General features: G+C 38.3%; 2 protein-coding genes and 1 long non-coding RNA gene across 3 annotated transcripts; 1 reads left to right on the top strand and 2 right to left on the bottom strand.

The window, feature by feature from the left end:
* Positions 1–14790: 14790 nt before the first annotated feature.
* On the top strand, positions 14791–95628 carry REV3L (REV3 like, DNA directed polymerase zeta catalytic subunit). Its single transcript, XM_070733352.1, has 32 exons — positions 14791–15347; positions 31132–31321; positions 34867–34941; positions 35834–35994; positions 39545–39635; positions 41455–41549; positions 42445–42549; positions 43902–43986; positions 44073–44212; positions 48038–48160; positions 52400–52637; positions 53474–53610; positions 54123–58191; positions 59656–60548; positions 63324–63406; positions 67558–67683; positions 67965–68163; positions 70627–70738; positions 74700–74815; positions 75281–75399; positions 77500–77618; positions 79152–79293; positions 79795–80039; positions 81280–81388; positions 82432–82638; positions 84667–84776; positions 85206–85320; positions 86188–86325; positions 86539–86729; positions 88451–88697; positions 89343–89552; positions 94547–95628. The coding sequence occupies exons 1-32, from the start codon at positions 15209–15211 to the stop codon at positions 94685–94687; spliced, it is 9270 nt and encodes a 3089-aa protein (XP_070589453.1). The 5' UTR covers positions 14791–15208; the 3' UTR covers positions 94688–95628.
* Positions 36190–56526, bottom strand: LOC139157029 (uncharacterized). The gene is made up of 2 exons (XR_011557407.1): positions 56211–56526; positions 36190–36673 (listed from the first exon to the last, which is right to left on the bottom strand). It is a non-coding gene; the product is annotated as an uncharacterized lncRNA (long non-coding RNA).
* Positions 95629–102841: 7213 nt separating the features above from the next.
* MFSD4B (major facilitator superfamily domain containing 4B) lies at positions 102842–113160 on the bottom strand. The gene is made up of 4 exons (XM_070733353.1): positions 112740–113160; positions 110632–110800; positions 107058–107174; positions 102842–104722 (listed from the first exon to the last, which is right to left on the bottom strand). Exons 1-4 carry the CDS (start codon positions 112992–112994, stop codon positions 103515–103517), a joined length of 1749 nt encoding a protein of 582 aa, XP_070589454.1. The 5' UTR covers positions 112995–113160; the 3' UTR covers positions 102842–103514.
* Between the last annotated feature and the right edge of the window lie 7796 nt (positions 113161–120956).

The raw sequence follows: 120956 nt of genomic DNA, 5'->3' as shown, positions 1-120956 counted from the left end.
TCCCTGTAATTTCCTGTTTAAAATGTACAGAATGTGATTATAGTAAGCATGCATTGGTACTATATAATGTTTTTACATCAAACTGAGCTAGTACAAATGTCAGCTACAAATTGCTGCAACAACATACAGTATATGTTGTCTTTGACTAATGACTATAACGGGAACAGAATTTCCATTGCTAACTGATGCAGTCATAAAGCAAAATGTCATGTGACTGCAGGCCAGGGTGGGTTGCCATCATTAACTGGGAACTGCACCTCTTTGAGTGAATGCGTATTAATACCCAAGCCATTCCAGGCTTGACCACTCCTAGCTCTGAGTCTCAGTAAGGTATTAAGATCATGCATTTCCACTACATTTCGGGAACTTTTTGCAAATTTTGTGAGATGCCATGGCTCTGAAACTGCTTTTGGATTTTCCCCCACCTTTTTTTGGACAGCTAAAACCCAACTTTTTTGCAAAGAAGCTTTCTAGCACGCCATGATCCTGCAGCTGCTGTTGGCTTTTTTATTTTCATAAACAAAGTGCAACCCAGCTTAATCTGGGAGTGTGATACAAATTGTGTCAGGATGCTAGGGAATTATGGGAGTTGAAGTCTACCTATCTTAAAGTTCTCGAGGATGAAAAACACTGGTCTAAATGTTAAGATGTTTTTTCAGATTTTCTGGCTGTGAAATAAAATGGGCTGTAGATGGAGAAGATAAGTATTTAGGCTTTGTCTCTTGGCTAGCTTACTGATTTATATCACCAGAATGTCAATTCTCAATAGCTTCCTTGTAAGACATCTTTCTTTGAGTGTTCCCTCTCAGTGATCCTGAATGAGAAAACGAGAGAATGAACTTCCTGCCTCATTCATTTCGCTACCAAAGAATACATTGTTCTCTGACCAAAGAAGACTGTGCATCAGTAAACAGTTTGTGTAGGAACTCCCAAAAAGTCTTCCAGGAGGATAGCTTATTCTCCCCGATCTATTTGTCTAATGAACTGGAACATGTGATAAATATGCACAATGACTTTTCTCAGTTGCTCCTGGAAATCCTAGCAGATAAACACCAAATCTCCCAGGAATCACTTGATGCATAGCAAATTCATCACAAAGAAGCAAACGTGAGAAAGAAAGCTTTCCTTTTCCTAAATCAGAATGAACAGCAACAACACACTACTGTTCTTCAATTTATCACTTAATTCTCTCTTCCTACAGATCTCTATCATGTCTATTCAAAGCAGAACATCAATTAAAGTATGGGGGGGGGAGATGCTGGCCACAAGCAATTCATACTTTCAAGTTTTTATTATTATTTGAAGGAAAAATAATTCTTTAAATGTTCCTTCCAGTTCTTGGGAAAGTTAGTTTATTCATAATTCCTGTATTTGGACTATATCCTGCATCATGGTTAAAAAAATACACAGCTAGCATATCAACAACACTTTTAAAATTTTAAAAATGACCTTCAGGGATAGAGAAGCATGGACAGGGATAGGCAAAGTTGGCTCTTCTATGACTTGTGGACTTCAATTCCCAGAATTCCTGAGCCAATCAGGCAAGCTCAGGAATTCTGGGAGTTGAAGTCCATATATCATAGAAGAGCTGACTTTGCCCACCCCTGATATAGGATGTTTTCAAAAGACATTTTGCTTGTCCCTTTTCGAAAAGAAAAAGCAAAATCAGTATTTTCAGAAGCCTTTTGAAAAGCTTTAAGGTAGAATTAAGAGCGAAGGTGGTGCAATGGTTAGAGTGCAGTACTGCAGGATACTTCTGCTGACTGCTAGCTGCAGTTCAGCAGTTCAAGTCTCCTCAGGCTCAAAGTTGACTCAGCCTTCCATCCTTCCGAGTTGAGTAAAATGACCCAGATTGTTGGAGGCAATATGCTTACTCTATAAACCGCTTAGAGAAGGTTGTAAGAGTACTATGAAGCGGTATATAAGTCTAAGTGCTATTGCTATAAGAGGTGCCTTTAGCTACCAAATCTCCATGTATCTATTTTAGATTGCTTCTCAGTCCCAAAACATGAAAAACTGAAAAATGTGTCCCTAACCACTTCAGTGATGACACTGACCATGCCCCTCTGCCTGGAGGCAACAAAAGATGGGTAGATGGTTGGGCTTGGTCCTGACTGCTGGGGGGGGGGAGGTGGAGATGAGTTTTTAAAGGGATTTAATAGCACCACAGGAGCCTTTACTCTTTAAGGCGTAGCCATTTTGGATGGAGAGAAGCCCAGGAAAAAATACATATCTGAAAAACGGCCTTTTTGTTTGTTCAATAACACAACATGAAACTGCTCCCCAGCGGTGCAAAATGAGTACAAAGGGGTCCATGTGTCCTAGATATAAGGCTGCCCATCCCAAGTTATATAATAGATATGCCTGGGGTGTATTTTTCTCAATCCAAAAAATATGAATTATTGAAACAAGGCATATAATCATATAAACTCATATAAGTCAGATAATAAGCAGTTTATTAAAAGGACAGAAAATGATAGATTGTGAGGAACTTGTTTACATATTATTTAAATTTACCTCATTTACTATTTAGAATGTAAGATGGCTAATAGCCATCAATTTTCTCCATTAAAAAAGTCACTCCAATGCTCAGAAAGGGGGGTGAGGGCGAACTCGTTTTTAAGCCATGGAAATGGCAAACAGTCTAGGGCAGTGATGGCAAACCTATGGCACGGGTGCCACAGGTGGCACACGGAGCCATGTCTGCAGTTGCCCTAGCTCAGCTCCAACATGCATGTGTGTGCTGGCCAGCTGATTTTTGGCTTGCACAGAGGCTCTGGGAGGGCATTTTTGGGTTCCAGAGAGCCTCCGGGGTGACGGGGGAGGGCGTTTTTAACCTCCTCTGCAGCTCCAGGGAAGCTTTTGGAGCCTGGGGAGAATGAAACACAAGCCTACTGGGCCCACCAGAAGTTGGGAAACAGGCCATTTCCGGTCCTCCAGAGGGCCTCTGGGGGGGGGATGTGGATGCTGTTTTTGCCCTCCCCAGGCATTGAATTATGGGTGTGGGCACTAGTTTATGCAGGATAGTGCATGCACACACACTTTCGGCACCTGAGGACAGAAAGGTTCGCCATCACTGGTCTAGGGAGTTTCCAGCTTCCTGGAGGACTCTGAGGTTGGAGCTTGAGTTGACATGAGTTGGCCAGAGGATTGAAGGCAACTAAACCAAATGATAAAGTACTGAGTCTTTCAACCTGGAGAGGAACAGGGTTCCCGGAAACAGGAAATGAAAACAAATCCTTCAGAGACATCTTCCTTTTGACACACCATAACACTGAGTTCAAAATGGGACTGAATGCAGCCCCAATCCTGAATCTTTTACTGTATTTATAATAAAGCGATAAGGTGTGACAAGAGTATAAATTGTTTTTCATTCATTATATTATCTCTCCCTATTCATGCCTCTCTTAAACATTGCTATAAAATTCATGGAAGGGAAACATTTCTGTTAGGGAGGCAATTGTTTATTTTAACGTTCTATACAAGATCTCTGCTAGTTGCCTCTATTATCAAACATGGGTGGTCTAGAGACTGTCAGTTTGGAAGAAAAACAGATGCTTATATCACTCCCCCATTTTACAACTAAGTCCTGAATTGCCTGAATGTCCAGATCTCCAGAAATGGGGCAGTGGAGGAAAACCCTCAGAGGAGGTGAGAGAAATTCCAGGGAGAGTTCTGATCTAATGGTCCCCCTGACCCAGGCATCGGAAGTCATCTCCTTCCAGTGAGCTGTGAGCAGGCTTAGCCTCCCGCCAATGGGAGGATCAGGCCCCAGGCTACTTCTGTCAGCATAAAGGCTTGTTGCTACTATTTTTTCCATGGTAACTCGTCTGCTGTTGCAGCCCACGTCTGCCGCTAAAGGCCAAGCGGTCGGGCTGAAACTCCAACCTATGTTGAAAGGGCCTATATTGCCAGGAGAAGCTTGCCCCAGCTCCCTCCTGTCTGTAACCACCTAAAATAGGGCAAGGACCAGGTGGGATGCCTGTTTTGGGAAGGAAAGATCTTCCTTTTATCCCTGGTCTCTATCAAGAATGGGTCCAAGGATTGCCCAAAAGGATTCTCCCCTTCAAAAGGGCCAGAGGCCAGCTTTCAGTGGCCTCTGCGTCAATGACAAAGCCATAGATGCACAATCACAGATGAAGTGACAACCTGGGCCAAAAACTTGGCTGCCACTAAGGAAGCGTCTGCCGTCTACTCTGCCGTTTCAATGATCTTAGACAGGTCCTGGTACCCCCTGAGGTCCTCCAAGGGAACTCTGTCCAGCAGCTGATGGAGCCACTGTACTAACACCCTGGTGAAGAACGATGCTGTAGTAGCAGCCCGAATGGCCCAGGAAGCGACATGATGAGCCCTGCAGAGAGCCATATTCTCTCATCTCTTACCTGCCTTCAATGCATCATCTGCATCTGGTGGCAGTACCGAAGTCAAAGACAAGGATACTATTGGCGCATCTACCTGAGGCTGGACTAGTTTGGGATCCACAGCAAAGAGAGTGTTCTCCCAGTGGGCCACTGTGTGCTGGCAAGTGAGATCCACTGACATCTAATAATATCCAGAAACATTACTGGGATCGGCATGGAATCTGGCGCTTCAGCCTGTTTGGAGAAAACAAATCCTCCTGCTCCTCAGGGCCCTAGGATTGCAAAAGATCATTAGAATCCTACCCCAGCCGAGAGATGGCCTGAGCCTTGGCCAGGAGCTGCTTAAATAGGGCTGAACAAGCTCTTGAAAAGGGGTCTACCCAATGGTTCCGGATCCAGGTCCGAAAAATCCTCCTCCTCCTGCAGCTCACCCTCCAAAGGGAAACTTGGCTGACATCCAACTGATCTGAGGGTCCAGACAGAGTCCAGCCAAGCTGAGCCATCCAGCAAACTCCTCAGCCATCTGCTACAGCACGTGATGATGCCCCACTGAAGGATGTCTCTTAGAAGCTTCTTCAGTCCTGACGAACTCCTTCTCCAATGCTTTTTGGTATTGATGAGCTGCCTTCTGATCCACTTTCAAAGTTTCCAAGGGCTGGGAGCCTTCGTCTTAAGATTCTCTGCAGCCACCAGAATGGCAGACCTAACATGAGCTGGATGTCTGGCCCCTTTCAGAAGGGGAGGGGAAACCAATACCCCCTATGATGAGCAGCAGATGCAAACTTCATGTCCGCAAGAACAGGGAAAATAAAAAATGTTTAAGATAAACTGCCCATCATAGCCACTGATGCTGGTCTAGTCAGTCAATGGGCCACTCAGGCTGGCAGCCTTTCTGGACTCAAGATCAGAGACCTGACTGGCCAAGGGGCAACTAGCAAGCCGAGGGAACCAAATCCAGAAACACACACTGGTCAGACCATTAGAAGAAGGCAAGCTTACACGAATTTCTGCTGCTCCTGCAAAGACGGAGGAAGGAGTGTGGTCACCATGCAGTTAGTGACTCCTTCCTCCAGACAATAATGGATCAACAGCCCAGGGCCTTAGAGGAAGGAGTGGCAAGGAAACCAACTAGCCGACTCCACAGTGTCCACCAAATGATCGGCATAAGTGACTGATGGTGAGCCTCAAATGCAGTGTCCAGGCCCGGCGCCCAATGTCCCAGCTGGCTGCTAACTGAGGCCGCAAAGAAAATGGCCCAGTAGATGATAAAGTGATCCGAAGGTTCATGAGAATCAGCTAAAAATTGAAGGGAGGCAGCTGCAAAGCAAGATCTGAAAATAACTGCACGCAGCCTTATTTGAGCTGGAGTTCCTTCCACCAAAGTAGTGCTCACACTCAAAAAGTGAAAACAAAATGACCGCTGCAAGCCAGAATAGCAAGCTGCATGGCTGATGCGGCCTCAAAATGGTGTTTGCGCCAAAAAGCACTTGCCCGCAGCAATATCAATGGTGGAGTTAGTTAGAAACGGCTGCACGCTAGAAAGGTCCTTAGCCTGTAGTGATAATCCCAATCTTGCTGCCTGCCGCTGTCAAATGGACATGAGGCAACGCTAACGGCGAGTCCTATCAGTGCCAGGGAGATTGCAAAAGTGGCAAAAATGGTGGGCATAACCACTGGATGATTAAATTGGGCTAAAGCCGCTCTGCCACCTGACCGATGGATCACAAACCACAAGCAGGGCAAGGATCTTTAACAACCCTGCTCCTCAGCGTGCTCCCAACAGCCAGTAGCAGCATAACGAATAAGTTGCACCAGACATTGTTGCCTGCTTGATTGCCCAAAGGCAGCACGAGCCAGGCACTCACACATCTCTCTCATGTGTGAGAGGCGCATCTCACAATCACGACCAACAGGGGGGGGGGGGGAATCCAGAAAAAATGCTAGAAAAAGTCCAGGAAAGGAATGAAAAACTAAACAATCCTAAAGCTCACAGAAACTGAAAAGTGTCCATGAGCTGAGAACTAAGTTGAATGACTGAGGACACATCATCAGGGAGGCGGATCCTTAGAAAATTCAACCCAGTCCTGGACTCTCCCTTCAATACAAGGGGAAAAAGCCTAAAATCATAGCTTCAGCCTGAAACATAGAATAGGGAATGTATGGCATTTTTAGGTTAAAAGACATGAAAGTAAAGGCTGTGTTTGATACATCATATTAAGTTATTGCCTATTCAGTCATGATTTATAGAGCAAATAATAAGAAATTTTCTGGCAGTGAAGAGCAATCAACCAATGGAACAGCTTGCCTTCAGAAGTTGTGGGAACTTCATCACTGGAAGCTTTCAAGAAGAGACTGGACTCCCATCTGTCAGAAATGGTGCTTGGGCAGGCGATTGGACTAGATGACTTACAAGGCCCCTTCCAACTCTGTTAATCTATTAAAATTATCAACTGGCTAAATTCAAATAACATGCTAAATAATAATCCATAATTTACCAGCTATACCAGCCATGTTCACATACTAAGCCAAAAAATAAAATAGTGTTTTAGCAGAATATATGAATGGAGTGATGACCATAATAAACTAGATGGATAAATCATATGCTATTTACAAGCCAGCATCTTATGAGTTTAAATATATTTATAGGTAGGTAGATAAGTATGTAGGAAAGCGGGTAGATTAATCCTCATTCTTAATTTACAGAAAGCAACATAAGAGACATGTATCTATTTCAAAAGTTGTGTTATTAGTATAATTTTCTTAATATTTTTAAAATAAAATAATAGCAAAACAGTATTAACTACACATTTATTCTGTTATATTCTAGAGAAGGCACAATTATATCTGGGATTATTAGAGTTTATTGCTGAGCAATGGCAAACAACCCCTTCAATTCTATCATGGCTAAATAAGGAGGCTGCTCAGTTCTAAAAATAGTCATTCATATTGGTCTAGTTATAGCAAGAGTTGTCAGCTTTTACAGATATGGGAATCCTGCAAGTTCAAGTGAGGACATAGAAGCAGATCATAGTTACATTTGTCTCATTACTGAGAAGCCATGACCATTTATTTACTCAAGTCTCCTTTGCACATTATACAGATTCATGTTATTGTGCCCTGGCAAGACTAACTAAAAAAAACCATGAGTTTATTCTTTAATCTACAGATTCTAGTGTAATCTTTTTACACAGGGATCCTGTATAAAATAATGCAAATTCTTAATCTCTTTTATTCACTCGATCTAAATTTTAATTCTTGCCATTTTACAGCAATCATTTGCTTCTGCTCCTCAAAATCCCAACCTAACTGCTGTCCAGTTCTACATTAAATTTTCAATTCACTGTTGACATTGAAAAGGATATGGAAAGCAAGACATACATACTGCCTTGTTTTAAGAAGAGAGAGACAGCTGCTTTAGACACCAGAAACAATAACAAGGTCTAAAATGGACAGAAATGTTTAAGTTGAAGTTGCACAACATCCTGTAAACCTTGGGTATATCTTTGGGACACCTCCAATTCTTACTGCCAAATTGTAACATTAATGGAGAAGAAAAATGAAATAAGTAGAATATCATATACTGTACATTAGAAATCATTATCAACCAGCACATGTTAAAGTTAAATCTAAGTTACACAAAAGAATGTTCCTCATGGCCAGCATAATGCATCCTATTCACGAGACTGTATTAAAGCTATCAGTTGTAGCCAATAGCCAATTTGTGATTTTCTTACCTTTATTCTGATATTAAACCAAGGATAATTTTAGACATTTTTGAAATTACACACAATATTGGGATAGAACAGTGGGGAAATGACAAACTACTTTCAGGTTATTTGCCAAAGATTTCCAGACTGGAAACTTGGAACCCTCTAAATTTATTTCTCTAGAACCCACTTCGCTGATAGCATTGTTCAATAGAAATGTTAGCTGAGTTTCTGAACAGCAATAAAGAGTAACAAATACGGTAAGTTGTTGTCCTATTACTTGTTTCCGATTTCACCTGTTTTAGGTTGTTATAGTGATTGAACTCTTGTTAGTAGTAGATAAGGTCCACAGATAGTATCATAGTACCAGTAGAAAAGAATTACCAGTAGCTTGCCTCCATGTTAGCTTTTCCCCACATTATCATTATGTCTTAGATCTACATTTTGACTGGATACATTAAAAAGCAAAATTTGAATTAGTGTAGCATCCATTCAGATAAGTACTTTACATATTATTTTATTTTTATTTTATTTGTATTAATTCGACTTCTATGCTGCCCAATCCCGAAGGACGCAGGATGGCTATTGTCATTTCCAACCACTTAACAACTCTAAGGCTAGATTTTTGTTTGCTTCTAGGTGCAATAAAAATTAATATAATAGTTTATCAACTGGCTGTTGGAAGAACTGAATTCTGATCTGACATTGTTTCAGTCCACTTAAGCATAGGGCAAATAATGTTTTCATGACTGGTTGCGTCAATGACTGATTTCCCCCCACTTCTATCAGAACATCTCCCTCACTTTGAAACAGCCTGCTTCCTGGACTTGAATGGACCCTTCCCTCTTTCCAAAACCTTCAGAGCACAGAGTTCAGCATAACTGGAAGGATGTTACATGGAGAGACAGTATTCAATTCAGAACCCACACGATACCTCATTTTACTATTTTAAATGTTTTACTGTTGTATGTGGTTTTCACTTATAGGGAACTTTCATAAATCTTAGGAAGTAGCAACATATAAATCAATTAAGAAATGCAAATAATTACAGCAAACATTTGCCAAACATAATTCCACCAGTACACAGAAAGCCATCTTATGAAATGGAAACCGAGAACATGGTACCAGATGCATAATAATATCTGATGTGTTATTAGCTATTAGGCATTTGCAATCAAGGAAAAGGTCAAAGAGATCTGAATGGGATGGAAGGCAACTATGATGAATGATATCTTATGCCAATGAGAGGCAGGTGTAAGTGCTATTTCTACAATCTTGAACTACTGATAATATTTAGGAGAACTATAGAATTTGCATATTTTTATGGTATCTATTTTACTATACAGTGTTCCCTCGATTTTCGCGGGTTCAAACTTCGCCAATAGCCTATACCACGGTTTTTCAAAAAATATTAATTAAAAACTACTTCGCGGTTTTTGTTCTATACCACAGTTTTTCCCGCCTGATGACATCATACATCATCACCAAACTAATAATTTTTGCAAATAAATAACAAAAAAAATAATTATTGTTAATAAATAATTATGTTTATAAATATCAGGATTACTAAGTGTCTTATTCAATGGTGAATAACAGTAATAATGGTGAGTAAATTGTTGTTAAGGGAATGGGAAATGGTAATTTAGGGGTTTAAAGTGATAAGGGATGGCTTGTGATACCGTCCATAGCCAAAAATGGTGTATTTACTTCCGCATCTCTACTTTGCAGAAATTCGACTTTCGCGGGCGGTCTCGGAACGCATCCCCCGCCAAAATCGAGGGAACACTGTATATCACAAATAAGTAATATACATAAATAGCACATCAGGATCATAAACAATATTAAAGAACTAATGCCTGATTCCTTGCAAAGTACTAACACTATATATACACCAATAAAGTGGGCCTAAAACACACACAAAAATTGCCAAGATTTTTTTGTCTCTTTTATCTTACCTTTTTGATTGAAAATTTTTTTTTTTACCATTTTTTTGATTTAATGTGAAAAGTGTTCTTTCAATATTACTAATGCAGGAATCTTGGATTTCTCTGCAGAACTATATGCATGTAAATTGGCTACTGAATACTCGATTAACACAGAGCATGAGTAGAATGCATATTGGCAGGCTACAAAATATAGCAGCATGACCTCCCTTTATTTATTTATGTATATTTGTATGTTTAATCCAAGAGTGACATAAACCATGAACCAGGAATCTCCTTGTAACTGAAACATTGTATGGGAAAGGAATGCAAATTTATTTATTTATATTTAATTCAATTTGTTTGCTGCCCAATTCCCTAGGGACTCTAGGTGGCAAATGAGTACAAGATGAAAACTGAGCAAACCAACGTCTAAAGTAATGTCTCCCAGGTTCCCAAAGGGTCAAAAAACCAAATAAAAACACTGACGCAGACTCTGATTAAAAGATGATACATGCCTGAAGTAAAATCACAGGAAGAGAAATATTGGCCTAGGAAAAAGACTGGAAGGAACAACAGGGCTGTGTTAGATGAAAAATCCAGTTCCAAGCCAGGAATAAAATGGAGGCTGATTGGAAAGAAAAATCCTGTTTATTGGTGAACAGTATCTTTTTTATTTCTATGGGCTTATGTAGGAGTCATGGCTAGCTGTGTAGGCAAAAGGGAATATGCAAATCCTAGATGTTTGTTTGAGCAGCTAATTTTGTCTTACCTAATTGCTTATCTGGAATTTCCATATGATCCAGTCTTTCTTAATGAATTGCCAAATCTGCATTTCTAAAAGTTGGCTCCCTCAGTTTCTGCTTGGGGCAGGGGTAACTGGTGCTGGTTTCTGCCTCCTTTAAAAAAAATTCCTTTAGAAGAAATATTCTCCTATAAGGTCTCCTTTACGGGAAATATTCTATCCTGTCTTTTTAATATTCCCCAAAATATTTCACACCTCACTCTGGGTTGCCAAAGCGCTACCAAAAGGCTCCTTTGGCAGCCCAAATGGCCAGGATTAGAGGGGAAATGGCAAGAAACCGGCCGGGCCTTCATGCCGCTCTCAAATTTCCTGGGAAATTTTTCCAGGCTCAGGTTTTTAAGTAGAGGCAAAAAAATCTTGAACACCCGGTTCTTATCTAGAAAAGTTCTTAAGTAGAGGCGTTCTTAAGTAGAGGTACCACTGTAATGCGTGCAATTGGGGAAACCACAGAGAGGGTGGAGGACGTTTCCTCTCAGGAGATTCCTAGAGAAGCCCCACAGAGGCTTCTCCCCGCCATTTCTGGCCCTGTTTCCTCCCAGGAGATTCCTAGAGAGGCCCCATGGAAGCTTCTCCTTGCCTTTTCTGGTTACAGTTTCGGAGGCTCGGGTTTATAAGTGGAAAAAGGTTCTTGGGAAGAGGCAAAAAAATCATGAACATCCAGTTCTTATCTAGAAAAGTTCATAAGTAGAGGCGTTCGTAGGTAGAGGTACCACTGCATTATGTAAGACTGTTTCTTTTTTAATGCAATTTGCATTTATCAATTAATAGGGATTGTATAATATGTCCATAGGCTTTCCAAGCTTTCACCTAACTTTTAATTAAAAAAGAAAATAAAAAAAGACAGCTAAAAAAATAAAGTGCCAGCTTACAATGCATTAATTTTTAAAATGATTCTGGGCTAAATAAATCATAACCTTCTCAGAAAACAAACAAAAAGATGGAAGGTGCTTAGTTTGGAAATGTGTTCATTGTCCAAGAACATAAAAGGCAAACAAGGCTACTACAGAGAATCCTACCTGGGGGAAGGGTGGGGTATTAAAGTGATAGTATGTTGTGTATGGCCAAGCCCCTAGTAAGATAATATTAAGAAATTTACAACTCTGGATCCTTTTTGCATTTCTGCAGTAAAAATATTACATTTACATCCCAGTAATAAATCTATTCGGGTGTATTTATAGTCATTAATTTAATATCAGCGATCACCTATTTTGGAAGAGGACTTGTATCTCAATTAGCTGGTGCTCTTAGCTTTGTTGTTTTTAATATGGTTTGGAAATGTAGAGGTCATTTAGGAAAGAAAGGTAGTTAAGAAATATCCATATTTAAGATTAAGCTATTTTATTTTCTTTGATTGATATCGGTAGCTTATTCAAATGTACAGCTCATTATTGGGATTGTTGCCTAGCAACACACATTAGACATTCTGAAGGGCAATGGACAGAGGTCTTTGTTTTAGCTACAATTGGATTTGCTGCTGAGTACTAAATAAAATTACATTTTATTGGATACCAAATTGTTTTAAAAATTTATATTTAATAAACCAGCAAGTTTGCATATGTTCAAAACTGAGAAATAAAAAAGAATGCTAATGTAAGATTGTGCAAGTTATTTCTAGTGGGAATCCCTTGATGTCTGAAAAAGTCTGGATTCAGTGAAGGTACGGTATTTTTTGTTCCTGTTTAAAAAAAACCAAATTCCATTGCATTGAGATGAATACAAGGAAAATTAATATACAGGTCATCTGCAGGACTACTGGGAAAAGGTATTAAGATGCTACAACAGCTTGGGATCAGCAAACCCAAAGTCTCGACTGACACATTTATTCCTTTTCCAATAAAAAAAATTATTGCACATGAAGTCATCTTTCCTCTGAGACTGTGCTCTCCCTCCATCCATAAGAAAATTTAGTTAGGACTACCAGACTGCAGACTGCATTATGACTGTGTTCATACAATATACTGAATTTATTTCTCATTAGAGAATTCAATGGAGAATTCTCAATACAATCCCTAGCATGATAATGGATATAACTATGGAGTTTTCTTAGTAGCAGTATGGAAATGGCTTGCCCCCATGTTCTTCAGGAAAGTGCTTTTGACTTCCTAATTCAACCCACACAGCCTTATTATTTTTTGATCTCTCATACAAATACTAACCAGTCCCAAACCTGCTCAGTTTCTTAGTCTAGAGAACATTAGCCTTGTTGCTGCCATTCTAACCAAGTATGAACCAGTGTGAACCCACACAGTCCATATAGTTAGTTTATGGTTCATAGTTGAATGACTCCCAGTTTGTTAAATAAACTATGGATAGGTTAACCATAAATGTCTTGGGTGAACAAAGCCCATGGGCTTTCAAATTTCTATCCACATTCATGGTATACTCAAAACTGTACCCTCATTTTCCTCATTCTGCATACTTTTATATTTGATAAACATTTATGAACAATACTATATGCAAAGGAAATTCATTTTAATGTATGCAATTAGTGTACATTTAACGTGACAGTAAAGTTATTCTATCTATCAATACCTTTATTTATTTATTTATTTATTAGATTTCAATACCTTGCAAAAGCATTGGTAGATCCTAAACTTAAAAAAAAAATATTCAGAGTGCCTTCAGCTTGTATATTAGTGGAAGATACCAAATACCAAATTAAGGTATTTGTTGCATAAGCAAAAATAAATTGCTCCATTTGGATTGAAGTCAAAGCATGATACTTTTAGGGTATTTTTTATTATTATGCTTGATTGATATGGATGCAATTATTTGATGGAGAAAAATAAAAAATAAATTAAAAACAATTACTCCAAACTAGAGAAACATAATAATGTTCTGTACAATACCTCGGTTATCGCAGAATGTTCCTTTTCTTAAACAAAGGCAAGAATAGGTGTACATTAAGTGGGGGGGGGAGTCAAAAAAGAAAAATGGATATAATTTGTGAATTTTTTTTTACTATAGCAATGGAAGAGTTTTATTATGCAACCACTAAGATAAGTATTCTACAGCCAGAGGTTTCATGGGATCAATGAAACTAGATACTGTAATACGAATTCTAAATTCCGATAAATGGCCGCAGTTCGACAGGCATTGTGGCAAGATGACAAACGCACGGCACTTGACCCTTTCTATCCCCTCAGGGGATACTCGGTTCCAAAAAATGAAGCCGAGTTGGGGGGGGGGGAACCATTTGTGCTCGCACGCATCGCGTCGCTTTGTTGCAAGGGAAAGTATGCAGCGCGCGCGCGCACCCTCCCATTAAAAAGCCGATCGCCCCGCTGATTTTGTCACCCCGATTGGCAGGTTTCAGACAAGCCGCCAGCAGATAGGCGCGGGCTCTTAACTAGTGTACCGCCACCTGCCTGGCGGCAACCCAGTCTACGTTCCCGCGCGACCACAGAACAGCTGCCAGCGCCGAACTCCGCAGCTGAGGTGGGAGGGGGGACGACAAAAAACAAACAAAAACGGACAGCACGCTCCGCTTCTGCAGCGCGAGGATGAAGCCCCGCCCTTCTTGCCACTCCCGCCCTTTTAGTAGCAAGGCTGCGTTCCATTCATCTTTCTCTTCTCGGGCAGCAACAGTTAAAAGGGGGGGGGGGGAGGAGAAAGAAGCGCGCGCAGGAACCGTTGCCCTGTCTTACTTCTCTCCTCCACCCTCACGCCCGACATCTGCTCCTCACAATTTCCCTCTAACGCCCTTCCTCCTTCCAAAAGGTGCCTGAGGAACTCACCTTCCTTCCCTTCGAGCTAAAAAAGGGCCTCGCTTTCTGAAATGGCGGCTAAAATAGGATTTCTTACCAGCCCCGTCCCTAAACCGCGACTGCGCTCTCCGCGGATAACTTTTCCCAGCCCTTGAAGTTCGTCAGCCGAACTATCGATAGCAATGATTTTCTCTCTAAGCCCGAACGTAAGCGACGGTTATTAAGTCGCCTTGAAAAATGAAGCTGCTACGCGAGAAAGAAAAAAGTCTAACCTTTTTCGCTCGCCCCCCCTCCCCCGCCAGTCTATATAACTCTCCACAAGGTGGCCATCTCGTGACGTCATCATCATGGCAACAACAACCGCAGCCGAGAGAAAGCTCCAGTTCCGGCAACGGACAGAGCGGCGTTTGCTCGCGACGAGGCTCGCGCAGTCAGCCTCGTTCTAAAGAGGTTGGCGCTCGAACCTGGTGACAGAAAAGTGGAGGGAGCGGAGACGCCGGCGCGTGCGCATCTCGTTCTCTCTCCCCTCCCCGAGGACCGCCCGGCCGTTGGTTCGCCCGAGCGCGCGAGCGCGCGCGCCGGGCGTGTTTGAGGGAAAAGAAGGCGGGGGCTGCGCTCTCGCGCTGCGGACGGGTGCGCCGAGCCCCAGCCTTGGGGTGCGCCCAGCGGTCGCCCTCAGCGGCGCCTCTCCTTCGTGGCGGCGAACATGTTCTCAGTGAGGGTCGTGACCGCCGATTACTACATGAGCAGTCCGCTCCCCGGCCTGGACCCCTGCCAGTCCGCCTTTAGGGAGGCCCCCGTGAAGAAGGTGCCCGTGGTGAGAGTCTTCGGTGCCACTCCATCGGGTAAGGACGGGCGCCCCGCACGCTCGCTCCGGGTCACGGCCGAGGCGAAGGCGGCTTTGTTGGCCCTGGGGACCCTGTCTGCCTTCTGCCCTTTCTTTTCGGGGGCAGCTCTGGTTTTTTTGGGGGGGGGGGAGACGAATGGACCAGGGTTCCCCAACCTCCTCTCACTCTCTCTTCGCCTTCCGCCTCGCGACGTTGGCGCGCTGCGGCGGGAGCCTCCCCTACCTGCTCCCGCCGCTGCGGTTGAAACAAACTCGGCAGTTCTTGGGGGCCCCGCTTGGGAGTCGCGGGGAATGGAATGGCAGCCCCTTTTTGCACGTCCTGAACGTTGTGCTCGGGAGCTGACATGTGAACCGCATTTAGGGACTGCGCCGTGTCAGTGGTGCAGCCGGGAGGTGGGTTGAGGGTGTGTGTGTGGTGTCTCGGCATGTTTGTGTGTAAAGAGCACACTCCCGTCTGTATGCGTTGTTGAAAGCGAGTGGTCGTTCTCCGCTCCCGCCTCCGTGTATTATAACCGTAATGAAATCCAGCTGTATAAATACGGCTTTTGTCTGATGGCGGTGCTGAGCTATAACTCACCTAGGCTGTCGCTCGCCCCCCCCCCCAACCCCCCTCCCCATAACATTCAGAGCTACATTGTAGAGTTTCTGGTTTTGGCAAAACCTGTTAATGTGCTTTAAAAATGCATTATTAATCCTAGACAACAGGAAGGAGATTCTTAATAACTGACCCCTCCCCCAAATATTTAAATTGCTATCCTAAAAAGATTATAAACTGATCTGGAATAGAGATAGGTTTGCTCTAAGATGGTGATTCTAACACTTAGGCACACAGGATTTTAAAAAATTGCTCTTTAATAAAATCTATATAAGACCAATATTATTTTGGTTAATAATACAGTATTCTCTGATTATGCACTTCTGTTTCTACTAGTTTTTTCTCATCATTCCCATCATCCATTTCCTCCCACACAGGACTGTATGACTGTAATTTTTGCTTGTAAGATTTTTATTAATATTGATAGTTTCTTCATTGCTTATTTGACCCCTATGACAATCATTAAGTGTTGTACCACATGTTTCTTGGCAAATCTATAGTGTATTTTCTTTTATGTACACTGAGAGCATATGCACCAAGGCAAATTCTTTGTGTGTCCAATCACACTTGGGCAATAAAGAATTCTTTCTTTCTTTCTTTCTTTCTTTCTTTCTTTCTTTCTTTCTATTATTAGCAAACTAGGTTTAGCAAATGTTATGTAAATCTTCAAGTACTTCAGACAAATATTCTATCTGTGAGTGTATTTATGATATAAAATGTATGATATAAATGCAAACTGCAAAAGAGACGTGCATCAAGGCATTCAGTGTAAATACAAAAATACTAATACTCATAATAGTGACAGTTTTTAATTGCACATCACCTATATTTGGTTATTTGTTTATTAAATTTATTTGCTGCTTACTTCGCTGTGGGGCTACTCTAGGCAGTTCTGATCATTACTATTTTGGAATTTAATTCCTCAGTTCCTGCAAATGGATAATATTTGAATAGTATATAATACTATGTATTATTTCATAATTCCTAATTTTACAAAATGATAATTTTATAAAAACAGGCTGGCTTTTGTGTGTCTAATTGTAATTTCTTATAAAACATTTTTTCCTACAGTTGGTTTTGATATTTTCCTTTGGGTAATTCTATTTGTCACAAATCTGCTTAGCAGCAAGTGTTGATTCCACAGGTGGGGATTACTTATGTTTTATTCACCAGGGCACAGAAAGGGGGTGGGGGACTTCAGGAGGACCAGAAGATATTCTGCAAAATAACAACGACCATCTAAGGTAAAAATAACATTATCTCATACAGCCCATGGGTTGCTTGGGGAATACATATATTTTCCCCTTTCTCTCACTGTTGCTTTTTTTAATCAAAGGAAAGAAGTACAGTACCTTAATGCTTTCGGGGGAGGGGGGAGTACAAAAGCAAAAATATCTCTCCTTCTCATACTTCTGCAATAGATATAGATAGATCTGTGCCATGTATGGAATGGCCAATAGCATAAATTGTGACTAGTAAGTCAAGACAAGTGATCCTTATCCTATGGAGTTAATTGTTAAGTTAGATCAGTAAGATCCCCAAGGGGTGGTGGTTTGTAATAAATTGTAGTTTGGAAAACATGGACTGTGAAACAAAATCCTTATAAATATAGTACCAAAATATTTAGATAAAACACACAAATAGTATTGGATTGCATTCACTTAATAAATAGTTAAGTATCTTTGCAAGTTTAATTTTTATATTCTTTAAATCTACTTCTGTATTCTAGTTTTTTTTAATTCATTTTCTTTTACTTTGCAATTAGCTTAGACACTTAATATCCTTTTTATCTCTGTAACATTTGTCATGGAACCTAGTTCAGTTTTTGTCACCAGTCATAACAAAATTGTTGTCATTTGAAGAAGATAGGGAATGTGGTATTCTTGCTTTATTAGTACATAGTACTAATTTTGCTGATACCTTTTCTCTTTCCATTTTTCAGAGGTTCATCTGGTTTTTAAAATACTGTGTCTACTGCCTTCTAATAGGCAGTTTATTCTTAACAGCTTTAAATCTTGAATCTCTTTTTATTAAATCTTTATGGAAAAAATTGGATTATTAATATTCACTCTTTTTTATAGGGCTGATAGACTGGGATGCTCTATTCACAGCATTACATGAATTCTACTTCAGGATACTTCTAATAGTAATTAAGCTGCCATAAATGAATTGAATGCAATTTTATTTATTTATTTATTTATTGGATTTGTATGCCGCCCCTCTCCGCAGACTTGGGGCGGCTAACAACAGCGACAAAAACAATGTAAAAATCCAATACTACAACAGTTAAAAACCCTTGTTATAAAACCAATCATACATACAAACATACCATGCATAAATTATAGAAGCCTAGGGGGAAAGATTATCTTAATTCCCTCATGCCTCACGGCAGAGGTGGGTTTTGAGGAGCTTACGAAAGGCAAGGAGGGTGGGGGCTATTCTAATCTCTGGGGGGAGTTGGTTCCATAGGGTCGGGGCCGCCACAGAGAAGGCTCTTCCCCTGGGCCCCGCCAACCGACATTATTTAGTTGACGGGACCCGGAGAAGGCCCACTCTGTGGGACCTAACTGGTCGCTGGGATTCGTGCGGCAGAAGGCGGTCCCTGAGATAAACTGGCCCGGTACCATGAAGGTTTTATGATGGTTGCAGTATCCCAGGATCATAAGATCATATTTTGTGATATTCTGACAAGCAAAGACAAAGGAAAAACCAGATTCACTTAACAGCCACATTACTAACATAACAACTGCAGTGATTCACTTAACAACTGGCAAGAAAAGTCATAAAATGAGACAAAACTAATGTACACATGTCTTGCTTAACAAGAGAAATTTTGAGCGCCATTGTGGTTGCAAGTTGAGGAGTACCTGTATTTAGACAGGAATCTATTGAAACAGTTTTTTTCTCCATGAAAGTTACTACAACATCATCAGTATAATCATTTTTTAAAACGACAAATACAGCATACCTTCTCTCCATCATTAATAGGCAACCTAACTGCAGTTGTTAAATTAGGTAACATTGTTTTTAAATGAATGTATTTCCCATTGACTTTGTCAGAAGCTCACAAAAGGTAATAATATGATCCCAGGACATTGAAATAATCATAAATATGAGTCACTTGCCAGGTGTCTGAATTTTAATCACATGACTATAATGCTGCAATGATCATAAGCATGAAAATGGTTGTGTCAGTTTTTTCAATGCTATTGTAACTTTGGATGGACATTAAATGAACTGTTGTAAATCAAAGACTACCTGTATAGCTTAATAGACTTCCGTGAGCCTAATCATTTCATTTTTTTAAGTTAATAGCAGAGAAGGAAAACAAATCATAAGAAAGTAGAAAGAAATTTACATTCTTGACTAGAGACAAGACATGTGCTTTTATTTTAGAGTTCCATTAAACAGTGTTGAACAGAATAGATCTGTCAATTAGAAGTGTTAAATACAAAGAGTAGAGATGCAAAACCTAAACTTATAAGGTTGCATGTTGCCTCTGAAAAACTCAGGTCTCTTTAAAAGTTTACGTCAAGTTGCTTTCCTGTTGCTGTCTACCACCTATTTACTTCAGAGAAAAGAGCTATATTTTAATTACTGTACCTTTACAATCAGGTATAGCCAAAAAAATTCAGTATAGGCACAAAAAGTAATCTTAACAAATACTTCACTTAAGTACCCACAAGAATTCAGGCACTCCTGTTACCATCATGAAACAAATATAGATATATTGTATATATTTTGTAAAAAATTGTTTAAGGTTTCTTAGAACCTAGCTTTTTATTAGTAATATAAAAATAATCTAAAGCAACTGTATACAGTAGTACCTCGTGATACGAACCCCTTGCCATACGAACAATCCAAGATACGAACCCGGGGTTCAGAATTTTTTTGCCTCTTTTTCCGTCTTACGAACCCGCCGCCGAACGCTGAACTTGGAAGTTCGGCAAAAGTTCGCGTTTGTGTGGCCGCCGAGAAGCCCCGCCGCCCGGCTGTCACTTTTTGAAACAGCCGGGGGGCTTCTCGGCGTCCTCCCGAACCCAAACGCCAAACCCAAACTTTTGCCGAACTTCTAGGTTCGGCGTTCAGGAGGCCGCCGAGAAGCCCCGCCGCCCGGCTGCTGCCTTTTGGAACAGCCGGGGGGCTTCTCGGCGTCCTCCCGAACCCAAACACCAAACCCCAACTTTTGCTGAACTTCCGGGTTCGGCGTTCAGGAGGCCGCCGAGAAGCCCTGCCACCTGGCTGTCGCCTTTTGGAACAGCCGGGGGGCTTCTCGGCGTTCTCCCAAACGCTGAACCCGGAAGTTCAGCAAAAGTTTGAGGTCGGCGTTCGGATTCAGGAGGACGCTGAGAAGCCCCGCCGCCTGGCTGTTAGCTTTTCAAAAGAGCCGCGGAGCTGTCGGGCCATCAGGAGGCTGGAAAGGAGGTGGGGAATCCCAATAGGGAATTCCATGGGCGGAGCTTTGACGTCACAAAGACGTCCTTCCTGGCCGGCTGAAACGTGGACTCCAGGAAGGACGTCTTTGTGACGTCAAAGCTCCGCCCATGGAATTCCCTATTGGGATTCCCCACCTCCTTTCCAGCCTCCTGACGGCCCGACTGCTCCGCGGCTCTTTTGAAAAGCTAATAGCCAGGTGGCAGGGCTTCTCAGCGTCCTCCTGAACCCGAATGCCGACCCCGAACTTTTGCCGAACTTCCGGGTTCGGCATTCGGGGGAATGCCGAGAAGCCCCCCGGCTGTTTCAAAAGGCGACAGCCGGGCGGCAGGGCTTCTCGGCGGCCTCCCGAACGCCGAACCCGGAAGTTCAGCAAAGGTTCGGGTGGCCGCCAAGAAGCCCCACCGTTGCTTTTTGAAACAGCCGGGGGGCTTCTTGGCGGCCTCTCGAACCCGAACGCCAAACCCAAACTTCCGGGTTCGGCGTTCGGGAGGCCGCCGAGAAGCCCCCTGGCTGTTTCAAAAGATGACAGCCGGGCGGCGGGGTTTCTCAGCGTCCTCCTGAACCTGAATGCCGACCCCGAACTTTTGCCGAACTTCCAGCCCCCGGCTGTTTCAAAAGGCGACAGCCGGGCGGCAGGGCTTCTTGGCGGCCTCCCGAATGCCGAACCCGGAAGTTCAGCAAAGGTTCGGGTGGCCGCCGAGAAACCCCACCGTTGCTTTTTGAAACTGCCGGGGGGCTTCTTGGCGGCCTCTCGAACCCGAACGCCAAACCCGAATTTCCGGGTTTGGCGTTCGGGAGGCCGCCGAGAAGCCCCCCGGCTGTTTCAAAAGACGACAGCCGGGCGGCAGGGCTTCTCGGCGGCCTCCTGAACGCCGAATCCGGAAGTTTGGCAAAAGTTCGGGTTTGGGTGGCCGCCGAGAAGCCCAGCTGCCCGGCTGTCGCTTTTTGAAACAGCCAGGGGGGGCTTCTCTGCGTCCACCTGAACCCAAACGCCAAACCCGAACTTCCAGGTTCGGCGTTCGGGAGGCCGCCGAGAAGCCCCCCGGCTGTTTCAAAAGACAACAGCTGGGCGGCGGGGCTTCTCGGTGGCCTCTCAAACGCTGAACCCGGAAGTTCAGCAAAGTTCGGGTTTGGCGTTCGGGTTCGGGAGGCCGCCGAGAAGCCCCCCGGCTGTTTCAAAAGGTGACAGCCGGGCGGCGGGGCTTCTCGGCGGCCACCCGAACCCGAACTTTTGCCAAACTTCCTGGTTCGGCATTGGGAGAATGCTGAGAAGCGCCTGGCTGTTTCAAAAGGTGACAGCAGGGCAGCGGCTTTTTTTTGAGTTTTTCTTTCTTTCACGCATTAATTCATTTTACATTGTTTCCTATGGGAAACAATGTTTCGTCTTACGAACCTTTCACCTTACGAACCTCCCCCGGGAACCAATTAGGTTCGTAAGATGAGGTATTACTGTACATTTTAATACAACAACCCTAACTAATGTTCTGATTTTAATATTATTAATATATTTGTATAATATCTTTCTTATTGCTTTACCTCAAGTTTGAGGTAAAACATCTGTTGATATTTTGAACATTATCTAGATACAGTGCAGTATCACAATAAAATGAAGGAATTATATGGCATTCCCCAGCATGAGCAAGTGCTCCCCATATCTCTGGGTTTAATTTCCTAAAATTCCCTAAATAGCAGTGTTGAATATAAGGAAGTTGAAATCCACTTACCCAGTTTACCAAGCTGCTAAAATAGCTGTTTCTTTGGGCCTTTTAAGTTTAACATTATGACAATGTGTTTGCTGTTGCTTTAATCTTGGGGAGAAAAGTTAAAAGCTAATTTTTGTCCCTTTTTTGACAGAATTAGATTTTATTTCTAGAATTACTATACCTGTAGCGAAGAGATAATAATAAAAATACTGAACAAGAAATGTTAAACTGCTGTTTTTATAATGTGTATAAAAATATTTCAGATATGCATGTAAAAATAAGTGTTCAGCAAAGGTTTGTGCTGTATAGCGATCCGGATTTGAAGAGCAGAATGTGATTCAGAGCTCCCACAAATATACATGTAGCAATCTTTGGGAGCACTTAATGCATATGTTTCCAGAACAACAATTGTGCATGGCCAGAAAGAGATACCAGCTATTTTAAGTGTTTTTGAAAAATAGGTCCATGTATATTCTGAATCCTATTTTGCTATTTGAATTCAAACCTTTAGTTCTAGCAGCTGTTTGTTTTCCTTTGAACTGTGATAAAGTCAAAAAGTTGCTGGGATTGTCTGCAACTGATTTTTATCTCATCTTTGTATACATATTTGTTACCCTATATTTATTCTTAGATAGTATAAATGCAGCCCTTATGATTATGTTTACAGATTTAGCATTCATTCATTATAGGGGGGAAAAAATTCCCTCCCAAGTAACAGATGGCAGTATGCTTTTGGATGTTTCAGTTAATTGAAATGAACAAATAGTTTACTTTTCTATAATTTCTATGCTTTTCATTTTATCAGTTTTATCAATTAAAGGTGCCTAAATTAACAACTAAATCCTATACACCTCAAATATTAAAGCTCTAAACAGGCCAGATTACCTAAAGCAGAGTGAGGAACTTGTAGTTTATCAAGTGTGGCTTTATTGCTGTGGGATAGAATAGCCTTTTGTTTATAACCGAAGTTGTGCAGTGGTTAGAATACAGTACTGCATGCTACTACTGCTGCTTGCTTGTTGCCTGCAATTTGGCAGTTCATATCTCACCAGGATCAAGGTTGACTCAGCCTTCCATCCTCCTGAGGTAAGTAAAACAAGGACCCAAATTGTTGGGGCAATATGCTAACTCTAAACAGCTTAGAGAGGGTTGTAAAGCGGTATATAAATCTAAGTTACCTTACATATCTTAATGTTTAGATCTAGTTTTGACACTTTTAAAATACAGTATATACACAGTAATCACAGTAATCATTTACAATTGAAAGTGATCTCTTCAGTAAAGAGATATTTATTGTCAGTACATGTTTCCCAAGATTGAGCAAAAGACAGCCAAATTACTATCTATTGTTGAACCTTACAAAAGGCAATCGCATGACTACAGGATACTACAACTATCACAATTGCAAGCTGGGATTCCAATCGTGACTGAGGATTCTGCAATAGCTGCATCTATGAGGGCCAGTTGTTAGTGCTGTCATAATTGCACATCATTGCTAAACAAATGGTTGTTAAGGGAGGACTACCTGTTGATGAGTTGCAATTGCAATCAAATTTAAGATATAAGCAATTAGTGTACAGTACGTATTGTTTTTACCAAATTGAGGCAGTGGATCATTGAATAGTTTTTGTTCAGGCCTGAGATTGCAATACATACTACTATTTAATGCTTTTGGGAATGCCAGAAGCTAAATAAGCCATATGTAGTAAGCAAATGTTGGTGCCACCAATGAAAATAGATGGGCATGACCAGCTTGAAGTCGCTCATGTGGGCCGGGTGTTGGTGTTGGGGAAGGAATCCAGGAATCTCCAGTCCGTGGGAGCCTCAGGGTGAGGTGAGGCAACATGGGGTAGGCTGGGGATGCTGCCACTGTGAGGCAACACAATGTGTGGGGTGGCTGGTGCCAGTAACCGTCTGCCATCACACGCTTACTGCCCTTTGTATGCGGGGGCCAATGTTTTCTGATAGCATCGGCAGCCTGCTAGCCACTTAGCTGATACATTCTGTTGCTCTGGAGTCTACTCCACCAGCTGGCTGTCCCAGCAGCACGCATGGCAGCAGGCGGAAGAGGCATGAGATGTGGACTGCTAGGTAAAGAGGCATGCCCAAACAGCACATCATTAAGGTGTTTCCCCGTTCTGAAGGAAACTCTAAAACTTCCAGTTGTAAGGGGCTTGAAATCCCAAAAAATTGAGCCAGAACCTCTTTGTAGAAGAGGACGAAGAGAGAGATGAATCGGGCGCCTCAGGAGAAGTGCAGATCCCCGGGGTTCTGACAGCAACTGAGGAGAAGTGATTATGGTCACCATTAACTGGGGCAGCCACTACTTAAAGAATTGAAGGAAGGAGAGGAAGTCACCTGGGTGAGATGATTTTTTAAAATTTTGTATTAAATGATTAACGTAGAGAAAATAGCTGGATATATGTCTTGAAGTTTAAAAGATTTTCTGAAGATTGGCTGCTGAGAGGAGGGAGCGGTTTCGCTTTCTAAACTGCTCCCTGGCTGGATTTAGCAGTAGGGAAAAGCAGAAGAGTCAAAGAAAGAGGGTTGAATAAAACAAAGCAAGAGATGAGCCACAAAGCCTATTTTGAGAGATTTGGATTTATAAAACTTAAGGGCCAGTGAAAGTATGTATGTAATATATGTATACGTGTGTATGCACTGTATATGTATATATATTTCAAACCAAATCAAACAAAAATATAACAAATTGTTCCAAAACAAAAAGATGTGTCCAGTCAAAACAACAGTTTCTCATCAAAGCCACTCAGTTATCTTGTCTTATCAGCTACAAAAATAATATATATCATTGTCTTTTATTATTATTTTTCATTTTTAATGGTTTACATTTAAAAGTAAAACCTGCCTGGGTTTTGGATATTGGGTCACAGTGCCATCTATTGAGCAAAGTTTTATATTATAGCCTTGAAAACATAGCTGTGGGTTATTGTTGTAGCTGATAAGACAATATAATTTTACTGAGTGGCTTTGGTGAGAGACTGGACACATTTTTTGTTTTGGAACAATTTATTATATTTTGATTTGATCTGGTTAGAAGTACAGTATTAAGGCAGGAAGAGCCTGAAAAAATAGTAAATTTTCTTTTCTTTTGATGCAATTTATTCTTCTTATTCTTTTTTGATTCTTTTTTTCTTTTGCGGGGGCATTGTTTTTTTTTAAGCTTGTACTACTGAATTTCTGGATTATTTTTTGCTTTTGGTGGGTTTTTTTTGTTTTAAACATACTGGATTTTTTATTTTTTGATATTTTTTGCTTTCTTTTTATTATTTTTACTTTTTTCATTCTTATTGGATTACAATAAAATACAATATTGGATTATAAATACTTGGAATATAAGAATTGATAAAGATGGAGAAGATGATGCTATCATATTCGTCAGCAGTAATTACGTCAACAACAGAAAGTCCAGCACAGCCAGCGACAGATTCTGCAGACAAACTCAATACTATGGAATTGAAGAACATGAAGCAAGCAGATCTTAAAGAATACCGTAAAAGAAAATACAGTATAGGCAAAGATGTTAAAAAATTGATGGAAAAGAATGAACAATGCTTCCAGAAATTGGAAGGGAACGTTGAAGCAACCAAGAAGAAGATGGAGGAGCTGGATGATCGACTTACAGAAACAATTATTATACTGGAAATGGATCGTTCTGAATATTATTTATGCTTTCAAAACGTGGTAGAGATGGGAGAAAACCTGAAGAAGATAATGGTTGAAATCTTAGCAGAAGTGATGGAAGAAAACAAATTAATTAATGAAATTGATGAAATATACAGAGTCCGTATGAGATATGCAATGAAAAAAGAAATCACTCACAACAAAATTTTTACAAAAGCTAAGAAATGATAGCTTTGGTGGTGTGGCATAAACAGAAAAAAATGAATCCTAAATGTATATATGCAGATGAAGATGGAAGAATTTTGATGATTGAAATACTATTGAATAATAATTTTAAAAAACATTACTAGTTGTGACTTGTGCACCAAAGAATGCTATGATAATTTTTATTCTAAGCTACATTCTAAAATAATTGAATTAGACTATGACAGACTTTAATGCTATAGTAGAGGTCGAATTGGACTATAAGATGACGAAAAATAATAAGTTAAGAGAGATATTACCAAAATTATTTTTTTACTTTGGTAGAGGAATTAAATATATTTGATTCATGGGGAGGAAAGTTTTCATCAAAGAATATACATTTTACTCCTATAGACATATATCCTGGTCAAGAATAGATATGTTGTGGATTTATTAGCAACTGTACAAAATATAAGCATTGAAATTGGTATGTGGGCTGATCATAACCCAATTACAATTATTTGGAAAGGCCAAAAGAAAAGAACTAGATAGACTTTAAATCAAGAAATATTGAATGAAAAAGAATTCCAACAACTTATTGAAAAGGAAATGGATTTTTTAAAGGAAAATGAAAAGAATGATACAGTGATCCCCCGGGTATTGCGATCCCGATCATTGCGAAACGGCTATATGGCGATTTTTCAACCCGGAAGTAAAAACACCATCTGCGCATGCGCGCCCTTTTTTCTATGGCCACGCATGCGTAGATGGCGCCGGGCAGATCAGCTGCTGGGCGGCTTCCCTGGGTCTTCCCCCTCTTGCTGGCGGGAGGGCGAGCGGCGGGCATCAGCGAGGAGTTTGCGTGGGCGGCAGGGAAACCCCAGCGCCGCTTCCCAGCTGAGTCCTGAAGCCAAACGCGGAAGTTCGCTTCAGGACTCAGCTGGGAAGCGGCGCGAGCGAACGGCGTGGGCGGGCGAGCGGCAGCGAGGAGTTTGCGTGGGCGGTGGGGAAACCCCAGCGCCGCTTCCCAGCTGAGTCCCGAAGCCAAACGCGGAAGTTCGCCTTTGCCTTCTGGCTTCAGGACTCAGCTGGGAAGCGGCGCGAGCGAACGGCGTGGGCGGGCGAAGGGCGGCGGGCAGGCAGGCGGCGGACAAGCGGCGGGCGGACAAGACAAGCGGCGGGCTCGGCAGCAGCGAGGAGTTTGCGTGGGCGGCGGGGAAACCCCAATCTTCGGCTCCTCGCTGCTGCGGCGGAAGTAAAAACACCATCTGCGCATGCGCAGATGGTGTTTTTACTTCCGCAGCGCTACTTCGCGAAAAACCGATCATTGCAAGGGGTCCTGGAACGGAACCCTCGCAATAATCGGGGGACCACTGTACTTCCTTTCAAATTGTATAGGACGCAGCAAAAGCATATATCAGAGAATTGGTGATGAGATAAATAAATGAATAAAAGAAATGAACAAAGAAGGTATGGCAGGAAAAAAATAGAAGAAGACTATAAGAAATTAGACAAAGTACTTCAAAAAGATACCCAAAACAAAATATAATGGATTTGAAGCTACACAAAATGATAGAAAATGAAGAAGTAGCAAGGAAAATAAAAATGACTTAACAATAACTTACAGAGCCGGGATGGCGCAGCAGGTAGATTGCTGTACTGCAGACCACTGAAGCTGACTGTAGATCTGTAGGTCAGCGGTTCAAATCTCATCACCGGCTCAAGGTTAACTCAGCCTTCCATCTTTCTAAGGTGGGTAAAATGAATACCCGGATTGTGGGGGCAATATGCCGGCTCTGTTAAAAAGTGCTATTGCTAATATGTTGTAAGCCGCCCTGAGTCTAAGGAGAAGGGCGGCATAAAAATCAAACAAACAAACAAAGAAATAAATAAATAAATCTTTTTTGAACATGTAAATAAACCAGGAAGATGGTTAGCTTATAAAATGAAAAAGGAAAAGCAAAAAAAATAGATTAAGCAATTGAAAAATACTGATGGGAATCTACAACATAGAAATGAGGAAATAAAGAAGATAGTGAAGGCATATTATGAGGATCTATATAAATAAGAGAAAATAATTGAGAAGGATATAAAACAATATTTGAAGGAAATGGAACTATGCAAAATACCAAAAAAATATAAGAATTTGCTAGAGGAGATTATAATAATAATGAAATTAACAGAGGCAATAAAAAGACAGAAAAATATTAAAGCACCAGGACCAGATGGCATAACAGCAGAGGTCTATTAAACATTTGAAGAAACATTAGGAATTGTGATGCTGGAACTATATAATTGTTGTTGTGAGGCACATACAAATCTAATAAATAAATAAACAATGAATTGCCATCTGGACCAGATTGTGGCCAGCCTTAGATCATATGCATAGGAGGCGGCGAGCGCACGAGGGCTGGCATCCTGGGTGAAAGGGTAGCACTCAGAACACAATCCCCAGGGACTCCATGCCCTGTGCGCTTGCCACTTTCTATATGCAAGGCCAGTGGGTGGGCCCAGAGCAGCGCCACAGATTTAAGGCTGGCCACGGTCTGCCCTGGATGACCACCATCAAGTTGCAGATCAATGCCCAGTTGACCTGGCCCAGACCAAGGTGATGCAGACCAGATCTAACCACCTGGCAAGCCACATCCAGCCTGCGGGCTTTTAGTTTGACACCCCTGGGCTATGTACATGGTTGTACCAAATGCCAGCCCCGGTTTATCCATTATTCATGATGAATTTGTGTCTATTCATTTTAAAGTGCTGATTCTTCTAGTGCACAAGTAAATTGGCTATAAACACACATATCTTTTTATTTATGAAGTAAGGCAATACTTGACAACCTAGAATTATAGAATTGAAATCCAGTATATCTTTAAGCATCAAATTGAAGAAGGCCCAGTCTTAGTCATATTCTATATAAATTCTTTTTATGACTTCCCTCTAAATTAACTGATAATATTTATTTTAATTTTCCGGTAATAGATTTTGTATAAGAAATGTTTATATTTGTTTGATATTTCATTATGGTACAGTTTCCCAACCATTCCAGCTTTGTGGACCAGTTGGAGGGGGGAGACGGGATGGTTCCACACAAGGAGCAAGCAAGCATGGACAGCTCCATTTGCTACTCATGCAAATCGGGATGTGTACACATGCATGTTTATCCGCTGCTTCAGGTAGTGGTTTTGAACAGCTCACAGCCTGGTAGGAGCCCAGGTGTTAGGGACCCTGATTTAAGTCCTCCCTCCCTATTTATCTTATGATCCTCTAAGAGACACATGTAGCCCTTGTTTCTTTTTATAATACTTTAATCTAATTTTTTTATTTATTTATTTATTTATTTGATTTTTATGTCACCCTTCTCCTTAGACTCAGGGCGGCTTACAACATGTTAGCAATAGCACTTTTTAACAGCCAGCATATTGCCCCCACAATCCGTGTCCTCATTTTACCCACCTCGGAAGGCTGGAAGGCTGAGTCAACCTTGAGCCGGTGATGAGATTTGAACCGCTGACCTACAGATCTACAATCAGCTTCAGTGGCCTGCAGTACAGCACTCTACCTGCTGCGCCACCCCGGATCTCTTTTATTATATTCTGATTAATTAAATAATGATAATATCTGAGGGTATTATTTGTATTATTTTAGTGTTTTAATACCTTATATTGTAATACTGATTTGTAAATTGTATACAAGATTAATATTTTAATGCAGCCCCTGTCAGTTTTATCTGTGGAAGAAAGAACAGGAAATGCAGTAGTTTCCTGAAGTAAAAGCACCCTAAATATGTGCTAATAGATTACATATGCTCTGAAAATAATTGGATATACAGTGGTACCTCTACCTACAAACGCCTCTACTTACGAACTTTTCTAGATAAGAAGCAGTTCAAGATTTTTTTGCCTCTTCTCAAGAACTATTTTCCATTTACAAACCCGAGACTCCGAAACTAAAGGGAAAAGGTAGGGAGAAGCCTCCGTGGGGTTTCTAGGAATCTCCTGGGAAGAAACGGCCTGAAAAGGCGGGGAGAAGTCTCTGTGGGGCCTCTCTAGGAATCTCCTGGGAGGAAACAGGGCCGGAAAAGGCGGGGAGAAGCTTCCGTGGGCCCTCTCTAGGAATCTCCTGGGAGGAAACAGGGCCTCCACCCTCCTTGTGGTTTCCCCAGTCACACACATTATTTGCCTTTACATTAATTCCTATGAGGAAAATTGCTGCTTCTTACAAACTTTTCTACTAAGAACCTGGTCAAGGAACGAATTAAGTTTGTAAGTAGAGGTACCACTGTAATTCAATAACACTTCAGTTTTATGGATTTTTTTCAATGGACTTTAGGGTCCTCGGAGAAGGGCAGCATATAAATCCAATAAATAAATAAGTAAGCAAGTAAGATTCAAGTGGTAAAGTATGATTTTGAAGATAGTTCCCAAATAGTGAAAATGGCAGATAAAGTGGTTGGGCATTTTATATAAATGTATATAATGTAACGTTTGTAAGATTATGCAGAATGTATTTATATAAATCACATATATTTTAAGTAAATTACATGAACTTACATTTAATAAGCATCTCCAAAACATCTGTTTAATAGATATTATTTCTTCCAGTTGGTCTGTTTAATTGAAATTAAAATTGAAAATTGAAATTGAAAAAACCATTTGTTTTGATAAGTTTTTGCTACAAGATTAAATATATTGACTTATTGAGTTGATCTATTCAGATTAATTATTATATTTTTTTGTTAGAAATAGTTTAAAAATAAAGTTCCATTTTGTCTATTTTCACAATAATATCATCAATAATTTATTTGTCATTTGATCTATCTCTCCCTCCCTCTCCTCATTGGCAAAAAGAGAGGCTTCTTTAATAAATAGCAGAGGAGTTAGTGACATTCTACATTAATAATAAGTATAATACTTTTGCTATTTATTAAAAAAGCCTCTCTTTTTGTGGCAACTTTTGAACCTTATGACTTTTAATGGAATTACATTTCAACAGTGTCCTTAAAGCAGCCTATTTTTTTTAAAAAAAACAAATGGACTGCTTTAATAAACATCTGAGAACTACAGTTCCTGTGTAAAGTCTTAAGGACTCATTTGGAGTCATTTGCAAAGGGTAAATAATTTCAGTCTGTAATGTTTATTTATATTTGTATGTTTCACACCTGCTAAGTTTTCTCTTTCTGAATTTTCAGAATTATTCTGAACAATTTGTTTCTTCTTCAGGTCAGAAGACTTGTCTCCATTTGCATGGTATTTTCCCTTATTTGTATGTGCCATATGATGGTTATGGACCTTTGCCAGATCATTATCTACGTAGTTTGGCATTCAGCATTGACCGGGCACTCAATGTCACTTTAGGAAATCCATCTTCTTCTGTTCAGCATGTGTTTAAAGTGTCACTAGTATATGGAATGTAAGTATTGATTTATGTTTTAAATATAGTTAAATAATACAATTATTTTTGAGAATAGTTAACCTGTTAAAACTCTTTTGCCTTTTTGTTTGCCTGTTTGTATGTAACTTTCGGTTAGGCAAAATGGTGCATTGGAGTGTAACAATTTTTGAATTGAGGTACCTCAAATGGACTAACTTAAAGAATGCCCCCACAATTGTTCTGGTCAGATTGAAATTTCAAGAATCTCCAGATCTTTTGTAATGGCAAAATTGTGGGTGCTATAGTATTATCTGTTGTACATGATTGTGATTTCTGACACCAATTAAATCAATGGGGGAAGTCAGTTGGAAGTCAGAAATAGCTCCCACTAAATTTTTGTACCCTCGTGGTTATTCTGTTATTAGATAAGGAAATATTTCTGAAAGCATGTCTCAGTGGGTCATGGGTTGTCTGTTATTTGTATCTGTATATACAAAACAGAATCAGACTCTCCTCATAGTATTCTATTTACTGTACCCATACTTGCCTTTTAGTTTTCACAATGAACCAACTCTGTTTTTTCCCTTAACAAAATTGGCTGAAGAATTTTTCAGTAACGGTTGAAATTTCAGTGTCATTTAACTTTTTATAAAGCAGCAACTGAATATATCATAATTACTTCTTTTTGTCCTTGTTTTTAAATGGAGGATTTTAAAGGTGGAAAGGGAATAAGACAGACAATAGCTGAAAGATTACAATTACTATTAAAATACAGAGGAAAATGGGCCATTTTTTTAATGTTCTAATTTTTTAAAATTCTAATTGTTCCTTGTAGCAAAATGTTTTAAGTGTTTCAAGTTTTGTTCAGTCCGGAATATAGAGCACTCTGGACATTCTGGGTTTTGTTTTGAAAGAAAGTTCTGATGAAAGCTATTTGTTCTTTATGCAAAAAAAGCAGCTTGTGTACACTCCTTTAAGTGTTTTTATGCATCTCTAGATCCCTTCTCTCTTCATAGATTATGAGATGAATAGTTTTTTAGGGTATTTTGGCTTCTTTCTTGTGTGTTTCTTGTGATATCTGTGTAAGAACTGCAAAATTGAAGAAGAATAAAACTTTCTTGAACTTGAGCTCCTCATGCCTGGTAATTTTATGGATAGATTTTCAGTCTTCCAATATTATAGAAATATTGTAACTTGTCATTGCTTTCTTCCAATATGTTCTTCAATTTCCTGATGTAGCAAAGGGTTCATATATTACTGTTTAACTTTTAAGTCCGAACAAGGTTAGTTAGGGGTTGGCAGCTGCAATGGCTGAGCAACTGAAAGAAATTGTGAAAAAATAATTTCATGTGATAATTAGTAGAACAAATATTTTTCATCTGTTTGTGCCAAGATATTATGGAAGGGTCGTGATGTGATTTTGGTTGGTGTTTTCTGCCAGTGTTAAAAATAGCTAGTATTTTAGCCTTTTCCCTTCCCCCTCAGCCCTTACATTAGTAAAGATATATCTCTTAGTGGAGACAAACTGTGTTTTTTAATCTTTCCATATAGCTTAATAGTGGTTCTAAAATTATAGTAAAAGGTTTCTTAACTCTTAAATAATAGTGCACTATATACTTCAACATTTCCATAGTTGATGTAGCAAATACATTGATTTCTGTTGTCAGAGTTGATTAACAGTTCAGGTGGCTTAACTTTGGAAGAATGTTATTAAATTTATTGATTTATGACACAACATTATTTAAAATTAGTAATATTTTTTTTCTAGGGTAATATAAATCGGGGTAGAAATTTCAAGTTGCTCCAAACTTAGAAATTAGCAGGACTGTCAATTATGGCATTCCCATAATATGCCATACTTGATCATTTGTTTCAATTGTTTTATTTGCATGTGAATAATCTTGGGAATCAATGTTTAGATTTATTTTAAAAGCCTTAATTAATAATTTGGAATTCAAGTAAAAAAAATATGGCTGCCATTTCCTTCCTTATTATTAGGGCTGCTGTGTCATTGCCCTTAGCTTCTCAATAAGCAAAAAAGTATCCTATCACCCGTATTTTTGGAAAGGCAATAAAATAAAGTGTGCTGATCTAGCTGCCACTGTTCCAGAGTAAAGCCCATGGGGTGTGCCATTAGCATATCTGTGTATGACAGTATTCGTGTTCCATTGTAGTGTAGTAGCCAACCAGTCCATGTTCTCTCTCAAACGTGGAGTTTCAAAGGGTACAGAGATCATTAAGTGTTGGAATGATGGCTCCTCACTTGTATAGCGCTATAAAAAAGCTTTATTTCAGATCATCCAATAGTAGTATCACTTCAGATTAAAAGATGATTAATATACACTCAAACTGCTTTCTGAGAAATAGAATAATAATTGATCTTTCATTCTTTCTTACTTCATATCTGACTTACACTAAAGATAACTCTCCTGTAATATGTACTAATATGTAATGTGAATCTTAATTGCTGATTGGGCTGTGTTGGGAAAGGTATAGTTACCATATTTTTCAGAGTATAAGACGCATCCTTTTCTTCTCTAAAAGAGGCTGAAAATTCAGGTGCATTTCATACTCCAAATGCAGCTTTTTTAAAGCTCCCCCCGCCAGCCCTAACTAGGTGCTAATGATCTTCCCAGCTCTTATCTTGCAGGTTCTTTCATTGTTACTGTCTGCAAAGAATGTTTTCCAAGCTCTAAGTCTTTGCAGAGTTTTTTTCATTACTTCAACTTGCTCCAAGTAAGTTTCTTTCCGACACTAACCAGATGCTAACGATGTTCCCAGCTCTTACTGCTTGCAAGCTCTTTCATTATTACTCTCTGCTAAGAATGTTTTCCAAGCCCTAAGGACAGAAGGAAAAGGGAGGACATGATCGAAACATTTAAATATATTAAAGGGTTAAATAAGGTCCAGGAGAGAAGTGTTTTTAATAGGAAAGTGAACACAAGAACAAGGGGACACAATCTGAAGTTAGTTGGGGGAAAGCTCAAAAGCAACATGAGAAAATATTATTTTACTGAAACAGTAGTAGATCCTTGGAGACAAACTTCCAGCAGACGTGGTAGATAAATCCACAGTAACTGAATTTAAACATGCCTGGGATAAACATATATCCATCCTAAGATAAAATACAGAAAATAGTATAAGGGCAGACTAGATGGACCATGGGGTCTTTTTCTGCCGTCAGACTTCTATGTTTCTATGTTTCTAAGTCTTTGCAATTTTATTTCATTGCTCAGAATTTTTCTCTCCAGCCCTAACCAGGTTTTAACAATGTTCCTAGCTCTTACTGGCTTGCAATCTCTTTTATTATTACTCTCTCCAAAATTTTTTTTTTTAAGTCTAACCGGGGGATAAAATAATGTGCTGAAACTGACCACACTAAGAATTCTAGCCAGATGAATCTCTGATAAGCAGATTCTTTTCTATTTTTCTCCCCCAAAACTAAGGTGCGTCTTATACTCCAGTGTGTCTTATACTCCAAAAAATAAGGTATTTAAGGCATATGTGGATCCACTTCATCAAAGTGAATATTTGGAGCAGGACAAAACCAGAATATAATATCATACTGGATTTTTGTTTTGCAGGCCCTTTTATGGATATCATGAAAAAGAAAGGCAGTTTATGAAGATCTATCTTTACAATCCTGCTATGGTAAAAAGGTAAATATTTCTTTTGTTAGTACTTCCATGGGTATATATCTTTTTTATACAGAGACTGAAATGAGGGCCAACACGCAGTAATTTTGAATGGTTGCTGAACAAATGGTTGTGAGTTGATGCCTATTTGTATTATCTGTACAGTTAATGTTTGACTTTAGTTTGGACATATGATGGCTTCAGAAAGACTATTTTATCACCTGGAAAGCACTAATGACAATAAAAAAATGTTTCATGATTTGTTTAACAACTATGATTTCAGCTAATGCCCATATGATTCACTTAAAGACCATTGTAAAAAGGATGCTAAAAAATCATGTGATCTAGTGGATGCCTTAACTTAAAACCTGCCCAACTTACCACCAAAATTCTGATCCCAATTACACTCATAAGTCAAAGATTACCTGTATGCACATAGATACTTTGAACTGTAGATAACAATAGTGCTTAGTACTTATATACCACTCCATATTGCGTAACAGCGCACTATTGTAAAAGTGGTTGTAAAATCAGATCAGGTCACTGTTTAATGGCTGCAACAACTTAGACCAAAAATCTGGGCCAAGTTGTGGTTGTTAAGTGAGATCTACCTTTATGCAGTTTCTGTCAGTCTGAAGCCATCGTTTCTTGGATATTACTGTAATTGGAAGGCTGACAGTTTCTTTTGCTCAAAACAAATATTTTGAACACCTGGACACAGACATCTGTGGATAACTCAAACATGTGTTTAGGTTTATCCGATCTTGTTTTTACTAAAATGTTATATGTGTAGCTGAAATCCTTAATATAGATACCAAAAAACTGCTGTATTCCATTTATGTTCAGTAATATTCCCATGTTTAAATATTTCTTTAAAAATAATGTTGAAATACTACTGATGATTTTTTTTATTTAGAGTATGCGAGCTTCTACAAGGTGGAGCTGTAATGAATAAAATTTACCAACCTCATGAAGCTCATATTCCCTACCTCCTTCAGCTCTTTATAGATTATAATTTATATGGAATGAATTTAATCAATCTGGCTGCAGTCAAGTTTAGAAAAATAAAGAAAAAAGGTATGGAAGTTATCTCAAACACATTCAGACAATTCAGCTTCTAGAATAAACTGGATAGTAATTTAAAGAAAATAATGGTTACATTTGTATTAATTGCTTACTTTTCACATTATTCACACCATTAATATCTGCTGGGTGCATAATCCAAAAGTCTCACTCTTCTTTCAGAATTAAAAAAACTATAATGGCTGAGTATTATTTTTCCATGTTTTTTTTTAATTTTTTAAAAAAACTTTGTACCCCTCTTGCTGTCTTAATGAATGATTAAGCAGCAAAAAAAATAATTACATGATTAAAAAATAAACACATGATTTCCTGAACTTAGTACAATAGATAAATGTAAAAGATAGATACAATATACTAGTCCAATCTGTGTGTAGTTGTCATTTGAAAGACAACATAAAGAATACTTTGGGTCATTTTCTGGGGAATTCCATAGTGTACATAGTTGTTGTTTAGGCTCCTTTTTCTTCACTTGGTAATTGAGAGGATAATTGTCAGTTACAAGCAACCAGACTCACACTTGAAGAGTTCAATCTTAGTGGCACCTCAGTACTGGAGTAAGATAGGACTCTGCTGTTCTTCCATCAGGGCGCAATCCTTGATACTTTCCATGTGGAAGCTTTCTCCATTCTTCATCACTTTCATTAGTTCTTCTCAATAGTTCTTCATCTGGTCTCTATAATTATTAAAATATTCTCTAATAGATGCTTCAGATACAATAATACATTTTTTCATAATCGCTATTCTATTCTCCATTGGGTCGACAGGAGAGTCCAGGATGGGTTCTGGTAACGGTCCCCAGTTTTCAACTCAGTTTAAGCTCTTTTGGGCACTAATTTTCAGCTCTGAGAGCTTCTGAAGAGAAATTGGGTTTAGTTTTTAAAAATCCCTGGGTTTTACAAGCCTTTAGAAAACTGAGTGATTTGGAAGATTTTTGACAAGCTTTGGAGTGCTCGATTCCTTGTGCCTTACAGCTGATTGATGGACAAAAGGCCATAAGATTGGTGCAGCCCCTTGACTGACAGCTGTGGATAGGGGCCTGGAGTTCCTGACTGCTCTGGCCCTCATACTCTGATTGTCAGCGAGCAGTGGCAGCCATGTGATTACGTAAGACTGCCTTTGATAGCATAGTGGCTCATAGAACCTGACTAGACAGCTGCTGGCCTTTCACCAGAGCTTATTAAGAGACGGAGTCACTGGTTGATTGTTTGGCCACACTCCTTGGATTTCCAGTTCACTGTGGCAGCTGCAAGTCACTTAAAACTACCTGGAAATTAATGGTGATACCAGTGTGCATTTGCAAGCCTGGGATTCTTCCAGATTGCTTTTTGATCCTGATTAGCCTTGCAGCTTCAGTATTGAAGCCCCTATTATAATCTGTGGCTGCAGTGGGGCCAGAGCTAACATTGTAACATTGCTCGATCGTCGATTCCATTTTTTCGTGACACAGTCAGCGTGCAGAGGTTTACAATAACTGATGTCCTGCCGCTTCCGCAGCTTGGAGAGCACTGAGACCAGTTTCGCTGCTTAGCGTCCCCCCCACCAACTCCAAGTGCTTCAGTCCCACTCCAATCAATAAGAGTGGGGTGGGAAATTCAATTGCATTACTTTTGGAATGCACCCTGTAGGCCACAAGATGACGCTTTCCACTGTGGGTCGTTGGCTACGGGCATGTATTGTCAGGGCCTATAAATTACAGGCTTTTCCAGTGCCTAGAAGGATTATGGCACATTCCACCAGGAGTGCAGCCATGATGGCGGCAACATGGACATCTCCGTTGTTGTTTGTCTGGCACTATAGACTGGACTACAAGATTCACTTTATCTTTGTTTTCAACTGGGGACCGTTACCAGGGTGGCATGTCCTCAGAATTTCAATTCAGTCAATAGAGCTACAAGACTAGAGCAACCCATCCTGGATTTTCCCATCAACCACCATGAGAAAGATCGTATCAGGTAAGAACAACTCCCCTTCTAAGTGTGTTTTGGGCTTAGATGACAGCCACATTTATTGTTAAGAGATTTCTCAAAATAACTTTTATGCGTGACATCACTGAGGAAAATTGGCATTTCATTCTTCTGTCAGAAGTTAATCGTGGGAAAACAAACATTAAGCACTTTATAGGTTTCTGCAATTGGTTGAAAAATAGATTTAGAATCTGATAGCTCTTGCTTTAAAAAACATAAATATATCCTCAAGTCATACTGCACTTCTGGTGACTTCATGCATGTAATTTACTTGGTTATATGAGAGGTTTTCTGCAGGTTTCTCAGTACCTCAGTCTGCCATAGTGGATACTACAGCTAGATTTAAAGCCTGGAAAAGAAGATGAACATAACTCTAAGGGTGCTGTGGGTGAGAAAGAAAGTGGGTTTTTAAAAAAGATATATATTTTACCTGAATATTGCCGATTTCTTAAAAGCCATTTTCTGCCAGAATTGTCAGATCAGTTAAATATAGGTTTGTGATGCAGTCATAACAGATATGGCTAGTGCTGCACTTTAAAGCTTTGGCTTATGAAAAAATGCATTAATTAATTACAGCTAGTCCTCACTTAATGACCACAGTTTGCACTAGCAACTTTGTCCCTAAGTGACACAGTCATTAAATGAAACATAACTTGACTGTACCAGATTTACGATGCCATTTCTGCCATAGTCAAGCAAAGTACTTATGATCATGAAACAAAATATGATTGTGATTTGCAATTTTACTGCCAACTTCTCCATTGACACTACTAGTTAGAAGCTGACTGTGAAGTGCACAAATGTTGGTCATATTTGTGCAGGACACTGCAATGGTCATAAATGCCTGCTGATTGTAAAATGCCTAAATTTCAATCATGTGATCGTGGGGATGCTGTGTTGGTCATATGTGCAAGGGCGAGTCATAAAGTTAACCTTTTCAGTGTCACCCTAAAACAGGGCAGGACTCCTCTTTTAGTATATTTGCATAAATTATGCTAATTATTGGATGTAGGAATAAGTTGCATAAAGCTTCTTCCACTCTTGAAAATTGTTCTCATATTTCTTATACCCCTACCATAGTACCGATTATTCCTTTTGGGATCTTCTGTAACATAAGGTTGTCAATTGCTGCTGATTTATAGAAGATAGGAATCATCATGAATAAGTCTTCTAATATTCTTATATGATGACATGTATGATGAGCAGCTGTGTTGTTACATATTCGGAAACTTTGTTAAGTACTGTAACTCAAAGGCAACTACTACCATGCATCTCAAATCCTGAGAGTTAAGAATTCATAACTTTTTTCTGAAAATGAGTTAATTTTCTAGATATACTTTTGCATTTCCAATGATCTCTCAATTTAAAAGACTTCTAGATAAAGTTACACTCAGTAAATAAAATGCAGAAGGGATTGAAACTCCATTTAATCCCATGCTTATTTTATTGCGCAGTTTGCCAGTAAATGTCTGTAATAAACTTTTTGTTAAGAAAGCAGTATTTCAAATGTTTTATATATAAAGATTCAAATAAAGTGGCATGTTTTCTAATATGACTTGTTGGCTATGTTTTATATATAGGTGATGCATTTGAAGAAACTGGAAGTTGTGGAGATAATTGGACAAGATCTACTACCAGGCCCCATCAGTGGGAAGATAATCAAATTCCTAGGTTGGTATATCTGGATGCATATTTGCCTTAGGAAGTATCCTAACTGATGGATATCTATTAATACTAAATATATCTGCAGGTTTAACTAGTTTAATCAAATTAACTTCCAGATTGACTGATTGGTAGTCGTGGGTAGTCAATCTAAATCAGTAGGTTACATAAAAGTTCTTTAATTTTGAATTAATTTTGTTTTATATACTAGGATAGATATAGCCTTCTGAGAATATGCTAGCACCCATGTATTCTTGTTTACTGTGTTAATGGGAGAATTGTCCTGGATTTGAGGATCTCTTAAATAATTGATACTACTTTGAAATGTTATGTATGACATTTGACCCACCTTTCTCCTATATTTTATGCCTGCTGACATTTTCCAGCAATGTAACTGAAATAAACATTTGTCTCCAGTACTTACAGTTAGCCTACATACATGCATGTGTACACTCATTTCTAATAGTCTCCAAAAGTTTGAAATTGCAACTTCTTCATTCCTAGGGTTTTAGCCATGTTAGCAGGAATTATGACAAGTGTGACCCTCAACATTTGAATAGTACTTGCATTGTAAATATAGAATCAGACTTTTATTTTCATACTCAGCAATACCTTCTCTAATCTTGTTCTTGAATTCCATTGACCTGTTTGTGACATGTTAATCTGGGGTTTTTATTATTTTTTATTTCATATATATTTGTTCTCGGGGCTTACAAATAACTTTAGCCCTTACTTTAGTATTGTTATGCAAGATTGGGGGAAGCTCACTTTTAACCCTGATGGAATAAGAAGGAAATTCTCATTTGTACATATCTAATGCTTCTCATTCTTTAGTTGAACTAAGATTAAAATCATAGTAAATATCTGATTATTTCTGTATTGTAATACAAAACTTTACATATAATTCCTATGTTTAAATATAATACATTTTTAAAAACACAACATAATATACTCTGTTATCATTTTTTGGTAATTTTTATTTTTCTCCACATCAAAAACATAACTTTACATATACCTTACTATGCATATATTATCGCTTAAGAACAATAATACAATAACCTAAATTACATTCCAATTTTAATTGTATTATTCAATCTATCTTAATCTTCTCTCTCTCCACTCCCTTTCTATCTCAGGTGAATAGTCCACCTCTAATACCTACTTTCTTACATCTTCTCTCCACTTTCTTACAACCATCTCCTCCTTCTCTAGCTCCCCTTCTACTCTCTCTCCTTTCTCCTTCCTACTACCTCTTACATCCTCTCTCCCCTTTCCTCCTAGCACCTCCTCCTCTTCCTTTTTTGCTTCTCTACATCCCTTTCTGCTCACTCTTCTTTCTCTCCTACCTCCTCTTACACCCTCTAAATCCCTCCCTCCCTGAGTGGATAATTCTATTTACATTTTTTTTCAACTATTTCTCTCCCCACTGAAAGCATATGTAGCCTATCATATACTTTAATACATCTTAATAAACATGCATCATCTACTAAATATAATCATTAATACTTCTTAATTTCATATCCATAACTTTCGGTATATGTCATTAATCTTATGCTAATTTCGTCACCCAGATTACACCCATTGTTTCATTTTTCAGTTATGTTTTAACACTATTGCTTACTTCCTCTGCTAATTCTCTCCTGCTTAATAAATTTAAGACTTGTGCTTCATTCATTTCCTTACTTTCTTAATAATCCTTATTTGTTTTTCTTAACCCCTATTTTCACATAACTAAATACCCCTAAAAAATTCCACATTTACTTATCAAAAATGAAGTGACAATTCATATTAAATATTTTATATCTTTTTATCTTTAATTTAAATGCAGCTCTTTGATATTGGAAGATATAGAGCCACAGAGTACCTGTGAATTGGAAGTGGATGCAGTAGCTGCTGATATTTTAAATAGATTGGATATTGAAGGTAAAGTGTTTATCTTTATGTGATCACATGGTATATTTGCAGGTTTGTTGTCTTTGCAGCTCAGTGTATAATTCTTTCACTTAAAAGATTTGAGTTCCATTAAACAATAATATACTTTATTAGAAAATGATAAATAACTTGTTTAATAACTAGTAGGAAAATGCTAACTGTACCCAGTCAAGTCGACCCTCAACCATAGTTCTCTCTAAGCTGAGCAGTGAGCAATCGCTCACTTAAAAATCATCATCAACTCAGAGTTTTCCAAACCTGCCCAGAAGCCGAGAGGGAAAGAGTGAGAGGGAAGGAGAGAGAGAGGAAGAGAGGAAGAGAGAGAAACAGATAGAAAAAAGAGAGGAAGGAAAAGAGAAAGAGAAAGAATGGGAAGTAAGGAAGAGAGAAAGAAAATCAAAATCTAGTTTGAAACTAGCTCAACTATTTAAGTGGCATTTTGATATTGATAGAGTTGCCCTATTATGAGCTCACTGTTATAGACACACAGTACAGTATTTTATTTTGAAATTCTCTGAGGCAAAACAGGGTGGGTTTTTTGTTTGTTTGTTTGTTTGTTTGTTTGTTTATTATTTATTATTTCTGTGCCGCCCAGTCCTGAAGGGACTGCCGCTCAGACACTATACTTTTCCGCCCACCCCCCAAAAAATTAGAGGGAACACTGCCCTCAACCATTAAAGTTTACAAAATCATAGTGGCTGGTTGTTGTTGAAATCAGTTCTTAACTCTTGAGCTTCTGGGTAAAAGGTGAAATATAAGCCTAACATGATAAACATGAGGGAGGGCAGATTTTTCTCAGTATTGCTATTCAAGATGATCTCTTGTAAAGCTATGTCTTAATAAGCTTAATACGGTCATTGATTCTGCTGCACCTTTTCTGTTCTAGCCCAGATTGGTCAGAATCCAGGGTTACAAGCAATATGGGAGGATGAGAAACAGCGGCGAAGGAAGAACAAAGAGTCATCACAAATTACTCCTCCTAACTCACAAGGTAAAATTGTTGGACTAAAATGTTAATTTTGATTGGATGCTGCTATTGTGAACTCCGAAATAAAAAGTGGGATATAAAAATATTGGAATGTATATAATATACCATCATTCTATTTTCTGAATTTCTTCTCTTTACTTGGTGCTTTCATATGTTCACATTGGATTATATTTCATTTTATTTTACACTCTATTTTTATTTTCTATTACCAGTATAGTTGTGGGCCCAAAAAAAAGCAGAAATAGTGAAGAAAAAGTATTTGTTCTTAAAGTTGGAATAATATGAACAAAAAGCATTTGTTCTTAAAGTTGGAACAATATGAATGCAGTGCCATAATTTGCAAAGTGCTGTATCTAGCAAGTGATGCATAAGTAAATTGATGTAGGTTTTTTAGCATCTGAAAGATGCTAAAAATTCAAGAATGCATTAGTTTAATATTTTACAGCAGAATTAGGCATTTTATGGTGCCCACATCCGGCCTTTTGGCTGTCACTTTCCAGCCCATGTGAGCTCAATCTGAAATTAGAAATTAAATGCAAATAAGTATATGCCATGCATGCAATACACTTACATTTCTTTTATTATGAAGGTGACTACTACTTTTCCCCCCTATTTACCTATGTACATCCATGCATGCCTCTGCACTTTCACAACCCTGTTGGTTTAGTCCTCCACAATAGTCCCAGTTTTTCATATAATCTTTGGAAAAACCAATTGCCTACCTATGTCTTACAGTTACACTGACAAGAATTACTCCTGGCTAAAATTCATTGCCTAATTTGAATATATTTTGCTTCACTTCTTCATTGAATGTTACCTTCCTCAAATAATAATTCAAAATCTTGCACCATTTTGTGTCAGTATTATTTCTCCTAACAACCACTTTAGTGTAATGGTTAAGGCCTCAAGTTAGAAGTCCTGCAACAGCCATAATTTTGCACGTGAATCATTTTTGCACATAAGTCATTTTTTTCAACACTGTTGTGACTTAGGTTACTTTTGTAATACAATAATATATATCATTATATATTAATATATTAAAATATATAACTATTTGTTATAGTCATAAGTTGAGGACTACCAATATGTCATATTTTGTCATATTTTGCATATATCAGAGAAATTCTATTCAGAATCAGAATCTACACCTATGTAGATTCTGAATAGAACTTCTGAATAGATTTGAATAGAATCTACTTAGGTGTAGATTCAGATTCTCTATTTTTTAGATGGGCATGGCAATTTACAGATGATATACTGCTTTATTTCAGTTAAATTATTCAGTAACAATTCTTAAGGGGATAGAATATTAATGTAGTGACTCTAAGTTCCTTACATTTTTTCATGAAAACAAGATCGTGGATTTGTGGCCCCAACAGAAAGTGAAAGAATCTTTCAGAAGAGACTTAAAGACATACTCAAACAAAGTGATTTTTATGTGTAAGTATTAATTTATATGTTAATCTTTTACCTTTTTACTTCTGAATTCAACAATCACTAATTTTTTTAAAAAAATTACTAATTAGGACATCTGGCTCAATGGACAGCAATAATGAATCACAAGAATTCTCTGCTGAATTGACATTACATTCTGAGATATCTAAAGTTGTTTCATGCTCACCAGCAAATATGATAGAAGTACACAGTGATAAGGAGCTGCACAGAGGTTAGTATTATTAATACAGCAGTTGCTTTCCTCCATTACACGACTTGTCCTAATAGAACTGGTTTATTCAGAATGGAAGATATTGAAATGAACACAAACTTTTCTGATCTTCATGCTCATTTGTATTTTATCATTTATTACCAATTTGTTAATATACTTTGTGTGAATATTCATGAGTGTCTATAATCCTATTTAATATTAATACATTTTTAAAATTATTGGTAAGTATCTTGACTTTAATTTTGGCTTATGATTAATTTTTATGACATATATATATACCAGAGTTTTCAGAGTAAGACACACTTCCCCCTCCCCTAAAAGTGAATGAACATTTGGGTACGTCTTATATACAGAATGTAGCCCCACCCATTGCACCCCCCACCCTTTGACCTCTGTCTCCCAGCAATTTGCCTCCTTGCAGCAAACAACATCCAGCCTGATTAGCATAAGCAAGTAATTGTCAGCCTCCCAACCACCAGCTGTTTCAGGCTACAGATAGGAATAGGCTATGGAAGAAGCTTTTTAAAATAAGTGCTTGTCCTGAAGAGGTCCAGTGCTACTGTATCTTCTTTTAAGTAGCAAAGAATAATGTATACTTCCAGAAAGTCACATCAATTTTAACAGCATCTATACAAGTATAGCCTGAAATGTAACAATGTCCTGTTGTAGTATTAAGATAAGGCAGCTGAGTTAGATCCTGACTTAGCCATGTTTGGACTAGATATATTTAAATTGGGAAGACTTAGTGTGACTACATTTAGAAAAACTTTCTGGCATTAATATACTGCCATAAAGTACATTTTGTTTGCATACAGTATGGAAAAAGAGAAATAGAATGATCAAGAGGGCTAATTTGCATACTGGTATATAGTTGGTTTTGGCAGTTGGAAGGGAGAATTCTATTCATTTGTATGTTGATTGTTGGTGAATCTGCATCACATAGAGCAGATGTATTTTCTTAATGTGAGAGTTCATGAGAGAATATATATAATAATAATAATAATAATAATAATAATAATAATAATAATAATAATTTATTGGATTTGTATGCCGCCCCTCTCCGGAGACTCATATATACATATATATAATGTTCATAGATAGAATATTTAGGATTAGGATAGGATCTAAATGAAGTACAAGGACTGTGTATATATGTTATTACTTGACAAGAGAAGTATAGTTCTGCTGTAAAGTTGTTATTTGTAAAAACATAAAATAAGTTCCATCAAGAAGAATAAAATACATATGCTTATATTGGAGTGAGTGTATTTACGTGCCCAATATACATTGTGTTGCACAATTCCGCTATGATAATACTCTGCTAAGTGAAATGAAGATTACTTAAAAACATAAATTTCCTAGAAAGTTAACACATTTCTCCAATTTTTTGCTATTTTTATGGGTCAAGTATACATGCATAGAAATACATCACAAACAGTGTATATCATCTGTACTCTTTGTTGCATGGAGGCAAATTGCTGGGAATCAGAAGCAGATTTTTTTCTTCTTGTTTTCCTATACAAAAGCTAGATACGTCTTATACTTTGGAGCGTCCTTTACTGCAAAAAATATGGTACATCGTATGCTATAACTACATGTATTATTAGGAATATTGGTAATATTTGTAATATTGAGGTAATTCAGATGGGACAGTTTAACATACAGTGGTACCTCTACCTAAGAATGCCTCTACTGAAGAAATTTTCTAGATAAGAACCGGGTGTTCAAGATTTTTTTTGCCTCTTAAGAACCATTTTCTACTTAAGAACCCGCGCCCGGAAAAATTTCCAAGGAAATTTGAGAGCGGCACGAAGGTGCAGCCAGTTTCCTGCCATTCCCCTTTTAAACATTGCCATCTCAGACTTTTCTGGGCTGCCAGAGGAGCCTTTCGGTGGCGTTTAAGGAAGCTTTGGCAGTCCAGAGCGAACGGAGCATTTCCCATTCTCTGGGCACCTGGAGAGGGAATAAACCACTTCGCTGTGGTGACTCCCTCACGCTGCCTCCCATACACCTGGCGTGATATTGCGTCCAGGAGCATCCGGGCACGTAAAGGCAAAAGGTGGCGCTTCGCACCGGCCAGATCAACTCTGCTTTAGCCAAACCGAGGAATCACCACAGTGAACGAAAGGCACCGGCTACAAAGCGAGCGTGCGAGAGGAGAGTGGAGCCTTTCAACATGGGAAGGAAAAGGAAGCAGGTAGCAGCAGCAGTCATCTTTCGGTCAAAGGAGCAAGAAGTTCCCCCCTCTCGCCCGTCTGGGTTTCTCTCTCTGGCACAGTGTATGGGAGGTATATGGAGGTGCGTGCTCCTCCTCACCGCCTCAGAGTCACACTTTTTTTTTAAGCCTTAAAGTTTTGGATTTTTTTGATTCCCCTCACCTCACCTTCTTCCTTCAGCAGCAAGTGTCCTCCTCTTGTTCCTCCTTCTCCTCCCACCAAATTCTGAGGTTTTATTTCTTTCCTAATAGGTTTGCATCCATTATTTGCTTTTACATTGATTCCTATGGGAAAAATTGCTTCTACTTACAAACTTTTCTACTTAAGAACCTGGTCATGGAATGAATTAAGTTCTTAAGTAGAGGTTAAATTTTCAACAGATTCTGGTAAGATTTATATATAAGATGTACTGATTAATTCCACTCTGCTGAAGGAAATAACAAATTCACATTTTTTGCTTACTTAGTATTTGGAGATAAAGGAAATTTAGTACATATATTTGAGTGTATATAATATGTAATATGTATTACATATGTACAGTGATCCCCCGATCATTGCGAGGGTTCCGTTCCAGGACCCCTAGCAATGATCGGGTTTTCGCGAAGTAGCGCTGCGGAAGTAAAAACACCATCTGCGCATGCGCAGATGGTGTTTTTACTTCCGCAGCGCTAGCGAGGAGCCGAAGATTGGGGTTCCTGGGAAGGGGACTCAGCTGGGAAGCGGCGCTGGGGTTTCCCCACCGCCCACGCAAACTCCTCGCTGCCGCTCGCCTGCCCTTCGCCCGCCCTTCGCCGCTCGCTCGCACCGCTTCCCAGCTGAGTCCTGAAGCGAATTCGCTTCAGGACTCAGCTGGGAAGCGGCGCGAGCGAACGGCGTGGGCGGGCGAAGGGCGGGCGAAGGGCGGGCGAGCGGCAGCGAGGAGTTTGCGTGGGCGGTGGGGAAACTCCTCGCTGATGCCCGCCGCTCGCCCTCCCGCCAGCAAGAGAGGGAAGACCCAGGGAAGCCGCCCAGCAGCTGATCTGCCCGGCGCCATCTACGCATGTGTGCCCATAGAAAAAAAGGGCGCGCATGCGCAGATGGTGTTTTGACTTCCGGGTTGAAAAATCGCGATTTAGCCCGTTCGCAATGATCGGGATCGTGATACCCGGGGGATCACTGTAGTATGTATATGTAATATATAATATGAAAGCCTGCTTGGTGTTGTGGTTAAGATACCAGGTTAGAAACCTGGACTATTCCACAACCAACTGAGAAAATGCATTGAGGTAAGACCCAATGCCCCTTGTCAGTTAAAGTTCTACCTTAGGCACAAAGCCAGAAGGGTGACTTGACTATTTGTTTGGGCAGTCTCCAAGAGTTGGGCACAGTTGAACAAGAGAAAATAAATGTATGTACAAAAAGAATCAGTAACTAAGAAAAATAAATTTTCTTCATGGATCACTTTATTAAAATGGAGTATAAATACATCTTACTTTTTTTTAACCACAAGCACGTTCCAAATATATTATGTCTTCATAAAATGTAAATGCACTTTTAAAGAATTTGATAGTCTTTTGATATTTGTAAAACAGAATTGACTGCTTACCCAAAATTATTGTTCATTTTTTAGAAGACTCTGAAAGCAAATATAAAGAGGATGCACTTATAAATGAAGAAGCCATTTTGAATATAATGGAAAATAGTCAATATTTCCAACCCGTATCTCAGAGATTTAATAATACTCCTATAGTTAGTAAGTATAATTCACAAAGGCTTTTCTCAGTAACAATTAAGAATATTTAGATATATATATTAAAGTGTTTTAATTACCTTGGTTATAATTAATTTGTGTGGCTTTATTATATTAATCTTCCTGTTTGTCTTGCTTGTTTAAAAGGTCATGAAATGAGATAATTACTATAGTACTATAAGAATTATTAGAGGGTTCTGTTTTTATTACTTACAATATATACATGCATTTGGTTTATTTTTTAAATACTCATCATGTTATACACATCCAGAGGTGGATTCCTCCCAGTTTGCACTGGTTCTGTGGAACCAGTAGTAAACCAGTGGTGACATCACAGAGCCAGTTCTATCGGTGCCGGTCTGTGGACGCCATCATCTTTTATTTTGGATTTTTAAATTTTTTTGCTTGTTTTGTAACACTGAATACATGCCCGCACGGCATGCCCACATGGTGTGGGAGGAAGTGAACTGGCCAATCTTACTAAAGCCCGCACCTTTTCTTGCTAGGGATTAGACAGCAATTAGATAAAGAAGATAGGTACCTATTAACATACTAACAGTTGCAAGAATAATTTTTGCACAGAACTGGAAACTGGATCATACCCCAACAACCTTGAACTTTATTAATAAAAAATGGAATGCGCTGAACTGACAAAAATGACCTTAGAACTACAGGACAAGGAAGAAACAGTTTTACAAAGCATGGGATAAATGGTACAATTGGCTGGGCAAAAAAGAATATAGAAATATAACATGAATTCCCAAAGACCAATTCAAATCAATCACTCCATAAATCCAGAAAAAAGTTCAAAAAAGAAATACAGACAAAAAACAACAAGAACGTACGACACATTACAAGAATAAATTATATCTCACTGAGAAAAACAAAAACAACCTAATGCGAGAGCTAATCCAAATCTACTATGAAAATTATATAACATTAAGAATATCGATAGTAAATCATTGAGAAGCTGTAGATTAGTCAACTGATAGTTTGACAAGTATAATATTTATAGATTTATAGATACATTTTTTCCTTTTTCTCTTTTCTTCATTTCTTTCTTCCCTTTATCTTTCCTTTCTTTTAACTTCCTTCTTGCATTTCTAATGTATAATGTGATTCAATATCATATACCTAAGCTCCTATATATTTGTATTTGTATTTTCTGTTGTTTTATGTACCCCTATTCATTGTTAATAAAGATTATATATTTACCGTATATACTCGAGTATAAGCCGACCCGAGTATAAGCCGAGGCACCAATTTTTGCCACAAAAACTGGGAAAACGTATTGACCCAAGTATAAGCCGAGGTTAGAAAATGCAGTGGCTACTGGTAACTTATAAAAATGGAAAACAATAAAATTACATTAATTGAGACATGTTTTAGAATATTTATTTTAAAGAAAACCAGTAAACTAGCTCTGTAAATTTAAAAGAGGGTAAACAAATTAACAATATATTAAAAAGTAAAAAAAGTAGCTCGATCAGCAACAAAGCTAAAACCTAAGAGTTAAAATCCTTCAAAACTGGATTCCTTCTCATCATTAATTGGATTTACATTATTGTTCTGTTTTTATATATGCTGTGATCCACCCTGAGTCCTTGGAGAGGGGCGGCATACAGATCCAGTTAATTAAATAAATAAATAAATAAATAAATAAATCTGTATATCCAAACAGAGCTTCAGCATTAGCTGCTGTGAGGTTATCAGCATAGAAAACCAAATACAGTGGCACCTCGGTACTCGACCACAATTCGTTCCAGAAGTGTGGTCGAGAACCGATTTGGTCGAGTACCGAATTTATTTATCCCATAGGAAATAATGGAAATGGATTTAATTGGTTCCCAGCCCCTGTTAACTCGCTGGGAACCAATTAAATCTATTTTCTTTATTTCCAATGGGATAAATAAATTCGCTACTCCAAGCTGCAGGAAAGGTGGGGGCAATGAGGAAAAGAGCCCCCCAAAGCTGCCGGGATTGCAGCAGCCCCCACCTTTCCTGCAGCTTGGAGCTCTTAGAGAGCTCCTCAGCGCCCTGAAGCTGCTGGGATGGCAGCTTCTGGGGGCTCCTTTCCTCATTGCTTCGTTTTATTACCTGTAAGGAGCTTCAAAAACTTTTTTCCTGTGGCTGCAATAGCGGCGATTTCCCTTCCAGTAGCAAGAGCGCCGGGAAGTCACGTAATGAAGGGAAGTGCTGGAGCGGAAGCAAATGCTGAGATGGCTCCGCCGGCTTCCCTTCATCACGTGACGTTCCCGGCGCTCTTGCTACTGGAAGGGAAATCGCCGCTGTTGCAGCCACAGGAAAAAAGTTTTTGAAGCTCCTTACAGGTAATAAAACGAAGCAATGAGGAAAGGAGCCCCCCAAAGGTGCCGGGATTGCAGCAGCCCCCACCTTTCCTGCAGCTTGGAGCTCTTAGAGAGCTCCTCAGCGCCCTGAAGCTGCCGGGATTACATTTCAGATAATGAACAAAATTTTCTCTGGCTGTTCGGTATCCGAATTTTTGTTCGGATACTGAAGCAAATTTTTGCAGAAAATTTTGTTCGATATCCGAAATGTACGAGAAGGGAAGCGTTCGAAAACCGAGGTACCACTGTAGATAGATAGATAGATAGATAGATAGACAGACAGACAGACAGACAGACAGACAGACAGACAGACAGACAGACAGACAGACAGACAGACAGAAAAATAGATAGATAGATAGATAGATAGATAGATAGATAGATAGATAGATAGATAGATAGATAGATAGATAGAAATAGATACAGATAGATAGATAGATAGAAATAGATACAGATAGATAGATAGATAGATAGATAGAAAAATAGATAGAAAGATAGACAGATAGAAAAATAGATAGATAGATAGATAGATAGATAGAAAGAAATAGATACAGATAGATAGATAGATAGATAGAAAAATAGATATAGATAGATAGAAAAATAGATATAGATAGATAGATAGATAGATAGATAGATAGAAATAGATACAGATAGATAGAAAAATAGATAGATAGATAGATAGATAGATAGATAGAAAAATAGAAATAGATAGATAGATAGATAGATAGATAGATAGAGAGACAGACAGACAGACAGACAGACAGACAGACAGACAGACAAGCGAGACAAGCAAAACTTGCTAAACACAGACAGCTCTTGTGGTTTTGTATCCTAAATATGCAGGTCCTATTTAGAATCAAACTCATTTTTAAAATATGTAAAATGCTTCCCCTACTTGTTAATTGAAACTTGCTCTCAAACCCACTTTATAAAAGGCAACTTTTAAAGATCCACAAACACACTTTAGGAATTCCTGTCTAGCTCTGCCTCATAACACATTATTAGATCCTATCCAAGCAAGGACAGCAACTACCACAAAATACCATTTTTTAAACAGTTTAAATCCTTTCAAAGGAGGGGGAGGAGAATCTGACAGCAGGGGGCCTTTTTAATCCAACTAAGGGCAATGCAGAGAGAGCAAGGAATAGTTACTGTAAACCTGTTGACAAATACACACAGGGAGTAAAAAAAACAGCCTCTGGGTTTCAGCAAGAGGTAGCTGGCTTATTTCACGGTGGGGGGGAGGGGGGGCATGCACACACACACACACACACACACGGCCTCACCGGCTTCCCATTGCTTTTTTCCCCTCTCGGTTGGAGCAAATGGCTGCCTCCTTTGCTTGAGCCAGGGAGAGGAAGCACCAGCCCCACCCCTCCCACAGCTCCTACGGCGTGCCAGAGGGGACAAAAGCTGGTGCCTCCTCGCTCTGGCTCAAGCAATGGCGCCCTCTTGTGGTGACTTTGTCAATGACCCGAGTATAAGCCGAGGTTGTGTTTTTCAACCCATTTTTTTGGGCTGAAAAACTCGGCTTATACTCGAGTATATACGGTATATATATATATAAAAGACTTAACCGGCCAAACAACTACTCTGTACTAACCCTGTACTCTCCTGGCTAATGTACCATCACCATATGATAAATAAACAAACCATTGATTTGTGCTCAACATGAAATATGCAAATCAACATAATATTGATAATAGCCCACAATTCAGTAAACACATGTCAGCATACATGAGAGAAATTATAATAAAAACAAAAAATCTTCTGCATTTTTGTTCACCTATGGCATTGACATTATGAAGTTTTATTAAAACAAAACCCAATGCAGATATTATTTTTAACAGAGATTGTTTTTTTTTTTAATACAAAAATATATTGTTTTTTCCTCTAGTGAATAACAGTGCTGATCAAGCCATGATACATCTTTTAGCTGGATTGGAAGATGATGGATATGAGATTGTACAACAAAATGCATCATCACAGCATTATTCTTCTGGACATTATAGAAATCTCCAGAACAGTGATGATGAAGAAAATGGGCCACAGATTGAAAAAGAAGAAATGGAACTCAGTTTGCTAATGTCCCAACACTGGGACAGCAGCTCAAATGATGTTGATGCAAAGAGAAGGTATATTCTTTTTTGGTACAGTTGGGCATCTGATAAAGTACTCATCAACCTGTATTGAACCTTCCATTCTACTGAAGAAAATCTATATAATCTGCATATTATCCACAGTCTAATATAATATCAAGAAAATGTATAGGACAATGTATAGGAATAAATGTAAACTCAATCAGTCTAATATTTAGTAGATATGACTTTAACCAAGATAATCTAGAAGCCCTAATTAAAACATATTCATATTGGTTTTCTCTAAATATTATTTAGTCCTAATTGTCATATTTTTGAAAACCATAGTAAGATTGGAAAGGATTTTGATAAAGGAGAGAAGAGATTAGGCTTATTGGTGGAGGAAAGAAATAAGTCCATGACATGCTTCATTTGAAAGAGAATTGAAAGCGTTAGAAGACAAATGTAGCATCTATTTGCAACTCGCTAAAACAGGTACAAATTTAAAACATCTCTATAGTATACCATGATAAATTGTATCAAAAATCATAGAGAATCAACTCAGCCTACTCATGTCTCAGCAAAAGCCATCTAATAGGATTCAAATAAGACTTAAACCCTAGTTGAAATTTATCTAGAAATTTAGTTTGATCCAATCTAAACAGCTATTTCACTTGAATAACATTGCCCAGGAAGGGAATATAGTCTTAGATTTGGGCAGGAAGTGATCTCATGACAACAATAATACTCATTACACTGTCATTGACCTGGAAAGTGAATTGTACAGATCTATTTGTCTTTTCTGTCCAAGATTAAATGTGTCATAATTATTGGAACTACCAGATTATAGTCAGAGGTTTTTAAATGCGTAAAACAGGTTGTATTTCTTGTAGGTCAATGGGCAGAAGTAGAAATCAAAGTTCAGGTGAAGATGATAGTTCTTCTGAAGATGATATGGACTGGAATGATAATGTGCTTCTAGCAAGCCTTTCTATACCTCAGTTAGATGGAACTGCAGATGAAAACGGCGGTAAGTATATAGGGTTTTGCAGTTGCATTTTTCTCAGAAACAATAGTTCTTTGTTACAATCTCTCTGTGACATATATGGGTTAGGTGCTTTGCAGAAGCGTTTGATAGGAATTTTGCTGCACATATATCATAAAGTTCAGTGTAGGTGCAACTGTTTCCAACCACTCCAGTAGTAACATTGAATCAATATTTTCAAGTGGTTTATCAACAAAAAATTAAGTAGCCAGAATTAAGCATAGTTGTCAAAATTTAGTGTCTTTCCATAATCTTACTATAAATATTGTAAAATTCTATGAATGTTATCTAAAGTATCCCTCATACCATTATTATGGTCTTGTACTGCTTGATGCTCTTAGAATTTCTTTAACTATATTCTTTTATCATCAATAATTATTATTTAGCCAAACATCTTTATAGTTGCTGATAGTTTAAACAATACAGTATAACCTCAGAGGAAAAAATACTTTAAAAAAACCCAATCCCCTCATCTATTCTGTTCTGTTCTGTTCTAGACAATCCTTTGAACAATGAAGGTTCTCGGACCCACACCTCTGCAATTGCAACAAGCAAAACAGTAAAGACTACAATTTTTCATAAAGATGCTGCTATTCTGGAACCCCCATCATCTGCCAAAATAACTTTTCAATGTAAACACACAAGTGCCCTTTCTTCTCATGTTTTGAATACTGATGAGTTAGAAGGTCTTACTCAACCAAGCATGGTAGATATAAGACCTGACTTATCAATCCATTCTCTTTCAAATGAAAGTATTTACAACATGAAATACCCAGCATCCTTCAACAATATCCTCCATTCTGAAAAGCCACATCAGGAAAATAATAAAAGTGAAAAAGGCCCTGTTTTGTGTGAAGACATCTCTGTAAGCAGACACCTGTCTAGCAGAAAGTATTCTGGAATTAGAAAGGTTGCAAAGGATGTATCTCAGCATATGAACCGCCAAATTAGTGAAAATATTCTAACAAAGAAGTCTAACTTTGTAGATTTAGTTTATTCCAAAAATAAAACATCTTCAGAAATAAATATAAAAGCAAACACTACCGATTTAAATAGCCTTTTCCCAGCACCAGAAAACTGTGAAGCTATGTCTTGCTCAGAGAATAATCAGACTCTTATTCTTTCTTCTGAAAAAAATACTGACGGAGATAGCCTTAATAATTTTAAACTTAAATATGAAGAATTTGAGGAACACAAGACTGAAAAAACAAATGTTAGTCAACAGGCAGCACACTATATGTTCTTTCCTAGTGTAGTTCTTTCTAATTGTCTCAATCAGCCGCAGAAGTTGAGCCCTGTGACATACAAACTACAACACAGCAAAAAACAATCTAAACTAAAACGAAATAAAAAGAAAATGATTATTAGCAATCAGCAGTCTGCAAGTGCCATGGATGCTTTACCTACGAAAGAAAGCTGCTATGTACAAGATAACACAAGTAGCAATATTTCTGACATTGTGTTGCCAAATGATACTCAAGTTCATCAAATGGTTTTTGAAAATGAAATGTCCACAGACACCAGGAACTATACTGATTGTCATTTTGAAGATTTTGCTCAAGAATCTGAGCAAACGTTTGGGCTGTGTGGTAATAAATATACACTCAGAGCTAAACGTAAAATAAATTATGAAACTGAAGACAGTGAATCTAGTTTGGGCATACATAATTCAAAAATTATACTACCTCAATCTACTGTAGAAAATGATGAAGATGTTGATGGTTCTAAAAAATGTAGAAAACGAAGACGACTTTCTAGAAAATTGCCACCTGTTATTATAAAATATATTATTATTAATAGGTTCAGGGGGCGGAAAAATATGCTTGTTAAGCTGGGAAAAATAGATTCTAGTGAGGAACAAGTATTTCTTACTGAAGAGAGAATGAATCTATATAACAAGCTTGCACCTTTGAAGGACTTCTGGCCAAAAGTTCCTGATTCACCTGCAACCAAATATCCTATTTATCCATTAACACCAAAGAAAAGTAACAAAAGAAAAGCAAAATGTAAATCTGCCAAGAAAAGGCTGGGTGGAAAACCACAAAATATAAAAAGTAAAACTATTAGAAGAACCCTGTATTTCAGAAAAAGGACTCATGCCTTTCTTTCCCCTCCTCTGCCTTCATACAATGCTGAAACTGAAGACTGTGACTTGAATTATAGTGATGTTATGTCTAAATTAGGTTTTCTGTCAGAAAGAAGTGCAAGTCCAGTTAATGTATCCCCACCCCGTTGCTGGTCTCCCACTGATCCAAATGCCGAAGAAATTGCTTGTAATCTAGAAAAAGAAACATTAGTGTTTAAAAATACTATGTTCAGCAGTAAAACTATTAATTCCAATGTGGGAAAACACCTTCAGTCAAAAACTCAGGTTAAAAAATGTAGAAAGCAATTTGCTAATGCTACTATAAGAAGCAAAAAAAGCAATCAGTCTAATAAACCTAGAAATAATTTGAAGAAAAAGCCAAGATCAAAACAGAAACAAAAATTTAAAAAAGTTTCAACATTGGTGACAGTTGCAGATGGTCAAAATAGTATTCCTCCTGTAGCAGAATGTAAACCTATGTCACAAACTTGGGATTTACCTGAGAATGTTCACAACATGGGAAATTCACAGCCATTTACAAAGGAGATTGCATCAACCGGCTGTTCTGTAGGACATCCATCTTCAGCACAGCTTTCATTAACAGCTAATCCATTGATTTATTTCCAATCATTGTTGGAAAATGAAAAGCCTATTGGACAGCAAAGTTCCAGTTTGCCAGAGGAACTTCATCCAGACATAGCTTCTCTGATATCTGGAAGAGAAAAAGCCAAAATAAATTTCCAAAGAGCTAACAATCAGAGTGGTATATTTAGGATGGAAGAATCCCCAATTCAAAAGAATGTATATGACCAGTGTAACTGTATCTCTCAGCTACCACTGAAGGCATATAGTTCTAAGGAGGCACTTAAAAAGACAGAAGAAGTTACAAATTCACAAAACAAACTTTTATCCTCTGTGGGAAAAGTAAATGAAAACTGTATTTCTTCTGATGTGATTAATACTGATCAGATTCATCCTAGTAACTTCCTGTGTTGTAAAGATAATCAGCAGCAAATCGTTCATTTGTCAGAAGCAACAAAGAATGTCGATCACATTTCTTTTTTAAAAACTTCTGAGGAAAGCCATGGATCTTTTCAGTTACCAAAAAAATGCTTTGTAGCTTCTTTAAGAAATCCGATGCAAAAATTAGAATGGGAACAGAAACAGAAAGGATTTCTTTTGGATGTGTCGCATTTTAGCCCTGAAAAAAATACAAAACAAAAAGTAGTGTCAGAAACAATATCCCAAGCCCAAACAGATTCTCAATGTAAGAGCAAGGGTGTCGTAACTCCTTCAGCATTCAATGAAGGGCATTCTGGTTTAGCAGTTCTGAAAGAATTACTCCAAAAGAGGCAACAGAAAATGCATATGAAAATTCATGAACAAGCATCACTTAAATCTCAGTCGAACATAGATGCTTCCTTCCCTCTTAATTCAAATAAACCACCTAAAAAATCTTGTTCTGTTGCATCCTCAAGAAAGCCTCGTATTCCCAGGGATAAAAAATCTAAAGTAAAGGTGGTCAAACTTTTAAAAGATTCAGCAAAACAACTAAGTAATAAAACTGGCCATGTTACACTTAATGATAGTTCTACTCTTTATTCAGATGCAGGTTTTGAAAGCTGTTACTCACTTGAAGATAGTCTGTCACCTGATCATAATTACAATTTTGATATTAATGCCATAGGGCAGACTGGATTTTGTAGTTTGTATTCTGCAAGTCAATTTGTCCCAGCAGATCAAAATTTACCACAGAAGTTTCTGAGTGATGTAGCTCAGGATCATTATCCAGGTCAAATAGCAGAAACTGAATTTTTGAATCATCATAAAATATCTAAGGAAGAAAATATGCATAATTCAGATCCTCAATCTTGGTTAAGATCTGCCCAACATAGCCCTCAACCTTTTGATAAAAGATGTCTGGAAAACAATGAAAATCTTCTCCATAATCAATGGAAAACCATTCTTCCATCTACGTCTCAACCTGGTTCACCAGCAGATGGTCAACAGGCTGAAATGTATCATAAAGAGCAACTTCAGTTGGATCGAAATATTTTGAAGAAAGCTATTTTTCTTAATCTTTCATCTCCAAATGGTGATTGGAGTCAAAATCCCTTTAGAAAGGAAGCCATTTCTGAACCTGGGCAATTGCTTGATTCAGCTAGCATTTCTTTTTCTTCTATTTTATCTTCCCCCGATGCTGAACTTATGGATGCTGCTTCTGAAGATTTAGAGTTGTATATTTCTAGAAACAATGAGGGATTAACACCAACCCCTGACAGTTCACCTAGATCTACAAGCTCTCCATCACAGTCAAAAAATGGGAATTCTACAGTTCGTGCTGCTCACATCCTTAAACCTCTAATGTCCCCTCCCAGTCGTGAAGAAATCATGTCAACTTTATTAGATCATGATCTAGCAGAAACAATTTATCAAGAACCTTTTTGCAGCAACCCCTCTGATGTACCTGAAAAACCAAGGTAACGTGGTTATATAAATAGTCAGTAGAACTTTCTGTAGTCATATTTTGCTTTTTTATATCAATAGAAATGTTTAAATTTTTACATAAGATTTTAAAAGTTGGATACAATTTAATATAGCCTTCCTTTCTGGACCCATTAGGCCTACAAGGTGAAGGTTAGAGCTACATAGAATCACAATTAAATTTCAGCTAAAAAGTAAAACACTCTGGTTTATTTGTATAGTTAAGTAATCATTGTGAACATGGCATGTAGGAATGATTGGGCGTTACTTGGAAGTATTTAAATAAAACTAGATAAATTATCATTTTAGAAAAATATTCTTGGGTATCAACAGTTATACATAGTCAATTATTAACTTTAATTTATTATCTTGGATCTACAGTGGTACCTCTACTTAAGAACTTAATTCGTTCTGTGACCAGGTTCTTAAGTAGAAATGTTCTCTGAGGCGTTGAGGAGGAGCATGCGCCTCCCATACACCCAGCACAAGGCTGCCTCCCATACACTGCACCAGAGAGAGAAACCCAGTTGGGCGAGAGGGGGGAACCTCCCGCTTTGACCGAAAGGCGGCTGCTGCTGTTATCTGCTACCTCTTCCTTCCCATGCTGAAGGGCTCCCCTCTCCTCTCACTCGTTCACTTTGTAGCCGGCGCCTTTCCTTCACTGTGGTGACTCCTTGGTTTGTCTGAAGCCGAGTTGATCTGGCCGGGGCGAAGTGCTCCCTTTTGCTTTTCCGCACCCAGATGCTCTGGGAGACAACCTCATGCCAGGTGTATGGGAAGTAGCGTGAGGGAGTCTCCAAGTGCCCAGAGAAAGGAAAACGCTCTGTTTGCTCTGGGCTGCCAAAGCCTCCTTAAGCATCACTGAAAGGCTCCTCTGGCAGCCCAGAAAAGCCCGAGATGGCCAGGATTAAAGGGGAAATGGCAGAAAACTGGCTGGGCCTTCGTGCCGCTCTCAAATTTCCTGGGACATTTTTCTGCGTTCGGGTTCTTAAGTAGAAAATGGTTCTTAAGTAAGGGGGGGGAAATCTTGAACACCCGGTTCTTATCTAGAAACGTTCTTAAGTAGAGGTGTTCTTAAATAGAAGTACCACTGTATTATCTTAGAACCTAAAGGGTTTTGACTTAAGTTTATTATTTTGCTTAGGTAATTTAACACATTTTATTATTTATTGTATATGATTATATTTTATTGTATACAGTAGTTTTGTATTGAAGATAATATTTTTCCTGATAAATTAGATTCTCTGTTCTTCACTCCTCTATTCTTTCCAAATCTGAATTGGAGATTGAAGACCTTCTAGAATAGATTTGAGGGCTTCAATAGAAGATAAGAAAGTTTCCATTATACAAAATGTATACTTCTATCTTATTAGATGGATGAAAACAGTAAGGACAAATAAGACTACTAGTAAAATAAATTCTGTTTATGAGAAAAATAATTAAAGTAATTATTTTTACAGAGAGATTGGAGGAAGAGTTCTTGCAGTAGAATCTAGACTTCCAAATGATCTACTTGAATTTGAAGGAGATTTCTCTTTGGAGGGACTACAACTCTGGAAGACTGCATTTTTGGCAATGGCACAGAGTCCTAGGCCAGGTTCTCCCATTCGAAATAGCCAATTCTCTACTGATAAAAAACAAAGGAACACCTGTAAAACTAATGACAAAAAGATAGTGATCATGCCTTGCAAATGTGCACCAAGCTACCAGCAAATTCAATCATGGCTTCAAGCCAAAGAAGATTACGAATATTTTAAAAAGAGAGCTGTCATCAAATCGATTGAAATAGAAAAGATTGATGAGAGTTTGAACAATGTGTCTATGCCTAAGAATCTCTGTGATCAGATAGTCAAGGTTGCTGTGAGTTCTGGTATACCAAGCAAACCTGCTGTACAATCAGAAGATCTGTGCTTATCATGTTCAAATCCCACATCACCTCAAACTATGGAGAGGTTTGGTGTAAATATCTCTGAAATAAGTAACTCTACCCTTAAAGTAAAGACAATGCCACTTGTCACTGAGACAATAGATAAGGATAAAGAAGAGGAAGATTGTACTAATTATAGTTCTCCTGCTTCACCAGGATTTCCTCCCTGGCAACAAGTTGCATCCATTGATTCTAAACAATCTAATTTAGAAGACTCAGAATGCGTATTGTCTCCTGTACAAGAAAATAAATCTGTAGCTGAGAAAGAACAGAAATCTGTCAAAAAAGAAAGCAAAATACCATTCTGTGTCTCCCCATTGAGCAAAGAACCAGATGGCAATTCTGATACTTGCTTTCATAGTACACCTATCAGGGAGCATATACCTCAAGGAATACCAGAAGCACTTGGTTGTACTCCCTTATCAGGTAAGCTTATGGCTGAAAAAATAAATGCAGCAGTTAAAATTAAATTCAGTTAGTTACTGTATTGCTGTATTAAGTTTATTATGTTTGCCCACCCCACAACACCTGAGTTGCTTACAGTATCCAGATTTAAAAAGTTAAAAGCGTAAAACAAAAAGTGACAACCCAGTCCAAAAATAACCAAACCAATAAAAATCTAACTATCTCCAGACTTGGTCTTTAGAGTCTGGAGTCGCAAGAAAGTTAACACCATACTTCATTTGGGAGTGCTGTTCCAGAGGGCAGAAACAGAGAAGACACACTTCTTCAATCCCCCCAAAAGACTGTGCTTAATTGAGGGGATCTGGAGCATATATATTCTGCCTGAATGTACCAAATAGGCAGAAACTATGACAGACAGGTGGTCCCTAAAACTAATCCCTATGTCATAAAGGACTGTATAGCTAACAACCAATGTTTCAAATTGAACCCTGAAACCAACTGACAGCCACTGCAGTTTTGTAGTAACACCTGGGTATAATGAGATACCCATGATTGCTCAGGCCGTTGCATTTTGAAATAGCTGTACTTTTCAGATTGTCTTCAAAGGCAGCCCCATGCAGAGCACATTTCAAATTCTAGTCATTAGATGACCAGGACATTAGTAACTATAGGATCTCCTAGTTGAGAAAAAGAACCAACTGACACATAAGATGAATTTGTGTGTCAGCTGCCACCTGCTCATAAAGCCAAAAAAGACCACAGAGTTGCTTACTAATTTCAAATCCATTCAACACCAACAGTGGAAACCTACCCAACATAAAGAAACCCAATAGTACAGCCACTTAGGCTTGTCAGGCTTCAGACAAAGTCTGTTTCCATTCAGACCTGCCACTCCCAGTCTCCGGAGAGGGGTGGCATACAAATCTAATAAATAAATAAATGGCCTCCAGACACTGATTTAGTAACTGACCATTTCACCTGTGCAGCCTAGAATTGAGGTGCAAAATTGGGTATTATTAGAGTACTCATGATAACAAAACCTGAACTGATGGATAATCTTATTGAACAGTTTAGTTAGATGTTACAGAGAAAGGGCAGAGTTTTGAACCGGAGGTATCGGTAATAGGATGTGAGAATAACTTTGAGAGATATCAGTCCATAGAAGCAAGAACCTTCCCAGTTTTCTAGAACAAGTTAAAGTATAGAAGAAAAATGCTTTCAGACTTGCAAAATTCTTTTACTGTAGTCTTACAATAAAAATAGTGTTAGTACTCATGGTTGATGTGTCTTGCTTGGACTACCTCAAAGAGCTGACATCACTCTTGCAAGTTTTCTTTTCCTAAGAGAAGCAGAAGATTTGATTTGGAGTTTTAGAAATGGCCTCCAATCTCCAGGGGTCACTTCTGTTTCCCAAAATTGCAGGATTGCTGCAAAACCAACGATAAGTACTACTAAGCAGTTTGCAGAACGCCATGATACAATTAAAACAACAACTGGGACAAAATTTGCCTCAACCAATAGCAGCACTAGAACCTGCAGCTTTTTCTCCTATCTCAAGGTTATTCCCACATACCTTTACAGTACTCTACAAGTAAGAGGCTATGAACATGATCTCCTATCTCCCATCAATGCCAACTAAAAACAATCACTGAGGAAGTAGGTGAGCTGCTGCAACAAGGTGTCTCCTACTCCCTACCCTGCAGCTGGTTAAGAAGGGTACAGTTATCAGTGGTATCAAAAGCTGCTGAGACATCTAGGAGCACAATGATGGATGTACCATTCTCATCCCAGCTCCACAAAAATCACTGACAGGCACAACTATCCTTACTTCTACTATATCCTTATCTGAAAGAAAGGTAAATAATTTCTCTAAGATTTGTAGCTGCCACCTAAATACTTTCCACAGTCTTCCTCACAAAGAAAGCTTTGGATTGCAAACTAGATGTTAATTGCCCAGAATGGAGATGTTCAGTGTTGGTCTCTTGAAAAGAGGGCATACCACCATATCCTTCAAGACTAGAGTGACTATGTATCCTTCAAAAAGATAATATAATAAACAAATGGTAGTAATTTATTATTTATTCATTTAAAATAGCCATAATATTTGAATATATAAAGACATTGGCTTCTTAAATACAACCAGGGAAATAAACCATTAATGAATTTGCAACATTTTACATAATTTGCATCATAAGATCAAAATAAAATGTGATGAAATGTCATTCTGTGATTTAGTATTGGGGTTAACATTTGCTTGTTTCATGTACATGTTCATTCTATCTTGAAAATGCTCTTTATTTTTACTCATTTGAAGTTGCCAGTGATTGAACCAGTGGCTTTCTGAATGCAAAGCATGTGCTCTGCAACTTTTTAATTTAAATAAACCTTCAAAGTTTTTGTACTTAATTCCATTGTACAGAATAGCAGAGTTGGAAGGGACATTGGATTGTCATTGTAATATTCCTGACAAGAAACTATACAGTTCTGCTATGAATTGGAAGCTAATTCAGAGTTATATTTATGTAATTTTGTCTTACAGTTTACTTGTTTTGTTGGTATGCATGCTCATAATATTTTAAGCTGTATATTTTAAGACAGTGATGGGATTCCAATAATTTAACAACTGGTTCTCTGCCCCAAAGATTTCTTCCAACAACCAGTTACCAAACTACTCAGAAAGTTAACAACCGGTTCTTTCAAAGTGGTGGCTGAATCCCACCACTGTGCTTACAGCTGTGTAACTGAAATGCATTAAAAATTTTCTAATACAAATTAATATTATTTTTTTAACCATAGGACGAGATGTTCAAAAATGTAGTTCTAGACGAGGAAAAAATGTTGATGCACTTCGTAAAGTACTTTTAACAACACAAATTAAGGTAAGAAAAAATGAAACTTTATACTAGTTTGGGATTTGTTTTTTGTTTTTTAAGTTTTGTTTTAAAATCATCCTGCTTCATTACATTCTAGATTAATTTCTTTGTGGAAGTTTATATGATAGGCAGTCTGAAATGAGCCTAGTAGACAAAAATAAATACCTTTGAATACTGAAAATGGCTCAGGAATTATTTGTAAAATAACTTTCTGTGATACACCGTATCAGAAATCACTTTTAGATTCATTTCTACTGATTTAATACGAAAACTTGTTGCTGCCTGTTGCACATAAAAGTATCCATTCTCCAATGCACTTGCAAGGAGAGTCCAATGTGGGAAATTATCTAGTCTGATTGGAAGGGACTGAGTTTAATTTAAATATTAGGCAGGTACCGCCCCGTAGCCCTCCAGTCAAAAAAACTCAGTTGCAGTAAAGGGACTTTGAGTTTTTCTCTCCTTAAACAATGTATTGTTTAAAATAGATTTCGAAATAGAATTTAATTTAACAAATAATTTTGCTTTCTTTCTATCACAGGTAAGAAGCTTTCATAGTGAGATGGCCTCCCTTTGCAGCATACGATTCATAACCTCCACGGGTATCACCCTCTTGGCTGCTGCTCCTCCCTCACTACGTCCTCATCCGACCTGAGGGAAGAGTTATTGAGGGCCGGAGTGAGCAACCGGGCAGATGACCTCTGCGGTCACACCCGGACATTTGGAGGCGGTTGACGTTGGAGGGGTCCGTCCTCTCCGACGAACATACCGGAGCTGAATCCTTGACTGAGGATCCCATGTTGGGAATTCAAATGGGATCAGGTAGCCGCGTTCGAAAAGCCGACATTACTCCAGATGGGAGGGGCTGTCCTCTCGTAACGAGGTTAATCCGCTGGGCCACCAGATCGGAGCAGAAAGCTCCAAAACACCTCAGTCAACCCGAAGGTTGCCAAGGCAACGGGATCAGCCATTTGGGGTGCAAATTGTGGCGGGAAGAACCCAGGCATACTTGGCGAGCTGGGTTGTTTCCATAGCAACCACAATGGTGCCCATTTTAGGGCAGGAAAAAAATGGCGGTTTTAAATGACGCGACACTGAGAAGCCCCAATCTGCCTCAGTAACATGCATGCGTGCGAGGAAAGCGGTCCGCCATTTCGCTGCACTGGGTAACGGAGATCGTCATTGAAAACCTTCTCTATCCTTTCTGTCAAAACTTCTGGGTACCCTGGTATCCTGTATAGATATCGTACCATGGGCTCGACACCATCTCCGCCCACTCTAATGGTTACTACTACCTTTTCAAAGGAGGAAATCCAGCCATACACAAAGAAAGGTGAGGATCAGTCCCAGGCTCAGGAGGTCCCTACAATGGTGGGCCACTCCAGCAATACAGGCTCGTCCTTCCAGAATCCGGCCCCATTGACTATAACAACCAATGCCAGTCTGAGTGGGGGGACCATCTTTCATCTCACATGGCCCAGGGTCTCTGGGAGGCACAGGACTTACAGAAGGTGAACATCAATTTTCTAGAATTCAAAGCAGTTCACAGCTTCGTTCACCTTGTATAGGGACATCATATTTTAATACTGATGGACAACGTCTCCACACGTTCTCACATCAACCACCAAGGAGGAACAAGGTCCCAGAGGTTGATACGGGAGTCAGAGTCGCTATTTCGCTGGACGGAGGTCAATCTAGCCTCCCTTACGGCAGAACACATCTCCGGGCAGGAGAATGTCTGGGCAGACTGGCTAAGCCGCAGGACTGTGGACCCGGCGGAATGGCACCTGGAGTCCAGACTATTCCAGAAAATATCCAATCAGTTCGGTACTCCAGTGATAGACCTGTTTGCCACGTGCCACAACACACAGCTTCCTTGCTTCTTCTCCCGCTTCCCCTCCCAGGGAGCAGAAGGAGTGGATGCTCTATGCCATCCGTGGCCACCGGGTCTACTTTATGCATTTCCACCAACTCGCATCATCCAGAGGGTGATTCAAAAGATCCTGGAAGAACAGGCCGAAATATTGTTGCTGGCTCCATATTGGCCATGCCGAGCATGGTTCGCGTACCTGAAGGAACTCTTTTTCTCCCCATGCTGGAGGATTCCGGATCACCTGATTTCCCTCAGCCAGGGATGCATTTTAAACCCAGAGCCACAGTGGTGGCAACTGACCATGTGGCACTTGAGGGGGATCGCCTGAGGCGTCAACACCTGCCGGATATGGTCATAGCCACCGTGCAAGCTGCGAGCAGACCATCTACCAAGCGCATTTATCAGGCAACATGGGCGGCCTTTTGTAACTTTTACAGACCTCAAGAGGTGGATTCTCAGACCACTTCACCTGACATAATTTTAATGTTCCTTCAAGCAGGACTAGATAAAGGTCTCGCCCCCAACACGTAGTATTGCATAGACACGTAGTACAGGATTATTACCGCCCCCTAACACGTCACCCGTGGATTAGGGATTTTTTAAGAGGGACCTTCAACATCCGACCACCAACTGTTCATAGATATCCTGACAGGTCTCCCCTTCGAGCCGATACGGACAATTTCTTTACGTTTCCTGTCGATCAAAACTGCGTTCTTGGTCACGATCACCTCGGCCAGGCACGTGTCAGAATTATCGGCTTTATCTGCGATTTATCGGCTTTGCCAATTCCACCCGGATAGGGTTGTATTGCGACTAGACCCGGCGTTTGTTCCTAAAGTAAATTCCTGGTTCCACAGGGCCCAGGAAGTAGTTTTGCCAGACTTTTGCACACACAGAACTCACCCCTCAGAATTGAGGTGGCACAAGTTAGCTGTGAGGCGGGCTTTGAAAATCTAAGTCCGCAGGACGCAACCAATCAGAACTTCCGAAGCCTTGTTTGTGTCATTTTCATCTCAGGCCATGGGCACAAAGGTTTCATCTCAAACCATCAGCCGTTGGCTGTGTGATTGCATTACAGAAGCATACAAGACCGAAGGTCATCAAATTCCGCAAGGAATAACTGGACAGTCTACTCGTAGCACGGCCACATCAGCAGCCTCGGCTACGCAGGCGTCCCTTGAAGACATCTGCAGAGCAGCCACATGGGCAGCTCCATCTACATTCATTAAGCACAATCATATTCACTTATTTGCCTCCTCGGAGGCGGCCTTTGGGAGGAGGGTGTTAAAAAGGGTGTGCTCAACTCCAGCACCCCTGCTCCAGCCTTGTCCCTCCCTATAATTGAGGCTTGGGTATATCCCACATTGGACTCTTCTTGCAAGTGCATTGGAGAAGGACTGTTGAACTTACCTGAACGGTCTTCTCGATGCACTGCAAGGAGAGTCCAAACCCGCCCGGCATTTGGACCAGGGCCACTGTTTTTGTTCAGGTTATTATAGTTCTTAAAGTTGCCTTTTTGGCCTTCCAGTTGTTTAATAAAAATTTCCATTGTTTACTGCTCCTTCGTTTTCTTATTGACTGGAGGGCTAGAGGGCGGTACCTGCCTAATATTTAAATTAAACTCAGTCCCTTCCAATCAGATTAGAGAATTACCCACATTGGACTCTACTTGCAGTGCATCGAAAAGACCGTTCAGGTAAGTTCAACGGTCCTTCGCTATTGAAAATGCATTTAAAGATTACACTGATGGTGAAGAACATTTAATTCTTTTTGGGAAACTTAAACTTTCCATGTTTGAAGAACACATTTGACATATTGGGTTTGATCTTTTTTATTGAACTGTATGTTAATAAGCATTAGCAACAACCTAGGAAACAGTTTATGTGCTATAGCTTTCAATTTATGTGGCTATTGTGTGGCTTTAAATGTTAAAACTACAGTATTACTGATATAGTAGTATTAGCTCTGCAGCTATTCCCACTTTTGTAATCAACTATAATTGAGTGTAGTTTATTGAAGAGGGGATTGTACAAACTTTCCCTATTCATGTGGTTATTTCAGCCACATTTTCCAGGTGTAAATCTTGGGTTAATAGAAAGAAGCTCGCATTGGAATTATAAAAAAAGCATTAGAAATTATAACAATATGACAATGGTTTTTTACCTGGAATATGATCGTTTATTTATATACACCAGTTGAATGAAAGTGAATAAGATTTTGAGAGTTAAATTATTTAAAATTATCAAAAAAAATAGCCTTATTAAAAGTTTGTTCTTTTATTTAACAGAATCAGTTCACTACTATAAATACTCAAAAGAAAGAAACCTCTCAGATTGAAGGACCATCTTTGAACAATTCTTACGGTTTTAAAATAAGTGTACAAAACCTTCAAGAAGCAAAGGCTTTGCATGAGGTAACTCAATTTTAATTGAAAATGCTTTACATAGCCAATACATATTTCTCAGATCATTTTAAAAATGAAAATACTAAATCAAGATTGGTGAACTCACAAATTTATTCATTAGCAAGAAATTAGATGATTCCTAAAATTCCTAAATTTTATTGAGTCCTGAAAAAGTTCACATTAATCAGCTAAAGGATAAACCGTGTTTTATTGTTGATAAAGGTTTTGCTTATAGTGTTTTATTTTAAATTGCTTTAACAAGAGAGAATAATGTAAACCTTTCTCTGTAGGTACAGTATCTTACGCTGCTAAGTGTAGAATTGCATGCTCGAACAAGAAGAGATTTGGAGGCGGATCCTGAATTTGATCCTATCTGCGCTTTATTCTACTGCATCTCATCTGACACACCACTGCCAGATACTGAGAAAATGGAAATCACTGGTGCTATAGTAATCGACAAAGACAGAGCAAGAACTATCTCAAGCCAAGGTCCTTATTTCATTTTGTTTTCTTTAAAATGAATGCCAATATTTTGAATGTATTGCATTTAGGTATTAATAAACATAATAAATAAAAATATGGCTTTGAACAATGTTTGCTAGTATTTAAATTCATGTCATCTCATTGTAGAATCATGGACTTATAGTAGATGGTTTCCACCTTATATCTTTTTATGAACATTTGCAAGGGCTATAATGCTTAACACCAACCTAAGTGTATATTAAACAGTGTCTAATATCTTGTAGCATGCTCCTGCAGAAGTTCTGAAAATATATAAAGAGGAAAGCATATCCTAGATGGCAGGCCTCAAAATTCTTGTGCTAAACTAGACCTTTTTACTTTCCTGGGACTGTTCAAGGAATTCAGTTTTGATAATCTGTCTTAATTGGTATCAGTAAAGATAGAACATGGAATATGTTATATGTTGCATAAGGGTTTTTTTGTGGTTTTCTCTGATCTTTGTAGGGTCTAAAGAGGGCCCTTATTGTATTGTACCTTTTTGGCTTTGTTTAGACCAGTGATACTCAACCTGTGGCCCTAGAGCTGGATGCTCTTGAGGCCCTACAGGCGGCTCTCGCAGTGTAGGCATCTGATCGGCGCTCCACTCTATCAGGCAGCGCGGGGAGCACTGACCAAAGGACCGGCAGTGTGGGAGTCACTGAAGTACCTCCTCCCATAGGAGGAAAGCGAAGGAGCTGCTGGGATCCCCCGCCAGGTAAGAATAGAAATCACACCAGCCCAGCAGCCATGGGAGAGAATGGGAAGCCTTCCTTTTTTCCCAGCAACCAATAAGAAACAAGGATAATAGCAATGGGGAAAAATGATATGCCATGACTTGTTTCACTAAATATTATATATGGTGACAAACACCACCAAAACATCGGTAGCACCATGAAGAAAAGATTGCAATATTCACGTTTGATCTTATGCTCTGCAACAGTTAATGGTGAAGTGGCTCTCCAGCTGTTAAAGGTTGAGTACCACTGGTTTAGGCTAGTGAAAAACAATATTTAAACTTAATTACAAGAATAAAGTAATGAACTCTCAGATTTATATTCAGTAACTATGCTGTTATTAAAGTTCTGAATAACATAAATGTAACATGACTACATAAAATGTAAAACATATATTTCATCCACTTTTATTTCTCAGTATTCATTCCAATTCTTATCTTTCACATCCTTTGATAGCCTTTTTCTTTAAAATATTTAATTTTAAATCAATATATTGTTTTTACTAAATAATGTCTTTCTAGAGGCTGCCTTCAGAAACTGAAAAGAAAACATATAGACTGAATTCGACCATAATAGATTTAGCACATTTTATTTAAAAAACACCCAGAGGTTGTATTTAATATTGCAGAGTTACTGAATTTTTTATTTATATAAGATACTATTGGCTGACAAAGTAAAATCTCAGTTGTGATTATTCTACCATAAATTTTAAATTCTAAAAACACATTAACTAATGTTGGACAGTTATGATAAAAATCATGATTAAATTGAAATAGAAACATCTATGAAAATGTTTCAACCTCAACTTCATTTTGGCCATGTATGTGTTATATGGCTGTTAAAAATAATTTAATTGAAACTAGGTGTGTTTTTAATTGTTTTGATTTCATTATCAATTAATTTCTAACAATATTGAATATTTTTCCATTTGTTGTATGGGCAGGCCTTAGGTTACATAATAGTTGCCTGAAAATCCATTTTTCATAATGCTCACTGATCATTCCTAATCTCAGTTGATTATCATAGCCCTGCACTGTCCTCAAGGAGAGTCTACCCTATCTTACATAGAAATGTTCAGTAGCCACTTCTATCTAGAATCTTTCCCATCCATTAGCTTGTTTCCTGTCTATATGAAGAATACCTGGTGAAAAGATAGTCCATTATCTTTTGTATAAGAGAAAGCAAGGTGCTCTTTGCATAAAGAGTTTGGATACCAAGGTAGTTTTGTTAATGAGATCTATATTGATTAATATTCTACTTCTTTGTTATGCGTAGGACCAGCAATATTTAAATGATGCATGTTGATAGAGATTAATGTAGCGAGGTTTTCTTCCTCTGAATCAGGCATATTCATAATATGGAATAACAAAGATTGGTAGTAGGAATCTAAAAAATTTTTTAGTATCATTATAGTAAATAATGCAACAGTCATTTTTTTCAGTGTAGATTAATAAATTGGTGCATATAATGATATATTGTGATATATATGATATATAATGTTTGAACCGTAGAAAAACCAGTGATATAGCATTCTAAAAAATTCAGAAATGTGTGTATGCTTTTCTGTATGATAGAATCAAATAGAAAAATTGATATGCTTTGTCTGCAGCAGGTGGAGGAAGAGGATTGCTTGCAGTACTATTTGTGCTGCTCACTGTCAAAACTGAAATGATCAGGTTTTTCTTAAGAAATAAATGCATTTCAATTTGCTTTTCAGGTAATAGAGAACATGCCCCTTTACTTGCAAGATCTGGTATCTCAGGGTTGGAAGTCACATATGCTACTGATGAGAGAGCACTTTTCCAGGAGGTAGTGAATATTGTTAAAAGGTAGTATTCCGTTTTTATTTTCAGCATATAAATTCCTGATTAACTTTGTTCAGCTTTTGGTCTCCTTTCTCTTTCTTATGTCCCTATATTTTAACAGTTTTATTTTTTATAAAAGTATGCTTTGTGTGTTCTTAACAATATATTTATCTTTTAAGGTATATTTATTCAGATCTGTAAACCAGAATTCACATCAGTAGTACTGAAGTTGTAATATCCCTAAGATGCATGTGAAATCTAGTAAACTTTTTACTGTCTTACAATGCAACTTAAAAAATATCTACCAATAGGCAGGAAAGGGGTGATTTTTATGACAACTTCATAGCAAAACTCATTGGTCCTTGGGATACAGGCAGAAATAAATAGGTAGACATGGATTTTTTTTACGTATGTCTTCTCCAAAGAGAAACCTCTCCTTTTCCAATTCAGTTTGATCCAATTCAAGTTCAAAAGCAACTCACATGCTTTTATAGCATCCTCTGATCATGCACTTATAGACGTTCAGATGTGTCTTTCTTCAAATCAACTGCCAAAGCTTTGAAGTCTTATTGTTATCCAGAAAGCTAAACTTTGAAACTTCTGGCTGGAATACATTCTCAAGGAAAATGTGTACTAGGCAGAGTACATTTGCAATTCTCTCTCTCTCCAACTAGAAAACTTCTGATGAGAATGGCATTGACCAAATCCAGGAAACCAGAATACTAGAGTTGCTGAAAGCAACCAGCAAAGGGTGGGTCCTGACGAAGCAGCGGGTTCCTGTTCAGAGAAGACAAAATTGCAGGTAAGGAAATTAATTTTATCTTTCTCTTTTTTGGGAATCCGCTGCTCCGTCTGACTTACAAAACAACTTGGAAATAGCAAACCAATTTTGTTCTTTTAATTTTTTAAAACCTTCCACAATTTTGGAAGTATAGGGAAAAAATCACTTGTCTGAATAAAAAAAATCATTCCAAACAATAGAACATTACAATTTTTCTTTATCTCTGAAGATCAACAAATGAAGACTTGACCGCTGAAGGCTTCACTGAATGAAGAAAGCACACTGATTTCTCTATTATGAACAAGGCAAACCAAACAACTGGGTTACTACCTGGTAAACACTTCTTGAAATGCTGCATGTCAGCTTCTAAGACTGGCCAATGACTTCGGACTATGATATCTACTTTCAAATAGTTTTAATACAATATTTTTTTACTTTTGGGGCGGATAAAAGTTACATCTCCTCTAAAATCGAATTAATGCAAGAGTTTCAGTAAGTGATTTCATTAAGCAAAATAATAATAATTTTATGTTGGAATGTCTGAAACTATTATTTCAAATAAATGGCCATTTGAATTTGAGTATATTTGAAATTTTTATTATTGTGCCCCAACCCATTATTTTTTGCTATGACATTAATTTCATTAAATATTTATTGGACAAAACTGTTCAAACTATTATTGCTAATATTGTTGCTAATTGTTGCTAATATTATGAATTATTATCATTACTGCAAATTCAGTTTTGTTGGATTTAGTAGAAATTAGAGAACTCTTTTGAATAAGACAAAGACATGAATTAGAATATGTTAATTTTCACTTTCTTGTTCCACTAAGCTTCATATAAAGATCATTCTATATTGTTTGGCAGATAAAATAAAGGTTTGGGAATGATTTCACCTATCTGTAATTTGCCTTACCAATTGCATGCTAGGTAATTTTTGAATGTGTATGTTGTTTCTCCTTTGAAACAACAAAAGATCAAATCTCACCAGGCTCAAGGTTGACTCAGCCTTCCATCCTTCCAAGGTCGGTAAAATGAGGACCCAGATTGTTGGGGGCAATATTATTTTAACCTATAGTTTACAAACCTTTCTTGTTCCCTTGTTTTATTACTATTTTTTTTTAAAAAAATTGGCTGACACATTGTATGACACATTAAATTCCACATTAGTGGAAAACTGAAAATTTCATAGTTTCACTAGAACAGCAGAGAGAATAAATGTTAAAACTTTCACTACAACTGTATAATTATAATACACAGTGTAATAAACTTTGGTGACTATGAAATGCATGTAGTGGAAAAAATTAGAGCAGCTAAATAAATGCTGATCTCTTAATATGTATTCAGTGTACTTGACTACAATTTTTCTGGTTTGGCTGTACATTTGTATACAGGAATACAAAACAAATGTACAGAAATAACCAAATGGTTTCTGAAATGACAAGTGCAAAATATATGTGTGTACTGAATCAAAGATGCATACATATCAAAGAAACTTTCCTGGTTATAGATCGTGAAATATATTAATATATTTTCATTCAGAGAACTTATTTAATTAAACTGCAGTATCTTTCTTCATGAAGAATTTTAGTTTGTAAACTGAGTTTCTGTGAATTCTGTACCAACAAGTAGAACTGAAAATGGAATTTTAAAAAACTAATAGTTGTAACTACTCCTATTACTTCAGTAGTGATCTTTTTAATGTGAAATAACACTAGCAATAAACATGTAGCATTTCTGTAACCAAACAAGTTGCAAGTCTTAATTTTAAATTCCACTAAAATTTAATGAGTAATTTGCTTGTCTTATGAGGATGTTGAAATAATTCAATGAATCCATCATCATATTAATACAGATAAGATTTTCATGTATTAAAGTTGAACAAATATGTATGGCATAATTTAGATTTCATATAAACTACTTTGATCTGTGTCTTATATTTAATGAAGTTTTGATAAAGGTTGCAAACCAAATAAGTAAAACTATTTTACTTAACCGTCTATATACTTATATATCTCAGTACTGTTTATTCCGTGCCATTTACTCATTTAAACTATGGGTCACCAACATATCAGTTAGAAATATTTTACATGGTTTGCTACAAGATAATTGGAGAACTAGTATAGTGTAATGATCGAAAGGCTGATTTGGCACCAAGGAGTGCCAAATTCAACTCCACTCTAAACTCTGAAAGCTCATGGTATGATTTGACATCAGTGGGAAAAATTGTAAAAGATAATTTCTGTAGATTGCTTTGAACTTCTGGAAGAAAGTGAATTTGGAAATGTGCACAAAAATATCTGTCCAATTAGTAATATCCATCTTAAACATTAGGACAATAATAGATGCCATACTTTTAACTATGGAAGGAATCATCATTGAATTTTATGATTCCATTGAAGAAAAGCTGATAATAAAGAGTTCATATTGTTTTATATTATTATACAAACACACATTTTGTATCTGTGGTTATAAAACTAGAATTTAAGTAACTGAAATTTTAAGAGATTACAGAGCATACACATGCAATTATTGCTATTTATTCAAAGTACTCCCATTATTTCAGTGTATCAGCTAGATAGATTTCTGAATCACAGAGTGTATAGTATCAGTTAGATTAAGATCTCTATTTCTACCTACCAAAAAAACCCCTCAACAAAAGAGATGTAACTAAACACACACACAAAATACTTTATAAAAACTGCTATAATTTCAAGCATCCAGGGATATTTTATTTTTTTACAAAAATGCCCCTCTGAATTAATTTAACCTACATTTTGTGGACTAAAAAAATCCTTGACACACTTCTTTATGTTATATAGTACACATAGTATAGTCCCACTGAACTAGTCAATCTTTTTTGGTTTAGTTTCCCATATAAAGAAAATATTTTATAAGACGAAGCATTCATTCATGTATGAATCCCCCAGCAGAAACTTTGATATGCTACAATTCAGATACAGAATTAATGTCTTGATAAGAATGACATTATGTATATTGAATATAAATATTCATTTTCTTCACAAGGGTAAACAAAATAGTTTTGAATGTATATGTATTTTTTCTGCCAATGTTACTATTAAATTGATTCTTGGTTATTTTTAATTGGTAATTAATTAGCATTCAAATATTTATCTATCATGTGGATCAATATTTTATTTCTATCTGAATGGAACATTACAGATTTCTGGTCTCTTTTTAGGTATGATCCAGATATTTTGTTAGGCTATGAAGTCCAAATGCATTCTTGGGGATACCTCTTACAGAGAGCTGCTTCTCTGGATGTTGATTTATGTCAGATGATCTCTCGTGTTCCAGGTGTGTTTGTGAACTATGTATTAGTTATGAGTCTTCTCTCCAATTTTTTGAAATGACTGATTAGCTGATTAGCATTCTGCCCCTATAGCTGTTAATTCATCAGTTTAATAGAGAAAATTGACTTACTAAATTGGTGGTGATAGATAATTATATCCATATTCTATCGGTATTTCTAACCTTATTTCTCATAAAGGACACAAATAGGAGATACAGCTATCAAAATAAGCAGCATATGAATCTAATATGAGTAAATTAAGATCACCTTGTTACTCCATAGTTATTTTGCAACCTGATGTTTGGCAGCAGATATGAAGTAAAATGAGAATTGTGTATGTATTCTTAAGGTTGTGATACAGCATACCACTTGCCATTAAAATAAACTTAGATTTAAGCATAAATGATTTTTTCTGATTCTTGCACATTTTAGTATTTGGCATTAATTTTTTCCCCATTTTTTTATTTTAGATGATAAGAAAGAGAACAGATTTGCTTCAGATCTAGATGAATATGGAGCAGATACAATGAGTGAAATAAACATTGTTGGAAGAGTTATATTAAATATCTGGAGAATTATGAGACATGAGGTAACATCTAGCAAAATTATTAAACTAGGAAAAGGGCAATAGGATTAGGTGTACATATAAATGCAAATTATTATAAAATAACATTTCCAAAGGGCTTATTCTGAAATAAATTACTCATCTTGTTTCCAGAATGATAGAAATATGCTTGCAGAGTTTTCTTTATCTAGGCAGCTTACTTCTAAAAGAAATACAAAATCTTGAAATACTGTATCTTAGTAATTATATTCTTTCACTCTTTTGTCAAACAACTGTTGTAAACCTATATCCAAAGCATATAGAGAATAATTTCTTTGACTATACCTTTGCTGACTTCAGTATACTATAGAGAGAATCAAATTGCATGGTTTGATTATTGCATTGTGGAGGAAAGGAGGAAATAGCAAAGATTGGGTAGAGCAAAATAGTCCTAGATACCTATTGCTGGATAATTCAGTAGTATATCCTGGTTAATCTTTTGGCAGTGTTTTGTTTAAAGACCAGTTGCTTATTAACCTAATGTTATTTTGCTTGAAATATATTAATTAAATGTCTGTGTACTGTCAGTCTAAGTCAGTGATGGCGAACCTTTTTTGGTTCACATACTTAGAGGGGGTGCATGCGCACATGTCCACACCCATTCCCTTCCCTCCCACGCAAGTGCACCCCCTGCACAGGCCTCACTAAAGCCTGGGATAGTGAAAAAAACAGGCAAACCAGAAGTTCGGAAATATGAACTTATGCTAGTGAGACATACTGGATCAGGGATATTTTTTAAATTGTTGTAATGTGGCCTTAATGTCTGACTACAGCCGAGACGTCTGAGGCTGATGCCTGTTCGAATTGGCTTCTTAGGAGGATAAGTCCTTTGTGTGATCGAAGATAGAAATAACCAGAGATAGATATAAATATAGAACCTATTTGTCTTGAAGTACATTTTTTGCTGTTTTTTTCTCCCATCTAGTTTTTCTTGCAATGCTCATTAGAATGCAGTAATAATATACTGCTCAAAAAAAATAAAGGGAACACTTAAAAACAGAATATAACTTCAAGTAAATCAAACTTCTCTGAAATCAAACTGTCCACTTAGGAAGCAACACTGATTGACAGTTGTGCAAATGGAATATTGTATGAGAATATTTCATTCATTCAGATGTGTTATTTGAGTGTTCCCTTATTTTTTTGAGCAGTGTATATTAGTTATTGGTTGATAGAGAGGGAAAGTGGTTTTAGCTGCATTTCTGATTATCTTAGTGATGCAAAGCCTATCAAAACTCAAAGTCACTGTGACAGCCCAAGGTGTCTCTGTGGTGTAAATCAGAGGTCCCCAACCGCCGGTCCGCGGACCAGGACCGGGCCGTTGGGGTTGTTCAGCTGGTCCGTGGCGCCGCTGACAGCTAGCTCCGCGGCCCTGCGCCTGGTCAGAGCTCGCTCTGTGTGGATTTATAATGTTTTCTGCCATAGCCGTGACAGCTCGCAGCTCCCGGCAGAGAACATTATGCAGGACGGGGTGGGGCGTCGGGCGGGTCTTAGTGACGCAGCCCTCCACAGCACAGCATGGTACCTGTTGTACGTCACGGGGCGGGTCTTAGTGACGCGGTCCTCCTGCACAGCATGGTGTGTTCCTGACGGGGTGGGGCGGCAGGCTCTCCTTACTGACACGCCCCCGGCAGAACATGTTATGTGGGGCGTGCTGGGGCAGCAGACTGGCTTCAGTGACGCGGCTCCCGGTACCGGTGTTCAGTGTGTAGCTCTGATAAGTATGCACTAAGCTCCACCCCTCCATAACCCCACCCCCATATGACCAAAGCCCCCACCCCCCCACCCCCACCGGGCCATGGAAAACTGGTCTAGCTTAAAGCCGGTCCCTGGTGCAAAAAAGGTTGGGGACCTCTGGTGTAAATGGTTTGCTCTTTTCTTCAACATTTTCCTGGTATATGTTGTGAGATTTTGGTCAGTGTTTAGTGTTTAAAATCTGAACCCCTTGCCCTATACCAAATTATTTGTAAAATGAAACTATTAACACAGTTGTGTCAGTTCTCAACCTATTTCGGTGTAATTCCATTCCATGTTCTGAATATAAACTATAGAAAAAAATAATCATCCATATTTTCTATTTTTTAGGTGGCTTTGACCAACTATACATTTGAAAATGTGAGCTTTCATATACTTCATCAGCGTTTCCCACTCTTCACTTCTCGTGTTCTGTCTGATTGGTTTGACAACAAGGCAGACATCTATCGGTAATTGTCTGTAATGAGCATTTTAATTGCCTGATACTGAATGCAATTATATACCGTATGTTTAAAAAGAGAAATTATAATTGTAAGTTATAGATCAGACCTCTAAGTTCATTTTCCTGATATCATCAGGCACATTTTGTTAGAGGTGTGAAAAGTACAGAATATTTATACTTGCATTCTAGATTAATTGCTGCTTGGAATGTCATTCTGGACCTTGAACAATATTTAATTGTGGTTTGTTTAGAAAAGACATTGCATGGCTGGTGGAATAATAGTATCCTATATTAACAAATGAGTTGAATTTATTAGATTCAATTCATGACAAATTTCAGTTGTTTTTTAAAAAAAGGAAGAAGTAGACTGTTTCAGTTTGTTGCAAGTATGAAGTTTGCTGCTTTCATAGTGTTTTAGCTCTGTTATAAGTCTATTCACTGAATAGAAAAGTGTCGTGCTATCTAAAATACATTGGCTATACAACTAAGTAAGAATACAGTAAGTTTGATAAACCACTCTATTTTTACATTTAAAATACAATTCTCATGGAATCGGCTGGAATTTATGAAAATTACATGATATGAATTATCAGGTCAATTATATTACAAATAAATATAATTATTTAATCTATTTAACTTGCAATTATTTCACATTGCCTCAAAGCTTCACAAGACCATTTGTATTCTGAGATAATAGGTGATAATAAGTGGCAATCAATAACAAAGATGTTTGTTATTGTCTAAAGAGTCACAGTGCACCTGCTGTAGCTTTATGAAAATTTGCCACAGAAAAATGTGGCAGCATTTAGTGATCCCCATGTTCCTCACAACTCTCTTCTTTTTTTCTTTTTACTTTCCACAGAAAGGTACATTAGGTCACCTAGATACCACCAGCTGATCTCAATAAACTACCTCATTTCTGAGGTCTAATGGTATCTCCAAAAAATGTAAAATGGATTTATTTCTATAAATAATTGAAACCACAAATCAGATGTCCAACCACTTAACTTTTCATATTAATATCAGTATATCCAAATCAAAGGGCAGCAAGAGAGTGGTGGCTACAATCTTCCCTGCAATATTAATAATCAAATAAGGGTTACTTTCCCCCCTTCATCTCAAGATGCATCATTTCAAGATTCAAACACATAGAGTAGAAGCAAAAGGGGCCTCCAGTCCAAGTATTATATATGGGAGAGAAAAGAAGTTAAGTTCTATATTCACATTAGCCCTGGAGAAAAATATAGCTACCTGCCTTAGGACTGACACACATAAATATAAGATTTACACCTTTGTAAATGAAGAATCTTTTGCATAGTGACTGTAGAGAAAGCCAACAGTATGAATAAATCTAAATTACTTAAGTGTTCATATTCTAGTAGAGCCATCATATAGCAGTTTTGTTCACTCTTATGTTTCAAAGAGTAATATTGTATTGTTTTTCATTTTTAAAATTCTTAGAAAATTCTGGTCATTTTTTCCCCAAAAGACTTGTATTTTAGTTTTGAATGATTTACATATGAATGCTTTTATTTTAAAGGTGGAAAATTGTAGATTATTATATTAGTCGTGTTCGTGGGAATATACAGCTATTAGAACAAGTGGACTTGATTGGCAGAACAAGTGAAATGGCAAGGCTGTTTGGAATTCAGTTCTTGCATGTATTGACAAGAGGATCACAGGTAACCTTTAATTGCTTTGATTTAATTGTTTCAATATGAACATATCTTTAATTTGTGGAGAATCATAGTAAACATAAACAATCACTTTATGTTACAGACAAGCTGTAGATTGCTTTAGCCAGTCATTTATTATGGTTTCAGGTCTATCCATCCTCTTTGAAAAGAGATAACTAGCCACAAATACTTTTGGTTCCTGAATTCGTTCTAGGATAGATTGTATTGTCTGTTGTCTTATCTCTGGCACTTGCCGTTGATCTCAGAATTGTGTTCTTGAGTAGATAGGCATTCCTTTGAAAAATAAACATGGGGTGCAGATTTTATTTCCTGATTAATGTCTTATCCCAGTGATTGATGCTGGGATCTCCACATTATAGCTTTAATTATTAATATTTGTGAATAAATTGCTTCTGGGTTTTTGGACTTTTATTCATCATAATGTCGATAAACATGCATTCAATTTCTAGGTTGGATTGCTAATTACTGAGTTTTTGTTTTATTTAGTATCGTGTGGAATCAATGATGCTACGAATTGCCAAACCAATGAATTACATTGCTGTGACACCCAGTGTTCAACAGCGAGCGCAGATGAGAGCCCCTCAGTGCATTCCTTTAATAATGGAGCCAGAATCCCGTTTCTACAGTAATACTGTCCTTGTGCTAGATTTTCAATCTCTATACCCATCCATAGTGATAGCATACAATTATTGCTTTTCCACATGCTTGGGACACATTGAAAACTTGGGGAAGTAAGTATTAATAATTTAAATTTCTCTGCATGGTTGTAATACTAATAGATGATTAGCATGCTTTCAGATTATATAAGTGGCCAGGATACTTGCAATTTCTCTTTTAAAAAATTGCCTTGTCTTTAGACAGATAATACAGGTAATCCTTGTTTAACAATTGCTCAAATTTACAATGACCTCAGAAAGGGTTCTTTCTGGCCTGCAAAGCAGTCACAATTCCCCCCCCCCCTCTCTCTTTCACACACACACAGAGTACACAGAATGAGTCACTGTTGAAGGGCTGGTGGCTGTGAGGGAATCTCAGCTATTAGCTAAGAGCTCTCAGCTCTCAAAGGGCTGCTTAGCTAAGAGCTCTCAGCTCTCAAAGGGCTGCTCCATATGGAGTTAAGATGTCTTCCCAGCAGGCAGCTCTCTTGGTCTGTCTCCTTAACAACCAGGAGTACTGGGATTGTGTTGATCACATGGGCATCTCAATTAATGGCTGCTTTGCTGAAAGACCAAGATTCCAGTCCCAATTGTGATCGTAAGTCAGTAACAAGTTTTAAAATGCAATATAATTAATTGATATAATTGGCAATCTAGAGAGAACATTTGCTTACACCAAAAGATATAAAGAAAACATGGTGACTGCAGATTCAAATATATCATATTTTGCTAATTGTATTAATTTATCACATGATTCATATAAATAGGCGAAAAGGGTACCCTACATAACTCCTAAAAATGAATTACAATTACAAATTATTTTTCTTTTGATCTAAGAAGATTAGTACTCTAAATTTATTGAGAGAAATAAGTGAAACAAGTGGGATTTCAGCAACAGGATAGAAACTAGTATTTTTCTCTAGAGAAATTTATGAGTATAACTCTGTGTTCTGTTGCTGATAGGGTTAAAAACACCATATTTTTCCAAACTTGTAAATAATAGCACAGCTTTTATCTGTTGGCTTTATTTTGTAGTGTTATTTATTTATTTTATTTATTAGATTTGTATGCCGCCCCTCTCCGTAGACACAACAAAAGTTGTAAAAAGTTTGGTATTTTTGCCCAGTTAAAAAGAGAGATAAAAAATTATTCATACTTTACTGAAACTAGACAAAAAAGATTGTAAGATAGATAAAGAGAAAATAGTAGGCAAAGAAGTGAGTGAATGGGTATAGAGGTTGCAGAAAAAGCTGGATCGTGAAAGGGCCTGAAAAGATGGACTGTTTAGAACAATTCATTCTTCCTTATTTTTTAGAAATGATGAATTTAAATTTGGATGCACATCTCTGAGAGTGTCTCCTGATCTGCTATACCAGCTTCGACATGATGTCACAATCTCACCCAGTGGAATAGCTTTTGTTAAGGTACTTCATTTTATTTAGCAAATAATGTTGTGTTTGTAATATTTTGTTTATATTTTGTCTTTAATTGTAAATAAATTCAGTTTCATATTCTAATAGTAATGGAAAAGAAATTATATAATTTAAGGAGAAATATAGTAGGTATTTATAATATAGTAGGTATTGAACTTTAAAAATTAGTCATCCTTTCAGCATTCAAAAGTGCGATGAGTAGCATTATCTATGGGGACACCCAGGTGTGCTTGCCTTCAGAATGATGTGACACCCAAATGAAAGATTCATCCCTTGTCAGCTCTTAGGAAGAAAAACAAGGGAGGAAGTTCTCTCTGATTCTGATTCTTACTGATTCATAGATTTTATATAAAATTTAAGTAAGAAACTCAGTTTTAACCCGAAATTGGATAGAGAATTGAAAAAGAAATAACACAAAATTCTCCTATTTTGACTTTGTTGGATCCCTTTCCTGTTTTTAACCACAAGTTAATCTTCTTCCCATAAGAAAAATAAAAAGTAATAGGCAGAGGAGAGCTTTTGTGAAATGAAAGGACTGCTTAAGAAGGGGTGTCATATGAGGCTGTCATATTCTCAAAAGGCAAGTTGATTGGATTGAGTAGAAATTGAGTAGAAAGTGGACATTGTATTTGAACTCCCAAATAGCAACCACAAAATTCAGCCTCAAAGGCACAATAAAGTACTCATTTCACAAACAGGAAAATTTAATACAGAGATATTAGCTTATTCACCCATACTGCTGCAGAATTGCAACTAGCGTATCCCTATCCAAAGAAATAAATAAAAATAACATATTATTTCCATAGCTTCCCTACTCACAAGGTAAAGAAAGAGGATGGAGCCAAGCTGCGTTCCAGTGTGTGTATAAATAAATAGAAAAGTTGAGTGGAAACCATGAGGGGTGTCAATTAAAGTATTAGAGACATTTGGGGACAGTTTGCCTCAACATATCACTAAGAAAAAGACAGTATTTACGTGAGGATTAATAATGTTTTACCATCAACCTTTCATTTACTGCTTTTGTTTTGCAACAGCCTTCTGTAAGAAAAGGTGTATTGCCAAGAATGCTGGAAGAAATTTTAAAGACTAGAATAATGGTCAAGCAATCAATGAAAGCTTACAAACTTGACAAAACTGTCACTCGAATGCTTGACGCACGTCAGCTTGGCCTTAAGCTTATAGCAAACGTCACTTTTGGTTATACTGCTGCTAATTTTTCTGGAAGGATGCCATGTAGTGAAGTAAGTAATTGGAAACAAAATATTAACTTCTTAGCAATAATGGAGGCTCATTTTGATATAGTAGTGCTTAAGGCATTGGAAACCTATCAGATCTACTTCTGCATGAAGCCAAAAGGTGACCTTGAGTCAATCACATCAGCCCTAGGAAGAGAGAGAGCTTAGGAAGAGGCAAAAACTTCCAGAAAACCCTGCTAAGCAAAGTACAGGAACTTGTCCGGGCAGACATGAGAAAAACTGGATCAAAGGCACACACACAAATATAGCATAACACATTAGAAGAAAAAAAAGGCCAACTGCCAACAGCCATGGCATAAATAAGGGCCTGAAGGAGGCCATCCAGAGGGGGGAGGCGAGCTGCACCCACCACGGGAACATTGAGATGAAAGGGGAGAAGTTTCAGCGAGTCCGAAGGTTCCATCGAAAACATTGAAGGACTTTCTTAAGACCCCACAAGATAAACGGACGCTCAGCTGGCTAAAAAAGAAAGAAGAAAAAAAAAGGCTTGGTTTACTAGCTGTAATACAGGAATGCTGATTTAGTTCAGATAATTTTGAGAACACATAGAACACAGAATAACAGGGCTTGGAGGTCTTCTAGTCAAACCCTTTGCTCATGCAGGAGGCTATACCATTCGAACAAATGGCTATCCAATCTCTTTTTTAAAACCTCCAGTGATGGAGCATCCATCCAAGCCATTCTACTGATTAGTTGTTCTACCTGTCAGAAAATCTTCGATTAATTCTAGGTTGTAAAATAGGTCAACCCCACTCTTCTCACTAACAGCCCCCTAAACACAGGAAAACTGATGTCATGTCACCCCAGTCCTTCTCTTCATTAGATTACATATGCCTAATTCCCACAACCGTTCATTGTATAGTTTAGTCTCCAGACCCCTTATCATCTTATGTACCTCTTCTCTGCACAAATATGAGCCAGCAGAGTCTTGCAGCTGCCAAAGAAAGCCAACTCTTTCCTAGGCTGCATTAAAAGAGATAGAATCAAGATCAGGTGAAGTGCTCGTACCACAGCACTTCTTGGTAAGAGCTGGTTGCCATGATATAAAAATGTTGAGACACTAAAAAGAGTGCAGAGAACAGCAACAAAATTGACCAGGCAACTGGAAGCTAAACATTAGAACAGTTGCAGGAATTGTATATGTAGTTTAATGAAAAGAAAGACTAGGGGTGACATGATAGCAGTGTTCCAATGTCTAAGGGCTACTACAAAGAAGAGGGGGGTATCAACCTATTAGCCAAAGCAGCTGAAGGCAGGACAAGAAACTGGATGAGAACTAATCAAGAGAAACAACCTAGAACTAAGGAGAAATTTCCTGGCAGTTAGAACAATTAATCAGTGGAATTACTTGCCTTCAAAACTGGTGGGTGCTCCAACACAGGAGATTTAAGAAGAGATAGTTCAGCCATTTGTCTGGAAAGGTATATACTACTAGGGTCTCCTGCTTGAGCAACGGTTTAGACTAGAAGACTTCTAAGGTCCTTTCCAACTCTGCTATTCTGTAATTCTTTTAAATAAATTAGGAACTGTTACAAGACATCCAAGCTCCTGTTATAAACTTTCCAGCCATTGAGCTCTGCAGTAGAGGTGTTATGAAATTGTTTGTCACCCTTGGGTATTTGCCACAGAAGAGAGGATTTTTTACTTTGTCTTCAAAAGAGCCATTAAAACTGTTTGGGAAGCACTTTTAAACCCATAGATCCTAGGAGTGCCAGTTGATGGAAGTAAGAGAAAGGATCTCTTATCACTGTAATATCTGGCTCCAAGGAACAAATATATTTTGCTAATGCATTTTGAATGTAATGATCAGAAAACTAATTTGAATGTATGTTAATGTATTTGTTTAATCATCCATCTTTATTTTTGCTTTGCTCCAAAGATTTTATAGGATGTGTAGAACAAATCATATAATTTTATAAACAGTAGTAAGAATACTGTAAATAAATGAAAAATGTATGATTAGGTGAAAGAAAATCTTCTAAGATTTTTGTAATATGTCTTTTTAATCTCCAGATTGCTGATAGTATTGTGCACAAAGCCAGAGAGACCTTGGAACGTGCAATAAAATTAGTGAATGATACAAAGAAATGGGGAGCACGGGTTGTATATGGGGACACAGACAGGTAATTAAGAAGAAGCTTTCCAGACAGTATTGTGTTTAGTTGTTTTTTGTTCTTTTAATCACATCAGACAGATTTATATGAAACAAATAATGTTAAGTTATGATATTTACATAGTTACTTACCAAGCACAACTAAATTGTATTAAAGTAAGCAAAGAATCTTTACATGTCAAAACTTTTGAATACCCCTAAGGTTTGGAAATTGAAAGTTGAAAAATTTGACATTGTTTAATATAAGAACTTTTGAATCTGTATAAGAATTTAGTTCAAACAGTAGAATAGAAATTTGGCAGACTAGCAGAAATAGTCTGGATATGCAGGACTTGAATATGTGCAAAAGTGTCCATATGCCTTTTGCCATGTTATAAACTCTTACTATGCTGCTTAAACAAATATGGGGAAAATTAAATAGCTAATTCTCTTGTTTTAGCATGTTTGTACTACTGAAAGGAGCTACCAAGGAACAGTCATTTAAAATTGGTCAAGAAATTGCTGAAGCAGTAACAGCTACCAATCCCAAACCAGTCAAATTAAAGTTTGAAAAGGTAAGACAAGTTTGAAAAGGTATTTTTGTCCTCAAGATAGTTTTATTATTCTGTTACTCATGAAACATTTCAAAGCATTTTAATTTTAAAAAATTCATTGTGCTTATATTTATTAGACTAAATTAGGAGTCTTTCACATGCTCAAAGCATATGAAATAGGTACTTCACCATTGGCTTCTACAGGTAGACCCTGACTTAACAATCATTCATTTAGCAATCATTTGAAAGGCCTTAAATTGGTGCCTGAAGTTATGGCCATTGAAGCGTCCCCACAGCCATGTGATCAGAATTCAGGCACTTGGTAGCCTGCCTTCACTTGTGACTGGAAGGATGCTTCAACTCCCCGCAACAGTCTATCTCCCCTTCCATCTATAACCTTTTGGCTTCCTGTATTCCATGGCCTCTACTGCCCTAGACGACCTTTACCATCTTCTTGCTCCCGCCATGGCAAAAAATGCTTAGCCTCGCCCTTCGTAAGGCAGCTGCTGGCCTCATAAAACTTTTCTTTTCAAGGTTGTGTTGTGGTAGTTTCTTTGTAAGACCTGAGGAAGGTGGGCTTCTGAAGGGCCAGAATGGGCATGTATTGTGAGAGCAAATAAATGGCAACAGACTTCTGTAGGACAAAGGCCTTTTCAGGGTAGGGCAGGCGTAGCCCAGCCCAGTAGCATGGCACAAAGGGCAATCTTCCAGGTATTACAGCAACTAATAGAATTCAAAGCATGTCACATGGACATTGTCACTTAGAGTCTAAATTAAATGCTTTGTTGAAGATTATATCTAAGCTTTTTTATGGAGGTTACATGGTTTTAGAAACATTTGCATTTTTGATAACGTTTGCAATTTCTAATGTTTGTTTCCCTGTTATAGGTATATTTACCATGTATATTGCAAACCAAAAAGAGATATGTTGGTTATATGTATGAAACGTTGGATCAGAAAGACCCAGTATTTGATGCAAAAGGCATAGAGACTGTCAGAAGAGATGCTTGTCCTGCTGTTTCCAAGGTAAAATAGACATGAAGTATTCATTTTTGTTAGCGGGTTCATTTTTTGGTTGACGAAAGTACCAATTGTAAAAGGAGAGATGACTTCCTTGTAAATTGTCCAAAGCATTTGATGATAGACAAGTGCAGTAATGTTGCCAAATTCATCATTTCAAGTATCTTTAAATGAATTTTGAAAGGACAACTGAAAACATGCTTTCTTTTTCTTTTCTAGATACTTGAGCGTTCCATTAAGCTACTATTTGAAACACGCGATATAAGTCATATCAAGCAATACGTGCAAAATCAGTGCATGAAATTATTAGAAGGGAAGGCTAGCATGCAAGACTTCATCTTTGCAAAGGAGTACCGAGGAAGTTCTGCATACAGACCTGGTGCTTGTGTTCCAGCTCTAGAGATCACAAGGTAGTAACAATAAGTAATAAGATGTTAATATTCTGTTTGATATTAAATCATTTATATTAGGGTGAATAGGAAGAAATACATAGTTATCATCCAAGAATATTGAGAGGTTTCATTTTAGTCTGCGGAGAGGGGCGGCATACAAATCTAATAAATTTAATTTAATTTAAATTAAATTAAGGTACTAGCTAAATACCAGTGTTCTGCTTCGGAACTATGTGATTGGGCTTGATAAATTGATATTTAGAGCTTGAAAATTAATGAGTACTTACAATTGGCCTCTACTCTCCCCTTCTCTCCTCAGCCTTGCTCCACAGAAGTCTCTACTTTCCTATCCCTCTTCTCTTCCTCAGCCTTGCCCCACAGAACCCTCCCCTATCCTATCCTGTTCTCTGCAGAGTAATTTTCAGGTTGGGAGGGGGAACAAAACATCTAATTAGCAACAGTGTGTTAATAATACTTTTTTACAGCCTGTCTACTGACTTGTAGATGAATTGGACAATACTTGTGTCCAGCTTCCCTTACTTGTGTTTTCCTGATCACATGACCTACAGATCTGTACAAAAGATCTGTAAATCTTTTTCTGCATTTTGCCTCTTTTCCCTTTAACTTGTATTACAGTAGAGAAACAGATCTGTTTGAACTGAGGAGGAAAATAAGGGGGGAAATCTGTCTCTGCCTACCAGCATCCCTTGGTATTCATCTGGCTAGGGTCCTGTTAGTGTGTGAGAGAGAGTTTGAGGGATGTTTGGAAACTCAAACAGTATGAGTAGGAAAGAGTCTGTGTAGCTTAGCTCTACTATTCTTTAGTGAAGCTGCTTTCTGTTGTGAAAGCAAAAGCGAAACTCCTCTGCTTGTGTTTTGCATTTGGATCAGATTTCAAGTTGGGAGGGGTGAATAGAGTTCCTTATTATCAGAGCTTGTTGATAATGATATAAGAAATACTCATGCTCTGATGGTCATTTCAAAAAATCCTTTCTTAGTGAGCATCTAGAAGTCAAAAGGAACATATATGGTAAATTTCTGTAGGGTTTATGGTTCTGGAGATTTCAGGTATTTTTGTAGATTTATGACTATTTTTCACACTTAACCGCCGTTGCAACATCTCCATGGTCATATGATCAAAATTCAGATATTTGGCAACTAGCCAAACAACTGTGTTACTAACTTAACAACTGCAGTGATTCATTTAACAAACATGGCAAGAAAGGTTGTAAAAATTCACTTAATAGCACTCTCATGTAAGCAACAGAAATGGTGGGCTCAATTGTGGTCGTAAGTTGAGAACTCGCAGTATTTTTATAAATAATTCAAAATGGTGAACATACCAAATATTCCTTCAGTCTCCCATTTTTTCCCATCCTTTAAGGTGAGTTGGGCTGAGAGAGAACGACTGGTCTAAAGTCACTCAACCAGCTTTTAGCCTAAGATTGGACTACAACTCACAGTCTCCTGAATTCTAGATAGGAGCATTAACTCCTAGATCAGAGTGGCTTTTATAGTTTTATCTTATCTTAGTTTCTTTATCTTAGTTTTAAAATATGTTTATTTCATTTTATATATTTTGCATAATATTAATTGATAGAAATGATGTAAAGGAACTGCAAGAAATACGGTAAATCTAAACTGTCAGATAAGATTAAAGTTTCTTTGAATTTGGGGATTTCTGTCACTTCCACATGCAGCAGAAGAGTTTTGAAACCTAATGTTGTTTTTCCCCACAGAAAGATGCTTGCTTATGACCGACGGTCTGAACCACGTGTTGGTGAAAGAGTTCCTTATGTCATTGTTTATGGCATGCCAGGATTGCCTCTCATACAGTTAGTTAGAAGGCCCGTTGATGTTTTGCAAGACCCAAATCTGAGGCTGAATGCAACCTACTATATAACCAAGCAGATTCTTCCTCCCCTGGCTAGGATCTTATCTCTCATTGGCATAGATGTTTTCAGTTGGTATCATGAATTACCAAGGGTGAGTAAGTGAAGAAGTAAATATAATGCATGGTTGTATAGTGGAAGTGAAAAATGAGTATATGAGTATTGTAAATAGTTTTAAAATGTATAAAATTACCTAGGCTTCAGATTGAATTTAATATTTAAAAGTGGCAAGATTTGAGCTGAATTATTCAACTTCATTATTTCCTCTTTTACTGCTTCAGATATCAGAATTTTTTAAAGATTTTTTTTCAATACAGCTAGTATTGAATTATTCAACGCTAGCTGTATTAAAGAAGCGTCAAATTTCCAGCACTCACTTCATTGTGTTAACGACAAAAATAATGGACCTTTTGGAGAACATCACCACCCTCAAAGCTTCCACCACAATAAATTTTTGAAATATTATATTCCTGTGGCTCTCCGATTTAATTTAATTTAACACTTTGGAGATTCTATTGGCTCTCCCTTAAATCAAACCATACCTTCAAAACTCAAGCTCTCAAAGGTAAAATAAATTGTTGACCTTTGCTAACAGTTCTTCATATGCATAAAGGAATGTAGAATGACAAGACATGGTGAGGAAAATATAAATGAAGATAAAGTAATGCTGATGGAGGAAAAGCTTTTGTACATATGTATCCTACCAAATATATTTTATTCTGTTTGATGTGCCATATAGATCCAGAAAGTGTCTACAATGTCTCGCACTGAGCAAGAATGCCGAAAAGGAACAATTTCCCAATATTTCACCACTCTACATTGCCCTGTATGTGATGAATTGACACAGCATGGAATCTGCAATAAATGTAGGAGCCAACCGCAGCATGTTATTGTAATGCTAAATCAGGAAATCAGAGAGTTGGAGCGTAAACATGAACAAATAATCAAGGTGGGAATAAAACTGGTAGAGAATAATAGTCTGGTTTAACTTTTTGCAACATTATTTGGAACAAATAATTTATGAATTTTCACAAACAGCGTTCTGAAAGATTGAGCAAATACTGAGATAATCTAACATGCTACTTGTAATTATTAGACCATTTCCTAGATGCATGTAGGAAGGCTGGAACTCTTAAAAATATTTTAAATACTTTCTAAAACAGTAAAAAGAAGAAAAACATACTTTTTGCGTACTAGTTATGTGGAAGGACTGGGAGCGTGCCTTTACTTAAAGATAATTTGGGGGGATAAGATTTTATTTTAATATTTCACATTTTTCTGACTTGTACTGTAATAACTGCAATAAACAGTGATAATGACAAAGTGTCAACATGTAAAAATTATGTTGTCACTCAGATGACATTATGTAATTGTGTCTCAATATATGATGGATATGAAAAGCGTGGCATTTTTGTGATGATGTCAAATCGTACCCTCCCAAGGACACAAATTGTGTAGGATTATGAGAAAATATGTAAAAATCATTGTGCTCTTTATGGCTCTTTATTACAGAGACTGTGGGGATTTTTTTTTTTTTGGCTCTTAATTTTTATCCAGAGAGCATTTAAACAAGCAGGAGGCATTTTACATTCAGTCAGAGGCTGGGATGTGCTGATTAGTTTACACTGTGTGCACAATTATTAGGCAAGCTGTATTTTTGAGGATTAATTTTATTATTGAACAATTACAATGCTGTTGGTGCATCCAAAATGCTAGTAAACCTCAAACCTGAATATTTAAAAAAGTAAAAGTGAGGTTATGCCTTTCTTAGGAGAATATCTGAGTACACAATTATTGGACAATTATTAGTGGGCAGTGTTATTATGCAACTAAATAAAATGAAATTTTTATTGAAAATAATAAACAATTTACTCAACTTTTACAAATAAACATTTCTGACAGTTCAATATCATTGACAAATATAGCTACCATTCTTTTCAATAAGAGTCATAAGCCTTCCATTCATGGAGTCTGTCAGTTTCTTGGTCTGTTGATGATCAACTTTTTGTGTAGCAACAACACAGCCTCCCAGTGGTTTTCTTCACTGTAAATATCCCGTTTAAGAAGGACCCACAAGTTCACAATAGGGTTTAGGTCAGGTGAAGAAGGGAGGCATGTCATTATTCTTCCATCTTTAAGACTTTTATTGGCTAGTCGCACAGTGGAGTACTCTGATGCATGCGATGGAGCTTTGTCCTGCATAAAAATCATGGTCTTCTTGAAAGATGCAGACATTTCCTGGATCTGCTTGACCAAAGTATCTTCTACAAACTGGTAGTAGTTTGGGAGTTGATTTTGAGTCCATCTTCAACCTGAAAAGGTCAAACTACCACATCTTCAATAACAGCCCATACCAGTACCCCACTTCCACCTTGCTGTCATCTTTGTCCACCTCCACTTTGATGGCATCTGCCCATTACTGATCTAGCCACAGGCCCATTGCATCTAGTCTGTCTCATCAGTTCATAAAACCTTTACAAAATCTGTCTTCAGATATTTCTTTGCCCAGTCTTGTCGTTTCAACTTACATGTCTTGTTCAGTAGTTGTAGGATTTCAGCTTTCCTTACCTTGGCCATGCCTCTGAGTACTGAATACCTTGTGCTTCTGGGCACTCCAGATAGGTTGCAGTTGTGACATATGACAACACTGGAGGACAATTGATCCCTGGTAGCTTAATGTTTGATCCTTCTCAAATCTTTGGCAGTTAAGGTGCGTTTTGGGGTCTCAGCATGTTTTTTCTTACCCTGTTGACTATTTGCAACAAAATGTTTGATGGTTCTGTGATCACACCCCAATATCTTAGCAATTTCAAGAATGTTGCATCCCTCTTGTTTTTGACTTTTTGGATTCAGTTACATCTCTTTTTTAGCCTATTTTGCCTGAGGAAAAGAAGCTGCCTAATAATTATGCACACCTAGATATAGGGTGTTGATCTTCTTACGCCACGCCATGCCTAAGTACACAAATACATATCACCTGATATGTTTATTCCCACTAATATTCAAGTTTATACGTGTTGGGGGTGGAAAATGATATGATCAAAATACTCACTTGCCTAATAATTGTGCACACGGTGTAAATGTGATCTATATCAATGTTGTGTTACCCCATTCTGTCAGATTTTTTTTTTTCATTTTTGCTCTAAAGGGGGACACTTAAAATAATTTTAGCTAAAAGATAGTTTATTTTGATTTTAAAAAACTGGAAGAAAACCTGTGCATTTTTGTTTAATACAAATTTTAAAGTACAGTAATACCTCATCTTATGAACCTAATTGGTTCCGGAAGTAGGTTCATAAGGCGAAACGTTCGTAAGATGAAACATTGTTTCCCATAGGAAACAATGTAAAAGCGATTAATCCGTGCAAAAAGAAAAAAAAATCGCAAAATGGCGTTCCGCTGGGCGGCGGCGCCCGGCTGTCACCTTTTAAAACAGCCGGGAGGTTTCTCGGCGTTCTCCCGAACCCGAACTTTTCGGGTTCAGGTTCGGTCGGACGTCTTCGTGATGTCAAAGCTCCGCCTATGGAATTCCTATTGGGATTCCCCACCTTCTTTCTAGCCTCCAGATCAGCTGAAAACGGCACCACCGATCGCAAAAACGGCGCTCCGGCAAGCGGCGGCGCCCGGCTGTAACCTTCTGAAACAGCCGGGCACTTCTCGACGGCCTCCGGAATCCGAACCCGAACTTCCGGGTTCGGCGTTCAGGAGAACGCCGCGAAGCCCCCCGGCTGTTTCAGAAGGTGACAAGCGGCGCCCGGCGGAGCGCCATTTTGCGATCTGCGGTGGGTTCGTAAGCCAAAAAAAGTTCGTAAGAAGAGGCAAAAAATTTCCGAACCCCAGGTTCGTATCACGAGGGGTTCGTATCATGAGGTACCACTGTACCCAACTTACAACATAGTGAATATTTTCTAAAAATCACATTTTTCAGACACATGTGTTTTGCATATACTGTATCTTTCCCAACTATATTGTTCTGTACCAAATGTGAGAGCATACAGAATGTACCCTAGTGAATGTCTGTACAGTGCTCCTGGTTATGCTGTAATTAGGTCCAGATTGGTAAAATTATAATATGTCACTTCAAAGGAAAACAGTGGCAGATTTTTTTTTTTCCATTCCATTTTTCCCAATTCCCTCTCTCATTGCAACATCCTATGTAGCTACAAGGCTGAAAGTTAGACTGGATAGAGAAAAAAAATCCCAGATGACTGTTGCCAAGAAAACATTCCACATAGTCTTTGATGTACAACCATTTGCTTAGTGACTGAGTAAAAGTTATAACCGCAGTGAAAAAATGATTTTGGACTGTTTTTCATAATTATCCCCATTGCAGCAACTCCAGAGTCACATGGCACTTGGCAAATGGCATGTTATGACAGTTGCACTGTCTGTCAGTCTCAGGGTCGTATGATCACCATTTGTAACCTTTCCTAGCCGTCTTCTGTCATACAGTCAATGGAGGAGACCAGATTCACTTAATGACCACATGATTCACTTGACAACATTGGCAAAAGAGAAAATCGTAAACTGGAGCAAAACTCACTTAACAACTGCTTTGCTTAGCAATGTAAATGTTGAATTCAATGGTGGTCTAAGGCAAGGACTACCTGTAATATATTAATGTAATCATTACAATTTGGCCTTGGGAGACTTTATCTTTCAGTTGCAGCATATAAAAAGATTTGATTTATTCAGTAAGGTTTCATAGTCCTCTGGATATTCACAACCATTATAGGCAGTATTTTGGAAATTATAGACTTAACAAAAGTCTAGTTGAGTCCGGTATAAATTTTGTTTTAATTTTTAAAGTAATGGCATAAAGTAATGGCATTCATCCAATGGACCATATGTTCCGTTTACCATTATGCATTCTTAACAGCAGCAGCAGGTTGCACTTACCTGCATACCAGTGCACTGTATATGCATCCTCCTCATTCGGGCATGCAGAAGTGAAAAAAACTACACTCGTGCATGAGATTTTTGGCAATTTTTGGTTTCTGTGCATGCAAAAAAATCATGTGCATGAGAGCATCCTTTCATAAGATTTTGCTTCTGTGCATGCACATGAAGCAAAAAAAGGCCTTGATTCAGGGGGAAAATGGCACCACCTGACGGACTGGTGAAGACAGCACTGGAATGGTCGTGCACAAATTGCGCAATCTGGCAGCCGCTACCAGAATGGAATTGCCTAGTGCACTGGTAGGAACCCACCACTGCTTAGTAGTCTTCAACACTCTTTGATTTTCAGAGTCCAAAGATCTTCAGGGTCTGTGGAAGACCATAGACTTGAAATAAGTTTGTAAGGATTTGGTGGAAATATGTCTTTTCATGCATGAAATCAGAACCACCTTGTGTCAATCCTCAGAGGAGGAGTAGAGAGTGTAGTCGCGCATGCCCCCCAGTCCCAGGTATACAATACTTACAAGCTTTTTCCAAAATCAAGAAATAGAAACATGAAAAAATGTACAATTTCATGGATTGTCAGCATTTTGTTATGCCCCAGCTAAGAACGTAGCAAAATACAAAGTTTGTTCAAACTCATTTTACTCAATAACAGATTACTAATAACTGTCTTAGTAGAAGTCATCACCAAAATGGTCTCCTCTCAAACGGGATCTGCTATCAGCTGCACAGACTACTGGTCGGTTACAACACATTTTAACATTTTCTTCATTATTTTTGGTTGATCACATTACTGTTTGACATGCTTTAGGACCACTTGAGATGTTCCTGATCAATGGCCATCTTAGTTTTCACAGCCTCTTTTTATTTATTTTATTATTATTTATTTTCTCAGTGAGAGGCTGAGAAAATTTAAATGTCTTCTATCTGGTCTTGCGCATAATTAGTTTGAACAGAAATAGCCATATATTATCTTATGCTAGTTATGTATTATTTTCCAGTTAAGTATATTTTGCACTAATTAATTATATATTCCTCTAGATATGCAAGAATTGTACAAGTTGCTTTGATCGACAGATACCATGTGTTTCATTGAACTGTCCGGTGCTTTTCAAAGTCTCCAGAGTGAGCCGAGAATTATCTAAGGCACCATATCTTCGTCAACTACTTGATCAGTTTTAGATTGCCTAATGTTACAGGATTCCAGGTGCTATTTTTGTTTTCAATGTTTACCACTCTAAAACTGTCCTGCATGGTCTTTCAATTTCATCTTGTCCAGGATTTTCATACATTGTTGACGTGTTCTAAAAATAATGAATGTTTGTTCTAAGTAAATTAAAATACATTTGATAATCTGTTAATAATTCATTTTTAATGATGCCATTCTTTTGCCTTTTTAACATTGTTTATAATACAAATGTTGAAATAACTGTGTTAACATCTTGTAAAACCATTTCAGAATTAAAAAGAATTCCCTGTCGATTTTTGTAGTAATACTGAAAATCTTTGGGAAACTGCTATTGTGTTTTATTGAATTATCAGGATGTGCGTTACTGATATCTCATCAACTTTAAATTTTGACTGCAAAATATTTTGTAAATACACTTTTTTACTTTTCAAATAACTGATTAAAATAATGTGCAATGGATTTTATACAATTTTAAAGTTGATTGGGATATTTCTTCATTTTGCTTGATTCCAAGTAGACTTGTTGTTTTGATGAAACTGCAAACAGTAGTAAGTGTAGCATTTTTGAAACATTTTCTAAAATCACTGTCTTGCTTTGGCTATTAATGGGGGCATTGTGAGGAACTGTGCAAAGACATTTTTTGTTATAAAACTGTGGGACTGTTGCAATACTTTAAATTAAAAATCCATTTTTGCTTTTGTATAGACATTTCTATTGCTTCTAAATATGCTTAAATATTTCATTATGTACTGTACAGTTAAAATTTATTTGCCATCATAAGAAAATGTGTATTTAGAATATTTGTATAACTGTATAAAATAAGAAATTATGTGGTCACAGTACATTTTTTAATTGGAAATCATTTTGTTTTTAAAAATTATTGCAACCATAGTAATTTTAATAAAATCAAATAAATGTGCATTTTTAAATCTCATTGTAGTTGAACTGGAATATTTTAAACAAAGTTACTTAATTGACATGAATTGGAGTTCTCTTTAATGAATAGAAATTGCTTAGTATTGCTATTCAAAAAGTCTATAATTAATATATACAAAATACAAAGAGTATTTTGATCACCTCCTGAATTTTACTGAAGAATTTACTGAAAAAATATGGCCCTTAAAAATATATGAACAGGCAAATGCTATAGCTTACTGATCTTTGGAGGAGAAAAATGGCCACAGAAATAGCCAGATGATTCAAGCAACTACAGAGAATATAAAATCTCATGAGTTGCACCATAGAATTCTGTCAATAATTGTGTTTATATAATGGGGAAAAATATTAGTATCACATTTTTTTCAATATATTTTTTGCTCTGTAATATAAAAACCTTTTTTTTAAAGTGTTCATCCCAAACTAATCAGTCCAAGTGTCTTATGAAACAAATAGCTTTTAATTTGTTTTTTAAGGCCAAGAGGATTGAGACACTCTATACACCAGGAAAGCAATATATTTCAGTTGCGGGGGCAGACATAGATAATATCTAGCTTCTAGGAAAAGGGATGTGAGAGGGTCCCTAGTTCATTAGGTCTTGGTGCTTATTGTATCCGTTTGGTCAGGAAAGATAGTCCCAATACATATCCTGGAGTAACTGTAGGATTTTAAAGGTAATGACCAGTATGTTGAATTGGCTCTAGAACCAAATCACCAGTCAGAATAGAAAATGTAGCACAGTTGTCAAGACTGTTAAAGTGGATCTACCAGTAGGTAGGCAAGTTTCATATTATGGATTCATTACAACTTCACGATTGTTCCAAAATCTGACTGTGTAAAGTCTGCTTACATCTGATATGATTAATGCCTCAGTCACTTTTGTCAAAGCCTCCCAATCGAAAAACGCTTAAAAAGATACGCCAGCGAAAACTGATCATGGTCTCCACTTGATGCCATCTTTCATCTAACAAATGGTGCCTTGCCCCAATCAACAGCTTCTTTTAAAAGTTAACAGGGAAGAAAGCTGAGCCCTGTCAAACAACCCCAGCTACAATCATTCATTAACATTGCACAAGCAAGAATCAATCCATGCTTCATTCACAAGTGTTATAGCCAAGAAGAATATTAGAAAGAAATTCCTAAAGAGAGGCAAGCACTCATTGCTTTTCCTTTTGAAGGACTCTTGGGTCAACACATTCAGTTCCATATTTATATTGTAGCATCTAAAACTTTCTCCAGGCTACAAGCAAAACATGAATATTTGTAACTATCAGTATAGCAATTATTTTCTAAGCTTTGTCCTTGTAACTGCCTATTTATCCTGCACCAACTGTTCAATTATTACTTGCAGTCTTTCTCAGGGGCTTCCTGATAGCATTGTGAAGATGCAAAAAACAATAGTAAAACCCAAAGGTGCTTTTTAAAGAGACAAATGGAGTTTCTAGGTTTTTTTCTTTGTAGATGTTTTATTTCTCATCCAAGAAGCTTCTTCAACTCTGAATGAGATAAGCGAAGCATCTTCAAAGAAGGGGAAAAAAACCAGAAAGTCCAGTTGCCTCTTGAAAAAACACCCTTGGGACAACCATGACCTGAGAATCTGCATACACAATAGCAAAATACATTATAAATGGCGCAAAAAATCAAAACATCTCCAATAGGGCTTATTTCAGTATTATTCAACACTACCAACTGAAACTACCCACTTGGAAAGGAGAACCATTGCTAACCAATGCCTTCATTCTCTAATCCTTGAAAGCAGTTACAGAAAAAGTACCATCATTAGTGGTATCAAATATTCAGTGGCTGTCCTGCTCCTTGACCTGCAGACCTTTCAGCCATGCCACAGAGGCAGAGGGACAGGATCTGGCTCTTTACTGCTCCCTGTGATTCCTGAACTACAGAAGTAAAAATCACGCTACAGTCAATAAAGCGAAAATAGTTGCCTTCTGAATTTAAAAAAAATTATTTGTAACTAGCTAACCCAGCCACGCATTGCTGTGGCTCAGTCTGGCTAAGTGGAAAAGAAAGACATAAGAAAGTGCACATTTAAATTTTTGAACCCCCTGCTCGGAGTTCTTGGTTCAATCTAAGCTGATATTTGTACATCTTTCTCTCTCCCTCCCTCCCTGCCCCCCCCCCCAATTTAAGAGACTGGCTCAACCCATCTGCCAAAATACAATAAGATTGGCCTACCTTGCAGGGTTCTTGGTTCATCCAAGCATGAGTGGCAAATCCCAGTTTGCAGCCAAACCTGATCTCTTTATTTTCTGATGAGCCTTTCCTGTGCTGAGGCTTTCGTGTGCCAGTTGGTCAACATGGCAGTTGGTCAGCAGCCTGTGGCAGTTGATCAGCAGCCAATCAAAACATGCCTGCTATGTTTGTCACCAGTCTCCGTGCAAAGCAACTACCTGCCTTTTCACTAGCCAATCAAAACGCGCCTCCTATGGTTTTCACCAGGGAATTCTATGTTTTTGACCAGTTTTTACCTGTCACAGGTGCATTATCTATATAATATAGGGAAGTCATAAGGGCTGTTTTTATTTGGAATGCTGTGTCAAAATTTCAAAGCAATTGAAGTACCGGTACATTTTGAGATACACCTCCACTAACAAAGATACATTTATATTTTTATTAATATAGATTATTATTAATAATAATAATAACTTTCATCTAAAGCCAATAGCATGCTAAAATATTTTGACTATTGTTCTGCCGGGCTTCTTGACACGAGCCTCCAATGAAGTTCAAAGGTAGAAATTCAGACACACACAATTGTAAGTCAATAACACTGTTTTTATCGAAAGGAAAATACGAACCAAACACACTTTTAGTCAGTCAGAGTGCTCACCTTCAAAGCAACAGCCTTGAATGCTGTGAAGAAAAAATAAACAAACACAAAGCAGATAAGAAGCAGCTGTAAAGACGTCACAGCCACCCTCCTTCAAGAGTTCTCAAGTCTCAAATCTAACTATGGAATAGTCCAAACGTCCTGGAAACAGTTCAAATATTTCTAGTAGAATCCTGATTCAAAATACATTTGTTGAACGGATAAACTTCCACGCAAGAGGCAAGAACGCTGACAATTTAGCAGCAGCCCCATTAGCCTAATTACTCCCAGCCACAGGTGCTTTCCCTTATTTCCTGTAGTATTTCCGCAGTTGCTCTTTTCTTGACATTGCCCTGCGTCTGCGCACATCAATGAATGTCTCTCCCTCCGAATCCACTGATGACAATGATGATGAATCACTCACGGGACCACTCTCTAATGGGCTGCCTGTAATTACCTCTTCTGAGGATCCCATTTCACTTGCACTGTCTTCTACAGACGCTTCGCTGTCGGAAGCAAAACTGCCCTCTGACATTGGGAGGATTCACCTACATCCACCCCCAGAGTCCTTGGAGCTGGTCCAGAGCCAACCACAACAACTATATTGTGAAACACAAAGAAACAGTGTACCTTGTCCCTATGTGCCATGACAGAAAATTTTCCTATTTGAGAAGGAATTCTCAACAGGCCCTCTTCCTACGTTTATATTAGGTGGGCAGAATCAATTTGGCATTTTAGCTGCCGGCCACCAGCTTCACTTACAGCTCCAAGCTTTCCCCTTAAATCCTTTCAAGTAACATTTAAAAGCTCCACATCTCATGCTGATACCGATTCCAGTCCACCTGCCACTCCAATTTCTGTGACTCCTGCAAATATCTGTATGGACACACTACAAACATTTTTTTCTGGCATTTGCAAGTATGCAACAAGCACCAGCAAAATACTATGATGGAGAGCAAACTCATTCCAGTACATGTATTTTACATCACTGCTTTCTAATCTCTACATCAATGTCATGTCAATATTAGTAGACATAGAGTGGTGAATATATTAAAACTTTGGAAGACTATAAAATTGAACAGTTCAATAGGTATTACAACAGTGATTTCCTGATTGGCACCTTGCCTCTTGTAGAGTACCAGCTATCGTAATTAGTTCTTGTGTATCTTTCCTCTACAAATATATGTCATTTTAGAATCACATTTGTAAAGAGTAACACAATAACTTTTCTATTACTCATCACCCACAGTTGTCTCCATGGTTACTCAAGAGTAATCCCATTTTAATGTATTTTATTTTTCTTATTCTCTTAAAACCAATTATTTCCTTTGTTTTTTAAAAGCTTGCCTCTTTGTTGCTACTCTTCATGAAATAGTTTTTCTTGTCCTTCATAATAAAGTCTATATCGACTTCATAATAAAATCTATACAGTAGTCCCTCACCTATCGCTGGTGTTATGTTCCAGACCTGGCCGCGATAGGTGAAATCCGCGATGGGGAATTTATCGACTGATAGTACTTATTTAAGTATTTATATTGTAATTGTTTGGTAGTTTTCATTGTTTTAAGTGTTTATAAACCCTTCCCACACAGTATTTATTTTAGATACAGTATTTAAATACAGTACAGTATTTACAATTTTAGTTTTTTGTTGTTGTTTTTTTAAACCTGCCGATCGAATTCGGCGGGCTGTTTAAATCTGCCGAGCGGCTTCCTCAAAAACCCACGATGAAGTGAAGCCGCAGTAGGTGAAGTGCGGTATAGCGAGGGACTACTGTATTACATCTTCGTTGTTCCCCAATGCTTTCATCATCTTGTTTTCCCTGATACGATAGTTTATTTTGAAAGACGATTGAAACCTTTTTCACTTTTTAATGAAAAATCTAATACAGAATATTTGTAATTGATTCCATAATAAACAGATCTATTATTATTCAAGGAAAATAACATTTTCTAATTCCCCAGTAAATACACTATTTTTTATTAACAAATTATTGGAACACACAAGAAAAAAAATCCACCCAATAATTGCAATACTTAGAGCAAATAACATACTGTAGAATAGAACAAAGTATCAAAAGGTACAAGTCAAAGTGATTCATAGTTTTTTGTAGTATTAACTTTAGCAACTTTAACTTTAACATGCACACATCCAAAAAGATGTAATATACATACACTGTTGAGAGACATGATCTCCCCCAGTGACATTCAACAATAGGTAACACAACAGCCACTCATAGCCATCAGATTCCCTTGGTCTACTTTCCCCATAATTTAATCTGCACTCAAAATGCCCTCAAAATAACTTCAGTTGTGTTTATTGGTGCACAGAGAGAAGGCAGATTCCAACATCTCAAAAGTGTTTATTCCACGTGTATATAATATCCAGTAACGTCAGACAGCCTACTATAAAAGCTGCAGCAGTTGTAAATTATCTAGTAAGAATAAGAATCATTAAAATGATCATCATCACAACTCAATCATCATTTACAGTGGTTTAGAAATACAAAAATTTCATTTGAATCACATTTAGGGTTCATTTTACACTTACAAGCATCTAATTCAGACAAATATTCAAGTATCAGTGAATATGTTTTGATCAAGAACTTTTAAAAAAGGATCAAAATTTCAATATCGGTCATTTGAGAAGGGCGGTATAGAAATCTAATTAATAAAATAAATAAAATAAATTACAGTGGTACCTCTACTTACGAACACCTCTATGTACGAACTTTTCGAGATACGAACCGGGCTTCAAGATTTTTTTGCCTCTTCTCACGAACCATTTTCGACTTACGAACCCTCGCTTGTCTTTCAACTGCTGCTGCTGCTGCAAGCAGTGGCCAAAACAAGCGCTTTTAAATTTGGAGGCTCTGATGATCGCAAGGGAACTGGAGCCAGGCTTTGCCGTGCGGGGTTCTCCGCAGCCATCCCCGGATGGTGGGTGGATAAAGCAAGGCTAGCGGAGTGCTTGGAGAGGCAGCGAAAGAGTGCATGTTAAGGAAGGATGGAGAACGGAGTGCTTGGAGAGGCAGTGAAAGGGGGTGTGTGAAGGAAGAAAGGGGAGAGGCGGCTTGGAGAGACACACCTTTTCCCTGCCTCTCCAAGCACCCCCCTAGGCCTTGCTTCCTCCACCCGCCCCCATTCACTGCTCCTCCCCGCCCTCCGTTCGCCTCGCTTCTAAAGTTTGGGACTTTCCTAATTAATTAATTAATTAATTAATTAATTTGTTTATTTATTTATTTATTTATTTATTTATTAGATTTGTATGCCGCCCCTCTCCGAAGACTCGGATTTGCACTCATTATTCGCTTTTACATTGATTCCTATGGGAAGAATTGCTTCTTCTTACGAACTTTTCTACTTACGAACCTGGTCACCGAACGAATTAAGTTCCTAAGTAGAGGTACTACTGTATTTCTCCAACGCTAGCCATAATAAGACTACCAGAATAGTAAATACTGGTGCTGTAGAGATAATTGGCACCGATTTTTCTTTTCACAATAACAATATTTAATTTTTAAGAAATTCACTTTTTCAATTAGCCCCTCCAGCCTGATTACGGTATATCTAAATATTAGGGTTCTAAATTCCTTTAATCTTTACCCAACACAAAGATCCTGCTGATTGGGAATTATGAATGTTGCAGTCAAACACATATAGAAGGCACAAATTGGGAAAGCTGGCTTCAGTGCATATCACCAATTCTTGATAGATTTAAAATTTTCAATTATGGTTATGTCCACTATAGCTTAACACTTTGCTGAAAGTTGGTTTTTGAAAAATGCTATCCAATTTTTACTGATTTATACTTTATAATAGAACATTTCTGAGGGGAAGTTTCTTAGTTTTTAATTTTAAAACTGAATTACTCAAGAAATTACATGAACATATCAAGTACCACAGTGTTATGCTATTTAAATATAAGGTCACTTAATAGTGCGTCTGGGATGACAACAAACACACCTTTTTATTTTAAATTATAATTCCGTACTTGAAAATGCAGATAGAGAAAAACAACCCAGTTTACATTTTGAAATGATCAAATTTCTGGAACACAAATTCACCTTCCTGCAATGGACTACAAGATTTATTTCAGAAATCCCAAAGCAGCTATGGGATTCCTCTTGGTATTGCAGGTGATCTTTCTCCTGCTTTTTGAGCATGACCTGAGATTATACTGGATTGTTGCTAAACTCGATGGGCAATCTTAATTCCAGTTTATTCAGTTCACAGTTACCATAACTAATATATCGCTATAAATTCAAATCCGTTTCAGCAATTATTTCCATTATACAAAAGTGCTTCTGAGCAAAATTTTAAAATTGCTACTTTAACCATAACTCTGATCGTGTACTTATTTTTTATTTAAAAAATTATTATTATTTTTGTTTAATAGGATAGAATATATTTAGGATTCAATCTAAACACATAGAACTGTTGAGTTAGAAATGCAGAGGTCTTCAAGGATTTTCCAGATTTAACTTGTTTCCAGAGATGACCTCAATGAATTGAAGATTCTTATTCTTCAGCCTCTTGTAGGACAATACACAGATTATAAACATCATTTTATAAGCCACCAATGCATAGAACAGGAGTCCCAAAACCTTGGTCCATGACCCGGAACCAGACTGTGGCCCATTGATAATTGGGCTGCACAAGCAGTAGGCGAGTGTGTGCCTGCACAAAGCTGCATTGGTAGAAGTGGCACACACACAAAACCATTCCCTCCCATTTGCCATCCCCTCTAATCCGCCGATCCGGAAAGATTGGAGACCACTGAAAGTTGTTTGTTCATTCTAATTACAGTTTTCACACTTTCCTGAAAAAATATTAAAAGAAGAAATTTAGGAAACCTTCTACTTTGTCTTTCAGTCATTCTCACAGTTACACAAAAGGATTCCACTCCTTTCAGAAGTTACCGCTCCACTGAGACTTTAAAATAAAAAGGCCTCGCTTAGAATTCAGCAAACTTCCCACCAATAATGAAATAATATATGATCTTAAAGTTGAAATTCAGATATGTTTGGGGGGTTTTTTGCAGTACAATAAAACAACTTAATCATTCTTATTGGAACTCTTCCGTTTTGGGGATCTGACGGCAAGTACAGGAGAAGAATTAAATGACAAATTCTCTGAAGGAGGCTGGCTGGAGATGGTGGTAGTAAATTCTCCTTGGATCTTCTTAGAGGTCTCTACGACAGAGTTCTGGAGTGTGTCAGTCATCTCAATTATTTCAAAGTCTACTTCATTCCATTCTCTGATTTCATTATCCTCATCATCGTCGTCAGGATAAATGCTAGACAATAACGCTTCTTGAACTTCCCTGTCTCCAGCATCCTTCAATTTAACATCATCACCCGAAACCGCTAATTTACACATCACAGGGAACAGCACGGCTGTCATGACAGCTGCTCCCAATGCACTGTACATGAGCACTGGGAGAGTGGGAAAATATCCTTGAAGGAAGCCAACCGCCGCAGGAATACACATTTCTCCTAGAGCTGCACCCATGACAAACATGGCCGCAGATTTCCCTTGGATAGTGGTGTACTGCTCTATCCAAGATATGCCACTGGGAAAGATAGTAGCCATCGAGGCGCCATACACTGCGGAACCAACCCACAGAGCAACTGTGTGTACATTGAAGAGGACCAGGAAGAGGGACGACACGGTGGAGCCGACGATACTTATCAGGATCATAGATCCAGGATAAGAGCAGGCCGCAAAGCAGATGGACAGCCCTCTGCAAGCTGCAAAGCTTCCCCAAAAGAGAGAGTTCAACCCCGCTGCTTCCGTTTCGTTCATAATTCTTTTTGCGTAAGTAAAAATGTAGGAGCCATAGGTTACCTCTGCTCCAACGTACCAAAAGAAGAACACAGAAAGGAGGACTATGAGAGCATAGTGATATTTTGCGATTTGGTGTTTCTGCATGGGAAGTTTTGTTCTACCCCGAACAGGAACGCTCCTCAAATACAAAGTGAAGAAAAGCAACGCGACGAGCAAAAGGTAGGTGCCAATCACAGCATAAGACCATACAAAATTCCAGTTTAAATGAAGCTTGGGCAACAACGTAGCACCAGGAAGAGCTGACTGGTTATCAGTACTGCTACCCAGATGTATATGCAATTCAAGGGCAGAACCACCCAGTGCCATCTTCGCCAGGATGGGAGCTGCAAAAGCTCCCAGGGCAAAACTGAAATGCAAGGCCTGGATGTGAGGACCAGCTTCCGCTTGCCACGTGTCCAAAGCCAGAACATTCCCACCTGAAAGATAAAAGACTCCGGGTCAAATTTTCACATTAAAAAGTTTCACAGACTTACATGACATCTTCACCTAAGGTATGCCATTCCCTTCATATTCCAGCTTTCATCTTTGCAATTTTGTCGTCACGAAAGCAATGTTCTCCCTCGCTGTCTCATTTCTTTATCTTTATAGGTCATTCCTGTTTTCAACATTGTGAAATGACCACACAAACTCAACAGAGGAGAGGGAGTCATGTGATCCTCCAGATGTTGCTGGACTCCAAGTCTAACAGTCCAAATTAATGTAGACAGAAGTAACATGAACTGGAATCCCTGGAAGCCAAAGGTGTCTATTATTATGATGTACTGGGACTAAGGAGATCCAAAGTCAATTTTATCCTCAGCCATGGAAATTCAGTGGAAGAATTTGGGACTAGTTATTCTTTCTTAGTCCAACCTAGTTTCCAGGACTACTGCGGAGAAAAACTGAAGCTGCTCTAAGAAAAACAGAATTTAAATCTAACCAAAAGTAATAAAATAAGTTCCAAGTACATTGCCATTCTTAGAGAAGGGCTATCTCCTCTATAGGCTGTCTTCATCTTTTGATTTCTTTAAATTACTTTTTCTTATGGCTACACTTTCCTATGTATTATATTTCAGTGAAGCCCAGGTTAGGAATTGGCCATTTAAAATGTCAATTCCAATTTATTATATAAAAAAGAAAATAGAAATACAGTAGTCAATAATAAGAGTAGAAATACAGAAAGTGTAAATTGTAATGGAAAAGCTGTGAAAGTGGTTAGTTTTCTTTATGTTCTGTCGTATGTTTTTATATGTTGGTTTTTTATACATTGTTCTTCAAGAAAAAAATCAAATAGATTTTTTTTTTTTTTTAAAAAGTCAATTCCAACTCATTGCTAAGTTCCAAAATACAAATTAAAGCATCATGTCCATGTAAACATACCCAGCGAACAGAAGCCCACCACTTTTCAGGACAATTGGTTCTACTATGCTACTAAATTATTTCCAGCTTTCGGTTGGAATTTTCCTTCTTGTAATTTCAAAATAATATTCTGTATTCTGAACTCTGGAATACTAGAAAACAGCCCTTGATCTGCCAATTACTCTACCCTTCTGACATCTAAAAAGTATTATCATCTCCTCTCTCAGTCTTTCAAAGGATAAACATTCATAATTTCTTCAAAACTCTTCCTAAATACATTTGTTTATTTAAAACCTTAAATATGGTATTTAAAACTGGACACAATATAGAAACTAAAGGTCGTGTGCATATAGATTAAAGCAGAATTATTACCTTCTATGATGTATACCTCTGTTCATTTAATATCCAGGCTTAGCAGGATCAGACCAACTTAGACTACCAAAGAACTCTAGGATTGTATGTTATTTGGCAACAGCATCCATGAAAGAGTCCATTAGTCTTACTCTTTTCAACAACCTTTTGGCTTTCTCCCTTGCTCTCTGACTCTGTCCTGGTCTGAGTCATGTTTCCATGTCTCTACCATGGAACTATATATAGCAATTCTCTTGATCCCCACAGAAGAAACAACAATCTCATGTAACCGTCAGCCAGAACCAGAGATGGGCTGCTGCCGAAACACCTAATTGTGCACAATTCTGTGGCTCTGGAACACGAGTGCAGGATCGAGCACAATTATGCTTCCTGCACCTGTTCAGGTAGCAAAATTGCCCAAATGTACGTGCGTGCATCCCTGTGTGCAATTTTGCTACCTGCACAGGTGCAGGAAGCATAATTGTGCGTGATTCCGTACTCGCATTCCAGAACCGCAGAGATGTGCACAATTAGCCATTGCGGCAGCAGCTCACCACTGGCCAGAACATTACTGAAGTATTTAAAGCACCAATAATTGAAGGTTGGATTTATCAAATAGTTGAACTGTTTTTTCAGTCCACAGAATACCCTGCAACAACTGTACCACATCAACTGGGTTTGACAACATCCATATAGACAAAATTATACACATCACGTTCTTTTCAATGAACGCAGCTGCGTGTGAAGAAATCTTTCTATGTACTAATCAACCATCTTAGGGCTAAAGTACATACAATTCTCAACCTCTGAATGTGTACCCACCCCAGTCCACACCCAAAAGAGCATGCAAACATGAAAAGGCAAATACAACCAAGTAGTGAAATTTACTTTGGCCTTTGGTCAAGTAAGGAAATTTGCAGGTTCAACTGTTTTGTGCACGTGATACACACTTAGCAATGTATTAGGAACACATACTTTATTATAAAGGAATACAACACAGTGAATGATCCCAACCTGATAGAAGGACAAAATAGATCATATGTGTAAAAGTTCTCTTTTTACCTGTATCCAGAATTCCCATTGCAAAACCAATGACGGACATTACAGTTGTTAACAAGATGGCTTTCTTACACCATGGAATGGCATATAGACCTGCTGTGGTACCCAGCATCGATAGACCTATAAATATGATTTAAAATTTTCAAACAGAACATTTTAAAAATTAAAATTAATATTTCATTTTAAACCTAGAAATTCAAAGCCAGAAAATATTTTATTTCTTTTTAGAATTACCAGTATTATTATATAGTGAAGAAATGTAGCTTATTTAATGTTGCATTCTTATATCAAATGTAAGTCAAGTGTAAAGCTGCAATCATAAGCATTTATTATTTGGACTAATGCTACTGATCTCTATGGGGCTTTCTTCTGAATAGTATATTTTGGATTGTCTTATAAGTTTCCAGAAGAAAGCCTTGCTTTCTAGTTTAGAAATACAGTGATACCTCGTCTTACAAACGCCTCATCATACAAACTTTTCGAGATACAAACCCGGGGTTTAAGGGTTTTTTGCCTCTTCTTACAAACTATTTTCACCTTACAAACCCACCGCCGCCCCTGGGATGCCCAGCCTCCAGACTTCCGTTGCCAGCGAAGCACCCGTTCTTGCGCTGCTGGGATTCCCCTGCTGGGATTCCCCTGCAGCATCGCAAAAACACAGAAGTCCGGAGGTAGGGTTTCCTATGGAGGGGAACCTCAAGGGAATCCCAGCAGTGCAAAAACGGGCACTTCGGCTGGCAAAAGGGGTGAATCTTGGGCTTGCATGCATTAATCGCTTTTCCATTGATTCCTATGGGAAACATTGTTTCGTCTTACAAACTTTTCACCTTAAGAACCTCGTCCCGGAACCAATTAAGTTTGTAAGACAAGGTATCACTGTACTGCAGCATAGAAAACAATTTGCTTTATCAATTTAAAATTGCTTATCATCCTTCCCCAAACCTTGACGACTTAAAAGTTCTGAAGAATTCATTTGTATGCTGTCTGTTCCTGACATTGTTAAGTGGCTAACAACCACACGCTTCATAAAATAACCACTCTGACAACTACATCAATAAACCTACCCCAAATTAAATTTAAAAACCCACCGTAAGAGATAAAACAAAGTATATGACGTCATGTGACTGCCATTACATGCAAATTCTTAACATACTTTCCTCCTAGGCTACCTGGAAAAGCCATGGAAGGCTTTATCTGTTCTCCAAAACCCAGGAGAGAGGGAACTGACCAGATCCAAGACATAATAGCAGCAATTGCAAATACCTGTTTCCTAGGCAACTTTAGATGCCATTCTTAAACAGATGAGACCTGGACAGAAATTATTTCATCTGAGTGGATGGGCAGATAAACATGGAGGAGGTGGTCCCTCCCAGGGGCGGGTTCCATTTACCTACATCATCACGTTTCATGCGTGCGCCCGCTTGCTACATGCGCGTGTCCCCTCACACGATTTTGCTCCTGCGTATGCACGGAAAGCAAAAAATCACAGTAATCGCGAGCGGGTGTGATTTTGGAGAATGCCAAAATCTCATATGTGTGTCCCCTTGCAAGATTTTGCTTCTGAGCATGTGCAGGAAGCAAAAAAAGTCAAACATTTGAAAAAAAGATGGTGCCACACAACGGACTGGTGAAGATGGCATCAGAGCCGTTGCACACAAATTGTGCGATCGGTGGGCAACTACCAGAATGACACTCCCTACCGCACCAGTAGGAATCTACCACCAATAATCGAGACTAGAGCCATGAAACTTTAAAGGTGACCTTCAACTCCGTCCTGAAGCCATCTGGCAACCAATGCATCCCCCAAAGCAGTGGCATCACCCAAATATAATGAGAAATACTCAGCCCGGACCCGCCTGCCATGTTTTAGACTAGCTGTCACATCCAAACGCTTTTCAAAGGTAGTCCCCTGTGTCACGCTGAAAAATTGCCAGCCCCAGAGACATTTAGTAATTAAAGAGTTAACTGTGTGTGTGCCTTACTAAGATCCTCCTATTGTGATGTAATATCCTGCCAAATCTAACATCACTTCCTTCTTCTTCATTCTAAAACTCCATTCTCTTTTCTATCCTCCATCATGTGAAGATGTATTTTATGTTGTCCCTCGAGACATGTTTTATTTTCTGTTTTATAATAAAGAAATCTTGTTTTTAACAAATGATTAAAGGCTTCTATCTATTGCCTCCATGGGGTTAATATCTTAACGGACTTTAATCACTTACAAACCGCGACACCATGTACAGCCTGTTACAGTAATTGAAACAGGAGATAAACAAGGTTTCCTGTTTCAGGAATGGTGCACAAAATGGAGCTCTGGAAAAGCCAATTCCAAATACAACTGGAAGCCTCTAGATTGCAAAAGGAAGTCTTCCATAGAAATTAGGAAGCTATTCTCACAGAGAAATACCACTAAACTTACATGACAAGTCCTTGGTATTTCTATGAGATAGATCTTTATATGTAATGTATTTAAAAGTTCTAAAACCCATTTGTTACTAAAGAATTGTTATTCTGAAACCACCCAAAAGGTTTGAGGACTCTTGAGCAAGTGAGATTAAAAAGAGCCTGAAGTAATGTTCTAAATAACTAATGCAAATAAGGAAGCTATCAATAAAAAAAACACTTCCTTGATCATGTTAAGGGAATGACTTTTCTAGTAGACGGGACTGCTGAACAGGAAATATCAGAATATTTCAGTTCTCTATGCTCCTTATTTTGATATAAGTTGCTTTTTAATTACAGCATAAAGTCACTGGCCCAAAACTATAAGAATTCAGTCCTGATAGTTTTCCAAAGAATACAGCATATTACAGGGGATGCAGGGATTTTGTTTTTTGAGGCTTTCCAATGCAAAAAATGGGATGCAGTAGACATTTGACTAAATACAGCTAAAGTCCAGAGCAAAAAATAGCCCGATTTATTGATGGTGGAAAGCAGTCAGAATATTAAATTCTGAACATTACATTTTAGGATGACCACCAACTAGGGCAGAAGGAGAAATTTATGAGTTGATAGAATCTACTCTTCTGAAGGTTTTGGCAAAGAATTGAACTACATGATTCCAAGGTCCCCTTCCAATAATTTTGTTCATCCCTGTAATAAGTACACATTTAGACAAAGTTAAAATAAATTCAGGAAAAGATTAGAGGAAAAGAACTGATACAATTACTATCCCATTTCTGATCAGTTAAGTAGAGAGATTTTCAACTTTGTATATTGCCTTTGTCTAATTCTCATTATAAGAGTTGTGGTGGTGCAGTGATTATAGTGCAGTACTACTTATACTGATCATCAGCTGCCAGCAGTTCAGATCTCACCAGCTCAAGATTGACTCACACTTTCATTCTTCCGAGGTGGGTAAAATGAGGACCCAGATTGTTGAGGACGATATGCTGACTCTGTAAAACACTTACTGTAAAGCACTATGAAGCGGTATATAAGTGTTAGTGCTATTGCTATAGCGTAATACAGTATATCCACAAACACAATTACTACTACCTTAGGGATAGATACTTAACACCTCTTCTACCATAAGGTCAACAATCTATATTATTCATATTCATTTTCATCCACTTACCCAAAAGTAACTTGGAGTTCATGCAGTCAAAAAGTATTCCGCCAATTAGAGAACCAGCAAAGTATCCCATTGAGCGTCCCACGAAGATATATGAAATTTGACTGACATTTTTGTTCACATTTTCAGCCAAGTCTTGAAATGTTGGTCCTAGAATAGCAATAGCCATCCCCTAAAAATAAATAAAATCAATAGAAAATAAATATAGCTGTTCTTAATAATGACCACAGCGTTCACAAAGTGCTTTTGAGCCAGATACTGTCCCTCATCCCAACTTAGATGGTTATTGCCAAAATGAAACTGGAGGACCTACCAGGCACCCTACATTAAATTTCAAGAGCAAGAGCGAAATGTAAACATTCAATGTCATGTCATGGTTATGGTTGTCACTGTCAGCATTAAACTGACAGTGTTGTACAGGTAGTCCTCAACTTACAACAATTCGTTTACTGACAGTTCGAAGTTACATCACTGAAACGAGTGACGCATGACCATTTTTCACACTTACGACTGACTGTTGGCAGCATCCCCTGTGGCCATGGTCCTATGATTTACGTTCAGATGTTTGGCAACTAGCCTATATTTATGACAGTAACAGTGCCCTGGGGGGGTCATCGGATGCCACCTTTTGTGACATTCTGACAACCAAAGACAATGGGGAAAGCCGGATACACTTAACAACGGCATTGCTAACTGAAGCACTTGCAGCAATATGCTCGACAAATGTGGCAAGAAAAATGGTAAAACAGTGAAAGCCCCTCAACGAACATCTCACTTAGTGACATACAGTAGTGGGTTGCTACCAATATGGTGGAGGATGACGCATTGGTAGCAGCTGCAAGATTGCACAATTTACATGTGGCCGCTATGGTGCCAATCCTATAGGTGCTGCCATCCTTTTTCTATATTTTTGCTTCATGCACATGCACAGAAGCAGGACACGCACAAGAGATTTTAGTGATTTTTTTGCTTCTGCGCACAGGCAAAAAAAAATCACCGAAATCTCATGTGGGTCGCCTCACAAGATTTTAGCATTTTTGCTTCCTGTGCATGCGCAGTAGTAAAAACACACTTGGACGCATGTGCACAGCACATGCCAGTGGCGGGCAGCAACCGGTGCACCCAGGTACCTGGCTCCAGTAAGTCTCGTGTGCCCAGGTGTGCAACTCCAATAGGTCTAGAGCCATGCATGCGTGCAACCAGTGAGACGCCAGGGATTTTTGACATTTTTTTGCTTCTGCACATGCGTGGAAGTAAAGAAATAGGAGGAAATTACCCAAATCTCACTCACACAAAGATGTTCAGGCATTTGAAATTTGGGAGAAAATTGCCGAAATCTCATGTGAGTGTCCTCACACGAGCGACATTTGGCTGAAATTCACTTTTTTTAATTCCGCGCATGCGACAGTTTTTTCCCAAATCTTGCTTACGCAAGGGTGCTCATGTGAGATTTTGGTTGCTGTGTGTGCGCACGAGTGTGAGTTCCAGATGCGCATGAGTGTACACAGAGCGCACTGTGAGTGCCGGCGACTGGCGGCCCATCACTGGCACATTCGCACACGGAAGAGAACTGAAGCTGCGTTCGTAGTGTACCAGTAGTGGTGGTAATAGCAATCCGTCCCCGGCAACATACATTTTGTGCCTCAACCTTGGACTAGTAAGTCGAGGACACCCTGTATGTTAGGCTTGAAAACAAAAGCAGGCTGAAAGGTGAAGGGTCTCCATTTGTCCCAATTCCAGCAAGACACCATTTTATCTCTTAAGTCAGGGATAGGCAAAGTTGGCTCTTCTATGACTTGTGGACTTCAACTCCCAGAATTCCTGAGCCAACCACGCTAGCTCAGGAATTCTGGGAGTTGAAGTCCACGTGCCACAGAAAAGCCATCTTTGCCCGCCCCTGTCTTAAGGGAAAGGCAGCGAGAGAGAGAACCCCACCGCATCTCTCACCAGCGGGGCAACTCAAATCGGTCTGCCGCTCTTTCCACCCCGGAGTTCTTCCGCGGCTCCATGGAAGCCATAAAGAGCAAAGGCGACCTCGGGGTCGTCGGAAGGCGAAGCCGGCTGTCAACCTTGCGCGCTGCCCGCCTGCCTGTCCGTCTCGCCTCCCTTACCAGGCCAAGGAAACCGGCGCAAAGGGCAGCCGAAATGCACCACTTCAGCGCCCGCCGGGAAGCCGCCACAGCCGTCTGCTTTCCCACGCCGCCGCCACCTGCTCGGCTTCTTCGGCCGCTGCCCTCGGCCACCTTCACGACCGACGGCAGGGCAAGCGGCGCCGAGCTTCCAGGCGGCAACTCTCCGGCGGCCATATCCTCTCCCTCTTCTTCCAACCGGGCAAAGCGGACCTGCTTCTTCGCACCCCCCGCCATAGCTCTACAGGGGTCGAGGGCCGCCGCCGCCGCCAAACCGGACAGGCCACACGTGACTGACTAATCCCGGAGCCGGCGGCATCTTGGAGGCAAAAGGGAGCGCCTTCCCCTTAAGGACCACAATTCCCAGAAAGCACCGGAAAGCCAGCTGTTTACGGTGCGGAGGCATGTCGCTGCAAAAACAAACGCCTCCCTTTAAACGCCGGGAGGTCGACGAATGCTCCCATTGGTTAACTTCAGCCAAATTAATTCGCCTCTCAGGTTATTGGCGTGACCGACGCCCAATGAAGCGAAGAGGGTGTGCCATGACGTAAGGTTTTTTTTTTTCTCCCTCCACTCTTCCATACACACACCCTCTTGCTAGAGGGTTGAAAGTGACGTTTGCCAAATCATCTGGGAAAGAGAGGCTACGAGACGGGGGCGGCTTTAAGACTTGTGAATTTCAATTCCCAGAATTCCTCAGCCATCTTGTGGACTTCAACTCCCCAGCAAAGCCGGCTGAGGAATTCTGGGAGTTGAAGTCCACAAGTCTTAAAGCTGCCAAGGTTGGAGACCCCTTGTATTAGAGCACTGAGGAAGGAATATAGTTACAGGAAAATATTATCATCTCTTGGTGGTCTCCTTTTGTTTTCTACATCGTAGAGGAGCTGCTATTGCTCCTGCCTTTCATCACGAAACGACCAAAAAAAGGATATTAAAAAGGTGCCTATATACAAACAGAGGGGGAGGGGGTGGCAAACGAAAGGACAAGTGGACGAGTACTGAATGGACTAGATCAGTGTTTCCCAACCGTGGCCACTTGAAGGTATCTGGACTTCAACTCCCAGAATTCCCCAGCGAGCATTGGTTGGCTGGGGAATTCTGGGAGTTGAAGTCCAAATATCTTCAAGTGGCCAAGGTTGGAAAACACTGGACTAGATGACCTCCACGGTCCCTTCCAACTCTATTATCCTGAGTAAGACTCGGGTTCTTGTAAGGAAAAAAAGCAAATCCCAGCTGCACACGAGGGATGAACTGGGTAAGCTGCTTGCAGGAAAGCCCACAGCTGTTGATGTTGACGGTCGGTTAAAAGTGCTCTTGGTTGATATAATAACTGACGACACGTATCTGGTTGTCAAGAGTTACAAGCAAATCTCATTTCCCGGATTAAAGAAAAAAACCTGAAAGGGAAAGTATGTTACGGCGCGAGTTGAGGTCTGCCACGTGTAGGGGATAAGAGGATGAACGTCCGAAGCGGGAACTCGGATTTTGCGGCCGCTGATCTAAAGAGCGGTCCGTCCGTGGGACGAAGGTCAGCCAGACTTTGGATCCAGGGAGGATGAAGGCTAATCGCCTCGTGTTAGTAAAAGAGTACAGGTAATACAGCCTTGGCTTCAAATAAGAAAATGGTCCGAAAACGAAGCTATTGTTTTGTCCCCGCCCCTCAATGCAGAACAAGTTTATTCCTTGTTCAGAAGAGGAAACTTTTAAACTAGATTTATTTAATTGGGTAAATGGGTTTTAGCTGTAAGATGGGCATTTTACATTTTTTCCCTATCATCATTATCATCATCATCATCACCATCATTATTCTATTCACAAAAAACAATAATACACAGAACACGAGATTTATATGCTGGATTTTGTTATCACAATATCACAAGTCAAACACTTCCCAAGCATCTAGGACTGTGTGATGTATTTTCGAATGATGTGTGCAGATCCAAGTAGTGGCCTTTTGCAACTGACAGGTCGTGATTTTGTCAATGTTTATTGTTTTCAAATGCTGGTCTGAGGTTTTTTGACACAGCGCTCAGAGTGTGATTACTACTGGGACCACCTGTACTGGTTTATGCCAGAGTCATTGTAGGTTGTTATTGTTATTATTATTATTATTATCATTATCATTATCATTATTATTACTACTATTATTATTATTACTCTTATTACTATTATTATTGTTTGTTGTTGTTATTGTTGTTGTTGTTGTTGTTGTTATTATTATACTATTATTGACTTATATACCGCCCAATCCTGCAGGACTCAGGGTGTCTCACAACAATAATAACTATACAATAAAAAGTCAAATTCAAGCATTAATAATGATAGAACTCCTCAATATAAAACCCTTAATAAACACTAAAAACCCTTAAATTAATAACAATAAAAACCCCTGGATTCAATCAGTACTTTCATACCATCATGCATACCAGTCTGTTTTCTTTACAAATAGTGGTCTTGCAACACAAGAATTAACCAAAGGGAATAATGTCAGAAAATGATCGTCTTCTGTAGCAGGAAAGATGTTGAATTTGGGATTTGGGATGATTACAAGTTCAAGTCCACCTCCAATTGTGGATAATCACTCCCAGATGGTTTAGGGCAGAACATGATATTTTTATCATTTCCAATCTTCTGTATGGATTGTATCAATCTCCCGGAACATAACATGATCCTCTCGGAATTGTTGTAATGGGAATAAAATGGAGAGCCATATGGAAATCAGTGTAAGATCTTTGAGAAAATATGCGTTTCAGGATAATAAATAATTCATTTTGGTTGTCTGGTTTCCTGAATGTTTGTTTGTTTATTAACCATGTATGTTTCCAATCTCACTATCGTGTCACTGTGGGTGGTTTATAATAATCATAGTAAACAAAGGCACAAAATTTTAAAACAATAAATAATTAGACATATAGAGACTGAATAAAAAAAATATTTATTTATTGTATACTGCTCAAAAAAATAAAGGGGACACTTAAACAACACAATATAACTCCAAGTAAATCAAAGTTCCGTGAAATCAAACTGTCCACTTAGGAAACAACACTGATTGACAATCAATTTAATTTTGTTGCCAGCACATTCAACTTTGTACAGAACATTCAATGAGAATATTTCATTCATTCAGATCTAGGATGTGTTATTTGAGTGTTCCCTTTATTTTTTGAGCAGTGTATTTCATTTTCAACAGGGAGGTAAAGTTGCAGTGTTATGTGTCCATGTTGTTAAAATAAATAAGGTGCAGCTGTATTGCGGGCATTATCTATCTTTCTTTGGGCACCTGTAACAAACTTAGTTCCCTTCATTCTTCTAAGTGGTTGAGGCAAGCAGAGGTGCACCTATCATGGCTTCTGATCCATAATTTGAGAATTTTCTTTGAACTGGCCACTGCACAGAAAAATAGGGTTATTTGAAAGCAAAATAGAATTTGGTCCTTGAATTAAAATCTCCTATCCAAAAATGTGTTTTCCCTCCAGGGACATTGGTAATTGATAAGTGTGGTAGCTTTATGATTAACAATGTGGACACATAACTTTGCAACTTTACCCACCTATGGAAATTGAAGCCTTTTATATGTATTGAGTGATCACAGTGACAACAGTGATGGTGAACCTTTTTTGGCTCATGTGCCAAAGGGGTGTGCATGTGTTTTTCGCTCTAGCGAGGCTTCAGGAAACCCTTCTGAGAGTGAAAAATGGCCAAATGGGCCAAACAGAAATTTGTTCCTGAAATTCCAGTTGGGCCATTTTTCACCATCCCCAGACTGCAGGTGGTTTTCCTGAACCCTGGGGATGGCAAAAACAGCTGAAAGAAAGTCCGAAAATCAGCTGGCCAGCATGCACATGTGACCTGGGGCTGAAATAGGGCAATGCCTTGCATGCCCTCAGATATGGCTCGGCATGCCACCAGTGTTACATGTGCCACAGGTTCACCATCACTGAGCTATAAGGTTGTAGATAGTAAGTTCTAAACTATAACAAGTGAATATTTTTCAAAAACAGTGGTCTATGGAGGCTGATGGAAATCCCTTGACTGTCCTGTCTGTGGGCTGGCTAGCTCATCTCATATCTTTTTATTTTCTAGGGCAATCGGTTGCAGCTGCCCTTGGAACAGAGAATGCTCAAATGAAACCATTTCATTCCTCCTTTTCTGAAAGTTTTCCAGAATAAACATCACAGATTCAGTAAGAACCAGTCTTTATTATACACAGCAAATCAGAAAAAGAAGATTCCATTTCCCAAACTTTGTGGGCCCAGTAGGCCCGTTTTTCGCCCTCCCCAGGCTTCAGAGACAAAAATGCCCTCCCACACCCCCGTGGAAACATTGGAGCTGAGCTATGGCAATGGCTCACGTGCCAGCAGATATGACTCCGCGTGCCACCTGTGGCATCCATGCCATCGGTTTGCCACCACTGATCTAGGATCTTCCGCAACATGCACACACAACAGATATAACAATCTAGACCAGTCTCTTTAAAATAATACAACACTACCAAGCCAAGCTTATACTGCACCTAAATTTAATAATCCTAACTAATAATTCCATTTTCCTGCCCTGCTAACCTGCCTTATCATGGTAGGGAGAGTTTTCTATCAGGAACAAGTAAAGTATTCTGGGAGTATACACTAATATGTTGTATGCTGCCCTGCGGCATAGAAATATAATGAATGATTAATTAATAAGGTGCTCGGCAATGTCACTGAGTTATAAAGATCATCCCAGCCGCTCAGCTAAAGCAAGCAGGTAATATATTAAGTAGCAACTATTTAAGAATATGCTGGAGGTGAATTATCATTTTAGTGACAATAGTAAAAATGGAATTTAATACTGCATGTGAAAAGGCAATGGTAAATCACAATGAAATTGTGAAAATACCCTCTCAATAACAAGTTATCCGACTTTACTCTCCAACTACCAATGCAGGAGAAACTGATGGGTTTTATGGTAATTTTCAATCTAAAATTGACAAAGCATTAAAGCCAGTTTGGTTGAGTGGTTAAGGCACCAGATTACAAAAATCCTGAGTGAGTTGACTCATGGGGTGACTATAGGCCAATCACTCTGTCTCAGCCCAAGTCACTTCACAGGGGGGTTGTGGGGGAAATTAGAAGGAAGGTGTGTTGTATATGTTCACTGCCTTGAGTGATTTGTAAAAGTAATAAAGATGGGATACAAATAAAGACACCCAAGCAATATGAGCTGCTTCCAAGTTTGAAACATTAAAAAGGTAATTTAGATATGTGGCCTATAAGCTGAAATGAAACAGACAACCAGCTTAGAATAACAAGCTAAACAATCGAATTATTTCTTCACTGCAGTCTTAGGACAACCAAAATTATGTCAGCATATATGAGCATATCCAGATGGAGTTCACAAAAATCAAACTCTTATTGGTACAAAAAGATGGAATAACTCATACTGTAATAGGAAAAGTATAGCCAGGAGCTAACTATAGCAGATCACAAACTGCTGATATGCATGTTCCAACTCAGGCTAAAGTGGAAGAATAAAGCCATTCAGTCTATATGATACGACTGAGTGTGTGTGTATTTGTATGTGTGTGTGTGTGTGTGTGAGAGAGAGAGAGAGAGAGAGAGCATGTGTGTACATACTCACACGCACACCATTTTCAAGGAGAGGATCAGGAATCACTTGGGAACTAGGGAAGCTATGAAACAAAGTCAAGGATTAAAGAAATTGCCAAAGACCAGGGAATAGAAGGAATCAAATTACAGTGGTACCTCTACTTAAGAACGCCTCTACTTAAGAACTTTTCTAGATAAGAACCGGGTGTTCAAGATTTTTTTACCTCTTCTTAAGAACTATTTTCTACTTAAAAACCTGAGCCCGGAAAAATTCCCCAGGAAATTTGAGAGCGACACGAAGGCCCGGCCATTTTCCTGCCATTCGCCCTTTAATCCCAGCCATCTCGGGCTTTTCTGGGTGGCCAGAGGAGCCTTTCGGTAGTGCTTAAGGAGGATTTGGCAGTCCAGAGCGGACGAAGCATTTTCCTTTCTCTGGGCGCTTGGAGAGGGAATAAACCTCTGCCAGTGCCCAGAGAAAAGAAAGGCTCCCTTCGCTCTGAGCAGCGACTGTCCTCCTCCTCTTCTTCCTCCTCCTCCTCCCACCCAAATTCTGAGCTTTTATTTCTTTCCTAATGGGTTTGCACGCATTTGCTTTTACATTGATTCCTATGGGAAAAATTGCTTCTGCTTACAAACATTTCTACTTAAGAACCTGGTCACGGAACGAATTAAGTTCCTAAGTAGAGGTGCCACTGTACATGTCAGAACAAATGGCAGCAATTGCCAAGAATAGAAGCAAAAGTCAAGAAATATAAAGCTCTTGGGAAGACACTTAGCAAAGAATTTCTGAAAGCTGTTGACAAAAAGAGCTTATTACAAAATGTTTTGAGGACATCAAAAATAGAAACAGGCACAAACACACACCAAAAGGAATGTTTTCCAGTATTGGTTACAACATGTGAGCAACCATCCTTAGAACTGACAATGAAGTAACAATAGCATTTGCCTTTTTGAATGAGCTATCAACAAAGGAACTTATAATCAAATGAGCTGTAAACTAACATTACAATGCATAGCAATGAAGGCCCTGGAAAATATAATCTGATGCCGTGATGTGTTTATACCAGATCCTGAAGATCACAGAATCATGCAGGAAATTTCAATAAATTTGATAAAAAGAGTATTGATACTTTGAAAACTCCCAAGAATACCATATATTGTCAGAAAACAAACAAAGGAAGCAAATCAATTAGAATTTATTTTAAGGTAGAAATTATTAGGCTCAAATAATGGACATACTATACAAAAATCCAGTTCTCTTTAGAAGTCCATAATGCCATAATTAAAGTAGAAAGGTGAAAACGATTTTATTAGCGTAGTGATGGGTGCATCAGGAAATCTGGATGGTTAGGGTAAGGGCAGATCGGCCCGAAGATGATCCATTTGTCCATTCACTAAGATTTCACAATGGCTTATGAATACATAATCAATATTTACTTGGTGGAAGCTTTTAGAAATCAGCTATGTCATTTCCTGACTTCCAATCAAGACTGCTTTTTTTCCTAGATTTCAAGATGTTCCTACTACCCTGAGACAGAGACAAAGGGAAAAAATGCTTTCAATTAAAAGCCCATCTGATCAGCTCTTTGGCATTATGGCTAGTCCTTGACTTATGATCACAATTGAGCCCAACATTTCTGTTGTTAAGTGAGTTTAGCCCCATTTTATGACTTTTTTGCCTCTGTCGTTAAGTGAATCTCTGTTGTTCATAAGTTAGTAATGGTTGTTAAGTGAATCTGCCTTCCCCATTGACTTTGCTTGTCAGGTCGTTGCAAAAAGGGATCACATGACCTTGGGACACAGCAATGGTCAAAAATATGAACCAGTTGTCAAACATACAAATTTGGATCACATGATCATGGAGATGCTGCAAAGGCCAAAACTCTGAAAAACTGTCATAAGTTATTTCAATACCATTTTAATTTTGAGCGGTCTCTAAATGAACAGTTGTAAGTCGAGGACTACCTTTTTGTTCGGTTTATTCAGTACCTGGAGTGACAAGTCAGCTTGTGTTTCCCAAATATTTTCAGCTTCTGAAATCTTAGAAATGGAACTTTTGTTGTTGTTCTGCAGGGGATGCAAGGATAAACTGCATGGTAATGTAATTTATTTTCTGTCCCATTAGTGATCATTATTCCATACGTATATATCAAAATGCTAAGATCTGCTCTGCCAATAAGACTAGTGCAAACAAGGATTGTCTTCTTCGGAACCATCCTTAGTTTTCCTGCAGAGAAATCCCCTAAGGCTCAGTAGAAGAGGCTCCTTCCATGTCTCTTTGCTCACAGATGGTACCTGAAGCAGCTATGGGAATATCCCTTTTCTTCATTGCCTCCCTCCTATCTGGCATTCAGAAATCTGACCATTTAATTTCAAGGATCTTATCAGTGTGATGTTTTAAATTTATTTATGTCATCTTTTGTATTTTGGTTTTAGTCCACATTACAAAGGGGGAGTTATCTCTTTGAATTGGTAGTGACTACAGCAGCCTATAAAATAAATATCCAGCTAAGCAAACAGATTTCTTCATCATTTGACTAATAAATTCATATGTGTTACCATGCTTTAAGTACTGTAGTCTAGTTCCCTTTAGAACTTGTAAAAAATAAAAAAA

This window comes from Erythrolamprus reginae, chromosome 1 (assembly GCF_031021105.1).
Source record: "Erythrolamprus reginae isolate rEryReg1 chromosome 1, rEryReg1.hap1, whole genome shotgun sequence".
Classification (NCBI taxonomy): Eukaryota; Metazoa; Chordata; class Lepidosauria; order Squamata; family Dipsadidae; genus Erythrolamprus; species Erythrolamprus reginae.
Note: the sequence above shows the minus strand (reverse complement) of the source record. Positions and strands in the feature narration are given on the sequence as shown.

Coding starts and splice junctions, on each gene's coding strand:
- REV3L (XM_070733352.1), top strand. CDS start 15,209: ATGTTCTCAGTGAGGGTCGTGACCGCCGATTACTACATGAGCAGTCCG. Junction 68,164..70,626: donor AAGAACTATCTCAAGCCAAG/GTCCTTATTTCA, acceptor TTTGCTTTTCAG/GTAATAGAGAACATGCCCCT. Junction 81,389..82,431: donor GTGGAATAGCTTTTGTTAAG/GTACTTCATTTT, acceptor GTTTTGCAACAG/CCTTCTGTAAGAAAAGGTGT.
- MFSD4B (XM_070733353.1), bottom strand. CDS start 112,994: ATGGCGGGGGGTGCGAAGAAGCAGGTCCGCTTTGCCCGGTTGGAAGAA. Junction 110,801..112,739: donor GCGCCGGTTTCCTTGGCCTG/GTAAGGGAGGCG, acceptor ATTTATTTTTAG/GGGATGGCTATTGCTATTCT. Junction 107,175..110,631: donor GAACTCCAAGTTACTTTTGG/GTAAGTGGATGA, acceptor TCATATTTATAG/GTCTATCGATGCTGGGTACC.